At 42.3% G+C, this 144,179-nt stretch overlaps 2 protein-coding genes across 9 annotated transcripts in view; one reads left to right on the top strand and one right to left on the bottom strand.

The window, feature by feature from the left end:
• LOC307242903 (derlin-2) overlaps window positions 1-3,693 on the top strand; it is an 8,309-nt gene extending 4,616 nt beyond the window's left edge. Inside the window, exons 4-7 of the mRNA XM_080017524.1 lie at window positions 138-231; window positions 460-655; window positions 779-869; window positions 3,189-3,693. Of these exons, the coding sequence (XP_079873650.1) occupies window positions 138-231; window positions 460-655; window positions 779-869; window positions 3,189-3,294 (487 nt within the window). The 3' untranslated portion in view covers window positions 3,295-3,693. The remainder of the gene's footprint in view (window positions 1-137; window positions 232-459; window positions 656-778; window positions 870-3,188) is intronic.
• A 35,731-nt stretch (window positions 3,694-39,424) lies between these two features.
• pam (peptidylglycine alpha-amidating monooxygenase) lies at window positions 39,425-108,473 on the bottom strand. Of its 8 annotated transcripts, none has more exons than XM_080018518.1 (27): window positions 108,414-108,473; window positions 106,542-107,095; window positions 105,117-105,243; window positions 104,873-104,930; window positions 103,780-103,867; window positions 99,637-99,728; window positions 96,517-96,600; window positions 89,703-89,751; window positions 87,857-87,924; window positions 86,841-86,921; window positions 83,530-83,606; window positions 82,457-82,560; window positions 81,528-81,721; window positions 81,121-81,183; window positions 71,541-71,627; window positions 71,349-71,468; window positions 70,700-70,829; window positions 66,757-66,873; window positions 60,495-60,567; window positions 60,192-60,402; window positions 54,205-54,408; window positions 43,076-43,194; window positions 42,523-42,619; window positions 41,932-41,985; window positions 41,018-41,332; window positions 40,772-40,831; window positions 39,425-40,207 (listed from the first exon to the last, which is right to left on the bottom strand). In XM_080018518.1, the coding sequence occupies exons 2-27, from the start codon at window positions 106,643-106,645 to the stop codon at window positions 40,026-40,028; spliced, it is 2,958 nt and encodes a 985-aa protein (XP_079874644.1). In that variant the 5' UTR covers window positions 106,646-107,095; window positions 108,414-108,473; the 3' UTR covers window positions 39,425-40,025. The 8 variants fall into 8 exon arrangements, with proteins under 8 accessions (XP_079874644.1, XP_079874645.1, XP_079874643.1 ...); XM_080018519.1 differs by having other exon boundaries at window positions 71,577-71,627; XM_080018517.1 differs by having other exon boundaries at window positions 71,349-71,627; window positions 106,542-106,680; window positions 107,025-107,095; window positions 108,414-108,472.
• Window positions 108,474-144,179: the final 35,706 nt, after the last annotated feature.

The raw sequence follows: 144,179 nt of genomic DNA, 5'->3' as shown, positions 1-144,179 counted from the left end.
ATACAATATTACAATTTAAATGTAAACTTCTTTCCTGTTTTTGTTAACTAAAATGCTATTGGTTTCCTGCATTAATAGTATTGTAATCTAAATAAACAGCAAAATGTGTACAGATCACCTTAACCGTTCTCCCCCAGGTACCGATACTGTCGTATGCTGGAGGAGGGCTCTTTTAGAGGGCGCACTGCTGACTTTGTTTTCATGTTCCTCTTTGGTGGGCTACTGATGACCGTATCCTTTTTTTTCATGGATTTCGTATTGAAAGTACTTTTTATTATTTCATATATTTAGATTTTTTTGTAAACAGGTAATCCTTTCAGTCCCCTTTCCCCACCTGATTGCTTCAGTGTAAATACCATACCTATGTTAACCAGTAGGTTCTTTTGCATTTTTGTCTGAATCCTGTTTGTCCACAGCTTTAGAATATTATTTTGTTGTTCAAAATTAATAAACTCTCAGATATTTGGCATTTTTGTAAGTCTGGTGTTCCTGGGCCAAGCTTTCACCATTATGCTAGTGTATGTATGGAGTCGGCGAAACCCCAACGTACGGATGAACTTCTTTGGTCTTCTCAACTTCCAGGCACCCTTTCTGCCCTGGGTGCTTATGGGATTTTCCCTGTTGCTGGGCAACTCGATTATTGTGGATCTATTAGGTAGCTTTATTTTCATCTAAGTGCAATAAAATACCTCCTTTCTAATTGGTGTTTTGTGGGCAAGCGGGCGGGGGCTGTATAATTTGTAAGTTTGTACATTTTTGCTTTTATTTTTTTCCTGAGGTATCGCTGTTGGCCATGTATACTTCTTCCTTGAGGATGTGTTCCCAAACCAGCCTGGTGGTGGCAGGTGGCTCAAAACCCCATTTATCATGTGAGTTTTGACGTGTGTGTGTGTGTGTGTGTGTGTGTGTGTGTGTGTGTGTGTGTGTGTGTGTGTGTGTGTGTGTGTGTGTGTGTGTGTGTGTGTGTGTGTGTGTGTGTGTGTGTGTGTGTGTGTGTGTGTGTGTGCCCCCTTCCTGTTTTTTTGCATGTTTGTCACACTTAAATGTTTCAGATCATCAAACAAATTTAAATATTAGACAAAGATAACACAAGTAAACACAAAATGCAGTTTTTAAATGAAGGTGTTTATTATTGAGGGGAAAAGAAATCCAAACGTGTGTGTGTGTGTGTTTGCGTTTGCCCCCTTCCTGTTTTTTTGCATGTTTGTCACACTTAAATGTTTCAGATCATCAAACAAATTTTAATATTAGACAAAGATAACACAAGTAAACACAAAATGCAGTTTTTAAATGAAGGTGTTTAATATTGAGGGGAAAAGAAATCCAAACATGTGTGTGTGTGTGTCAATCATCAATTCAATTCACATGTGATGAGCGATAAAATTCAATACAAGTTCATCCAGTTTGTTGTACAGTGAACACACATTAGAAAGGAATATTCCTGGTAACGGGAATTTCACTGGAGACGCACGAGCGCACCGGCGCGTTTCCTTCTCCTCCGGTGTTTTGCTGTGTGTACAAGGGAGTGCGCCTTTGATCAGAATGTCAAGCACTTCCACACGTGGTGAATAAAGTGGGAAATAAACACAACCATCAGTGATGGAATGTGCTCTAGTGCAGAGATTCACAACCACAATCTAAATAAATAAATAAATAAAAATCATCTGTCGTCTGCTCCATCTGATGGAGCAGATGACCATATAAAGAAATCCGTGACAAGCTGACTTCAGTTTGTGCAGAGAGTAGGAAAAACAACTTTGAAACCTAATGTTCAGAGCGGCCGGAAGCCTGAGCAGTTTGTTCCCAGCAATTACTTTGTCATTCGTTTACCTCATTATTTGGCACTTTGTATGTACACAAATACACTACTCACAAAAAGTTAGGGATATTTGGATTTTGGGTGAAATTTATGGAAAATGTAAGTTCACGCTACAGTGATATTATATCATGAAAGTAGGGCATTTAAGTAGGAGCATGCAATGGTGATTTCCTCATCTCAAACAATTTATTGAAACAAAAGCCAACAACAGTGGTGGGTATACCACAACAAAAGATGTCAATGTCTCAATAACTTGTCATGTGCCCTTTGAGCATAAATTACAGCTTGACATCGACATCTCATGCTGTACACAGCGACTCAGCTGATCCCATAGGTTTTCTATGGGATTCAGGTCTGGAGAAATACCTGAATCACAAAGGCACAGGCATCATCGTCTTGCATTGGCCAGGGAGCATTGACGCTGGACGAGGGACCAGTGGGCCTCAGTGCTGTTCTCTGATGAAAGTCGATTCACGTTGAGCAGAAATGATGGCCGCCAACAATGTTGGAGATGTCAAGGAGAGCGCTATGCATCAGCCACTGCTGTCACCAGACGAGCCTTTGGTGGTGGTGGTGTTACAGTGTGGGCAGGTGTGTCTAGTCAATACAGAAGTGCCCTACACTTTGTGAATGGTACAGTGACAAGCCCATAATACCTGAATAACATCATTAATCCAGTCATTGTGCCCCCGCATGAACAACACAGGCCTAATTTCATCTTCATGGACGACAATGTTCATCAGCTCATTGAGGTCGCATCATTAGGGAACGGCTGCTGGAGACTGGGGTACCTCAGATGCAGTTGCCTGCACTTTCTCCAGACCTGAATCCCACAGAAAACCTATGGGATCAGCTGAGTCGCTGTGCAGAGGCTCGTCACTCTGTACCCCAGAACCTCAATGACCCGAGGGCCGCCCTTCAAGAAGAGTGGGGTGCCATGCCTCAGCAGACAATAAATCGACTTGTGAGCAGCATGAGATGTTGTCAAGCTGTAATTGATGCCCAAGGGCAAATGACAATTTATTGAGACATTGACATTTTTTGTTGTGGTATACCCACCACTGTTGTTGGCTTTTGTTTCAATAAATTGTTTGAGATGAGGAAATCACCATTGCATGCTTCTACTTAAATGCCATACTTTCATGATATAATATCACTGTAGCGTCAACTTTTTACATTTTCCATCAATTTCACCCGAAAGCCAAATATCCCTAACTTTTTGTGAGTAGTGTATATGGAATGAAGCATTGTTTCAATGAGCTGTAAGGGTACCAACACATTTGTCCACGCCTGTATGTATGTGTATATATGTGTGTATATATACTGTATATGAAAGATATTTCATATACAGTGTACATTTTTGTTACAGAAAGATGCTGTTTGACACTCCAGAAGAGGATGCAAACTACAATCCCCTCCCAGAAGAGCGCCCTGGAGGATTTGCCTGGGGAGAGGGACAGCGCCTAGGGGGTTAAATAAGCTCCTAAACATCTATCCACAGGTCAATTACAAGGATATTCCCTCAGTGACAGATAAAAGAAAGAAACATTAGCTGTTTCTTTTGTTCTGGACAAGTAATGCCAAACTTAAAGGACTGGGAAATATCCATGTCTTTTTAAAAGACTCAAGTCACCCCGAGAAACTCTGGTCTTCTTGATGCAAGATTGTTGCTATATGACTCCTTAGAAGAGAATGAAGCCCATGAACTTTTGATAAGCCTTTATGCATTATTGCTTGTCTCTGAACAGTTTTTTGAACAATTGTCAAATGGAAGAGACAAATTAACTATTTGAATTATTCCATTGAGGTACAGTGTTTTTTTTTTTTTTGTTTGATTTTTTCATTTTACTTTTTTAAAGAATAAATGCGTGAGACAAATAATTCTGTTTATTTGATTTGATAATGTACAGTAGATCAAAGACAGTACAAGCGTTGAGATATCATCTATATGTAGATGTATGTGTGTGTAACCAGTGAAATGTTGAGTGCACCTTTTTGGATAATTGTCTTACAAAAGCATCTGTAATACTTGAAAATGAAAACACATGCTACAAAACACCACTTTTCAAATAATTTAAAATTGTCTCAAGAGCTTGGATTCCTCAAAATTGCCCCTTTTTGCCTTAACAGTGCCATAAACACAAAGCATTCAGTTAACAGCTTTCAGACAGAAATTGTCAACATGTCTTCCAGCTCTTCTGCAGCAGTTCCCAGAAATGTAGACTGTGTGGGTGGCTATTCTTTGACTCTTCTCTACAGTTCATCCCACGGAAGTTCTATTGGATTGAGGTCCGCAGACTGGGCAGGCTAGGTAATAAGCTTGCTGAATTAGTGGTAATCCTAATGGAATGGCATACCTCTGAATTATGCTCTGGTAGTCATGCTGGTTGAGATTGACATGGATTTAGGGATCTCACCGGTAAAGTAACTCCAGATTGTGACACTGCATCCTCCATGCTTGACGGTAAGAACCCCACATGCAGAAGTAATGCGCTCACCGATATCTGTTCCTGAGATGTCCAATCTTCCTTCCTTGATCGCGGTCTGATCCGCAGGCTGTCAGCGTCCTGCACCACACAATCACCAAAGTGACGGTGGACAACTGTTTCAAAAGCCTTAGGCAAATCAATAAAATAGCTGCACAATATTTTTTGCAGTTCTGTGACTCAATAATGCCGTTCACTTCAATACCAGCGGTTATTGTGCTGTTGTTTTCTATGGCCTCTATGATGTCATGGAGAACCATTTGTCTCAAAATTATTTCAGTTCACCAACAAACCTTTCAAGAACTTAAACTAAATCACATAAGTTAGTGATCGGCCTGTAGTTATTAACAACTGAGGGCTCCCCTCCTTTCAGCAAAGGGAGAACATAGGCAGAGTTCCATATGTTTGTTGTTGAAAAAGATAAGGTTAAAAATGTGAGTCAGAAGTTCCGCTGAGTCTACAGCTAACTTGAGAAAATAAGGACCAAGCAGGACCTGCAAATTTGTTAAGATCCAGTTGCTTTAAGGGTCTATGGACCTCTTATCACCAAGAGGAGCAAAATGTAATGCTTGAAACATAGAATTAATTGGGGGTGGTGAACCCCCAAGTAATTCCCTGGTTCTTACTTTGTTCATTAGTGTTCATTGGGCTGTTTTGGATCTGGATGGAAAGACTCAAAGAAAAAAAATTCATTGCAGCAGTTAAGAATGGCTGATTTATCAGTTAGGGTACATGAGTCTTTCACACTGCAGGGAGGCAATGTATTTGTGGTGACACTACCAAATGAAGACTATTACCTACCAGGATTACTTTTAGGATCATGTTTCGATCATGATGTCAGATTTACCTGAGAGAGGTAAATCGAGTTCAGGGCCACCCAGTCAGCCTCGGTTTTGGATTTTCTGGCCTTAGCCCAGGCAACATCCCTTTCTTTTAGTAGAGAAAGGTTGAACAGCTGAGGGGGAAAGCAGGGATTGTTTTGGCCTTTCGCTCTAAATTAACTTTACTCTTAAGAAAATGTAGATCTGCCTCGGACCATGCATACGCAGTGAACAGAACTATGTGCACTCTCCCAAAGCTGCATATAAACATCCATAAATATATCCAGAAAGCAAAATAATCCATTGTCAAACCTACTTGGAGATTTATAGGAATCATTTGTAGTCGGGTTCTGTTAAGTTAACCAACTGCACACACAAGAGTTATTTTAAGGATCCTAGACTTAAACAAAGAAAAACACAAATCAAGATACGCAAAGAAGATACATAATAGGTGTCTATTATGTATCTTCTATTATCTTATTCTATTATCAGTATTATTGGTAGTAAATGTTTTTTTCTTTTTATATTGTATGGTATGATATATATATATATATATATATATATATATATATATATATATATATATATATATATATATACACACACACACACTCACTACTCACTACTCACAAAAAGATCGGGATTTTCGGGTGAAATTTCAGGATGAACCTAAAATGCACGATAACCTTTACAGGTGAACTTAATTTGACCTTCTCTAAACTTTTGAATGCACATCCAACTGTTCAATGTTTCAGTACTTTTTGCACAACTTGCTGTTCTCTAACAAGGAGCTGAACGGCAAAATTCACAACAGGTGTTTGATCCGTGAATCGACCAATACATTTCCTGGTTCAATTAGAATTGGTATTTAAACAGTCCTCTTCATCATGCTGTTCACATTTTGACATCATGAGACCAAGACGACACCTAACAACTGATCAACAGTACCTCGCCATTGCGAGGCTTCAATCAGGATGTTCTCAGAGGGGCCCTGAGCTTATAGAGTGTCACAGAGTGTCATCAGCAGGTTGCAACAGAGATACAGAGAGACTGAAAGAGTCACAGAAAGGCATAGAAGTGGACGTCCTTTGGCCGCATCCCACACTGATGAGCACTTCATTGTGAACAGTGCCCTGCGGAACCAGATGATGAGTGCCACTCAACTCCAGGCACATTTAAGGGAGGTGAGAGGCACCCAAGTGTCACGTCAGACCATTCAAAACCGTTAACATCAGCTTGGTCTGCGTTCTAGATGACCGGCAAGTGTACCTGACCACACCACAAAGCACAGGCATTATCGTCTTGCATGGGTCAGGGAGCATTGACGCTGGACGAGGGACCAGTGGCCTCAGTGCTGTTCTCTGAGGAAAGTCGATTCACGTTTAGCAGAAATCATGGCCGTCAACGATGTTGGAGGCGTCAAGGAGGGCGCTATGAATCAGCCACCTAGTCACCAGACGAGCCTTTGGTGGTGGTGGTGTTACAGTTGGGCAGGTGTGACTAGTTAATACAGAACTGCCCTACACTTTGTGAATGGTACAGTGACAAGCCCATAATACCTGAATAACATCATTAATCCAGTCATTGTGCCCCTGCATGAACAACACAGGCCTAATTTCATCTTCATGGACGACAATGTTCATCAGCTCATTGAGGTCGCATCATTAGGGAACGGCTGCTGGAGACTGGGGTACCTCAAATGGAGTGGCCTGCACTTTCTCCAGACCTGAATCCCACAGAAAACCTACGGGATCAGCTGAGTCGCTGTGCAGAGGCTCGTAACTTTGTACCCCAGAACCTCAATGACCTGAGGGCCGCCCTTCAAGAAGAGTGGGGTGCCATGCCTCAGCAGACAATAAGTCGACTTGTGAACAGCATGAGATGTTGTTGTCAACCTGTAATTGATGCTCAAGGGCGCATGACAATTTATTGAGACATTGACATTTTTTGTTGTGGTAAACCCACCACTGTTGTTGGCTTTTGTTTCAATAAATTGTTTGAGATGAGGAAATCACCATTGCATGCTCCTACTAAAATGCCCTACTTTCGTGATCTAATATAACATTTTCCATAAATTTCACCCGAAAGCCAAATATCCCTAACTTTTTGTGAGTAGTATGTGTGTGTGTGTGTGTGTGTGTGTGTGTGTGTGTGTGTGTGTGTATGTATATATATATATATATATATGTATATATACACACACACACACAGCGGGGCAAAAAAGTTTTTAGTCAGCCACCAATTGTGCAAGTTCTCCCACTTAAAAAGAAGAGAGAGGCCTGTAATTTTCATCATAGGTTCACTTCGACTATGAGAGACAGAATGGGGGGAAAGAATCCAGGAAATCACATTGTAGGATTTTAATGAATTAATTGGTAAATTCCTCGGTAAAATAAGTATTTGGTCACCTACAAACAAGCAAGATTTCTGGCTTTCACAGACTGTAACTTTTTCTTTAAGAGGCTCCTCTGTCCTCCACTCGTTACCTGTATAAATGGCACCTGTTTGAACTCGTTATCAGTATAAAAGACACCTGTCCACAACTTCAAACAGTCACACTCCAAACTTCACTATGGCCAAGACCAAAGAGCTGTCAAAGGACACCAGAAACAAAATTGTAGACCTGCACCAGGCTGGGAAGACTGAATCTGCAATAGGTAAGCAGCTTGTTGTGAAGAAATCAACTGTGGGAGCAATTATTAGAAAATGGAAGACATACAAGACCACTGATAATCTCCCTCGATCTGGGGTTCCACGCAAGATCTCACCCCGTGGGGTCAAAATGATCACAAGAACGGTGAGCAAACATCCCAGACCCACACGGGGGGACCTAGTGAATGACCTGCAGAGAGATGGGACCAAAGTAACAAAGGCTACCATCAGTAACACACTACGCCGCCGAGGACTCAAATCCTGCAGTGCCAGACGTGTCCCCCTGCTTAAGCCAGTACATGTCCAGGCCCGTCTGAAGTTTGCTGGAGAGCATTTGGATGATCCAGAAGAGGATTGGGAGAATGTCATATGGTCAGATGAAACCAAAATAGAACTTTTTGGTAAAAACTCAACTTGTCGTGTTTGGAGGAGAAAGAAAGCTGAGTTGCATCCAAAGAACACCATACCTACTGTGAAGCATGGTGGTTGAAACATCATGCTTTGGGGCTGTTTTTCTGCAAAGGGACCAGGACGACTGATCCGTGTAAAGGAAAGAATGAATGGAGCCATGTATCGTGAGATTTTGAGTGAAAACCTCCTTCCATCAGCAAGGGCATTGAAGATGAAACGTGGCTGGGTCTTTCAGCATGACAATGATCCCAAACACACCGCCCGGGCAACGAAGGAGTGGCTTCGTAAGAAGCATTTCAAGGTCCTGGAGTGGCCTAGCCAGTCTCCAGATCTCAACCCCATAGAAAATCTTTGGAGGGAGTTGAAAGTCCGTGTTGCCCAGCGACAGCCCCAAAACATCACTGCTCTAGAGGAGATCTGCATGGAGGAATGGGGCAAAATACCAGCAACAGTATGTGAAAACCTTGTGAAGACTTACAGAAAACGTTTGACCTCTGTCATTGCAAACAAAGGGTATATAACAAAGTATTGAGATTAACTTTTGTCATTGACCAAATACTTATTTTCCACCATAATTTGCAAATAAATTCTTTAAAAATCAGACAATGTGATTTTCTGGATTGTTTTTTTCTCATTTTGTCCCTCATAGTTGAGGTATACCTATGATGAAAATAACAGGCCTCTCTCATCTTTTTAAGTGGGAGAACTGACTAAATAGTTTTTTGCCCCACTGTATATATATATATATAGATAGATATTACTAATTGTGGTTCTAATATGCCACAACGTAGTTAAAGTTAATATAATTATAATAATTTTCCAGGACTCTTGGTCTTCGTGATTTTTGCATATCCATGGTCCGAGGCAGTTTCTTCTAAAGTAAGAACAAATTCAAGTACAAGATTATATTGTTGGATCCTAATTTTTTGCATAAATCTTGCGTGTACACGATTTAAGCAAAAATCTGTGTGGTGTGAAGAGAATTCTTCCGCAATGATCGGTGAGGTTAATCTGCCCGCTACAAGAAGACAAAACTGAGAATATCCAAGAATATTTATTCTGCAGAATAAAGAGAAAGATTCAGTACTGCTCCAAAGCAGCACTGGGATCAATCTAATATCACAGAGAAAGACAGGAGGCTTTATACAGAAGAAACAGGGTGTGGTTTGGGTTAGAGGTCTCCAACGAGTCTGCCTCCCCCTAACTGTCTTCCTGGGTGCCCCCCCTTCCTAGAATGTAAATAACAGGTACTTGCAACCTTGACCTGGCAGAATAGGGGTTGCATGACAATGCAGTTCCCCAGGAGTGTCCCTCATCTCCAAAGAAGGTAAACAGGCCAACTGTGATCGGTTTCTTTCATATTAGAATTGACATTGTAGGAGCAAAAACATTTCTCTTTACATAACTCTGGGGGGTTCCTGGGGGGACAGACACAAATGTTTTCAAACCCCCTTTTGGAGGTAGAGGCCTTTGTCCTCATTCAAAATAGTTGATCCTAATCATTTTTCCCTCACAGTGGTGCACTGTTCATGAATGAGGGCCAATGTGAGCAAATGTATTTTTGCTCACAATGCCATGCCATGACTGTCTTCCTCAGTCCTCTAATGTGTAGCAGGTGCTGTTTTTATGCTCTTCCCAATCCACCAGATCACCCCCCTCTCTGTGCTCCGGGACCTTCTTATTAAGAAATTAAGCACTTCCTGCCGGAAGACAATATTTACATCCAGGGATTTGTGTATTCCAGTTGGGGTTGTATTTATTTTGGGTTAAGTGCCGCAGTCTTATGTTTTTTCATTTGGGTGACCTATGAGGATCACACCTTCCTAATTCAGAACATCATGTAACAAGGGGGTTGATATACTGTGTGTGTGTGTGTGTGTGTGTGTGTGTGTGTGTGTGTGTGTGTGTGTGTGTGTGTGTGTGTGTGTGTGTGTGTGTGTGTGTGTGTGTGTGTGTGTAGTGGAGTTTGGAGTGTGACTGTTTGAGGTTGTGGACAGGTGTCTTTTATACTGATAACGAGTTCAAACAGGTGCCATTAATACAGGTAAGGAGTGGAGGACAGAGGAGCCTCTTAAAGAAAAAGTTACAGGTCTGTGAAAGCCAGAAATCTTGCTTGTTTGTAGGTGACCAAATACTTATTTTACCAAGGAATTTACCAATTAATTCATTAAAAATCCTACAATGTGATTTCCTGGATTCTTTCCCCCCATTCTGTCTCTCATAGTCGAAGTGTACCTATGATGAAAATTACAGGCCTCTCTCATCTTTTTAAGTGGGAGAACTTGCACAATTGGTGGCTGACTAAATACTTTTTTGCCCCACTGTAGGTCTCTGAGGTCCCCAAAACATGTATTTAAGGTTTTTTTCTGGAAATACCATTTTAATACCAGATTATGCATTCTTGCCATTCTAAAACCCCTCCTGTTCTGACGGTCTGTGTCAGTGTGTGTGTCAATTTAAATAAAAATTGCTTCTGCGTCTAACACGGCCACTCTGGAACTGTTTTCTCTAGTGTCAAGTGGGCCGCCAAATCATGGGCAAAACACAGATTTTATTGAAAAATATAAATACAATATTATTAATTACAAAAAACGTTTTGAAACATGAATAAAAAAAAAATCATTCATGGTATTTTTTCTTTAAAACCTTCAAAAATGCATCATCACTGATAGGTAGGAACTTATGGTAGGGCATACTATGTCCAAGCCGGACCACGATCGACGTGTACTTGTACATTTTTCAACTTGAGATGATAATCAAAATGGATAGTTGGCTAGCATCAGGCACACTGAATATGAAAGAAGCCGTTGGTACATCATCCACAGGCAAAGTTCCGGTGGGATGTCAGACAGGCGGGACAGTCCTGCCTGTCAAACAAAAAAGCGCTGAATATTTATCATTGGGATTTTTTTGGACAGGCACGGAAGACAAACTGTTACCGCAGTGCGTGGTGTGATCTGAGATTTTATCAAACGAAGTTCTGAAGCCATGTAAACTGCGCCGTCACCTTGAGACAAAACACCAACAGTTTATGTCCAAGCCGCTTGAATTTTTCGATAATAAACTCAAGAGTATCTGGGAAAGTAGAAAGTCACTGAAACATCATGTATGGGCACTGAGAACGCAAAGGCAGCGGAAGCGTCCTATTGGGTGGCCTGACTCAAAGCCAAGCCTGGTAAACCGCATACAATCGGGGAAAATTTAATTCTTCCTGCCACAAAAGTGATCGTGGGGGTGATGTTGGGAGAGAAGGCGTGCAAGCCAATCAACCTCATCTCATTATCTGATAACTGAGTCAAACGCAGGATCAAACACAGACATCACAAATCTGTCAAACCTGCTTGCCTATGTAAGGTATGAAAACAATGGGGATATAAAAGAAGAAGTCCTGTTTTGCTTATCTTTGACATTCTGAACGCGTTCATAGTTGAAAACAGGATTGATTGGTCGAAATGTGTGGGAGTGAGCACTGATGGAGCCTGTGCAATGCAGGGCCAGCACAGTGGAGTCATCACCCGGATGAAGGTTGCGGCTCCACTCGTAGCATCTGTCCACTGTAGTATACACAGAGCAGCGCTGGCTGTAAAGAAAATGCTGCAGATCTAAAGACTGTTCTAGATGAGTCGGTCAGAGTCAACTTCATTTAAAGATGCCCACTGCACCTTTATTCCCCGTTTTATGTGACGAGATGGGCAGTGACCATAAGCAGCTTCTGTTACACACCGAAGACCAGTGGCTCTCAAGGGGGAAGGTACTGATGCAACTTTTCGAATTGCGTGATGAGGTGAGGGTGTTTTTTCTCGACACAAAGTTTGAACTCAAATCGTTTCGGTGATTTTGAGTGGCTGGCTAAATTGGGAAACCTGGTCGACCGGTCAAACTTTGACTCGTTTGGGAATTTGACAAAGGAAGAAATGCGGCTTCCCGTCACCGTGATCAATCATGTCAAAAAGCACCTGCATGGTTTGAGTACCAAGCTGCATGAATACTTCCCCATCCCAGATGTGCAGTGCAGCTGGATCGAAGACCCCTTCGCCAGCCACAGTGACGAGACCCTCACAGGCCTGAGTGCAATCGAGAAGGACGATCTTGTGGATCTATCCTGCGACAGTGCATTGAAACTGTCTTTCTCACAGAAGTACCTGACACCTTTATGTTGCTTCTGAGTATCCCGATCTGTCGGACAGAACTGTACAATTTCTGATGCCTTTGTCGACGACATAACTCTGTGAAACTGGCTCTTGTGGCATTGGAGATGAAATACAGGAATAAACTGAATGTTGAGCTAGAGCTTCGCCGGAGACTGTTGTCCCTTAAGCCAGACATCAAGCATTTGGTGTCTGCCATGCAACATCAGCCTTCTCATTAGGTGAGTTAATATTAATGTGCTCCTGTTATTATTAGTTTTATCAGCGCTGGCGTGAATCGTTAGGCTACATTCGAAACACTGCGCCCTTTAGACAGCGCTTACTAGATACCGTTACTACCGTTATGCAAAAGTTCCATATATATAAGTTTCTTTTTAACCCACCTCTTTTTTTGTTTTACTAATACTGCACTGTATGTAAGAAAATGCATATGATTGCTAAAATATATCCTGTCTCCGCCCATCCATTTAATCATCCTCCACTCATACATGAGTGGTGTTCCCGATTGATTGACTTTCTCCAGTATATCCGTTTTGCCTGTCTTATTGTTATCCTTACTACTGCCTGAGCTTGTTGGTACTGAATAATTTGCTGGAAATTATGTGTTCTTTTCAGTGGTTTAAATGTTTTATTTCTATTTCTCACCGCTACTTTACATTTGTCATCCCACCATGATACTGCTTTCCTCTTTACTTTGCCTTTACTTTTAGGAATGGATTCTAATTAAATTAATATTATACTGTGGTGTGGGAATGGAGTGGTTTGGAGAATTGGTGTGCATGGACTTTTGGTCTGCCGAATTGAGTGACAAAAGGACAGTTGATGTCTTAGTAGTAATGGATAATCTTTCCAAAATGGCACATGCCTTCCCCTGTCGGAGTCAATCTGCAAAACACGTGGCCCGCAGGTTGTGGGATGACTTTTTCTGGATCTATTGTTTTCCCAAGAGAATCCATTCAGACCAGGGTGCTAACTTTGAGAGCATGCCCATGAAAGATCTTCTGGAGATAGCGAGGGTGCATAAGTCACACACCACCCGTACTACCCAATGGGTAATGGTGTTGTGGAACGCTTCACCAGGACTTTTGAGATTACGGTGGGAACCCTTCCCCTGACAGCAAAAGCCAGGTGGCCACAGACGCTGCAGACGTTAACTTTCTGCTATACCTGCACAGTACACGAGACCACTGGCTTTGCCCCGTTTTTCCTGATGTTTGGGTGTGTTTCGTGTCTTCCTGTTGACATCATGTTCCAGCATGTCCCCCCGTATGACGGGGTAATCAGCTGTAATGAGTTTGTCACAAGCTTGAGGCAGGACTTCGGAATAACCGCCTTGAAGAGCAAGCCCGTCATGTCAGGCTTTACAACCACAGTCAAGGGCTCTCCATTGGCTGTGGGTGATTGAGTTTTGCTGGCAAATTGCAGTGAAAAAGGCAAGAGGAAGGTCTCTGACAGATGGGACTCAACCCCTTATGACGTTGTGTCAGCGAGGTCTGATATCAGTGTGTACAGGATAACAAAACGCTCAAAGTGGTAGGGAGAAAGTTGTGCATAGGAACCTTCATCTCTCAGTTGACTTCCTTAACATGGATATGGATGAAACTCCAGGCTCCCCTGTGCACATTTGTCGCAGCTCTCACACCTCATTTAGTCCCAGTCAGTGCTCTTCACACACCACATCCAGAACCTTTCAGTGTAGCTCACTCACCTGATTAAGCTCCGGTCAGTGTAGTTCACACACCACATCCAGAACCTGTCAGTGCAGCTCAATCACCTGATCCACACTCAGTCAGTGTGTCTTATTTAATTCTTACAGATGAAGTTGACCAGGATACTGTTTTGTTTGTTTGCATACAGCCTCAGAGTGTTCACGCAGATCATACTGGTACAATAACTACAAGATGTGGAAGACATGTCAAACGTCCCCAGAAATGTATTCATGAGATGCAGATATCTTGTCTGTTTTGGGTTCTGTTTTCAAGATTCAAGATTCAAGATTTTTTATTTGTCACATACATATACATACTTTCATACATATATGCAGTGAAATGTAATGCAACGCACCCGGTGATTGCACACAATATGTCCTAGGAAAAAATAAAAAATAAAATAAAAAGTAGAAAATTCCTTTCTAATAGACCGACTAACTGACTCCTAAAACGTAATACAGTAAGTGGAATACTTATAGAATAAGATAAAAATATATAGAATAAAAGTAAATTGAAATAAAATGGAATAGATAGAAGGAATATGCCTATGTATATACATATATGTGCATTTAAAGTGGCATGTGAATTAAAGTGGCATGTGAATGTGAATAGAGTGAGGTAGTGTTTGGGATAATACAGCACAGTATACAACAGTACGGCACAGCAATACGGCATCACGAACAACCCTGAACAGTGATACAGTATGCGGTACAGTATGCTACATACAGTACAGTAGGTAGTGGAGCCTAGTGCATGGCTCAGTTAGGACCCCTGGTGAGGTCAGCGTTGACAGTTCTAATGGCGTGCGGGAAAAAACTCTGTCTCAGTCTCTCTGTTCTCGCTGTGTGACTGCGGAGGCGCTTGCCTGACCGCAGCAGCTGAAACAGTCCGTTGTTGGGATGATGAGGATCCTTCATGATCCTACGGGCTCTGCTACTACACCTCCTGGTGTATAGCTCCTGCAAGGGGGGGAGGGTAGTTCCAGTGGTACGTTCAGCTGAACTCACCACCCTCTGCAGGGCCCGCCTGTCCTGGGCAGTACAGTTCCCAAACCAGGCAGTGATGTTGCCTGTCAGGATGCTCTCCACTGCTCCAGAGTAGAAGGACTTGAGGATCCTCACCGAGACCCGGAATTTCCTCAGCTGCCTGAGGTGGTAGAGACGCTGCCTCGCCTTTCTCAGTGTCTGTGTGAACAGTCCATGTTAAGTCCTCTGTGATGTGGACTCCCAGATATCTGAAGCTGCTCACCCTATCGACAGAAGTCCCATTAATCCACAAGGGTGCGTGCGTCCTCGATTGTGATCCACGCCTAAAGTCCACAATCAGCTCCTTGGTTTTGCTGACGTTCAGGTGGAGGCTGTTGTCCTGGCACCAGAGTGACAGGTCAGCCACCTCCTCGTGGTAGGCCTTCTCATCGCAGTCGGTGATCAGGCCCACGACAACGGTGTCGTCAGCAAACTTGATGATGGTGTTGGAGCTGGACCTGGCCACACAGTCATGTGTGAGTACAGTAGGGGGCTGAGGACGCAGCCCTGGGGGGATCCTGTATTCAGGGTGAGGGAGCTGGACATGTACTTCCCCACCTTGACCACCTGGGGCGGCCTGTGAGGAAGTCCAGGATCCAGGTGCACAGCGGACCATTCACTCCGAGCTCCATCAGCTTGACGGCCAGTCTGGTGGGGACTATGGTGTTGAAAGCTGAACTATAATCGATGAACAGCATTCTCACATAGGCCCCCTTCTGGCCATCCAGGTGCGTGAGCGTGGTGTGCAGTACCTGGGAGACCGCGTCATCCGTGGATCTGTTTTGCCGGTACGCGAACTGCAACGGGTCCAAGGTGCGGGGAAGAGAGGCGCAGATGTAGTCCTTAATCAGCCTCTCGAAACACTTCATGACCACCGAGGTGAGGGCCACCGGACGGTAGTCGTTCAGGCAGGTTGGAGAGGCGATCTTCAGGACAGGAACGACGGTGGACCTCTTGAAACAGGACGGGACCACTGATTCAGCCAGGGAGATGTTGAATATTGTGGTGAACACCGGAGCTAGCTGGTTGGCACAGGTCTTCAGTACTCGCCCAGATATGTCATCTGGGCCCGCAGCTTTCCTGGTGTTCACCCGCATCAAAGCCCTCCTGACCTCGTGCACGGACACTGAGAGTGCGCGCTCAGAGAGTTGACTCTCCTCAAAGGATTATATGTGGCCTAGTTGACCGAGAAGTTTTTTTAAATTTCCTCCTTTCTTTGTTTATTGTGTTTCTTGTGAGCCAAGTGAGTGTTTCATGATTGTGTCCTTTTGTAAGATTTGGGGTATGTGATGAGAACTTTGTTAGATAAGATGTTCAGGAAGTGTAAATGGCATCTTCTTTTGGTCTGTAATAAAGTATGGGGTCTGGTACCACCCTGTCCTTTTGAACTCCTTATGGGAGCATTTTGAGTAGCCCATTTTTTTTCCTCCTTGTTGTGATGATGTTTAAGACTTGCCCTAAAGATGTACAAAATGTAAGGGGGGGGTGGACCAAGGGGGCATGGTCAAGCCGCTGCTGCAGACAGGCGGGGCAGGCTCCTATCCCGGGGCCGCTCAGCTGCTGTGGATCGGGCAAATTAACGAAGGGACTCGGACTGATTCGTCCGATCCCAAAACAAGAAGTAATAAATGTTTGGTTGTTGACAGCGGGCGATCACGAAAGCGGTGAACCGCATGGACTATTTGTATATTGGCCTGCGACACCCTGAGTTTTCCTTTTGGCCAATGAGACACCGTTTTGATTTAAAAAGACTGAGCAATAAACATGCCAACTGGCGCTGTTTCACCTCCGCCTGCCTGCTCTTCCTCATTCCCTGGCCATGCGCCAGTACGCACCTCCACAGGGGGTGTATATAACAGTGTTAATAAATAACTTAAATTTATAGTAAAATTCCTATCAAACTTGGGACTGCAGCCATGGTTTTTTCAACAGAGTTGTATTTTATTTTATTCAGTTATCAGCACAAGGTGGCAGTAAGGCCATTTTTTGAGTTTGCGTCATACTAAGTGCCGCGCATTATGGGTAATCCACAGTGGTTGAAAATCCCATGCAATGGTAAACTGGTCTCCCGTTCACTCAAGCACAAATTGAGCATTTGCGTATCCAAGTACAATCTGTGTTTCATATAATGGGTAAAACTATCAGAATTTACCCTGAATATGACTCTTAAAAGAAATGTGAGGAGGATTTATATTGCTCTAGAAGCAATGCTAACAAGTAGCATTTTGGCTAGCTTCTGATAAGCACTGAGGCACACTAGTATTGAACTTTGCTTTCCAGTGCGAGCCAGGGTAAACATTTGACCATCTTTCCATGACATTAGACTAATTGTCATTGCACAGAGTACAAGTATGCATTTCTTTGCATTTTACCCATCCTAGTAACTGACATATCTAGGAGCAGTGGGCTGCCATATAGTAGTGCCTGGGGAGCAGTTAGGGGGTTAAGTGTCCTGCTCAAGGAAACATCAGCACGCTACCAGGAGGAGCTATTGATTGAACTAGCAATCTTCCGAGTACTAGAAGGCCCGCTCTACCTCCTGAGCCACTGCCCCCAACTGTTAGAATAAATTAATGCTGAACAACTGTGGTTGTGTGTGTGTGTCCCATTATTCCAGGTATGTTTATATATTGAACAGTTTGTGTTCAGTGTGTGTATTTTGTAAGCTAAACTTGCAGATGTCATTCTGTGTATACTGTAGTTATATTCTATATTTAGAAAACAGAGCTTTGAAATGAGAATATAATTTTTGTTTTAATATGAGAAGTCTATAGTAATGTAATGGGAGTTATCATTGAATATTGTCATTGTAAATAATGGCATTTATTGTTTATGGTACCTCACTATTACATATAATCTGTTTTTATTTCTTATTTATATTTTTGTTATCCTTTTTATGTAAAAAGTATACCACTATACGATCACAATTCAAGAATAATCCACAGTAGTTGGAAATCTCATGCTGTGTGCGAGCCAGAGTGAACGTCTGATCATCTTTCCATTAATGCTGAACAACTATGGTTGTGTGTGTCCCATTATTTCGGAATAAACCATTTTGAGTGCTCCATCCATTCCGACTCCTATAAAGTGTTTGGAATAGCAGAGAGAACGAAGTAGGAAAGGTCATATATATATATATATATATATATATATATATATATATATATATATATATATATATATATATATATATATATATAAATAAAACATTGAAATAAAGTTTTAGATAGGATTTTTTTTTTTTTTTAATATTTTAAAATAGTTTGGGCAGTTGATGTTCTTTACCCCTCTGGCTGAGCACCCTAGTGGCAAGGAGGCCCTAGGCAAGCGCCTAGAATGCCTGCGCTTAAATCCGGGCCCACATGTATTTGATTTTACAGCATTTATTACTGCAAAAAGCTTAGCGGAGCATATTTTATACAACTGAGTAAAGCAATAAATGCTTTTGTTGATAGCGGAAACTTTCAAACAATTTCAGTGACTTCAAAGCTTTAAGCCACATACACAAAAACATAACACCATATAAACACATTTGAGCCACATGAACAAAATAATCGAAACAACGGCTGGATCCTGACATGTGCCTGGAAATGATGAGGCTTCCACCACCCTGGTGCACCATGCACCCCATGGACCCCACACGATAAGTGGCCGTTTAGAGTACAAGAAATGATGCTGCCAAATAGGCTCGAGTTCAAGAAAGACAAAAGAAAGAAGAGAGAACGCAATCTGAAACCACCAAAGTTGAGGAGACTGCTTACATTAATTCTTCTACAATTTTCCATGTTTTAAAATGGGGTTGGGTTATGCTGGGCACTCTGACTGGTCTCATCATCAAAAAACCTTTTTCTTCAATTTGTCCTACAGTAGTTCTTCTGTGGGATCGGACCCGACGGGCTAGACTTCACTCCGCACGCGCATCAATGAGGCCATGGGCACCCATGTTGTCGGTTCACCGGTTTTCCTTCCTAACCACTGTAGACCGGGAACACCCCACAAGACATGCCATTTTGGAGATGCTCTGACCCAATCGTCTAGCCATCACAAGTTGGTCCCTGTCAAAGTCGGTCAGATCATTACGCTTGCCTATTTTTCCTGCTTCCAACACATCAATCAGAATCAGAATCAGAATAGTCTTTATTGCCAAGTAAGTTTACACGAACAAGGAATTTATCTTGGGGTTCGGTGCATAATAATCAACTTTAAACTGACTGTTCACTTGCTGCCTAATATATCCTACCCCTTGACACGTGCCATTTAAACGAGATGATCATTTTTATTTACTTCACAGGTCAGTGGTTTTATTGTTGTGGCTGACATCGAGTAGTACCCATCATGATTAAATTGGCAAGAACTGGTGGTGGAATAGCGAGGCCTGAGCTGCATTAAGAAAAGCACATGTAATGATGAATGTAAAGAATCAACACCCTTTTGACAAGAATTTATATTTTGTATTTTAACCACATACAAAATTAAGTAGAAAAAATAATGTTGAAAACATTGACATATTAATGCAGAACAAGTATGTTGTAATAATAGACTGTGTTAGTTTGTGATAACTGCTAACAGTTAACAGTATTAATAATAGCTTTAATCTATGTGTGAATTGCCTCGAAATAATGTTACAAATAGCTCTCTTATTTAAAGGCACAGTGTTTAGATCTAACGGAACAGACTCGGCAAAAATTGGAATATAATATTCATAAGTATGATGTAATAAGTGTATAATCGAATGAAAAAAATAATCGTTGTCTTGGTGTTTCCTTAGAATGAGCCATTTTTATTTACATAGGAAACGGGTCCCCGCAGGTTGTAATGTTGCACCACCATGTTTCTATTGTAGTCCAGAACGGACAAACCAAACACTGGCTATAGAGAGGGCCTTTCACGTTTTTAGCACCTACCGTTTCTTCCCCGGAGGCCACCATGTTTCACCATTCAGTTGCTTGCGATCTGCAATCTCACCACTAAATTCTACACACTGCACCTTTAATTCTGTTTTATATTTTGAAGACATTAACTACATTTGTGTGGATTAATTAAGCATTGTGATTAGAAAAAAATAATCAACATATTATCACCATACAGCGAGTCACATTCCATTTTCTTGTGGGCCGGATGTGGCCTCTGGGCCTGTAGTTTGAGACCCCAAGAGGAAAAATATACTTCACTCCACTTTGTTGTGTTGCTACCACCAGCAAAATGTTTGAGCATATTTCATGATAATTTGGGTAAAATTCAGCTATCCAAACACATGACTACGTATATTTTACAGTATAAAGTTCCCTCCCTGCGCAGTCGTACTAGAATACAAAATTTTAGGAAAAAAAGTAGCTTCATTCCACTGGATCGGTGAGGAAACTGTGGAGAGAAAGCATTGTGTCCTCCGGTTCTGTCTATATTCTGATACACAGCAGTATGACCTTCTGGCTAACACAAAAACACCAGGAAATATTCCGTTCAGCTGAGAACAAAGTCAACAACCATAGAACAACAAAGCAATCAGTCGGCTTTCGTCAAAATAAGCTGTGTTGTTATAGTTCCTCTGGTATAATGCAGAGGAAAGCTTTTGTGTGTAATTGAGAGACACTTTGTCATAGCATATTTGTACTCTCACCTCAGGCCAGGTCCTCCGTCTGACCAGCAGATCAATTGGTCAATGCCAGGTGAGTAGGGCGGTGTCCCAGCCCTTCCCCCCACCCAATTTGCCTAGATGATCCTGGGAAGTCAAAATCAACGTCATTGATTCCAATAGGGGGCTAATGTGAAAACAAACTATGTTTCTGTTGTACCTAATAGATAGCGTATTGTAGCGTGTTGGGGAATAGAGGGGAGTGGAGATTTCCCAGCATACTTTGTTTGTGTGTTTTGGGGTTGTCTGGGAAGGGGATGTAATGTATGTAATGTAAATTGTTAAGTAATGTTAATTGTTATGCCGTTGTAAGTGTTAGTTAGCCATGTTACATGTGTCATGATAGATAAATACTTTTATGTGTTAAGATTGTTGCACCAGGAGTGAGCGTCTGTGTGCCGTTAGTGACGAGCCTGCTGTGATAGCAGTGTGGTGATAAATGCTGAGCACCCTGAATAATAAAGATCACCCTTGTTTGAGAAGCTGAATCTCTTGCCTCTTGTTTGCTCGAAGAAGCCCAAGCTCGCTGCAGTATATTATGGAAGATTTTTAAACACATAACCACAACTTTCACACGTCCAGATGGCTTCCGCCAGATATAACAATTGGCTCAATTTACAAATAATACAGTCGGGCAACATCAGAAGAATCAGGCCAAGCTCACTTCCCCACACCCCAGCCACAAGCTATTTTTTACTTCTGCTTTTTCTGCAAGAAATCAAACTATATTTACACTAATCACAAAAAGTTAGGGATATTTGGCTTTTGGGTGAAATTTATGGAAAGCGTAAAAAGTTCACGCTACAGTGATATTATATCATGAAAGTAGGGCATTTAAGTAGAAGCATGCAATGGTGATTTCCTCATCTCAAACAATTTATTGAAACAAAAGCCAACCACAGTGGCTGACACATTTTTTGTTGTGGTAAACCCATACCACAACAAAAAATGTCAATGTCTCAATAACTTGTCTTGCCTTGAGCATCAATTACAGCTTGACAACGAGGTCTCATGCTGTTCACAAGTCGACTTGTTGTCTGATGAGGCAAGGCACCCCACTCTTCTTGAAGGGCGGCCCTCAGGTCATTGAGGTTCTGGGGTACAGAGTGACGAGCCTCTACACGCCGACTCAGCTGATCCCATAGGTTTTCTGTGGGATTCAGGTCTGGAGAAAGTGCAAGCCACTCCATTTGAGGTACCCCAGTCTCCAGCAGCCGTTCCCTAATGATGCAACCTCGATGAGCTGGAACATTGTCATTGTTGTTATTCAGGTAGTATGGGCTTGTCACTGTACCATTCACGAAGTGTAGGGCGGTTCTGTATTGACTAGACACACCTGCACACACTGTAACACCACCACCACCATAGGCTCATCTGGTGACAACAGTCACTGATGCATAGCACTCTCCTTGACGTCTCAAACATCGTTGGTGGCCATCATTTCTGCTCAACGTGAATCGACTTTCATCAGAGAACAGCACTGAGGCCCACTAGTGCCTCATCCAAACTAAATGCTCCCTGGCCCATGCAAGACGCCAGGGAGCACATAAAGAGAAACATTTCTTGCCCCTTTAGTGATAAATATATAAGAGCCTGTTTACGGACTTTGTAAAGTTGATAAAGATTATGAGCCTTTCTTTAAGGACGTTTGATAAATATGAGCCTTTTTCTTACAAGTATGTTTTGTACATTTGATAAAGGATACGAATTTTCACAGGTCTTTATATATTTGATAACAAAATGAGCCTTCTTGAGAGAAGGACTCGAATCACCAGAAACAGTCTGCCTACACATGCATGTACACATTCAGAAAATAAAAGAAAAGAAAATCTCTTGCTCTGAATTATGGGTAGGATTTGTGGATTGTTTGGTTAGTGTGTGGGTTTTCTTTTTGTGCTTGGAGTGTGTGACAGTGCTGTGAGTCCTGTTTGTTAAAAGAGCAGATAGTCTTGGTGAAATAGAAGGAAAAGCTGGGTTTTTGACGAAAGAGAAGAGGTTTGGTGTTTCGCTGCTGAGTGAAAGGAACCAGCTTTGATTTATGACTGTGCGTGGCTGCATTAGGCTGGGTTGTTCTGACTGGTAGCTAAAACAGAATGTTCGCTCGCTGACGACCAGTGCAAACTTGAAGTTGTGCCTAAATGTAAGAGGTGGAGCAAGTGGTGTTCGGTGGTGGTTCATACAGAGTGGAACATAGTCGACTCCCCCTGACAAGAGGGAAGGAGAAAAAGCCCCCTCCTCTCTCTCTCCTTTCTTAGTAAGATAGAAGAAAATAAATTAATAAATGAATATTAAAATAAATATAAATTAAATTGGAAAATAGAATAAAAATAATTAATTAAGAGGTGATATTAGATTGACTAATATACTCTTTAGATTTAAATGTGTCGTATGAATAAAAGTAAACATTGCTTTATTTCAGATGCGCGAAAAATAAAAAAGCTGACAATGAATGTCTCATCGAATTGTATAATAGTATGTTTAAGAATTTAGAGTGGTCTTAAGATACTGAACTCTTGTGGTGTTCTTTTTGTTTTTTCTTTCTTCCTCTCTTTTACTTTGCTGAGTGAAAGCTGGGGGAAAGACAGAAGATGGAATGTGTCTGAATTGGATCATCCAAGGGGCAGATGACAAGACATCTGGCAGCTTGCGGATGACAACGCATAGAAATTCTGAATCCCGTGAATCAGGCCAGTGAGGTTTATCCACAAACTCTTTTCAATAGACACCTGCATTTACCTTTATGTGTGTACATCTAGTATAACCTAAATGATTGCTTGTTTTCACATATAAGATTACAGTAGGTCTTTTTCTTATATTGCGTTTGCAATTAGTTAGTAAGAGACTTGGCAACGGACTGACGAATCAAGGCATTCGCCTAATTAATGGAGTATTATTGAGTTGATTGATCACATGCGGAAAAACTGATTTGATTTAAATACATTTGAGTGCTGTGAATATTGGTTTCATTATCTGAGTATGGTTTACCTTGATTGAAGCTGTTTTGAGAGTGAACATTGATGGACATTTTGATAATTGAAGATAAATGAGTATGATCAGATGTATCAGATCTTGAACAAGTGAAGTTGCTTTCATAAGTGGAAAGCTAGTGGTCTCCTTTTGGGTTGGTAAATTCAGTTGTTTTTGGTTGAGTGTGATTACACGGTGCTTTATAAATAATTTTTAAATAAATCAATTTGATTTACAATAAAAGAAATGGATACAAAAATTACAAAAGTAATCATTCCTATTGATGTAGTGCGAAAAAATTATCCCCTTATTAAAGATATTGCAAAAATATCAGGAAAATGGAGTAAGCGGTGGCCTGACATTGAACAACTGTGGCCAGCTGAAGGAACTCTTAACCCAGATGTGATTAATTCAAAGCAGGTGCTTGTGTCGTTCGTAAAGGAGTGACAGACATGGTTCGAAGCTGCAAAAGAAAAAAGAGAACAAAGTACACAAGAAATAAAGAAAAATGAAAAGGAAGCAGAAAAATTGATGGAGAAGATTACTGCACCCTTCTCACATACAGCATCTGTAAAGAAGCCCCCGCCTTATGAGAAGGAGGTGAAGTTCACTGATGTTTATCCCCAGCTCCCAGTGATGAAAATGGAGGGCAACTATCTCTTCAAAGATGAGGATGAGCAAATAATAGAGATGGGCAAAGCTACAACAACCATAAAGATGTATCAGAGCTCCACCAATACCAAGGGAAAGAACAGGACCAGAAGACTCTCAGAAAACTCAACCAAATACAGTTGGTGGATAAGAAGAATGAGGAGAAGAAGGCCAAAGAGAAGGTTTATAGATGTGCAGAACAGAAGGTATTGTAGGTAGATAATGCACTGCGGCGTCCCCTACCGGGAGCAGCCGAAAGATGAGGATTCTTGGTGGTGGAATGAGGAATTAAAGGAGCAGCTATGAAGATAAACACTAATGATTATCTTGATAAGAGTGTGACATTGAGAAAAGTGTGCCACATATGACTTTAATGGTGGCTGAAGGATTTGAGCAGAAGCATAGGGGAGAAATGATGGAAGAAGCTGCAGTATTGTCAAGAAAAAGTAGCTTATTGCGGTCAAACAATAACCCATGGACACAGAAGCATCATGCTTGGATAAGGAAATTGTTGCCTGCAATGATGAAGCCAAAGGAAATAGTTGTAGCTAAGTGTGCAGCACACAAAATGGACACGTCAAGGGCGTGAGTTGGTTGTGGATTTTGTTGACATGATAAGACCAGTAGGAGGTAAAAGATACATGCGTTGTTGTGGATAGATTTTCACGGGGGACTGAGGCATGTCCAACCAAGCGTAAAGATGCTCAGTCAGTTGCCAAGCCAAGTTCTTGTGTCGTGAGGTCATAAGCAGGTGGGGACTTCCAGATTGCATATCTTCAGATAATGGGAAAGAGTTTGTGGATTAACAGTAAAATTAATTCAGCAAAAATTGGGAATTAAACGTCTAGGAGCTGTTCATCATCCGCAAAGCCAAGGTGTTTGTGAAAAAAATGAATGGTGTGCTGAAAAATCGCATTGTTAAAATCTGTCAGCATACAGGACTGAATTGGGTAGAGGCGCTTCCGTTGGCATTAATAGTGTGTAGTTAGGAGCTAACACTAGTAGAGAAATATCCATTCTGAATATTTGATTCTGTCATATACTCAAGTCTATTTTTAATTGGGAAAATGCATGGACAAAGGGGGGGAAAAGAAAATGTTAATCATATAATGGAATAATCTTAAAGTATAATGCAAAAGTGAAATTATTATACTGTATTTGATGTGAGTGCAAGATACTGGCTGGTGAATTTTTCTTTCAGGACCAGTCTAAGGTTGGCTGTATCCACAGATCCTAACAGCCCAATGGACTTGAACACTCAAACATGGACATTCAAAAATGGAGGATGAAAATGGACGACGGACCCTGAATGAGGACATCATGATCAGGAGTGTTGAGTGAAATAGCATTAAAAGATGATGGTGTTAAAAAGCAATAGTTCAATACATACATATGTGTTAGACATGTTTTTATAATATTGGAGTTTGTTTATTATAATGTAACCTGTATTATTGATGAAAAGTCTGTACTCTACAGTAGATGTTTTTGGCAAGACATATTACTTTGATTTAGTGTTGTTATCTTTGAAGTTTTCTGTAACAGGGTGAAATGGATATATTGGGACCTCAGGTGGTTGTTTTTTTTTGCGGGGTTTTGAGGGACATTGATGATAGGCAGGGAAAGATTCACTGGAAGGTCCGATGGGTCGACCAGCCTGACTTTGGACAAAATCTTTGATTTATTTCTGAGGTTCTGAATGTATACATTTATATGTAACATCCTGTACAGTTGTCTAAACCCTTCTTCTTTGCGGTTAATTGATTTGGAGTGCAATAGGTGGTTGCCTGGGGCAGAGGGACCGTGAGAGAATTTTCCTGTCTTGATTGTTTGTTGAAAGAACTAAGAAAGGAAGCTGCGAGATGGGTTTTTCGCTCTCACACTCCACAAATTTATTGTATTGCTATGACTAAGCATGTTCAGAAGGGTATATTATCATCATTTTGTTTGTTAGTATGTGATTTCTATTAAGCCAATTAACGTCGTAAGTTCAATGACTCTTATCTCTGTCGAGACTTTGTGTAGTCTCGAAGGGGTGTATGAGACTATATGAGGTGTCTTGGAATGTGTGGCGTCTCAAGACAGCTCCATTGTATAAGATAATTACTAAGAGACGGTGCCAGGTTTCCCTAGAGAGAGAGCACATTAAAAGGGGTCCCGGTGATAAGGGAGGTGAAATGTGACCTGTGACTTACGTAGGGGAACCAAATGGTCAACATTGTCTTTGTAGGGGAACCAAATGGTCAACGTTGTCTTTGGGCACACATAAAAGACTCGCCCGAGTTTCATTCGACAGAGAATCCATCCGGCTCGGTTCTCTCCTAGACATCCATGGCAAGTCTGGTCTGATGCTGTTCTTTTGTAATAAACCTATTATTTTACTCAAGTCAGCGTCAGCGGTCACTCCTTTTTCATCAACACATCAAATTCATCAAGAAACTACAGTACAAATTAGGTTAGCTATTATGTTCGGTTTACTAACTATGTGCGTTGTAAAGGCATTGCACTGCACATACAGTATGTATGAACGTATGTATATGTATGTGAAGAATAAACCTCTTGAATTTGTATGGCTCAAGCGATCATAACCAATGGATAGAACAGTGGATGGGATTTCTAAGGAAGCAACATGCACAGTTCTGGATCAACATCTTTCAGGATTTAAAATATTCTGACTACTTCTCTGGTGACTTCCTAGACAAAAACGTCTAATAAAATTCAAGTCTTGAAATAATGGTAGGAGGTAAGAAATGTGTAACCTTATTGATTATGAAATATATAACAATTACCAGCCCTGCAGTGTTGGTATTGTTTTCAGTCTGTGCGTGTGCGCTTGCGCTCGTATGTCATAATGACAAAATGTGGTTCTTGTGACACCTATTTTAGCAGGAACTACCACAGATGTGACAACTTTGACAGGTGTTTATGTATCTGTCTGTAGACAGATTTTTGTCACCACGATTGCCTTGTTTAGTAATCTGAAATCAGAAGGGCTCGGTCCTCTTCGGCTGCCGACAGCCACTCAAGCACTGCCCCAAGCCGGCCTTCAAAGCGCAGGAGCATTTCAGCTCCCTGCCACCAAGGACCAGGCTTGATGTGCTGAGAGCCGGTCTGCTCAGCAGCATCGAGATGCCTCGCGCTGGGCACACGCTGCTACGTGTATGGGCACTTGGCACTCACACCAGATGGGGCGTCTAGTCGGCTGCGGTGGGGCCTCCCCCTTGCTCGGGGCGTGGGCATGGGGGTCCTGCCGGCTCGCCCGTGGGGCGGGCAGCTAGTGCGGGGTGTCGTTCTATCGCCATTGGGCCGGGATTCGGGCCCGCGGTCCGTGCCGTGCGCCCGTGGCCCGGGTTCTGTGCAGGCGGCTGCGTCTTTTGCCTGCACCCGGGGGTTGGTTGTATGTATGCTCCCTGGGACTGGTTCATGCTCCTCTGGGCTCGCCGTGGGGGTTGCTCCACGGCCCTCTGGCTTTTCTGGGTGCCCGGGGGTCTTCTGTGGCCACAGGGCAGGGTACTCGGGGCTTTCCTGCAGCCGTACCGTAGGGTGTCCAGGGGCTGCGGAGTTCAGGGAGGCTGCTTGGAGGCGCCGCAACATACAATGGGGATAAGTCATGTACACACACCGGTGGACATCTTACACACACACACACACACACACACACACAGAGGCGGTCCCATCACAAACGCGCACACCATCACATCTGCTTCAAGTGCACTCCAGCACCCTCCTGGTTGCATTCCTCTCCTTTCCTCCCTCATTTGCTGCCATAATTATGACAGGAAGAGGCCATGTGACCAGTTGTAGTTCCAATTTTCCTGGACCTAATTCATTGTTTTTCAATACATGTTGTCATCCAATGTTAATGTTTTTGTGAAAATGTTGTTTGTTTCTATGTTTATTTGTCTCACCCGTGGTGATTCTCTCCCTCTTGGAGTAGTGATCAGTTGTTTATAGACCCAAACATGATAAATAGTTCTCCAAAGAGGGGGGTTGGTGGTGGTTCTCCATAACCAAAAACTGTGCTCTTGTCATTCTACAGGTCGTCCACAGGACAGAATTATTACAGCAGTTCTTGATGATTTAAGAATTAATAAAGAGTTGCATTGCAGGTTGAGAACTTGAACTCCACTTGCAGACTAACTCTGCCCTGAATGCAATGGCATACACATTTTCTGTGTTGTATGTCCAGCATGCTGACAGCACAGGTTAAAAAAAAAAAAGGATAATAAGCATTGATTTTGCCTGCAGTTGGTATTGCAACCTTGTGAACTGTATTGTCTCTCCCACTCTTTTTCTTAATGTTTAGAGAGAGCTGCAGTACATTGTTTATCTGTGGAACAGTCACAAAATTTGCTCATGCAGAGATGCTGTGTCTCCATGTGGATATCCAGTGCTGATGTACACCCTACCCCAGTTGTTTGGTGCTAGAGAGTACCTTAAAGAGGTATCCCAACAAAATATACAGGCTTTCAAGGAGGGATGCCTTCAGAGAAGACCATATCCCTGTGATAATACCATGTTTGACATACGTTGCTTTGCCATGGCAGAAAACATTCTTCATCCAACCACCACTCCAGAGGGAGCCATTGAGCTTGCGTGCTAACATACGTGCCCAGATTTAATAATCACAAGAAACAGAAAGAGAATCAGGTCACCCCCATAAAAAACATCCCCCAATTGACAAATGTGAGGTTATAACATTATGAAATTAATATTGAAAAGGTAAACAAATTTCTTGCCTCCAAAAATGGACTGTCTTGCATAATCATCAATAAATAAAACAGGTTAGCTTAGGTTAGGTTATGCATATTATGTTAGGTTAACATACTGTAGTATGTTCTTATCATGGCTGTCTATAGGCTGAAACTTTCAAACATAGAGCACTAGTGGCCACAGTCCAGTGATGTTTACACAGGTATTTTGCATCAGGCAAAATACTTGCTAATACAGAGCAGTGCAACATTTTTTCTCCCGTGTCACTGAGTGTTTATTAACCATTTAGGCATTTAGGAAATATGCCTTCCTTCCCCTTTGTGTCTTTCCCGTCAAGTTATTTAAATTGCAGCCAAACAATTATGTGTATCAACATTTGGTGATGAAGAGATGATGTAAGGTCTTGAAATATGCTGTCTAAAATGTGTTGGAGAGAAAAAAATAAATTCAAAAAAATAAATTCAAATAAAATCATGCGAACCTTGCTTATGTAGCATGATAAATTGTAGTCTGTCATCCTGAATATTCTTTTATGTTTAAGTGTGGTTGCCATTACAACATCAATAAATAAAACCTAATTTGCGCTCCAATTAAGGCATGCCTACATTACTTTAACTTTTCACAATACAAGTACCTCATAACTAACAGGGAAATATCTATTTAAAAGATTCTGTTTGGAAGCACAACCTGTTTCACGAAGCAAGAGTACTGAGTTAGATCGATAAAGTTTTTCAAGGTTTTACCCAGTGCAGCTATCCAAACTCAGTAACTCTTCTCTGTGAGACAGGATCCATGTTTTACCCTCACTAATGTTAGAACACATCAATTATTACTGTAAATTTTCAACTACCATTTGTGGAAGTGAGTTGTTAAAAGTTAATTGCAATTAGGACACTGTTGAAGTACCTTCTAATTTATGTTACAACAGAGTCACAAACACTGCCAGTATTAACAGCTGACATAAGCAACATGAGTCCAATGCACTTATCTCTCAGTGAAAATGCAACTTTGTGAGAACATTTATTTTAATGTCAAAACATTCTACTCCTAAAATGATAACAGAGATGGTGGCTTACATAAAAGTAAATTTGAAATACAAGTTTTTTTAATCATTTACAAATAAAAATGTATGCACATGTATGTACAAAATAAATTTTGTTAATATATATTTTCAGTTTTCTTTATAGAATCACAATCACAGTATTCAACAGATACTCTAAAGTGTCGGCAATACAATTATAAAATCCATTAAAAGCTTTTAAACATCAATGCAAGAAATTTGAAGGTAATAGAATGGAAAAAGCCAGGGTTTTCATACATTTCAAACAGTAACATTCACATAAACAAATAAAACACTTTAAAAACAACTTGAATCTACTTCAATGTAAAATCTTGGCCACCTTAACAAAACAAAGTACAAAAAAAGACTTCCAGCCATCAAAATTATTTAAAAGTGTTTAGAGGATAGCAATGCCTTTTTTTACGAAAAAAAATTACATATCTAGGTCCAAAGACAAGGAGTAAACTATTTTGCATATTTGCATATTAGTTTTTTGGTTAAGTGGTCCTTCAAGTCCATTAACAGCAAACATGTTATCACAGACAGTTTAAGTCTGGTGATGATTTTCTTGATAAAACAGAAAATGAAGATCATGAAAATAAATAAAAAATATCCTAAGCTTATTATAACACTTCCTGAGCTAATTATTATTACATATTCTCCTTATGTGCTCTGTCCCACATTCACACTGTCTAAAGCTATTTACAGCCGGCACTGATCAGGCTACAGCCAGGCAAAAAGTAAACAAGGAAGGGAAAAGTGTGTACATGTGAGAGAGTGAGGCACTCCTATACAATGTCCAATGCATAGTATAGTCTCCATTTCAGCTCAGAGCTCAGGATAGCTGTTGTAAGTTGGCAGCAGCTCGAAAATTGGTCCACAAGTAAGTGCATTTAGCTACTGTGCAAGCCCTTCCAAGGGGGTGAATATGACTTCAATGTCTTTAACACAGATGACATCAGACCCTGTCACAAATCTCAACAACTTTCGGAGACCAATTTCATTTAATCCCCTTATGTATTGATGTAAAAATTGCAAACTGCTGGAGTAGCTGGAGAGGCTATGATCAGCTATAACACCTTTTGTGTTTGGTTTGAGATAATCATACATCTTCTGCATATCCACTACACTGGGGAAGAACTTCCTAAGAGTTGGTCCTGCAACTGCTGTAATGTTATGCAGTGCATATTTTGGTTGCTGGATTATTTGCTTGTGGGCCGCTTGGAGAAGCACAGCTTTCAAGTTCTCTTGTGTTGGTGCTGTTCTTACTCAATCCATAAGATCAAGAAGCTCATCTTCATCATCACTGACAAGAGCCTCTTGCAAAGCACTGGACAACAGATCACGCTCAGACTGACTCAAGATACAACATCAGGGAGTCAAACAGTAAATCAGGAGAGACGGAAAATGTGATTGCTGCTGTAAAGGCATGAGCCAGCCAAAAAGGAAATATCCATGGTCCTTCAATCCCTTGAGCAATATCCTACCAACAGATTTCCATTCTTCCTCTTGCCATTTAGGGATAGAGATGGCACCTTCACATCTGCACCCTCTGTTGCACAGTCTAAAAATTCTGTCCAGAAGGCGACATACAGTATACATCCCTGGACACACCATCAACATCTGCCCCCTTTCATCAATGAAGCTTTTTCACAGAGTAGCTCATCATTGCTTCATCCTTGAATTGGGTAATCAGTTCATCTAAGAGATTCACTCTGAGAGGTTTCACAATCACATGCAAAAGGTCAAAGGTAGGGCTTGGTGGGCCAGCCAGCCACTATCTCAGAATGAATATGAGTTGAGGTGTAGGCATTAGTGTTTATTTCTGCCTCTTCTATTGGGAGGATAGGATCATGCAAAATTGTATCATCAAGATCACCTAAAAATGGTCCACCTTACAAAGGACCAAACATTACCTTCGATGTATTACACAAAGATGTAAGATCAACAAGATTAACAGAAGTAGAGACAAAAAGCTGACACCTCGACAGTACTTTGCTCACCATCTTCCACGGTGTGTGTTTCTGATGTCCATGGTTTGTTGTGTTTTTCTGTTGCTCATCTGACCTTGCTGTGTCCGTCTGTTTATCAGCTCCTTCTGCCATTTCTGTGAACACTTCATCTCCATTGGTCAGCCGCTCTGTGAACAAATAAAATATTAATCGCCCAAATGTATGTTCATAGAGCTCACCCTCATCAAGGTATGCTTCCTGAGTGTCAACAATGTCATGACGGAACTCTTCCCACTTTCCCTTTCTTGATATCTCATTGGGGAAAGTAACTTTTTAGCATGTGACAGAATCTCGGATTTTGAACTCTGGTTGGGGCCACTGCGTTTTCTCACTTGTTTATTGTCATGTCCACCCTACTTAGATGCATCTTTGTTGGTTGCATAGAATGCTCCTCCTCAAAAGCTTGATTTTTGTTGCTTGTTGTGCCCATCCCTTCTTCTAAGTTTTTCCCAATAACGACAGTCTTAGTATTATCTCCACCTCTTCTTTTTCCATACAGAAATGCCTTGTAGCAATCCGCTCACTATACCCCGGAATGTAAGCTACCATAGTGCCGTTATCCATTTCTCCGACTACCAAGCTGTCAATCTGTAATGAAAACAAAACAATACATTATTAAATATTGATTATCTTAAGTCTAAGAGAGGGCTCGGATTAAAATATACTGTACCTAAATTTTACCCAAAAGTATTTATTTCTGTGCTTAAATTGTGCTACAATACAGGACAACCAATTATAAATGCCCAATCCAGATGATACAATAATGGACTAGATGAGTGAAAGGAGCATTTGTAGCAGGTAATGCACAGCTATATATAAACATCAGCAATTTATTTCTACTGCTCAGCTTATAATAGAACAACAGTACCTTAAAAATGTATAATATAATAATTGTTTTTTTTACTGTCTTGCAATTGTCACACCAACAAGTACAAACAAATTTAAGATGGATGTCTGTACCTTCAAATATAAAGTGCAATTGCTTTAAGTATCTCAAAACTGTATTCAGACATTTTTATAATGTAAACAACGATAAAGGCAAAGAGGGTGATGACATTGCCAATTTATATAAAACAATAAAATAAATAATTATGTTTAAAAATTGATTTTTCATGTATTGACTGTATACGCACAGTATCTATAATAATTTGGAAGTCAAACTGTCTTAAGCATTTGAATGTGGTCATTTAACACACGTTACTAATACCGTGACTCAAATAGTAGAGAAGACCTTAAACTCAATAATGAAATACTACTTCAGGATGACATCGGACAGGACAGTGTCATGACCAAAAAGAATGAGGCAGAGGTCTGTGGATTATCGTGGTCAAAAAGATTCAGAAAAAAAGAAAGCCTGGATCTTGGCTCGGCGCTCAGTTTGACCTTCAAAAAATCTTTTATTGTGTATCGGAAAAACAAACACAACAACAAACTCTGAGTGGGCTTTGCGGTTGTACTCATCACTTTATAGTCATGGCAAGTCGTTTGCTCATTTACATATCTTGCCTCTTTTTGTGTCAGGAAATAATCAACACCCTGTTTTAAGCCAATCGCTGTTGATTTCCTCTGTTTACTTGTCCTCTAATGTCGCTTCTCAGACAGCCAATTGCAGCCTTCCTAGCTAAACACCCTCCTCTCTTCTTGGAGAGGACATTGCTTGTAATTTCCCTGAACAGCTTCTGGTGAAAAAAACAAAAAAGCAAACTGTGATATCTTGGTATTTTGCCGTCAGGTAACAGAGACCAACTCCTGGTTTGTTCACCTTTTATTAACCGTCTTCAGCAACATGTGGCGCGGCCTTAACATGCCAGGCTGGCTATCAGTACAACAACTGACAGAGAGGGCGAAGGAGCATTTACTTAAAAGATAGAGTCCCTCTACTGGCGAAGTCATATAACTGCACTCTATCACATCCCTCCCTTCTTAGCGCTTGCTTTTCTGTCCTTTAGTTAACCAACGAAAATAATAATACACCACAGCATTTTCTTTCCCCTCTAGCCAGTAACATATAAACTTATATATATATTTTAGCTTGCTGTACCCTGCTTCCTTTATATAACTTTATGTAACCATCACCATGTCAGAACACCTTTTATTTCTTCCGAACACTTTATCTACTTTTCTTTCTTTTTATTTATTTATTCAAACACTCATCTCCCCCTGAAGGAGACTAGGCACATTCTTGCCCCTAAAGGCATCCACTTTATGTGGAGTAGTCTTTCAAATGGTTTGGAGGACGTTTGTCCCTCCTTGATCTGCGCAATCCGTCGGCTGATGTACCCCCTGGTGCAGTATCCTCCTGGGTCACCACCGGCACAGCACTGTCCTCTCTTTGGTGAGAACTTTTTTCTGACTTGTTTGTTTTGACTCGACTTTTTGTTTTAAATCTGGGTGCATAAAGTCAAGTGTACACCGCTTCCTTCCCATCATCATCTCAGCTGGTGACAATCCAGCAGTCGACTGTGGAGTGATGCGATAGCTAAACAAAGCCCTATCCACCATTGTCTCTATTGTCCCAGCTGTGCTCTTCTTCATCAGCTCCTTGAATGTTTGCACCGCCCTCTCTGCTAGACCATTAGATGAGGGGTGGTATGGTGCTGATGTGACATGTGTGATTCCATTCCTGGACATAAACTCTTTCATGTGTTCGCTGAGAAAACACTGAGCATTGTCTGACACGATCATTTCTGGAATGCCATGTGTTCTAAAACTGTTCCTCAAACAATTCGAAGGTGCTTTCCTATGTTCTTGACATGTAGCGCATGATTTTACTTTAGTCTCTATATGAGCATCCATGTGAGGCCACCACATGTAACTTCTTGCCAAACCCTTCATACAGCTCATTCCTGGGTGTGACTGGTGTAATTCTTCCAGCATATGAGCTCGTCCTCTTTCTGGTATGACTACCCGGGCTCCCCACAACACACAGCCATCTTGTACACTCAACTCACATTGTCTCTGCCAATAAGGATTAAAGTCAGTGTCATGGTTGCCTGGCCAACCTCTCAGGATATACTCTCGTACCCTGGAGAGTATTGGATCTGTTGTTGTCCATTGTCGTAGCTTGGTTGATGTCATCGGCGGACCATGGTCCTGATCCATCATCAGCACTTGCTCCTCGGATACTGACACAGGACACTCCGGTAGTGGGAGGCGGCTAAGAGCATCTGCGTTGCCATTGTCTTTACCTGCTCTGTAAGCAATGCTGTACTCGTATACTCTCAACAGCACAGCCCATCTCATGATTCTCTGTGACGCCATCTGTGGTACCGCTTTCATCTCGTGAAGTAGACTTATCAAAGGCTTGTGATCAGTGCAAATCACAAACTTTCTCTCATAAAGATACTTATGGAAGCGCGTTACACCGAAGACAATGGCTAGACCCTCTTTATCTAACTGGGAATAGTTATTTTCTGCAGCGTTGAGCGTTATGGACATAAACCCGATGGGTTTCTCCTCTCCATCTGGCATGCGGTGTGCTAGGACAGCTCCAACTCCATACGGTGAAGCATCGCAAGCCAGTATTAGTTCTTTGTTTTCATCATAGTGAACTAATACACTGCTTGACTGTAGCAACTCCTTGGACTTAGCGAAAGCTTTCTCCTGCTCTGGCCCCCAAGTCCATGGCTCCTCTTTCTCAAAGGTTTGTGTAGCGGTGCCAGGAAGGTTGATAAGTTTGGAAGGAATTTGTTGTAGAAGTTTAACAGTCCCAAGTAAGCTTTAAGCTCAGTCACTGACGTAGGAGCTGGCGCTTCCTGCACTGCTTTCACCTTTGCTGGCACTGTATGAAGTCCCTTGGCGTCCACTCGATGTCCTAGAAATGTCACTTCCTTCTCCATGAATTTGCATTTGCTTCGTTTTAGGCGCAAGCCTGCATCTTCTAGTCGCTCTAACACTAAATCTAGTGTGTGGATGTGGTCCTCATCATCCTTTCCTGTCAGAAGTATATCATCTAGATACAGCCACATTCTTTAGTGCCTGTAGCACACCCTCCATTGTGCGCTGGAAAATAGCTGGACTAGAACTCACCCCGAAAGGTAACCTTGTGTATGTGAATCGCCCCTTGTGTGTATTCACTGTTGTGTATTTTCTAGCTTCCTCCTCAAGCACAATTTGTTGATATGCATGACTCATATCGAGCTTACTGTACTTCTCTCCCCCATCTAAGGATGCAATCAGGTCCTCCATTCTTGGAATGGGGTATTGTTCTAAGGGAGACACTTTGTTTACTGTGAGCTTATAGTCTCCACAGATTCTCACTTCATCATCTGGTTTTAAGACGGGCACGATGGGTGCCGCCCACTCTGAGAATTTCACCGGCTCTATGATTTTTGTTTTCTCAAGCCTCTCAAGTTCATGTTACACTTTTTTCTTCATCGCAAAAGGTACTGATCCTGGCTTATAAAAGCATGGGGTGGTGTCCCGAGCCACATGTATTTTAGCAGTGAATCCTTTCAGCTTCCCTAACTCATGCTTGAACACTGTTTCATGCCTTGAGAGTACTTCCTGTACAGTAGCCTCACTATCCACTATCTTGTGTACATCTTGCCAGTCTATGGGTATTTTTAAAGCTTTTATCCAACTCCGCCCCACTAGACTCGGTCCCGAGCCTTTGACTTCAACTACTGGTAACATCTTGGAACTGCCTTTGTATTCTACCGTTAGTTTTGATGCCCCACGTACTTTTACCCTGTGACCACCGTATGTCCTCAGGTTTATCTTACACTTCTGTAGTCTAGGCTTCTGTACCCTCCATAAGTTGTGGAAGGTTGCCTCTGCCATTATGGTCACTCTGCAACCTGTGTCTACCTCATAGGTTGCTCTTGTGCCATTTACACTTAGTTCTATCTTGATGGGCTCTTCTTTGGGAATGTTATACATGTTATGCATGTTATACAGTCATTTCTCTACTCTTTATGCTGTAGATAGTCAAAACCTCATCACTGCTACTGTCCCCTCCATCTTCTTGCATGAAATTTGCTCTCTTATCCTGCTTTTCACTCCCCCCTTTCAGCTTTTTCTCGCCTTTCCTCTTCCCTCTATCAACAGGTTTTGACCTGCAGGCTCTCTTAATGTGCCCCACCTTCCCACAGTTATGACACTTTTCATCCGCAAACCTGCATTCATTGGCCATGTGGCTTATTCCCCCACACCTGTAGCATTTCCCACGTCCAACCTGCTCTTCTGTGTACGTATCGGACACGTTGCATATGGTACCTGTCGCTCGGCTCCATTTAGAATTGTCTCTCGTACTGTTCAAATCTTTAATGACTTTGTTCGCAGCCTCCATTGCCTGCGCGTGCCTCAGTGCAGTCTCAAACGATAAGCCGTCCTCCGACAGCAGCCGCTTCTGTATGCGGTCATCGTTCATTCCACAGACTAATCTGTCCCGCAACATCACCGTCGGGGTGTCTCCAAAGTTGCAGTCCTGTGCGAGCCTCCTTTAGCTTAGCTAGCTACACTTCACTCGGTAACAACTTTCTGCTCAAACTCACGCCACTGTTTGCCGAACATTCTTCTGGTTTATCCTCGTCGCCATATGTGGTATCTTGGTATTTTGCCGTCAGGTAACAGAGACCAACTCCCGGTTTGTTCACCTTTTATTAACCGTCTTCAACAACGTGTGGCGCGGCCGTAACATACCAGGGTGGCTATCAGTACAACACATGACAGAGAGGGCAAAGGAGCATTTACTTAAGATAGAGTCCCTCTACTGGCCAAGTCATATAACTGCACTCTATCACACAAACTTTGCTGACTCTCCAATCCTGGCTGTCCTTTGTCTGACCTTGTGAGATAAGTTTCTTTCTGTATTGTGGAAGGTTTTGGCATCCTCTAGGGTGGTCATAGGGTTAATTGGACTTTGGCGCCGCCTCCTTGCTGTAAGGTGTACTATATTTCAAAGATCATTTTTAAAGGTTTTATTTTTTATACATTCAATTTGGTTTTTATCGCATCAGATTTAGTAGAACATATAGTAGGTTTTTCATGTGGGGTAACTAATTCAACCATAACAGGTTACTAATTAACCACAACATTCCCCCCTTTGTGACTTCTAAAGTCACATTCTAACAAAGTAACGAGGATTAATAAAAACATTACAAGTAGTAACGCTGGTTATGCTGGATAACATGTGGATTATACGTGGTAACAATGAGCATGCAGGATATAATGTAGGCAACCAAGTGGCACATAAATGTACATGTAAGTGGGTGTATAATCAAACTACTGTGGTGAATATACAAAACTATAAAACATCAACTTAGTGAGTATAAGAAACAAAAACACAACACAACCGTGATGAGTATAATAAATAAAACCATAACACAACAACTGTGACGAGTATGAGAAATAAAGCTATAACATAACAACTGTGGTGAGCAGTGAATTATGTGAGAAATACAGATGTGGGGTTTGCTGTGCATAAACAGTGGAGCGGTCATATTTGGTTATCAGAAAAAAACTGTATTTACGCGATAATATTTGTGATGGATAAAAACATGCAAAACCGTCTTTTACGTGGCATAAACAGAAAAAATTTACCAAATGACAACCTTCATACAACTTTTTGGTGGTAAAGCTTACCAAGTCCCCTTCGCAGCCGCTAAATGTGCTGCAGTCGTTGATTGAGGGTGGAGATCTGCAGGCGCAGTTTGTTATCTGTGAGAGTGAGTCTGGCCACTTGATTTTTCTAAAATGCCAGGTGGTCGTAGCAAGCCCGAGATTTGAGGCGGGCCCCTTTGCGGCTGGGTGCGGCGTTGCTCCCTGACATGTATTTCATGTAGATGGATAGACAGTTACAAGCAAGCCAGTTATCTTCAAAGAAAGGTCGTCTCTCTAAAATTTCTGCCCTCCATAAAGGTCTATTTGAGTATCATTCTACTCTTTTTGTTCTGTTGGTCCCCCATATTTGGGTTTTTCCGCCAGGTGTGATACATCACATTTCACTTCTGATATTCAGAGCCAAGTTTCACCGTCAGCATTATGCCAACCGCTGGTTTTATCAGAGGTACCTCCACCCTTGTCAGCTAAATCCCTCTCCCCTGCTCCAGGGGTATACCCCCTGTGCCGTCCTCTGTTGTGCTTAACACTTTGACCTGCCACTAAATTTAGAAACATATCCTTGTTTCTTTTTATCAATGACAGAGCCAGAGACATCATCAAACAACAGATCAGCCAGAGGCCCTGTGACTTCCTCTGCTATTCTTCACTCTGACCTACCCCTAAGAAGCCTGGCCTGGTACAACTGAGCTACCATATGATGCCATTTGGTATTACGGTATAAAATTTGGTCCAAAAAACAGACAGTTTAATGCTTTGCAGACACTTTATTACACAAAAATTACTGAAAATAGTATTTTTGCAGCAAAAGCTCAACATGTCACAATAGATAAACACAACCCACCTCTGAAGGAAAACTCTTAAATGATATATACTGTATATATACACACAGACATATATTACGATAGATATAATAGATAATAATAGCAAATTGTGGCACATTTTATAATAACAGATGTTGAAAGACAAAGCTGACAAGCCACAAATGTAACGATTCAAAATGAAAATGAATTAAGAGAAAATAAACTGAAATAATGTCATCATGCAGTTCATCTCAGTTCATGGAAGATATTTGTGAAGAAATTAATAATTAGAAAAATAAATGTTTAAGCACTCATTGCTCTTCCTTATTAAAATAAGATATAACAAATTAATTCTTAAATATATACCAATATTTAACCTAAACTCATAATTCAAGCAGTCAGTAGGACTTAAGTAAGACACTAGTTTTTATGGGAATAAATACATTTGGCAGCCAAAACGAGACACTTCCACATAAATTAAACACATTCTGGCCAAATGACCGGAGAGTTAGTTGACAGGAAGTCAGCTGAAGGCTTGTCGGGATTGTATGGTGGGGTCTAGGGTGATGAGACAGTGGCAGGTGGTGGCGCAGAAAACTCCTCGTTCTCAGAATCTGTGGTGTTATCATCTTCCTTCTCCTGATCACTCCCTTCAGTGCTCAGACGATCAAACCCTTGTCTGGTGTAACCCTTGTTGGTAGCTAGAAAATTCCCAAGGTTAAGACTGCCTGTTGCTTTTCCTGCAGAGAAAAGGCAGACAGAGAGAGTGAATTCAAATTCAAACTTTCTCGCTGCTAAGGTACAGGTTTGTTTTTTGTGACCAATTCCCCATTAAAACATTTGGCCTCATTCACAAAATGCACACTCAATCAGATTATGCAATGCGCTCACATATATTTTCGCAACCATGGTCGCAAGATAAATATTGGTGGATAGATAAATGTTTTCTCATCTTTAAAGCTGCGAGAAAGCTCTGAGCCCAAAGCCCTGAAGCCGCAGAAAAGCTCAGAGGTTGAAAAATAATGCAACAGACGCTTGCTATTGTGTTTATTGTTTTACTTTGATGTTTTTTGGAATGTTTCTCCTTTCTGTTCCTCATAAAATATTCTACTAAAAATGTGGTCATAAAAAATAAATAACATCCCAGTTTATTCCTTTATAGCTGATTGACCATATGTAACTAAAGCGTGGAGTTACAAACCCAACTCTTCTGCTTGAAGAAAACTTTAGGGAAAAGCAGTGAAAGTGAAATAAGCTGTAGGTGGCCTTTAATAATATAAACATCTAAAAATATAATTGTTTACCTTTGAGTTTTCCCAAGATTCCTCCGGCAGAATTTGTGTTTGGTTTCACTTCAAATCCGTCTGTAAGGAGAAATATTTAGACTGTATGGTGCTTAAGTAACAAAACTACTATCTAAAACATGACTCATAGTTCACAGGTGACCAACCTGTGGCTCACAGGCTGAGAGGTGCTTTGAACATATGCGGCCCTTCTATATCATATTGTCTATGCTCTAGTTTTTCACACCAGGAAGAGCTTACACTTACCCTCATACACTCTGGTTTTCCTGCAGCGGATGAAGGCCGCGATAGAAATAACCAATACGAGGGGGACAAGCAGAAGGCTGGTAATCAGGGCTGATGAGGTAACACCCTGATGAGCGCTCTGGTTGGCCATTTTCCCCATCGTCTTCCTCTTCTCCACCTCCTCCTCAAGCTGCTGTTGTTGATGATGAGCTTGGGCTTGGGGAGAGTTAGGCAGCTTCTCGGGGTCTGGAGCTGCCTTTTGCTGGGTAGCCGCAGCCGCTTCTAGCAAAACCTTGTGGAGGGGTTTCAATTTGGTTTGGACCATAGACTCGATTTCTAAACCAAAAAGGTAGAAAATGTGGTCTTTTATCGTCAATGGAAAACTTGGCTTGGATTTAAGGTTGTTTCCTTTTGTTGTTTCACTACAGTGTTTCTAAACCATGACAAATGCCTTGAAAACCTTACTTGTTGCTTTCTGTTGCTGTTTAAAAGCATAGGTTGGGATACTCCAGATCTATTTTTGATAACTTTTGATTTCATTCATTTTATCAAAAGTGGTATAATTATTGAGGAAAATAAAAAAATAATTGTTAAGTATGATATGGAGTTATATATTTAGACATTTTCAAAGCAATTCTATTGGGAATAGCCAATAATAAATAATAAACACTTGGGTCGACTAGGTATTGGCCAGAATCAATTTCTTTAAATCTTATGTTATATATATATATATATTATTTAGAGATGAAAGGATTATCAATTGTCATGTTAGCATTTTAAATGCTTAATCTTTGTGATAAATCTCAACTGTGTAGATACATACAAGCAAAACAAGCTAAAGTGACTCAAATACAGTAAAAAAAAAGTAAATAATACATAAAAATAACCATTAAGAAAATGTACTTAATTTGGGGTTAAGTAAGTGTAAGACTTACCTTCAAGTTCTCTGACCTCAATTCCAGCCTTCTTGACGGAGCGATGGAGCGACTCTAAAATAAACACATGCAATTAAATAACTGGACCATTCGAAGGTATTCAATATATTTCTAAATTTTGAAGAGGTGAAAACAAAATTCTTCACAAATTCATCCTGGGCTTGTTATATTCTTTGACCATTTAGACATTTTGAGAAAAGACAGCATGCTACGGTGAAATTATACGTAAATTCTAGTAAATGAATAATTGTGTTATGTGCTAATATCGCAATACCTGATTTACTTTTATTTCTTAAGTTAATTCAAAGAACTTATACATGCACTCTTTAGCAATAAAGGGCATGAAACAAAACACTTATCACGTCCAAGAAAGTTGAAAGTTTGACTTGGAGTAAAAGCAAATGTTACCTCAGAGTAGGACATAAAAGTTGATTACAAAGCTACCTACACTGACTTTCATTAGAACAAATAGATTTAGATCCATGATCCGAAAAAACTCATGCCTCGAAAATAAATTTGGGAACACAATTATGGACTTAAGTTGTTTGTGGCCCTGTGAATACGACATTGTCAAACTGAAAGTTCACTTACTCTCAGAGGTGAACTTGAAGACTGAGGAAGAACCTGCATCTGCAACGAAGACACTACCGTCCTTGCTTACCACGAGATCATGGGGCATTTCAAACTCCTGGAAAGGAAGACAAATATATTTAATACTAAACTAAATGATGAGAGTTTTGATGAAGAAATTGCAATAAGTGTCTGTAGCAGACAGGACCAGGCTCTTATTTCTTTGAATTGGAGGGATTGTTAATATCAGAATAGAATTATATGGAATTCAGATTTTCCATCTCTATGTGGCACACTCTCTGGGCTGTGCCAAAGATTTCATAGGTGGTAGGTCACAGCCCAGCCGCTCAAATAGACTGACTTCCCATGTTCTTAGATACAGAGAAGTGAAGAAATTTGTTCTATGGACCAAATAACATCTTAGCACCACTGTAGACATGTGACATGTGATCCTGTGATCACCCATACCTACCAAATCCTATAACCTGGGATGGACAAATAAAAAAGTCTTGAAATGTGTAATGGTGTCTTTCCATGTATCCCTACCATAAATAGATGGTGAGGCTATATCTACCTGCTGAACGGGATTGAAGACGTCCACAATGTCCTTAGATGAGTAGTCGATCACAAAGCCTTTGGGAGGAGCAGAGTATCCAATCGGAGAGTTCCCATTCACAGCGTAGATCAAACCGCCTGCATGTAGACCAAAGGGAGAAATATTTGCAAAAATATGTGAAGATAAGTAAATATCTCATCTGTATCTTAAATGTTGGATGCCATCATTTATAACTGATTTGAGCACGTTGCTGAATGCCTTACTATAAAGAAAGTCAGTCCAATGGGGGGAAAGGTTTAGACCTTAAAAAAAAAAAGTTAAAGCTATCCAAAAAACAGAAAACTTACATTATAAACATTCAGTGCACAACTGCACTAAGGACTCGATGCAGTACATTACCGAAATATCGAAGCAGTCACAGAGGGTACAAAGCAGGGGCGAAACAATGGATGCCGAAAATGAGATTTAAACATTATCTTCCCTCCACTGTTGATCTGCGCCAGACTAGGGGATGTCAAATCATCATTTGCAATACTGTGCGTATATATATATATATATATATATATATATATATATATATATATACACACACACACACACACACACATACACAGAACGCAGAATCACGATTGTGGCGCCTCCCTTTGCGGCTGCCTGCTCGAGCACCTTGTGTTGATTATGCACATTTTATTTTTATTTTTTTTGTATTTTTAGAGCTTATAGAGCTTATTGTGCGTAATCACCGGGTGTCATGACATTTCACTGCATATATGTATGACCGTATGTTTATGTATGTGATAAATAATCTCTTGAACACACAGACACATACTGAATACACACACACACACACACACACATATCTACACACACACATACAGGTTATATTACTTTTTTACTTACTTTATATGATACATTTATATAAAATTAGTATAATATTTACCCTTTTTATTAAATGCTGCTCCTGCCCCGCAGGAAGTTCTAAGAACCGTTGGAGGACCGTTTGTGTCCGCACTGAGTCATCCAGGAACGATCTTAATTCTTAAAACACCGTCTTTCAGGGATATTTAAACTCAACGCCAGAAAAGCAACATGCAGTGACAAAGGGCACGGTGATTGGTCCAGACATAAGTCCATAGTGTTTGTAACTTTTGTAACTTGTGCTGCGTTTCACAGAAGCCGGAAAATTGTAATATGTATGGAAAACGACTAAACTGGACCCTCATATTGCTTCCTGAGGGGATATTTATTATCATCATCAGTAGTAAATGTTTTATTACGATTGTTTTTGTTCATATTTAACCTACGCATTTTTCCGGCTAAAAGTGCCTGACGCACAGCAACTGCCGAACCCACGGACACGACTAAAGTGTCGTTGGATTCAGGGCAGTTCAGACATTTTGTAGTCCAAGTTTGATACATATCCATCTACATTTGGAGCAGTAATTAATGAAACCGTTGCCAATCTACTGGTAGTAGCTGAATGTTGGAGGAGCGGGGGACTCGAGTGGAGAAGTAGTGGAGCAGGGTGCTTTGTGACATCATCCAATTTGTATACAGTGGTGTGAAAAAGTGTTTGCCCCCTTCCTGATTTCTTTGCATGTTTGTCACACTTAAATGTTTCAGATCAAACAAATTTAAATATTAGACAAAGATAACACAAAATGCAGTTTTTAAATGAAGGTGTTGATTATTGAGGGGAAAAAAATCAAACCTACATACCCTGTGTCAAAAAGTGATTGCCCCCTAAACCTAATAACTGGTTGGGCCACCCTTGTTGTAAGCCACATTGGAGGGTTTTCGAGCATGAACCGCTTTTTTAAGGTCATGCCACAGCATCTCAATCGGATTCAGATCAGGACTTTGACTAGGCCACTCCAAAGTCTTCATTTTGTTTTTCTTAAGCCATTTTGTGTGTTTCGGATCATTGTCCCGCTGCAGAACCCAAGTGCGCTTCAGCTTGAGGTCACGAACAGATGGCCGGACATTCTCCTTCAGGATTTTTTGGTAGACAGCAGAATTCATGGTTCCATTTACCACAGCAAGTCCTCCAGGTCCTGAAGCAGCTAAACAGCCCCAGACCATCACACTACCACCATATTTTACTGTTGGCATGATGTTCCTTTTCTGAAATGCTGTGTTACTTTTACGCCAGATGTAATGGGATACACATCTTCCAAAAAGTTAAACTCGTCAGTCCACAGAATATTTTCCCAAAAGTCTTGGGGATCATCAAGTTGTTTTCTGGCAAAACTGAGATGAGCCTTTATGTTCTTTTTGCTCAGTAGTGGTTTTCGTCTTGGAACTCTGCCATGCAGGCCATTTTTGCCCAGTCTCTTTCTTATGGTGGAGTCATGAACACTGAACTTAACTGAGGCAAGTGAGGCCTGGAGTTCTTTGGATGTTGTTGTGGGGTCTTTTGTGACCTCTTGGATGAGTCGTCGCTGTGCTCTTGGGGTCATTTTGGTCGGCCAGCCACTCCTGGGAAGGTTCACCACTGTTCCATGTTTTCGCCATTTGTGGATTATGGTCCTCACTGTGGTTCGCTGGAGTCCAAAAGCTTTAGAAATGGCTTTATAACCTTTTACAGACTGATAGATCTCAATTACTTTGTTTCTCATTTGTTCCTGAATTTCTTTGGATCGCAGCATGATGTCTAGCTTTTGAGGATCTTTTGGTCTATCTCACTTTCTCAGGCAGGCCCTATTTAAGTGATTTCTTGATTGAGAACAGGTGTGGCAGTAATCAGGCCTGGCTGTGGCTAGAGAAATTGAACTCAGCTTTCCAAAGATGTGATAAACCACAGTTAAATTATGTTTTAACAGGGGGGCGGGGCAACACTTTTTCACACAGGGCCATGTAGGTTTGGATTTTTTTCAGCTCAATAATAAACACCTTCATTAAAAAACTGCATTTGTGTTTACTTGTGTTATCTTTGTCTAATATTTTAATTTGAAACATTTAAGTGTGACAAACATGCAAAAAAATAAGAAATCAGGAAGGGGGCAAACACCTTTTCACACCACTGTATACAGTGGGGCAAAAAAGTATTTAGTCAGCCACCAATTGTGCAAGTTCTCCCACTTAAAAAGATGAGAGAGGCCTGTTATTTTCATCATAGGTACACTTCGACTATGAGAGACAAAATGAGAAAAAAAAAATCCAGAAAATCACATTGTCTGATTTTTTAAAGCCCTTACCCTTTGTTTGCAATGACAGAGGTCAAACGTTTTCTGTAAGTCTTCACAAGATTTTCACACACTGTTGCTGGTATTTTGGCCCATTTCTCCATTCAGATCTCCTCTAGAGCAGTGTTGCTTTGGGGCTGTCGCTGGGCAACACGGACTTTCAACTCCCTCCAAAGATTTTCTATGGGGTTGAGATCTGGAGACTGGCTAGGCCACTCCAGGACCTTGAAATGCTTCTTACCAAGCCACTCCTTCGTTGCCCGGGCGGTGTGTTTGGGATCATTGTCATGCTGAAAGACCCAGCCACGTTTCATCTTCGATGCCCTTGCTGATGGAAGGAGGTTTTCACTCAAAATCTCACGATACATGGCCCCATTCATTCTTTCCTTTACACGGATCAGTCGTCCTGGTCCCTTTGCAGAAAAACAGCCCCAAAGCATGATGTTTCCACCCCCATGCTTCACAGTAGGTATGGTGTTCTTTGGATGCAAATCAGCTTTCTTTCTCCTCCAAACACGACAAGTTGAGTTTTTACCAAAAAGTTCTATTTTGGTTTCATCTGACCATATGACATTCTCCCAATCCTCTTCTGGATCATCCAAATGCTCTCTAGCAAACTTCAGACGGGCCTGGACATGTACTGGCTTAAGCAGGGGGACATGTCCGGCACTGCAGGATTTGATTCCCTGGCGGCGTAGTGTGTTACTGATGGTAGCCTTTGTTACTTTGGTCCCAGCTCTCTGCAGGTCATTCACTAGGTCCCCCCGTGTGGTTCTGGGATGTTTGCTCACCGTTCTTGTGATCATTTTGACCCCACGGGGTGAGATCTTGCGTGGAGCCCCAGATCAAGGGAGATTATCAGTGGTCTTGTATGTCTTCCATTTTCTAATAATTGCTCCCACAGTTGATTTCTTCACAACAAGCTGCTTACCTATTGCAGATTCAGTCTTCCCAGCCTGGTGCAGGTCTAGAATTTTGTTTCTGGTGTCCTTTGACAGCTCTTTGGTCTTGGCCATAGTGGAGTTTGGAGTGTGACTGTTTGAGGTTGTGGACAGGTGTCTTTTATACTGATAACGAGTTCAAACAGGTGCCATTAATACAGGTAACGAGTGGAGGACAGAGGAGCCTCTTAAAGAAAAAGTTACAGGTCTGTGAAAGCCAGAAATCTTGCTTGTTTGTAGGTGACCAAATACTTATTTTACCGAGGAATTTACCAATTAATTCATTAAAAATCCTACAATGTGATTTCCTGGATTCTTTCCCCCATTCTGTCTCTCATAGTCGAAGTGTACCTATGATGAAAATGACAGGCCTCTCTCATCTTTTTAAGTGGGAGAACTTGCACAATTGGTGGCTGACTAAATACTTTTTTGCCCCACTGTATGTGCAGGGTCTCTGCGGGGCATCTGCATGGGGCGAAGTACGTGGTGCGCTGTGGTCTAGAGTCCATTGGTTTACATTGGTTGCTTTGTGCAGGATCTGCGCCGGGTGAAGACGAGAGGGAGCCGATGCTGCGTTCCATGGGAACTTGGAAAATTGTAATTCAGCTCCATAGGAAGTGATGCTGCTTTTCACAGGAACTCAGAAGTAATTTCTGACTAATGCGATTAACCTGGACCCCGTGCATTGCTGCCTGCAGCTATATTTATGATTAGGGGTCCAGCCCACAGGGCTTTTTGTATTTTCCTGCCTAGTCTGGAAGAACTATACAATTCAACCTCATATATAACAGAATTAATTGTCTATAATGAAATACAAACTTGTTCTAATGCCAAGAAATATGGCTTTGACTATGAAATATGTTTATTATAGAGTACCATTACTTTGGAATTTGAAAATTCTGGAGTTCGGGTACAGTCCTAGTTAGTATCTACCAAAAGTGGTCTAATGAAGGACAAGGCTGACCCTGTCGCCGGTTCACCGGTTGTGAAGGACAACCATGAGCTCATTGATGCACTTTGGGAGTGAAGGCTAGCCCGTCGGGTCTGATCCCACAGAAGAGCTACTATAGGACAAAATCTGTGGGATTTGCTGGAACAACAAGCCTGATCCATGGGGGCCCCACCTCACAACTTACAGGACTTAAAGGATCTGCTGCTAACATCTTGGTGCCAGATACCACAGGACACCTTTAGAGGTCTTGTGGAGTCCATGCCTCGATGGGTCAGAGCTTTTTGGGCGGCACGAGAGGGAGCTACACAATATTAGTGGTTGTTAGTGGTGCTTTTAATGTTATGGCTGATCGCGGTTTATCAGGTGGAATTGTATAATTATTCCAGACTAGGCAGGAAAATACAAAAAAAATCGGACATGCTACTGTAGACCTTTCGTCGGGATAGTCACCGATTATGTCACACTTCATGTGGTAGAGACACCCATTCGTCGTTCCCAAGGTTCATATTCGGGCCCAACACTGGAAATGTCGGCCATGACAAAATCGGGTCTACCTAACACGACCAAACTGGGGGGGGTTGGAACCCTATTGTTTTTGCTCAGATGTTTAGTATTACAAATCCTCTTTTTTATCTGCATTTTTCAGGCTAAAAGTATCTGAAACACAACAACCGCAGTATGCACAGACATGGTTGAGGCCTCGTTGGAACCAGGAGGTTTCAAACATCTTGTTTTGACTTTGATCAATATAGATGCACATTTGGAGCAGAATATAGTGGAAATCTGTTGCAAATTTACCAGAAGTTGAAGAACGTTGGCGTGATTAATTTGCGGAGAGGGGCGCTTTGTGACATCATCATTCAAAGTTATATAAGTCCAAGCGTCGTCTCTCGGAAATCATTCGCATCCAGGGACTTGCACCTTGTGGACTGCGTACCTTTTGCTATGTGTAGACAGACAACCTGAGCTGATGCTGCATTTAATGGAAACTCTTAAAACTGTAACTCGTGCTCCGTTTCACAAAACACCGAAAACTATACTCAGCCACAGAAGGAGTTCTAAGAACCTTTGGAGGAACTGCTTAATAACTTCAAAACAGAGTTTGATTTATAAATAGTAGATAAATGTTAAACCGTCGAGTTAAATATTCCTGTTAGATTACATGGGGAAACACAGTTCACTCACCGAGATGCTGAACAGCGTGAATGCCGATCGATCGTTTCCCTTAAAGGGACCATCTAGGTGAAGATCATCCCCCCATATTCCATGTGATGTGAAGTCACAATGTGAAATGGTTTTGATAGAGTTCAACCTTTAAATCGTACTTCTTTTACACACACCCGGAGACATTGTGTAGATGGTGTAACCCGCGGAGAAGGAAAGCTGACGTCACTTCTGTAAACAGAAGACTATAAGCCTTCGGTTTCACTTGTCTGTTACAATGTTCATACCCATGTTGTTATGGATTACGAGAAGCAGGTGGTGGAAGCTCCAAATCAAATCGCTGACCTTAATCTGACCAGTGCGATAGGTCCAAGTCAGTGTAAGCAGCTCGTACTGGACTACATTTTCAGCGATGATAGTCAGTTCTCCAACAGTGACGCCGAGAACGATAGTGATGCTGAATCTGATAGGCATTATCCCAGACTTGGAGAACATTTCAAACAGCACATTTCTACCTGAATGCGACAATTAAACAAATATTTTCAAAAAGCACCGGAGGAGACCGACAATACGTTGTTGTTACAACGCGAGTTAGTTAATGACGTAATGAAGTCCTTTGAGGTTGGTGATGAAGATTATGAATAAGTAGCAATGGACAAGACGCTGGAGTTTACCTGAAAATGCGGCCAGGAGCGAAAAGGAAAATGGCAGACTTGACCAGTAATCATGTACAAAGAAACTGGATCCTGATTTTATCTATAGATCGCGCTACATGATAGCAAAGCAGGAAACAGAAATGTTTATCATGGCACAGCTATTCTGCAATGGGAGACGCAGTGAAATTACTCCAGACAACAAGAAAACACCAAGCAAAATAAAGAGGCAGTGGACCCAGTATTCAGTGGATGGTGTACAAATCTGCAGAGCTTTGTTTCTCTTCATTCACAGGTAATTATCATTTTATCACAATGGTGCCATCCTGTTATAGGCCGAAAGCCTACATCTATAAGCTAACATATTAATGTACGTATTTCCTGCAAAATGTGATGTCAATTTTATTAACAGAATTGGCAACGACCGCCTCATTGCAATCCACCAACACACAATGGTGCCATCCTGTTATAGGCTGTAAGCCTACATCTATAAGCTAACATATTGATGTGCGTATTTCCTGCAAAATGTGATGTCAATTTTATTAACATTATTGGCAATGACCGCCTCACTGCAATCCACCAACACATGAAGGAGAAGAGGCTGATAGGTTGATATACAGAGACTAATATTATCGACAGATTGTATATACTTGCATTCATTGATAACCTGTACAATACGTTCATTATGTTCAACATTCTCTATAAACACAAGAACGATGCCGAGATTGCCCCATTCAGCAGGGTGTCAAGTGGTCTACCGTCATTCCCGAAGATCGCCTCTCCAGCCTGCCTAAATGACTCCCATTTGGTGGCCCTCACCTCAGTGGTCATTAAGTGCTTCGAGAGGCTGATTAAGGATTACATCTGCGCCTTCCTCCCCCGCACCTTGGACCAGCTGCAGTTTCCATACCAACCGAACAGATCCACGGAGGACGCAATCTCCCAGGTACTGCACACCACGCTCATGCACCCTGATGGCCAGAAGGGGGCATATGTGAAATTGCTGTTTATCGACTATAGTTAAGCTTTCAATACCATAGTCTCCACCAGTCTGTCAAGCTGGTGGTTAGGGTGGGGAGGCACATGTCCAGCTCCCTCACCCTGAACACAGGATCCGCCGAAAGGCTGCGTCCTCAGCCCCCTACTGTACTCCCTGTACATACATGACTGTGTAGCCAGGTCCAGCTCCAACACCATCATCAAGTTTGCTGACGACAACGTCGTGGTGGGCCTGATCAATGAAGACGATGAGAAAGCCTATTGCAAGGAGGTGGCTGACCTGTCACTCTGGTGCCAGGACAACAGCCTCCTCCTGAACGTCAGCAAAACTAAGGCGCTGATTGTGGACTTTAGGAGGGATTTACAGCCAAGGACACACGCGCCGTTGGTGATTAATGGGGCTTCTGTCGACAGGGTGAGCAGCTTCAAGTACCTGGAAGTCCACATCACGGAGGATTTAACATGGACTACACACACACACACACACACACAGACACTCTGGTGAGAAAGGCGAGGCAGCGTCTTTACCACCTCAGGCAGCTGATCCTCAAGTCCTTTTACTCTGGAGCAGTGGAGAGCATCCTGACAGGCAACATCACTGCCTGGTTTGGGAAATGCACTGCTCAGGACAGGCGGGCCCTGCAGAGGGTGGTGCGTTCAGCCAAATGCAAGACTGGAACTACCCTCCCCTTCCTGCAGGACTTATACACCAGTGGGTGTAGTAGCAGAGTCGCAGGATCATGAAGGATCCTCATCACCCCAACAACTGACTGTTCCAGCTGCTGCGGTCGGGCAAGTGCCTCTGCAGTCACATGGCAAGGACAGAGGGACTGGGATGGAGTTTCCTGCAAGCCAAAAGGACTGTCAATGCTGAACTCACCAGGGGTCCTCACTGAGTCACTCACATAGGCCCCTCTGCCTTACTGTACTCTATGTAGCATACTGTACTGCAAGTTTCTGTATCACTGCTCTGGGTTACTGCAAACTGCGCTGTATTGCTGTTCTGTTCGGTGTTACTGTTTTGCTTTGTCGCATTGTTGTATACTATACTGTATATCTCCATACACACTTTATTCACATGCACTTTACTGCACATATTACATACACCAAGACACCAGACTTGCATACACCAAGATGGCACCTTGTACGGTTGCCTCAGTGTGACGGTGCACGTTATGTCTCATTTTGTTTTATATTCCTTTTTTGTGACAATTCCGGGAGCTTGTACACCAGAGAAAAGCTCATGAACATCAGGGCTACAACCCCTGTGGATTTATTTCCGACTTTCATCGCCACATCTGTGGAATTTCTGAACATTCTGGTCAAAGGGGCGCTCACCTTTGTGCACGCAGTGAAACACCGGAGGAGAGGGAGACCCTCCGCCGACGTCGCACACTGTTACCAGGAATATTTCTCTCTAACGTGCATTCACTGGGAAACAAACTGGACGAACTTCAACTACTGTTGGGGAAGAACAGAGACTTTTCTTCATCTTCTGTTTTGTGCTTCCCCGAGACGTGGCTGAGTTGAGCGATACCGGACTCTGCGCTGCAGCTGGCAGGCTTCCAATTCTTCAGAGCGGATCGGGACAAAGAACTCTTGGACGGCAAAACAAAAGGTGGAGGTTTGTGTTTTTACACTAACAGTAGCTGGTGTAATGAAACTTGGTAAACCTGGCCCTCCACTTCATCCTCCAGCACCTGTACTCCTCAAGAACCTACGCCAGGATCATGTTTGTGGATTTCAGCTCCGCCTTGAACACAATCATCCCGGCTCTTCTGCAGGACAAGCTCGGAGCTCAACGCTGTCAAGACTATTGAGATGGTTGTGGACTTCAGGAAGAACACAGCCCAACTCACCCCCATCACCCTGTGTGACTCCCCAGTCGACTGTGGAGTCCTGCCGCTTCCTGGGAACCATCATCTCCCGGGACCTCGAGTGGGAGTTCCTCATACTTCCTGCGGCAGCTGAGGAAGTTCAACCTGCCAGAGACGATGGTGCACTTCTACACCTCCATCTATGAGTCCATTCTCACCTCCTCCATCACCATCTGGTATGCTGCTGCAACCACCAAAGACAAGGGCAGACTGCAGTGTGTCAGTCACTCTGCTGAGAAGTTGATTGGCTGCAATCTGCCATCTCTCCAGGACCTGTACGCCTCCAGGACCCTGAGGCTTGCAGGTAAGATTGTGGCTGACCCCTTCCACCCCGGACACAAACTGTTTGGAAGACTTCCCTCTGGCAGGAGGCTGCGGTCCAACAAGGCCAAAACCTCTCGCCACAAGAACAGTTTTTTCCCCTCTGCAACTGGCCTCATCAACAACGCCCCCCCCCCCCCCCCCCCCACTACGACTTAAACTGAATTGTTACATGTTACAATAACGCACAATAACGCACATTCCTCATTCTCTTGACTTTATCCGTGAACATTGCACATACTGTTACACTTTACACTGAACATTTGCACAGTCCTGCACAACTGTACTGCTTTATTAAAAAAAACCCAGCCTTATTTCACATATGCTTATACATTTCACTTACATTTTACTTATTGTTTTACATTTATGTTTCATGTATGCACCGAACGCCAAGACAAATTCCTTGTTCGTGTAAACTTACTTGGCAATAAAGACTATTCTGATTCTTATATCTGTAAATACAAATAGCCTATCCCATATACATAACTCTATTCCCTTTACTTCTATTTTTTAACCCGACTCTGTATGACCTTTTTGGGTCTTATTTTTCTTTTATTTTTCTTTATATTATTCTATTCACTAACTGCATTATGTTTTAGGAATCAGTTTCAGTTAGTTAGCTAGATAGGTAGGAATTCGGTGAGCTATTATGTTTGATTTAGAAACAATTGTGCATATTGGTCTATTAGTCTAACATTTAGAGATTAAAGAATTGGGAAATTTGGGATTGGTGTTGATATAAAACCTGTAATACTGAACTAAACTGGACCCTGTGCGTTGCTAGCTGTAGTTATATATATTATTATAGCTTTTTTGTTTCCACCCTGGTACACAGTGTATGTACAGTTGCACAATTGCAGACTGTCAGAATGTGAATTGTTGATACAGAGGTATATTTACTGTTAGCTGTTTAAATGCTAAATTCTATATTTGCAAGAAGTGAAAGGCACCCTTAACTTACACACAAACAAACTGGCATAAAAACTTAAGACTGAACTTTAAAATGCAAAATTGAAACGATTGTATATGTCATTCGTGGAACAGCCAATACTCACCGTTGGCAAAGCTGGAGGAAATGGCGTAAACTTCTCCTCCGAATTCCTCCCGACTGATCTCCTTGACGAATTCTCCAGAGTTGGCAACAAAGCACTGGATGCGTCCATTCTCCCGGTCCGCCACACACAGCTCCCGTCTGTCGGGGAGGTAAGTTAGGCTGTGAGGGATTCCAAATGGGATCCATCTCCTCCTGTCCAGAGAGCCTTGGAGGAAGAATGAGAAGGAAGGCACAGACAGCAGAGTCAAACACAAAAAAATAAAAGATGTGGTTGTGGTGTGGTTTACGTAGCAACAACTGCCTTGGGTCTAGGTAATTGGGCCCGGGATCAGGGTCACTGAATGCCTGTTGTTCATGAGAGTGATCAATGAGCCACAGGTAAATCACCCATCCCCACACACACAGGAGGAGAGCCTCTGTCATGACATGTGTCCATCTGCTCCTGGGTTGAAAATATCCATGGAATTTTTTGGGAGATGGAGTAGTCATGCAGAACATTTGACAGTATTTTGGAGAATATTTCATAGTACTTCTGACTAAAATATGAAACCGATTGAAACATCCCATGCAGGTACATCAAAAAGACTGTAGCACAATGTAGGCCATCAATTATTGATAACTTCAAAAACATCACATGACCAGAGCAGTGACGTAGAAAGTATCTTAAAGTATGCATTTGGTTTCATTCAATTACAATAAATACATCTACAATAAAAACCCTTTATATTTCTTTTTTTTGGAGAAACGGTGAACCTTTAATGCCGGATCATGTAGAACGGATAGCAAGTTGCATGCGGGCGTTTATGTAACGTGCATGTAAAAAGGATCGACCGTTCACCATGGGAACAGCGACAGGCAACAGTGTGGCGTGTCAACTGGTTGATATGCGTGAGTAGGGCTGACCCCCGAAATCATCTGTCGGGGTCACCCATTAGTGGACAGTCACCCATCAGTCGACTGAGATTCTTCAAGTCAACCTGTTTTTTTTTTGTCAGTCAGTGTGGAATACAATAAAAGGATAAAACAGATAGAAGCTTACAAAATGCACAGGGTTTTCAATATATCATAATAACATTTGAAATAAGGGGAATCATAAATATATTTTTATATGTGCAATTCACCTGTGCCCCCGTTTCCAAATAAAACAACTAAAAACAGTGTGGGGAACCGGGCACAACTCGTAGACTCGTTCCAATTATTTCCTGAGCACAACCCATGGAAAGGGGGTGATTGGAGAGAGAGAGTCATGGAGAAAGTGTCCCCATTACGCACGGCTTCATTCCATACCGTTCCATACGCAAATATTTCATTCCATAAGCAGACGTAAAATAAAATAACCTACATCTAAAATAAAAACACTGTTTTGGCCCGCCCTTCGCGGGCAACCCATCACTAGCGCAAGCATTGTCAGTACCGTTGGAGCTGCAACTTAATCACCATCCACACCATGCACGCCACCATGTCCAAATCCTCCATCTGCTTCTTCGCTGTTGTGCCGCTGCGTGCTTATGTCCACATACTGTACATCTAATCTGTGCACGTAAGTGAATGCACTCTGTCACTCCCCGTGGTCCCACAGACGGACGGACGAATGGCGGGATGGGACGATATTTCGATACTGTGAATAAAATCACATATGGTGGCAAATATCGCACTATTCGATATTATAGAGTATCAGCCAAAGCCTATTGGAAATGACTATTGGTGCTTTGATAAGACACACAAGATATAATTGAGAAACAAAAAATAAATAAATTGCAGATATTAAGACTAAGTAGGTAGAGGCATTCATCAGAACAGCAAGAACAGGATTCTAAAGGGTTCTACAAGTCAGAAGATAAAATTACTTCACTGTAATTTAGCCTCTTAGAGCAGGAAAAGACAACATTTGACTCAAATAAACATAATATGATGCAGACGATATCTAGACTGATATCAAAATATCTATATTAAATTGAAATATTGCCCATCCCTAAGTTGCATGGAGTTCGATATTACTGCTCGCTAACATAATGTGCCATAATGTGTTACATTAGTATGTGCTTGCATCTCAAGATTCAAAGGGGTTTATTTGTCACATACATTCATACATATGCAGTGAAATGTCGTTGCAACGCACCCAGAGATTATGCTAAACCGTTTCTAAACCGAACATAATAGCTAACCTAATTCCTACCTAGCTAACTAACTGAAACTAACTGATTCCAAAAACGTAATGCAGTTAGTGAATAGAATAATATAAATAAAATAAAAATAAAATAAGACTCAAAAAGATAATACAGGGTGGGGGCACAAAATAGAAGTGAGGGGAATAGAGTTATGTATATGGGATAGGCCATTTGTATATACAGATATGTGCCGTAAAGTACATGTGAATAAAGTGTGTATGGAGATATACAGTACAGTATACAACAGTACGACACAGCAGCACCGAACAGAACAGCAATACAGCGCGGTATGCAGTAACCCAGAAAAGTGATACAGTAACTTGCAGTACTGTATGCTACATACAGTATAGTAAGGCAGCAGGGCAAGTGTCTCAGTGGTTTTTGTTAGGAGTCTTGGTGAGTTTAGCATTGACAGTCGTTATGGCTTGCGGGAAGAAACTCTGTCTCAGTCTCTCTGTCCTCACTGTGTGACTGCGGAGGTGCTTGCCCGACTGCAGCAGCTGGAACAGTCCGTTGTTGGGGTGGTGAGGATCCTTCATGATCCTGCTGGCCCTGCTACTACAACTCCTGGTGTATAAGTCCTGCAGGGAGGGGAGGGTAGTTACAGTCTTATGTTTGGCTGAATGCACCATCCTGAGCAGTACAGTTCCAAAACCAGGCAGTGATGTTGCCTGTCAGGATGCTCTCCACTGCTCCAGAGTAGAAGGACTTGAGGATTCTCACCAAGACCCTGAATGTTTCAACTGCCTGAGGTGGTAAAGACACTGCCTCGCCATTCTCAGCGGAGTGTCTATGTGTGTAGTCCACGTAAAATCTTCTGTGATGTGGACTCCCAGGTAGTTGAAGCTGCTCACCTTGTCGACAGAATCCCCATTAATCACCAATGGCGCGTGCGTCCTTGGTTGTAATCCCCTCCTTAAATCCACAATCAGCTCCTGAGTTTTGCTGACGTTCAGGAGGAGGCTGTTGTTTTGGCACCAGAGTGACAGGTCAGCCACCTCCTTACGGTAAGCCTTCTCATCGTTGTCGGGGATCAGGCTCACCATGACGGTGTTGTCAGCAAACTTGATGTGGTGTTGGAGCTGGACTTGGCCACACAGTCATGAGTGTACAGGGAGTACAGTAGGGGGCTGAGGATGCTGCCCTGGGGGATCCTGTGTTCAGGGTGAAGGAACTGGACATGTGCCTCCCCACCCTAACCACCTGGGGCCGGGCTGAGAGGAAGCCCAGGATCCAGACAAACAGCCGAGTGCTCATTCCTAGCTCCCGCAGCTTGATAGCCGGTCTGGTAGGGACTATGGTATTGAAAGTTGAACTATAGTCAATGAACAGCAATCTCACATAGGTCCCCTTCCGTCCATCCAGGTGTGTGAGTGTGGGGTGCAGTACCTGGGAGACCGCATCGTCTGTTCGGCTGGTACACAAACTGCGGCGGGTCCAAGGTGCGGGGGAGGGAGGCGCAGATGTAATCCTTAATCAGCCTGTCAAAGCAATTAATGACCACCGCAAGGGCCACTGCAAGGTAGTCATTCAGGCAGGCTGGAGAGGCAATCTTCGGGACAGGAATGACAGTAGACCTCTTGAAGCAGGACAGGACCAACGACTCAGCCAGGGAGGCGTTGAATGTCCTAGTGAACACCGGGGCTAGCTGGTTAGCACAGGTCTTCAGTACGCGCAGATATGCCATCGCGGGCCGCAGCTTTCCTGGTGTTCACACGCATCAGAGCCCTCCTGACGTCACGCTCGGAAACAGAGTAAGCGCTTATCCCCAGCGGTGTAATTCCAATTAGCCTGCGAGCTAACGGTGTGGTTGCCAGACTCAAGCCGAGCAAAAAAAGGAGCTCAGTTTGTTGGCTAGGGAGGCGTCCACACTCGGTTCCACACAGTTCGTAATAGTCCGCAGCCCCTTCCACAAGCGTCTGGCATCTGTAGCTCCACTCTGTCCCTATACATCCATTAAGCGTTCATCTGCTTCATATTTTAGTCAGATTTATACTTTTGAGACTCGGGTCATGAAAGGATTGTAAGTCGAAGGAGGAAAGGAAGAAAAATATTTGTACAGAAATGTTAAGCAGACCTGCCAACCTTGGGAAAATATTTTGAGTACCATAATAGTGTTTTGTTTCCACCCTGGTACACAGTGTATGTACAGTTCTTGTGTTTGAAGTACATGGGCCAGACGTGACCGTCAAACAGACCGAGCGGGTCTCGTTTCATTTCCTATAGCCACAATCATCAAAATTTCAAGAAATAAAAGCTTGAATTATTTCACTCTACGTGTAATGAATCTCTATAATATATGGGTTTCACTTTCCGAAATGAGTGACAAAAAGTATTGAACTTTTTCATGATATTCTAATTTTATGAGATGTACCTGTATATACAGTATACAAATTCATATCAGTAGGATATACCCCTTGAAATGCATCATCTCGTAAAGCTACCGAACATGTTAGTATGTTAGTAACCAACTAGAGATGCACTAACTGCAATTTGCTTGGCCGATTCCTATTTCAGAGTTTGAAGTCAGAAGAAGTCTGAGCTGCAGATTCCGATTTCTGATCTGCTGTATTTCGATGACAAACACATCCCGTGATCTGATCATGCTCACGTGATTGGACAGCTGCACATACAGACTACCGCTGCAATTTTCAGTTTCAATTCCACAATAGTGAGATTGATGATTTTGACATTGTTTATTATTGTTCATTCACTATGGAACAATAATTGAATATGAAACTGTCACTGAGTTCCAATGCAATTGAATATGGGACTGTCACCAAGTTTCAGTATAATTCATACAACTCTCTGGGTTGTATGAATGTATGACTGTATGACTGAGTTTTAGTAGGACCCAACACAAGAATAGAAATGTCCAGTTCAAACTTCAAATAAGAGTCTCTTTCACTTTAAGTGCAAATATACATGTATATTACATTTATATGGTGCTTTGAAAATAAATTACAATCATTCCAAAAAAATAAAAATAAAAATAATAATGAAATTAAATAAATTGCCAACTAATCTCCCTTTCGTTCACTTTGCGTTAAAGCAAGTGAATCAAATCGAACGACTCGTTTTAATGAGTGACAGCGGTAGAAATGCTGTCTGCAGAATGTTAGAATATTGTCAGGTGTTTGAAGTACCTCCAAACAGCCAACATTTTCTTTCTTTCGCTCTCTTTTTTGAGCGTCAACTACGCAACATTACGTTGGTATCGGGTTTCAGTATTGGAGCATTTTTACGAGTACAGTACATGAGTGCTGTATAGGACGTGAAAATTTGACCGACACAGAATCTGAGAAAATATATGACACCGATCGGCTAGTGTAAACAGACCAATTCTAATTCCGGTCGACGACCAATTGAGTCTTTGTGCTTTATTATAACTCTCCCATTTCACATTTTCCTAAATGCAGCATTACACCTCGGTGGATAATAAAGTACCACTCAGTGCGCTGCATATCAGTGGATGTTGAGTGAGGGCTTATAGAACCACAGGTCGTAGCATCTGGTCCACTCAGAGGGATGTAATTTAAATTCCTAATAAATAATAATAACACGTTTCAGCTGGCATTTCGTACCGGTGTATTTTGACTGAAAATTGCATAGTTGGTACACAAAATATGTGCAAGTTGGTAGGTCTGGTTAAGTATGTGGACTTATATCCAGATGAGCGACGTTTGAAATACAACATTGTAAAAAGATTCAGCAACACCTTTAAGGGTGCTGGAAGACTTTGCTGAAAAAAAAAAAAAAAATTATATAGTGATCTATTGCTGCAGAAAATTGAATATGTGAACATATATGTGTAATATACCTGCGCCCCACTCAGACAGGTATTTGCCGTCAGGCGAGAACTCCAGTATCCGTGCATTGCAGTAACCATCGGATATATAGATATTTCCAGTCGTAGTGTCCACGGCGACATCGGTAGGTTGGCAGAAGTGATTGCTGTCGCTTCCTGGTGTAAAAGCTTCCCCCAGAACCACAAGGGGCTTGCCTCTGGCTGAGCTACTGAGTTTCAAAACCTAAGGGTTTCAAACCGAAGGGAGAGAATTTCATTAGTAATGCTGAAACATGTCAGTCAGTGTGTTTACATGTACACTAACGTTTCTCTCACCTGATGAAGAGCTACATCGGTGACCCAATAATTATTGTCACTGTCGGTAGTTATTCCGTGAGGCATGTAGAACCTGCCGGATGGTTGGGAATACAGGAATTGTTAAAGGATAGCTGCAGTTTCTCACTGTGCTTAAATGCAGTCTAGGGGGGCAAACTTTTAAGCCGTAAAATCTTTGTTTCCAAAGCCAGCCACATATACTTTTCAAAAACAGGAAACTCACAATATTGTCACTGTCATGCGAAAAAAGGTCACACAATCACACATTTTTTCAGGCCTTTCATTAAAAAAAAGTAACTTCAAAAAAATTCTGTTTTGGCTACATCCGTGTTAATGTAGGAGACTAGATACAGGAAGTTGTAGTACTTCCTACTGGCAACCTACTGTCTCCAATGCTTGTGCTATGCAATTGTTTCAAATAATGTGATATTGACGTTATCCAGAACATGTTCAAAAATACACATAAGACACATGATTATAATCTTTGTTTACCGTTTTTGAAGAACAGATCAGAAGAATTACCTTGTAGAACCAATTATTAAGAGTGTTTTCAGCTGTTAATGGAACATTTAATCTCTGATCTCAGTTGAGGCAGTTAACTAGGTCAACTATGTGACATCCTGGTACATACTATAAACCCTAGCTATTAGCTATATTCTATAGTCATATTTTTAGATTTGTTTTTCAGTTTATGTATGACACATACAGTATATTCATATTCAATGTGATTCACTAACTTCAATAGATGTGCATTTTCTAAAGAACTGAGTTGTGGTACTGTGGGGAAAAATAACACTGGCCATTCACAGTGCAACAATTTCCTTTAAAAATGTTTTATATTCAAGTCAGCTGGAGGTACAAAGTGGGTAGTACCCAGCTGAAATATTTGATTTCGAAATTATGTACCCTAATACCCCTAATGACGTCCTACCCCTGTAGGACGTTGTTGAAGCTCGTTCCTGGAAAAGAATGAATCATTTTGAGCAAATAATTCTTGAGCTCGAAGTCTGCAGTGATGAATTCTGCTTCGACCAAACCTCTCAATACTCCACTCCCACTTGTAGACGTCCCCATGTGATCACAAGCCACACGCAAACTGTAGAAACTGCCGATGTAAGCATTAAAAGACCCACTCTTTCAAGCTTAAACAAGATTTTGACAAACCTTTAACTAATAACTTTCCTCTTGGGTTCAAAGCAGATTCCTGATATCAACTTTAATTGCTGATAGCAGGTCTCATTGCATGCATTATTCTTTTAAAATTGTACAAAAATGTTCCAAAAGACAATTTGAAGATGTACAGAAGAGCATGTTGTTACTTATTCTGCACATTTTAAATCCACAACTTTGGAAAAATTAGTCCAATTTACAATTTATTTGTTAGTGATGAAGGAAAAAAAGACCACTGCAACATACAGACGTGGACAAATTTGTTGGTACCCTTACAGTTTATTAAAACTATGCTTCATTCCTCCTGAAAAGTGATGAAATTAAAAGCAATTTTCTCATGTACAGTGGGGCAAAAAAGTATTTAGTCAGCCACCAATTGTGCAAGTTCTCCCGCTTAAAATGATGAGAGAGGCCTGTAATTTTCATCATAGGTACACTTCGACTATGAGAGACAGAATGGGGGGAAAGAATCCAGGAAATCACATTGTAGGATTTTTAATGAATTAATTGGTAAATTCCTCGTTAAAATAAGTATTTGGTCACCTACAAACAAGCAAGATTTCTGGCTTTCACAGACCTGTAACTTTTTCTTTAAGAGGCTCCTCTGTCCTCCACTCGTTACCTGTATTAATGGCTCCTGTTTGAACTCGTTATCAGTATAAAAGACACCTCTCAACAACGTCAAACAGTCACACTCCAAACTCCACTATGGCCAAGACCAAAGAGCTGTCAAAGGACACCAGAAACAAAATTTTAGACCTGCACCAGGCTGGGAAGACTGGATCTGCAATATGTAAGCAGCTTGTTGCGAAGAAATCAACTGTGGGAGCAATTATTAGAAAATGGAAGACATACAACACCACTGATAATCTCCCTCGATCTGGGCTCCACGCAAGATCTCACCCCGTGGGGTCAAAATGATCACAAGAACAGTGAGCAAACATCCCAGAACCACAGGGGGGGACCTAGTGAATGACCTGCAGAGAGCTGGGACCAAAGAAAACAAAGGCTACCATCAGTAACACACTACGCCGCCAGGGACTCAAATCCTGCAGTGCCAGACGTGTCCCCCTGCTTAAGCCAGTACATGTCCAGGCCCGTCTGAAGTTTCATAGAGAGCATTTGGATGATCCAGAAGAGGATTGGGAGAATGTAATATGGTCAGATGAAACCAAAACAGAACTTTTTGGTAAAAACTCAACTTGTAGTGTTTGGAGGAGAAATAAAGCTGAGTTGCATCCAAAGAACACCATACCTACTGTGAAGCATGGGGGTGGAAACATCATGCTTTGGGGCTGTTTTTCTGCAAAGGGACCAGGACGACTGATCCGTGTAAAGGAAAGAATGAATGGGGCCATGTATCGTGAGATTTTGAGTGAAAACCTCCTTCCATCAGCAAGGTCATTGAAGATGAAACGTGGCTGGATCTTTCAGCATGACAATGATCCCAAACAACGAAGGAGTGGCTTCGTAAGAAGCATTTCAAGGTCCTGGAGTGGCCTAGCCAGTCTCCAGATCTAAACCCCATAGAAAATCTTTGGAGGGAGTTGAAAGTCTGTGTTGCCCAGCGACAGCCCCAAAACATCACTGCTCTAGAGGAGATCTGCATGGAGGAGTGGGCCAAAATACCAGCAACAGTGTGTGAAAACCTTGTGAAGACTTACAGAAAACGTTTGACCTCTGTCATTGCAAACAAAGGAGATATAACAAAGTATTGAGATGAACTTTTGTTATTGACCAAATACTTATTTTCCACCATAATTTGCAAATACATTCTTTAAAAAAATCAGACAATGTGATTTTCTGGATTTTTTATCTCATTTTGTCTCTCATAGTCGAAGTGTACCTATGATGAAAATTACAGGCCTCTCTCATCTTTTTAAGTGGGAGAACTTGCACAATTGGTGGCTGACTAAATACTTTTTTGCCCCACTGTATACCTGCATGCCTTTAGTATGTCAGAGTGGATAGAAGGGATAAATTATTGCTAAAGAGATCAATTATATTCTAAAATGGCCTGTACAGATATGTTGGTACCCCTTAGAAAATATTATAAATAATTGGATTATAGTGATATTTCAACTAACTGTTTTCTTTAATTGGTATCTCACATGTCTTCAATCTTATAATCAGTCATTCAGCCTATTTAAATAGACAAAAGTAGTCACTCTGCTGTTTAGTATCATCATGTGCACCACACTGAACATGGACCAGAGAAAGCAAAGGAGAGAGTTATCTGAGGAGATCAGAAAGAAAATTATAGACAAGCATGTTAAAGGTAAAGGCTATAAGACCATCTCCAAGCAGCTTGAGGTTCCTGTGACTAAAGTTGCAAATATTATTAAGAAGTTTAAGGTCCATGGGACTGGAGCCAACCTCCCTGGACGTGGCCGCAAGAGGAAAATCAATTAGAAGGATAGTGTGAATGGTAGAAAAAGAGCCAAGGACAACTTCCAAAGAGGTACAAGCTGAACTCCAAGGTCAGGGTACATCAGTGTCTGATCCGACCATCCATCGCTTTTTGAGGGACAGTGGGCTCCATGGAAGAATGGAATACTTTTGTTTTTCTTTCAAAAGTAGACTGGAATTAGCTAAAATGCATATTGACACAACACAATGCTTCTGGGAGAATTTCCTTTGGACAGATGAGTCAAAACTGGAGCTTTTTGGCAAGTCACATCAGCTCTATGTTTCCAGACGAAAAAATGAAGCTTTCAAACAAAAGAACACCATGCCTACTGTGAAACATGGAGGAGGCTCGGTTACGTTTTGGGGGTGCTTTGCTGCGTCTGGCATGGGGTGCCTTGAATCTGTGCAGGGCACAATGAAATCTCAAGACTATCAAGGCATTCTGGAGTGAAACGTACTGCCCAGTGTCAGAAAGCTCTGTCTCAGTTGCAGGTCATGGGTCCTCCAACAGGATAATAACCCAAAACACACAGCTAAAAGCACCCAAGAATGGATAAGAACAAAACATTGGACTATTCTGAAGTGGTCTTCTATGAGCCCTAATCTGAATCCTATTGAACATTTATGGAAAGAGCTGAAAGATGCAGTCTGGAGAAGACACCCTTCAAACCTGAGGCAGCTGGAGCAGTTTGTTTAGGACGAGTGGGCCAAACTACTGCAGAAGTCTCATTGAGAGCTACAGAAATCGCTTGATTGCAGTGATTGCCTCTAAAGGTTGTGGAACAAAATATTAGGTTAAGGGTCCCATAATTTTTGTCAATGCCATTTTCATTTGTTTTATTATGTAAAATATTCTGTTGAATTAAAAATCAAAAGCAAAGTCTGATTTCCATTTAATATGGAATAAACAATGATGGATGCCAATTACTTTTGTGAGTTTCAAGTAATTTCAGAGGAAATTGTGGTTTCTATTTTCGTCAAAGGGTACCAAAAAATTTGCCCAGGCCATTTTAGAATATAATTGATCTCTTTAGCAATAATTTATCTATTTTCACAGTTTGTTTGCTTTACTCTATGACATACCAAAAGCATGCAGGTATACATGAGAAAATTGCTTTTAATTTCATCACTTTTCAGGAGGAATGAAGCATTGTTTCAATGAGCTGTAAGGGTACCAACAAATTTGTCCACGTCTGTATCATGAGAAACGCTTCCAGAAAGGAATGATTTCTTCTAAAACTTTCACAGCAAAATGCAAAAAAAAAAAAATCCACCTATTAATAATTGTCTATACACATAGTAGATTTCACCTTCAGAACTTTATCGATGCGTTTATCAGATGGAATTTCAAAGAGAGATTTATTTCTTGCAGCAAGAACATTTGTGACCCACCGCATACTTTAGAGTTATTTGGTGGCTTTTCGACTTTTTTTATTTTTTGATCATTTGAAAGTGGAGAATCAGAGCTTCCAAACAAGGTGTCACTTGTGCAAATCAAGCAAATTTTTTAAAGTTATGACTTGTTAATGACAAGGGTGTGGCAAACTGTGATTCTGAGATAACCACCCTCAAAGTTTTACCTACACTTAGTCCATTCAGCCAGCCAGCCCCCAGAATGAAAACGGGGTTGGCGGACAAACAAAGCCTCATGGCTTATTAACATACTCCTGAATGGGCCAATCACGAACAACGTTGAACAGTGTTGAACAGCGTCAACAACACCAACCTCAACGGACTTCATCACGTCATCAACTTCTTCCGTTGTACAACAACGGGCGTAACGTCGGTCTCCTCCGGTGGTTTTTGAAAATATTCCGTTTCATAGTCACATTCAGGTTGAAATCCGCTGTTTGAAATGTTCTCAAAGTCCGGGATCATATCAGATTCAGCGTTGCCATCGTAGAACGGACTATCATTGCGTAAAATGAAGTCCAGTACGCCCTGCTAACACTGACTAGGATCTATCGCACTGGTAAGATTGAGGTCCGCGATATGATTTCCATCTTCCTCCACCCGCTTCTCCTCATCCATTACAACACAGGGAAATGAAAGTTTTTACAGAAAAGTGAAACCGGATCCTCGTCTTGTTAACGGAAGTGACGTCAGCAATTCTTACTCGATGATACACGTTGGAACACCTCCACAACAATGTCTCCGTGTGTGTGTTTAAAAGTAGTACGATTTAAAGGTTGAAGTAGCAAAAGTATAATCAAAACGGTTTCACATCACATGGAATATGGATGAATGATCTTCACCTGGACAGTCGCTTTAAAGGAAACGATCGATCTGCGTTGTTCAGCGCTATTCAGCATCTCGGGAAGTGAACTGCGTTTCCCCATGTAATCTTACGGAAATATTCAACTCCACGGTTTAACATTTTTCTACTATTCATGAATCAAACTCGTTTTTGAAAATACGTTGAGAGATTAAAAAACACAAAGGAACACGAATCTGGAAAAATCTCAATTTCCTTCAAGAAAGGTTCTTTCAACTTATTTGGCTGCTCTAGACGATTTTCGAAATGTGCTGGATGGCGGATTTTGCACCGGGCACAATTTATTTGTGCCATTTCTTCCCACAACCATAATATGTTTTGAGCACATATTTTCTGTGTACACAATATGGAGCATATATTTTCATGCTTGGTAGTTAACAGCTATAAGAAAGGAAAATAGAGGCTTACATGTTTCTGCCCAATGCCTTCAGAATGTGACCTTTGACTGGGTCCACCACCAAAATGGTGGACTGCTGAATGGGCCCCAGGGACCTTTGTTGGTATCTTGCCTTAAGGTCAAACGAGCTGGAAAAGAAATTGAATAAGGTCAGTTTATTGTAGCACAGCTAGTATTTCCTGAGTAAGCTGTTAAAAAGAACTGCAACACCAATGTTGAGCAGGTGACAAAAATAAAGAATACAATTATTAATAAATGATTACTATTATTATCATTTTATTATTATTATTCGGGCTGGACCCTAAACATTTATTTATTTATTTTTTAAAACCCCCATCTTTGGTTAACTATCTTACCATGTTTTGGTCTATAAACAACTAATCACTTTTCCAATAGGGGGAGAATCACCACGGGTGAGACAAATAAACCTAGAACCAAACATGTACATGGAAAAACATAAACATAGAAATGTCAGACAACAAAATGTATCGACAAAACAAAGTTAATTAAGTCCAGGAAAACTGGAACAGCAATTCAGCACCTCTTTCTGTCATAGTTATGGCAGTAAACGAGGGAGGAAAAGAGAGGAATGTAACCAGGAGGGTGCTGGTGGTGTGTGTGTGCCTGTGATGAGACCGCCTGTATGTGTGTGTGTGTGTGTGTGTGTGTGTGGGTGTGTGTGACGTTTCCACCGGTCAGTGAACAGGACTTGTCCTAATTGGTTCTGGTGTAAAAGGTCTGTATTATATTGTGGCGCCTGTTGTGGTTAATTAGTAACCCCACATGCAACCTCCACACAGAAAGGCTCCTATTTGGGAGATAACCCGTGGAAACACAGCGGGTTATGTCCCAAATAGGAGCCTTTCTGTGTGGAGTTTGCATGTTCTCCCTGTGCTCATATGGGGTTTCCTCCACCTAACGTCAGTAAGGACCCCCCCTCAAAAACATGCACACATCATCGTCTGACCAGCGATGGACACTCATCACCTGGTCCCCGGGCACGTCCACGTACGCTGCCCACTGCTCCTGGCTGCCCCCCCGGAGGAAGGACAAGCCAGGATGGGTTAAAGCAGAGGCCTCATTTCACCGGCCACCATCCAAAGCGTGTGCATGTGTGTGTGTGTGTGCGTGCGTGCATGTGTTGTAGTGTGGTGTGCTGTGTGACAAATAAAGATTGTTCTTCTTCTTCACATGAAAAGGACATATTACATGTCATACTAATTAGTAACCTGACATGAAAATAACCTATTACATATTATAACACATGAAAAGAACCTATTACATGTTATACTAAACCACCGATACTCAAGATATATGTATATAAAAATAAAAAATGAAAATAAAATGTTTAAAAATGTACTTTATAAAACTAGCAGAGGGAGCCAAAGTTTCCCACAAAACAGGGGACCAAATGCAGCTGAACGGGTCCAAGGCCATGTGCCCATGTAAGGTACAGGAGTTCGAGGAATCATAGAGGAGGGCCTCTTCAAAGAAAGGGGAGGATACTCAGTAACAACAAAGGCTGTGACCGGCTGTCTGGAACATCATACCAGAACGCGTGATGACAGGACTACGAGCTGCGATTGGCTTAAACCCAAAGAGAATGCGGCTCCTTGGACATAAAAGGGGAACAAAGGACTTGATTAAACACTTGGCTCCGCAGAGCCTACTCAAAGTTTATTCATGTATTTGTCCCTCTGATATATAACAAACATTTTCACATCAGACTCTGGTCGAGGTCCAGTGATTTTCTTCGAAGTTTTTGAAGCCAGAATAAGATCGAAAGTCTTATAGAGTTTCAGACCTTTTCACTGGTCCAGGGTCTGGACCTTTTTTTTTTTTTTTTTTTTTTTTTTTAACGACGACATGCCTCCAAGCAGCGGTAAGGGCCCCGAGGAGCATAACCCAGTCCCGGAGCACGCAAGGAGACCCTGCACCCCTGAGGCGCACACATACAAACCACCCCCACGTGCAGGTACAAGGAGCAGGCACAGAACCAGGGCTGCGGACGCCAGGCACGGACTGCAGGTCGCGGGCCGACACTCGGCCCAAACCACCCACCCCCAAGCGAGCCCCACCACAACCTGGCGCCCCATGAAGCCGTAAGCCAGAGTGCCCATTCTCGTAGCTGAGTGTGTTTAGCATAGGGCACCTGGGATTTTTATTATTATTATTCTCCTTGGAATGTTCGGGCTAAAAGAACACAACAATCGTTGAACCCACAGACATGGTTGCGGTCTCGTTAAAAGCCAGATGTCTCAGTCATCCCGTGGTTCAAGGTTGATCCATATCCCTTTGGAGCAGGAATTAGTGAAAAACCAACAGAAATTAACCGGAAGTTGAAGTGTAGACCTGTTCCGCGCATATTGTTTGCACCGCGGGACGAACAATCAGGAGACGACGGACCGGGGGAGCTGAGTTTTAGAGAACCTCGAAACTAATACATAAGTAACTGGACTCTGTGTATTGCTGCCTGCAGCTATATTTATTATTATTTATAATTTGATATATTTATTGATAATAATAATAAACAACACAGCTGCAGGCAGCCATGCACGGCATCCAAGTCATGTGTGTTAGTTACAAATTAGTTTTCAGAGTTCCCGCGAAACGCAGTATCACTTCCTATAGACACAATTACAAATTTCAGAGTTCCCCTGGAACACAGCATGAGTTATCAAGTTATCTGCACCAATGGAGTGTAGAGCATAGTGTAACGTGCCCCATGCGAAAGCCCTCCGCCCAGAGGCACAAGCTGCACATAGCAATTTCGATGATTATGTCAGGGTCCTGTTCCACCACCCCTGCCCTGCTAACCCCGGTCCCTTCGCTCAGCTATGGCTTCCGTTTTTCTCTACAGTAGGACATACTAGGAAGGTCCTACTGTAGAGAAAAACCTTTTAACCGTTAACTCCTGCTCGAAATATAGACCATTGTGAATACTTTGACTAGAATATCTTAGGATTAATCAGACTTAGAATAGTCGAGTAAGTTTACACAAACAAGGAATTTGTCTTGGTGTTCAGTGCATACATGAAACAAATATAAAACGTAAGAAGAATAAAAAGTAAAATATAAGTAAACTATATAAGAATATGTAAAATAAGGCTGTTTTTTATTTTTATTTTATTTTTTTAATAAAGTTGTACAGTTTGTGCAGGAATGAGCAAATGTTCAGCCTAAAGTGTAACAGTATTGTTAGTATGTAACAGCATTAATGTTAAAACGAATTGCGGCTGCCTGCGCGAGCACCGCGTGTCGACTACGCACATTTGAGTATTTTTCGAGCTTATAGAGCTTGTGCGTAATCACCGGGTGTCATGACATTTCACTGCATATATGTACGACCGTATGTGTATGTATGTGACAAATAATCTCTTGAACTTGAATTCAAGATGACATAACTAAATTATACAATTTAACATGATTGTGGCGGACCAAGGGGCGTGGTCAAGTTGCAACTGCAGATGGCAGCATGGCTCCCTTTCCCACGGCTACCCAGCTACCTCGAGTCGTCCGAATCAGCGCCCACGCGACGCTGATTGGTCCGACTCTGGGCAGGGAACTTTCTTAATGTTTGTCCGTCTTGCAGAGAGGGATCGGCGTAGAGGGCTCGAGAGCCGGAGATTCCTCCTGCACACCGTTTAAAAAAAGATTATCCTTAATATTTATCATTTTGGCCAGCAAGCCTGTCTAGAATTGTTAAAGATTCTTGCCATGTTGGCAATCCACCGCCAGAAAGAGTGGGCAGACTCCCACAATGACTTATAACCAAATAAATTGTCTGCAATGGAATAGAATCTTATGATAAAAGGCAAGAAATCTGGCTTTGACTATGAAATATAATATTTATTGCAGACTACCATTACTTTGGAATTTGATTTAATACGGATTTTCAGCAATGCAGTTCAAATTCCAAAATTATAAGTCTAAGAGTTGGTGTCATTAACTTACTTGACACCCCAGCGGTGATCCCCTCGGTGAAAAATGAGCAAGTTACCATCCGAGTCGAGGGCCAGGCCGGCCACCTGACCCAGCTGAAGCTCTCTCCCTGGCCAGGCTGTGGATTCCTCCAGATGATATGCTAAATGACACACACCAAAAAAATCGGATTAGTTAGTTAGTCCAGGAACAACGTTAGTTGTCCTAAGGTATATGATCGCCATTTTTCAAGCCAGGCATTGCATGCATGGACAATCTCACTCAATTTCACAAACACTTTACCACTGCGAAATGTACCTCTCTACTGCAGTGTCTCACTATGTTAAAATGTAGTCCAATGGTGGTCAAGCAAACTATTAAGCTACATAGCTACCCGGAGTTCAATGTCAGTTTCAAATGTTCGCAAACAATATCAGTAAGAAAACTATCCATTCCGAAACGCCAGAACATCTCAGATTTTGTGGAACAATTTGTCTGAATGGGTTTTTTGTAAAGTAATTTTATTTATAAGTCAGTTCAAATTCAATTGGATCATGCTTAAGTACCTGTATGACAAATGAATTAGTTGCAGTAGAAAACTAACGAAACACAAGTGCTCCAAATCCTGAACAATGGTGGGACTTTCAACACCGAACCAGAAAGAATATAGTCCGACACCCACCTTTACTTTCAGTGCCAAGCACGGCGACAGGTGGCAGCTTTCTCCCTGGGGGTGTGGCTGGGGCCTCAATCTGGTGAAACTTGTGTACTCTATCCCTGACCAGTATGGCCTCCTCCCTTGCTGGGAATGATAACCTCGAACCAGACCCTTTCTTTCTTTGCATGACGTTATCAATGTGCGCAAGCAACTCACTTTGGGCTGCCTGTGTCCTGCTGGGATCGTACTTACGTAGATCTTGGCTTTCGCCTACCAGCTTGGACAGAAGAGAATAGAGGTCACCTACACAAACAGGACAGGGGTAGGTAGAAGAAATGAGGTGAGGAAAGAAAAAAAAGAAAAAGGAGAGTTGCATCTGTGCACTAATTTCCATGGCAGAGAGAAAAACTAAGTGCTATAAGATAGCTGGAGGAGAGATAGGAAAACAAATCTGCAAGAGAAAAAGGAATAGAGGAAGTAGACTGTAACGCTGAGTTATTATATCTTGGGAAAATGGGAATGGAATGTTTCAGCCAGTGGTGGCAGCAGATAATTATGGGTGGGGGGGGCTATGGGGGAGCTTAACAATTAAAGGATATATTTTTTAAACTAAACCTTATTTTTCATTCATCGGTCAATCCGAGTGACTAGCACCAGAAACTTTTCAAATTGATCCAGTAGAGAGAATAGTTTCAGACAACATTTCAGTGCACCAATTTGCAATACAGAGTTCAACAGGGCAATTAAATTATTTATTTATTATACTTTATTAATCACTCTGGGGGCAATTTTTCTCTGCATTTATCCCATCTTATAACTAGGACCTACATAGACCAACTCCAGCTCTTTTCCCATGACTTTGTCAGGTGCACCAATAGGAGTATTACCCCCTAAATTATTATTAAGGTTAAGTATTAAGGTTGACCCCTTTGATGACAGGAGGAAACATTACATTTAGCAGACACTTTTATCCAAAGCGACTTACAATTATTCAAACACCGACGGACGCAGCCATCAGGAGCAATTAGGGGTTAAGTGTCTTGCTCAAGGACACTACAGCATGCTAGCAGGAGGAGCCTGGGATCGAACCAGCAACCTTTAGATTAGTAGACGACCAGCTCTACCTCCTGAGCTACCATCCCCAACAGGCGCAGGATTTGAACCCAGGACCTTCTTGCTGTGAGGCAACAGTGCCAACCACTGAGCCCTGGTACAACCGCACTTGGGTGTTATAAATACAACGGGGCGCCATTAGCGCCCCTATAGAACATTATATGTAACCAATATTTTTTAAAACTCTTTTTTTCATTTTCAGAGTACCCCCTGCAGTACCCCAAAGTACTCCTCTGGGTACATGTGCCACCAACAAAGCAGTGGTGTTAGCCTTCTATCATTAGAATCTACAGTTTAGCATTACTTGATGATGCAAGAACAAAAACCAAGATTTATGTTATGGACTTGTAAAAGCAGTAAAGCTAGTCTCGGAATGGAAATGTTATATTATATATTAATGTAGCAGTGTGACATGATTCTCTAATAATGCGTTGTATGTTGCAGCTACAGTATATGTTATGCTATAAATTGCTTAGATCTCAATATATTAATTATGAGAATGATAAACGCAATACAATTTTGAAATATAATCTCTTATTTTATGAGAATGGAAATTAAATGAGACTTTGCCCTGCAGTATGCAGGTTGGTTTTTTAGGTAACTTTGATTCTGAGAGAGAGAAACGCATGCATGTGAGCACAAGCCCAGACAGCGACCACAAGACTGCATTAAGAGGTGACCGGACATCCAGTCTTCTGTCATCTATCCAGCCTACTGTCATGCGGATTGATTCTTCCATCGGTTCTCCTTACCATTGATTTCAGATGAGAAAAACAAAAGAGGCCTCTAACATTGATACAAAAATAAAACTACCCAGGTAGCGGTGGACAGTAAGATATATATGTATACAGTGGGGCAAAAAGTATTTAGTCAGCCACCAATTGTGCAAGTTCTCCCGCTTAAAAAGATGAGAGAGGCCTGTCATTTTCATCATAGGTACACTTCGACTATGAGAGACAGAATGGGGGGAAAGAATCCAGGAAATCACATTGTACGATTTCTAATGAATTAATTGGTAAATTCCTCAGTAAAATAAGTATTTGGTCACCTACAAACAAGCAAGATTTCTGGCTTTCACAGACCTGTAACTTTTTCTTTAAGAGGCTCCTCTGTCCTCCACTCGTTACCTGTATTAATGGCACTTGTTTGAACTCGTTATCAGTATGAAAGACACCTGTCCACAACCTCAAACAGTCACACTCCAAACTCCACTATGGCCAAGACCAAAGAGCTGTCAAAGGACACCAGAAACAAAATTGTAGACCTGCACCAGGCTGAGAAGACTGAATCTGCAATAGGTAAGCAGCTTGTTGTGAAGAAATCAACTCTGGGAGCAATTATTAGAAAATGGAAGACATACAACACCACTGATAATCTCCCTCGATCTGGGGCTCCACGCAAGATCTCACCCCGTGAGGTCAAAATGATCACAAGAACGGTGAGCAAACATCCCAGAACCACACGGGGGGACCTAGTGAATGACCTGCAGAGAGCTGGGACCAAAGTAACAAAGGCTACCATCAGTAACACACTACGCCGCCAGGGACTCAAATCCTGCAGTGCCAGACGTGTCCCCCTGCTTAAGCCAGTACATGTCCAGGCCCGTCTGAAGTTTGCTAGAGAGCATTTCGATGATCCAGAAGAGGATTGGGAGAATGTCATATGGTCAGATTAAACCAAAATAGAACTTTTTGGTAAAAACTCAACTTGTCGTGTTTGGAGGAGAAAGAAAGCTGAGTTGCATCCAAAGAACACCATACCTTCTGTGAAGCATGGGGATGGAAACATCATGCTTTGGGGCTGTTTTTCTGCAAAGGGACCAGGACGACTGATCCGTGTAAAGGAAAGAATGAATGGGGCCATGTATCGTGAGATTTTGAGTGAAAACCTCCTTCCATCAGCAAGGGCATCGAAGATGAAATGTTGCTGGGTCTTTCAGCATGATAATGATCCCAAACACACCGCCCGGGCAACGAAGGAGTGGCTTCGTAAGAAGCATTTCAAGGTCCTGGAGTGGCCTAGCCAGTCTCCAGATCTCAACCCCATAGAAAATCTTTGGAGGGAGTTGAAAGTCCGTGTTGCCCAGCGACAGCCCCAAAACATCACTGCTCTAGAGGAGATCTGCATGGAGGAATGGGCCAAAATACCAGCAACAGTGTGTGAAAACCTTGTGAAGACTTACAGAAAACGTTTGACCTCTGTCATTGCAAACAAAGGGTATATAACAAAGTATTGAGGTGAAATTTTGTTATTGACCAAATACTTATTTTCCACCATAATTTGCAAATAAATTCCTTAAAAATCAGACAATGTGATTTTCTGGATTTTTTTTTCTCATTTTGTCTCATAGTTGAGGTATACCTATGATGAAAATAACAGGCCTCTCTCATCTTTTTAAGTGGGAGAACTTGCACAATTGGTGGCTGACTAAATACTTTTTTGCCCCACTGTATATATATTTTTGGAACTGAACTAAACAGCTCTTTTAGTTTCTTTATTTTTGGGGAAATTCATGAACCGACTGATTTGTGTTTGCACTACAATTAAATGGATAGAAAAGGTGTCTTCTTTTATTTTTTAAATAAATGCTGGCCATTGTTCTTACTTAGAGAAGTTGTTGAGTGTTTTATTTCCAATTCCTCCTGTGGTGAAATTCTGTGGAAATTTTGTTGAGCTGGGAGTCAGGGTTATGCCAGATTGTGGTGTATTTGTGGGGTGTCAGAGTGGACTTTGTAAGTTAACTTGATTCGGTGGAAAATGTACAGTGTATATAATAGTTATGGTGTTTTAGGGTTGTGCTGTGAAATGGCACATATAACAGAGAGAGACAGAACAGTACGGTACAGGGATGAGGATCAAGTCAAGGCACATAGGCTTGGTTGATTTAGAGTTAGTAAACGGCCAATTTTTGCGGGTAAGCAAGTTATGACATATCTGTGACAGTCTAACATTCTGTCGACGTACAGTGGATCTACTGCGATGACTGCATTGTGGCTTCTGCTTAGAATGTCTTATTCTTTATGAAATCTAAATTACAGTACTAAAAAAACCCATATTAAACCGCAGATTTTATATTTTTCAACTAACGCTTGTCTGTGTATTTTTGAACAAGTTCTGAATAAGAGTAATATTTTTTATTTAGAGCTACTTTTTGCAATTCCCACAGTACATCCAAAATGTAATGCTCTCAATGTATTTTCAAAAACGAGTTTGATTTATAAGTAATAGAAAAACGCTAAACTGTGGAGTTAAATATTCCCGTGAGATTACATGGGGAAAGGCAGTTCACTTACGAGACGCAGAACAGCACTGAACAATGCCGATCGATCGTTTTCTTAGAGCGAGCGTCCAGGTGAAGATCATTCATCCATATTCCATGTGATGGGAAGTCACAATGTGAAACCGTTTTGATATATTTCAACCTTTAAATCGTACTACTCTTACACACATGTAGCCATTGTTGTGAAACGGCAAAGAAAAACCCGTCGCGTCACGCACCTATGTCACTTTCGTAAACAGATGGTTAAAGAGCAGCACGGGGGTGTTTCGGTCTCAATTGTCTGTGAAAACATTCTTCTCCGTATCGTTATGGATTACACGAAGCGGGTGGTGGAAGCTCTGAATCATTTGTCGGACCTTAATCTGACCAGTGCGATAGATCCAAGTCAGTGTTAGCGGCGCGTACTGGACTTCATTTTCCACGATGATAGTGAGTTCTCTGACAGCGACGCGGAGAACGTCAGCGATGCTAAATCTGATATTACTCCGGACTCAAACAGCGGATCTCAAACTTAATGTGACGATAAAACTGAATATTTTCAAGATCCACTGGAGGACACCGACGATACGTCCGTATCTGTAAGAAGTCGATTACATAATGAGGTCCGTTGATGTTGGTGACAGATTTTCAGATTTCAGATTTTCTGAGACTCATAATATTGATAGACTCTACATTTTGTTGTGTTGTCCGTACTTTTAAACTCCAAAATAATTCCACTTTTATAAAACATGTATATTCTTACTGTTAAATAAAAGCTTTTTTAAAAACAAAATAGTTGTGTGTTGTTGAGCTGTTCATGATTGGCCCATTCAGCAGTATGTTAAATAGCCATGAGGCTTTGTTTGTCCGCAAACCCCATTTCCATTCTGGGAGCTGGCTGAATGAACCTGGTGTGGGTAAAACTTTGGAGGGAATTATCTCAGAATCACAGTTTGCCACACCCTTAACAAGTCATAGCTTTAAAGATATTTGCTTGATTTGCACAAGTGACACCTTGTTTGGAAGCTCTGATTCTCCACTTTCAATTATGCAAAAAAAAAAAAAAAAACTCGAAAGCCGCCAAATGACCCTAAAGTACACGGTGGATCACATTTTTCTATCATTTATGAATCAAATATACGTTGAGATAAAAAAAATAAAAAAACACAAAGGAACACAAATCTGGAAAAACAAGTTACGAAAACAAGTACCACAGGAAGTAGGGTCAAAACACAAGACAGATTTAGGATGTGTAAAATCAGCAGAGCCGGTACGCATAAAAATAAACAAAAGCGCCAGGCTCCCTCACCTAAAACAACACGCCATAGAGAGTCCCACATTTGTAGGACTGAAGGCAGCAAGGGTTCTGAGGAAAACCTTTAGCCCCTGCAACATTCCGATTTTCCCGATTAAAAAAAAAAACACTGCAGCGGGCGCCCAGGGTGCTGGGGGCCTGTGTTTCTGGCGGCCTGCTGGCATCGGCGGGGGGGTAACAACGAGGTACCCCGTGCTGAGCACACGCTGCTACGTGTTTGAGCACTTGGCACTCACGCCGGGTTGGGCGTCTGGTCGGCTGCGGTGGGGCAGGCCTTCCCCTTACACGGGGCGTGGGTGGGCATGGGAGTCCTGCCAGCTGGCCTGCTGCTCGGGCAGGGTGTTGGTCTATCGCTCTGTTGTATGCCCAGCATGCTGACAGCACAGGTAAAAAAAATACATATATATTTTTTTAAAACCTCCATTGTTGATGCCGAACCACCGGTTGTCCCTGACCCTCATACACTACTCTAATATTCCACCCGGAACCAAATGGTGCACTGTGATTGATTTATGCTCAGCTTAATTCAGCGTGTCAATAAGCCTGCAGTGGAGAGGAGACTACCCGGGCACAGACTGCACGTGAAATGGCCTGGTGCTGCTGACAAGAAACTGTGAGAAACGGTCAACACCGACTTCACCTTGACCCTGGAGCAACTTAAAGGCACAGTGGAGAACAAGTTGGAGAGAATGGGGGACATCATCTACCAATATGGGGCAGAACGCTTTGGAGTACAAGAAGGGAAACGCGGGAAAAAGGCTCCAACTGCACCAACAGGAGATCAAGCGCCTCATCCAAGAAAGGAGACAACTTTCAGCAGAGAACCTACGGGAATGCAGAAGGAAGAAAGAACAAACAAAAACATGGTTCTATAAAGACCCCTTCAAGTTCCTAAAAAGTCTCTTCACAAGGGGAAGAAAATGGAGGTCTGAAAACAACAAAGAAAGACCTGGAGGATCGAGACTGACCTTCCAACTTGGAAAGAGGTGGAAAATGCAGTCCGATGGGCAAGAACAGCATCAGCCCCAGGGCCAAATGGAGTTCCATACAAGGTGTATAAGAACGCACCAGATCTCCTAAGGTTTCTCTGGAGGCGCATGAGAACAGCATGGCAGAGGAGGAGTATACCCAAAGTGTGGTGTAGAGCAGAAGGGGTCCTGATCCCAAAGGAGAAGGAGGCAGTGAACATCAGCCAATTTCGACCAATCTCCCTGCTAAACAGAGGGTAAAGTCTTCTTCAGTGTCATAGCTCGGAGGATGTCCAAATACCTGCGAAGGAATAAGTACATCGATACATCTGTACAGAAAGCAGGGATATCAGGGTTCTCTGGGTGCTTAGAACATTCCAGCATGATCTGGCACCAGATCCAATTGGCAAAGGTGGAGAAAAGGGACCTTCAGGTAGTGTTTCTAGACCTCCCCAATCCCTTTGAGTCAGTGCTCCACGAATTCCTGTGGGCTGCCTTCAGCTTCTTCCATTTCCCAGACACCATCACTGCCCTGGTTAAATCCTATTTCCAGGATCTGCAGTTCTGCTTTACCACCTCTGAGTTCACCACCTCCTGGCAATGCCTAGAAGTTGGCATCATGGCGGGATGCACCATCTCACCCCTGGCCCTCACAATGGCAATGGAGGTCATTATCCGAGCCTCAAGATGAGTGGTGGCCTGACAACGGCTTAACTCGGACCGGCGCCTCCCTCCTCTTGCTTTTATGGATGACATTACTACTCTGACCACGACTGCCCCATGCACCAGGAGGCTGCTCGGAAAACTGGAGGAGAACATCAGCTGGGCCCGCATGAAGATAAAACCATCCAAGTCACGCAGCATTTCCTCATCAAGGTAGTGCTCTCTGATCTTAAATTCTTTATCGGAGATGACCCAATCCCAACAGTATCCAAGCAGCCTGTCAAAAGCCTTGGGAGATGGTATGATGCAAGCCTGAAGGACAAAGACCAGGTACAGCAACTGCAGAAGGAGATCAGTAATGGATTACGGGCCATCAACAACACCCAGCTTCCTGGAAGATTAAAGACCTGATGCTTGCAGTTTGGCCTCATAACCCAGGTGCTGTGGCCCTTCAGTTTATGAGGTCCTAATTGCAACCGTGGAGAAGCTTGAAAGAGAAGTCACAGGCTATATCAAGAAGTGGCTCGGAGTCCCCGATGCCTTTCCACCATAGGCCTCTACGGAGATTGTGCCTTCAAACTGCCTCTCACTAGTCTCACGGAGGAGTTCTAGTGCGCTAAAGTAAGACTTCAGATGACACTGAATGAATCCCAAGACGCAGTGGTGAGCAACAATGCACCCACCTTGGCAGCAGGACGCAAATGGAGACCAACCAGAGCAGTGGAGGAGGCAGTAACAGCTCTCAGACACGCGGACATCGTGGGACATGTTCAGCAAGGAAGAGGTGGCCTTGGGTTATCAACTAACCGCCCAGCTTGGAACAGAGCCACAGCTCCAGCACGGAGGAGGATGGCAGTGGCAGAAGTACGACATCAGGAGGAAGCTGCAAGATGGGCCAAAGCGGTCTCCCTTGCTAAACAGGGACAGTGGACACGGTGGGACAGTGTGGAGAGGAGGAGGATCAGCTGGAAGGACTTGTGGAGCATGGAAGTTAGGCGGCTTAGCTTTATCATCAGAGCTACGTATGACCTCCTTCCAACACCAGTTAATCTTCATCAGTGGTTGGGTGAAGAACCAGGATGTGCCCTCTGCTCCGGGCCAGCCTCCCTCAAGCACATACTCACAGGGTGTAAAGTCAGTCTCACACTGAGACGTTACACCTGGCGTCACAACCAAGTCCTAAAGAGCCTTGCCTCCACCCTGGAAAACAAACGAGCTGCCACCAACTCCATACCACCATCAGCATCCAACCACCTGCAAACAACAACCATCTTTGTCCGTGAGGGGGCTAAGGTAAGCAGGAGCAGCCCCACACCGCTGGAGCAAGGCCAGCTTTGCTTAGCCTGCGATTGGAAGATGCTGGTTGATGTTGGCCAGCAACTTGTATTTCCTCCAGAGATTGCAACCACCACCCAAAGGCCTGACGTGGTACTCTGGTCCCCTTCTCTCAGGAAGGTCTTCATCATCAAGCTTACCGTACCCTAGGAGGAGTCAGTAGACGAGGCTTATGAGCGAAAACATCTACGCTATGCCGAGTTAGCTGCTGAAGCACAACATTGGGACTGGAACACTGAAATCCGCCCTGTGGGAGTGGGATGCAATTGGCAAACAAGGATGTTTGCACTGTTTTAGGAGTTCAACAATTTGGTGATTGATTTTTTTCCCCGGGTAAAATGCTGGTGGATCAAGTAGCCTCGACCTTTTAATATGTATCTAATAATTAGAAATCAAACTCAGTTTTGAAATAAGTTGAGAGATAGAAAACCACTTGAAAGGATTTTTTTTATATTTTTCCACATGTAACTAAAAGTAGGCGCCCCTTAAATGTGCCGGGTTAGCATGCAGTGTGACACATGATCTTTCAAAAAGTCGATTTAAACTACACTTAACTTAAATGTTCCCTTAAGTCCGTTAGCAGACTCCAGATCATCTGGGGACCTGGAGTCTATAAAATAAGAGTAAAAAGGAACAATCAGAAAATCTTTCTTATTTACTTTTCCAGCGTATTTTCACACATTAGAAATTAGTGCCAAAAAACGTAAGCCATTTTGTTAGTCTTTTAACATCACAATTTACTTTTGAGCTTTCAATATGTAAAGAGATGAGACCAATGGTCAGCCCCTTCCACAAACACCCATTGTCATGACAAATGAACCCGCATGATGCCAATCTAACACAATCATCAATCAGCCTATAGATTGGACTTAAACAAATGACCAATAAGTGAGGTTGTGTCATGAACAATTATAAAAGGATTGGAACCAACATTTCAATGAGGCCTGGCTTGAAAAACGATGAACGTAACTTTGTTAGCAGAGAAAGCTAAAGGTAAAGTTTACATGGAAAACGCACATCATTTTGGCTGGCTTTGCTTTTTGATATTTTAATAAAGTCTATACAACTTATTCATATTCAAATTCAGAGTCAAATAATTTTACACAGAATGAGCAATTAAGCAGAGCAACACAGCAAACTCACCCTGATTCAGAGTTTCCTGCTCCACCTTATTTGGTTGTGATGATGCTTTGTTATTCCAAGGATCTGTGCAGAAAAACAATATTGGGTGAATTTTTCCTGGAAAATCCATGCTGGTGTTACAATTTAATTCATGCTGTCTTCACTACCTAAAATATGAAGATGATATAAGGCTTCTTCTTACTGCTTACTTGTGAGTGAAATCAATTAAATGTCACTATCACTTATTTTTAAACGTAAACTTTTTTTTAAACTACCTTTATACTGAGTTGAGTAGGCTACTCAAATCAACTGCAAATGAGGTGTGACAATTTATCTCAAAAGAAAGAATAAAAAAATATATCTTGTGTTTCCAGCGCTTCATTTTCTGTTGTGTCAAAAAAGCAAAAAAAAGTAGTGCCATTGTTTACCTGTAGCATGGCCCACATGCATCATGGAAAACATTGTGTCTGTATTGACAGGAATGGGAACGTTGGCTTCGTATGGAATATTCTGGAACAGCTCAGTTGAGCCGGTTTCCATACAGTTCATAAAGGGGACAGCATGTTTATTCTCCATGTAGTACATAATGTAGAAGTTACACATTTCATCACTGGATGTACCACTGCAGGGGCAAAATAAAAAGGTTGAAAAAAAGTTCATCACAAAATCATTTTAGGTTTGGCAACAGCAAAATTGAAGTCTTTGAGGAAGCAAAACCACTGTTATTTTGTAAATTGAAACACTTTAAAAACGTATTGGTTTAATAAAAAAATATATATATAAAATACATTTAAAAAAAAAAAACAGGGTTGTCAAAGTTAATTGGTGGTGGGTATGAAGGCTAAGATTTGTTATAAGAGTGGTGTGATAAGTGTTGGTTTGCATCATTTATAACTGTTCATAGCAAAACCCCAAAATAAATAAATAAAAAACTAAAACCAATTTTTTTGAAATACACAAACAATGCATTATGACGTTTTTTAGGGTTTAATTGACTCTTGCACTTCTGCAAATTAAGTCATTTGGCTACGTCCACGTTAACTTAAGAGACTACAAACATTTTAGAAACCATTTTTTGGTATAACATATAGACAACCTGATAATTCTACCTGACTATACATTTTAGTTTATTCTACAGTTATCAAAAAAGCATAGCTAGATGTTCCGGAAATGTAAAATTACAGGCCCATAACAAATCTACACAAAATAAGCAAAATTAATGGCCAAAATACATCGCCGATTGGCCATCATTACATGAACCGTTCAGAGCTCACCTCAACTGGTACCCATTTACTAACTGTACCGAGAGTAAAGACAAAACAGAGAAGAGAAGCAGCATTTAGCTTTTAGAACTCACCCAATATATGTCTTGGAAGTCCTCCCCTCACCGGTAAATACACATCTTGCTGCAAGAGTATCTCCATACTTCACATCCACATCCCTGTTAGCAGCATAGAATGCCTGGGATTGGGGCAAAATGTTAAATGTTAACATATTAAATATACTATTTGAAATCTGGAAGCTCACAATCACGTTATACAAGTACTCCTCACTTAACGACCAAGTGCCGTTCCTACAACCAGGTCGTTAAGGGAATTGGTCGATCAGCGAGGACCCGTGTTATTTCACAGTAAGGGGGCGTGGCGATTGCGAATGCTAGTGGAGTGAATACTGACAGACTGCGGGAACGAGACAGACAGAATGGTGATGCGCAATGAGATGCTTGATGCTGAGACGCCGCGCACGCCGTGGTATTGTACGCAGCTCACAATATCAACAGGTCAGAGAGCTGGTCTTAAGTCTGAAGGATCATTAAACAGGAGTACCTGTACTGGAAAAAATGGTCGTCAGGGCTTTATTCACTCTTTTGCACATCCTCGGATCATCTCTTTTCCACACGAATGGGAGAGACTAGAAATAGGAAGTTGCTCTGCTTTTTAGCGATTGCCTGCTGTAGCCAACATTATACTTTGGATGTACTGTGGCAATTGCAAAAAGTGGTTATTTCATAAAATCGCTTATTCAAAACACGCACAAACATACTTTAAGTTTCCTATTCTCTAAAAAGAGTTTTAACATGTTTTTGTTGTTTTGTTAAGGCTAAAAACATTTTCCCCATTGGACTGCATTTAAGCACGGTGAGAAGCTGCCGCAGAGCAATACGTTTTTCAATATATAGTTGACAAAATTGTTCTATAAAAAGTTATGAATAATGTGAATCAACATTTTTAATAAGTCCTGGGTCGAAAAGTAGCCATAATACCCCTTAAAATATTTTTGAAAGGGAAAAGATTTGGAGATATAGAGAAAGCATTTGTTTAAACTTTAAAGGCTTTCTGAGACCTGGTATTCAAAAAGATTTAAAAAAAATTTTTTAAGAGAATAAACACTAACTTAGAACAGATTACATTTCAGTGGCAGGTTAACTACCTGTGGTAACTGAGGAGACTGCCGCCCAATGAGAGTCCACTTGTCATCCCGGATCCTGTAGCCACTTACCACTTTCCCTAGGATGATGGTAAAATGAAATTTCAAACTTCTTATGCATCTTAAAAGACGATGAGAGGTCAGACCAAGGTAATTAGGGTTTTGTGTTTTTATTTATTCAGTAGATTTCAAACTGCGTAATGTCTAAGTGACCATCTTGTAGTTTGGGTTTTCACTGAGTTGTAGTTATGTTTTTTTATATGGAAGGAATTCTGTCACAATTCCCAGAACAATGTTAAAAAAACAAACAAAAAAATTTTTTTTCAGAAAACTGAACAACATTTGTGAATGCAAAAACACAAAAAGATCCACTTCTGTTTGTGCATTATTCTGGATGGCTTGTATTGCATTATGCTTGTCCAAACAGCATATATCGACTTCCCTGGTAGAGGTATAACACTGGGAGCAATGAGGCTCTGGAAGAGTTGACAAATACGGCAATATCCTTTCCTCTTGCTGCTCTGTTTTGCCCTATCTGCTTGCATTAGTGTGATGCAAGCCAGCTAGCTTGACTGAACAGTCAGGTATATTTTTATTTAGCTATGTCTCCGTGAAGCAAAACAAGCTGCACTCCTGGTACTCCCCCTGCTGTTCACCAATGTAATGAGTTTGTCCGTCTTGTTGGTCATCGATCTTACATTCCCCATGACAAGGGTTTGAATCTCCTCTTCCTCTACTTCCTTTCCCTGATCGCCGTAGCACCGTTGGGATGTTTTTTGGCATGAAGCTGGCTCCAGCCTGGCACGCCAGGAGCGCTCATGTGAGTATGTAACCTGGAGCGACTATCTTTGGTTTTTCAAGCAAGTACACACCATGTACATACAGTGGGGCAAAAAAAAGTATTTAGTCAGCCACCAATTGTGCAAGTTCTCCCACTTAAAAAGGTGAGAGAGGCCTGTTATTTTCATCATAGGTATACCTCAACTATGAGACAAAATGAGAAAAAAAAAAATCCAGAAAATCACATTGTCTGATTTTTAAGGAATTTATTTGCAAATTATGGTGGAAAATAGGTATTTAGTCAATAACAAAAGTTCATCTCAATACTTTGTTATATACCCTTTGTTTGCAATGACAGAGGTCAAACGTTTTCTGTAAGTCTTCACAAGGTTTTCACACACTGTTGCTGGTATTTTGGCCCATTCCTCCATGCAGATCTCCTCTAGAGCAGTGATGTTTTGGGGCTGTTGCTGGGCAACACGGACTTTCAACTCCCTCCAAAGATTTTCTATGGGGTGGAGATCTGGAGACTGGCTAGGCCACTCCAAGACCTTGAAATGCTTCTTACGAAGCCACTCCTTCGTTGCCTGGGCGGTGTGTTTGGGATCATTGTCGTGCTTAAAGACCCAGCCACGTTTCATCTTCAATGCCCTTGCTGATGGAAGGAGGTTTTCACTCAAAATCTCACGATACATGGCCCAATTCATTCTTTCCTTTACACGGATCAGTCGTCCTGGTCCCTTTGCAGAAAAACAGCCCCAAAGCATGATGTTTCAACCCCCATGCTTCACAGTAGGTATGGTGTTCTTTGGATGCAACTCAGCTTTCTTTCTCCTCCAAACACGACAAGTTGAGTTTTTACCAAAAAGTTCTATTTTGGTTTCATCTGACCATATGACATTCTCCCAATCCTCTTCTGGATCATCCAAATGCTCTCTAGCAAACTTCAGACGGGCCTGGACATGTACTGGCACTGCAGGATTTGAGTCCCTGGCGGCGTAGTGTGTTACTGATGGTAGCCTTTGTTACTTTGGTCCCAGCTCTCCGCAGGTCATTCACTAGGTCCCCCCGTGTGGTTCTGGGATGTTTGCTCACCGTTCTTGTGATCATTTTGACCCCACGGGGTGAGATCTTGCTTGGAGCCCCAGATCGAGGGAGATTATCAGTGGTCTTGTATGTCTTCCATTTTATAATAATTGCTCCCACAGTTGATTTCTTCACAACAAGCTGCTTAACTATTGCAGATTCAGTCTTCCCAGCCTGGTGCAAGTCTACAATTTTGTTTCTGGTGTCCTTTGACAGCACTTTGGTCTTGGCCATAGTGGAGTTTGGAGTGTGACTGTTTGAGGTTGTGGACAGGTGTCTTTTATACTGATAACGAGTTCAAACAGGTGCCATTAATACAGGTAACGAGTGGAGGACAGAGGAGCCTCTTAAAGAAAAAGTTACAGATCGTGAAAGCCAGAAATCTTGCTTGTTTGTAGGTGACCAAATACCTATTTTACTGGGGAATTTACCAATTAATTCATTAAAAATCCTACAATGTGATTTCCTGGATTCTTTCCCCCCATTCTTTTTTGCCACACTGTACTTTTTGTTGTCATTTGTTAATACAAATTAAAATGGTTGAATTAACATTACATTGCATTTAGCAGACGCTTTTATCCAAAGCGACTTACAATTATTCAAACACCGACGGACGCAGCCATCAGGAGCAATTAGGGGTTAAGTGTCTTGCTCAAGGATACTACAGCATGCTAGCAGGAGGAGCCTGGGATCGAACCAGCAACCTTTAGATTACTCGACGACCAACTCTACCTCCTATCCCTACAGTCTTATTCAAATCTTTCACATATCAGCGCTTCATTTCAAACATCCATACCCTGGCCTGACACCCCCCCGCCTCACTCAGCTCTGGTTTTGGGGAATGGTGATCTAATGGTCATTAGAAAAGGATACAGATGCACTCCGACTTCTCTACAAAACCGACTGTAACTCGTTTAATTCTGAACCAATTTTCACGAAACTTTGTTCGTTTTAAACATGAGGAATTTAAGTAGTAATGATATTGTTCACTTGTTGGAATTCAATTACTGGGGGCGAATCTAATCACATTTTTTCCATTCACTGCCATGTTTGGCATGCCTCATATTGCACTTTAATTTAACAATCGAGTATAGATTGAATATTTTAAGTTTTATTTCAACATTGGACATCTTGAATGTTGTTTTCATTTAAGATGTTTTCAAAAGCTCCTTGATTTTAGTGTTTTACAGAATAAATGGAAAGCAAAGTTATATTTGTCCCCGCCTTTATTTTTCTGATCCGAAAAATGATCCGATATGTGATACGATCTGAAAGGTGAGATTTGTGCTCCGTTGCACCCCTAGACACCGGAACAGCCTTTTAAAGGCCATTCCGGTGGTGACTGAAACAAAGCAATACAATTTTATTCATACCTTACATACTATACCTCACACAGTGTTATGAGGTTCTACATAGAGAATTTAAATATAAGTGTAAAAGGTAGTTACCTAGGTGATGTGTATGGGTCCTAAATGCAAAAGGGAAGATGGGATATGATTCAAAATCACAGGCGACATCTGCATTTGTAACTGTGGGGTAAAGAAAACATTAGTGGTTACACACACACACATTTTCAAACAGTCCATGGGCTCTTTTTTTTTTTTTTTTTTTTTTTTTAATTATCCTTATTTTTGTAAAAAAAATAAAAAAAATTTAAGATCGAGGCTATTTTAGATATTTAGGAACTAAACCCATTTGTCCTTACAGTAATTACTTTTCACAGGTTACGTGTTAACAAATAACTGACAGTTTGTATGATCAGTAGGTTATTGGTAGTGAAAACTTTTACAACCCGCCTCTTTTATCTGATTGGTTAACTGACGATAATTTGACATTGACCAGCGCCACTGCTGTTTGGCTCTCATCCAAAAGTTCAGTAGGCTAGTTGCACGGGAGAGGAAAGTGGTGGCACGAGGAATACAGAGGATTCCAAGCGGCACGCTCCAAACAATTATGTTCAGTGAAGGCGCGTGTAGCGGTTTCGGAGCACCGGAGGGTGGATATTTCCATCGGCAGCTCGGGCATGGCACCAAAATCTGCGTTGCGATTCGGTAGATACTGATCTTATAGGAACCAATGCCATAGTGGCACCAGGTTTCGGTACCCAACCCAAACATCCCATGCATGATCATGTTTTGATCAGACAGTGCATAAAGAGGAGGGGCTATTCACAGACGGGTCCGTTGTCAATGTGTGTGTGTGTGTGTGTGTGTCAGTGAGAATGCAAACCAATCAAATACGTTATTTTTTTGTTTATTGATTGAGTTGCAGAAATATCATGGAATCCTTTGCTTTTCCTTCATGTTTTCATCATTGCAATGGATTTCTTTTTTTTTTTTTTTAATTGTTGGACCATTGCATATCAAAAGATGGATTTGTAACCGTTATCAAGTTGAAGCAGCATTTTGCTTACAGCTAGCTAAAAACATTGGCACAGAAAAAAAACAAAAAAAAAAAAACATACCTCTGTTTCCCGGTGGTATAACAACGTCCACAGCCACTAATAAATAAATGCCTGCAATGAACGGCTGCCTGTACCGAGGGAATACGCAAGACAGAAAAACACAAGTTACAAGAACATTAAGTTGGTCTGTCCATAGAAAACTATTGCACAAGTCCAAGCCAGTTTTAGTTATAAAAAACAGATTTTGACAGCACATCTATATCTTTTCTAGGATGTTCAAAGTGATAATCATAGCAATAATTAGTAAAATTATTGTTCTTTTTTTTTTTTTTTAGATAGGCCATTGATTTTGGTGAAAAGGACACTAAAAAATATATAGGGGATTGAATGTGTTGTAAGCATAGTCATTTTGTATGCGAGTAAAGAGATTCATGGCTTCTCAGACTTCTCATACTTCATCATATAGCTGCAACACTGCTTTCCTGCACGCAATGGCTTGATGACAACACTGAATAGAAACTTTGATCAGTGTCTTGGAGTGACAAAGTTTGTCTATTTTTGGATATTTGGTTCTTTACGAGTGAAAACATTTGTTAAATTTTCAAACTCTTTGTTTCAGTTGGTATATTCTCACAAAAATAATTAATTCTGTAAAAAAAAAAAATATGTATATTTTGGTAGAATGCAAAGTGACTCGTGACTCACTGCTTTTCCCATTCGCAAATTGGTTCACGAGTCATTGCCCCTTCTCGAGGCACATGTGTGACTCGTGGCTCTTCTCATTCGCGAAAACCGAGAGTCACTTCTCAGTGAATGCCTGTGTGGCAGCAGTTAGCGATTAGTAAGTGAACGACTCTTTTGATTTGTTCACTCCGAATGAATCAGTCGCGAGTTGCATCACTAGCGTCTTTCCCTCATAATACATACAGCAGTTGGATACAGTCGATATAAGCATTCTATTTAGTATGATAAATGAGTGTATAGTATGTCTGAAACCATAATAAGCTCAAATGATATGCGAAAAGGCAAAAATAATAATAATAATAATAACAAATATACATCTAAAGTATGCAGAATACACTGCATACTATGCTGGCAACAGTATACCATGATGCACGGTTCGGTAAAGGTTTCTATGCAGTGTCGTCATCAACCGGCAACATGCCGAAAGGAAGAGGTGCAGCTAGATGAAGATGCATTATGTCCCCGAAGCCATCATTCTTTTTACTTACATCCTTAAGCATGCTGGACGAAATTACATCATTAAGTCATCAAGTTGTCTGATGATCCTGACTGATGATAGTTCTTGTTTGAACACAGAGAAATGGCGGTCAATCAGCCTGCCACTCTGAAAGGCCACAGGAACAGGCCAAAATCAAACTATAGAAATTTGGATCATCAATTTGGATGTTCAGATTCAGAGTGTCAGTGTAAAGTCAATAGCATGTAGTTTCACTCAGCAAGAGAGTTACAATAGTAATTCAATGGAAATTGTAAGCTGTAGTTGTTAGAGCTTCAAGTGCAAATGATTAAAATGTGTGCTCAAATCGTATTAATCAGCACGTGCTGACGTTTGGATGGGAACATTGGAAATTTCATATTTTCTAAAATTGGATTTTAAAATGTTTTAGGGCTAAAGCGTTACCCTGTGAGGTTGCGCTATGAAGTTATAGTTGATGGAAACAAACATTTTATTAAAAGGTCTTAACATGGTTTGTAAAACAGCATATCCTATCCTTTACATTTTGCTTATCTACACAGGTCAAGAAATTCTACATCCTCACTATTTATGGTATCTCATTCACGTATTAGCAACTTAGCATTTTTTAAGTAACTAAGTAAATACATTTGTATGGTAATTGTGTAAGGGGTGGGGTTCAATTTATATCCCGATGGAAAGACCTACCTTTTTGAAGTCATTCTCAAGGTAATTCCCGAGCAATCTCTATGATGGTCTGCATAAAAAATAAAAAAAACATTAAAGCCGTTATTGTACTTTCGCCTTCACATGGTGAAGACAAGCTTTGCGCTCTTTTTTTTTTATTCAATTTAGTCAGTCTTTGAGAAAGCAATTGGAGGTCACATGAGTCCATGCAAAGCCCAAAGAGAAACGCATTTTCTGTGGCCCAACATGAGACACTCGGTGCCCATTGTATGTCAACTTGACAGTTACAAAAGGTCAGATGTTTTTGCATCAAGCGATAAGAAATCCAAATTTAATTCAAATTCAAACCTCAAGAAGGCAATTTCAGGGGTTAAAGCAAGACAAATTTCGTCATCATGAAAGAGCATTTGAACTAAATATCTGGGTTAACCTATTTGGAAAAATCAGCATTCTAGTTGCATTGCACATATTGACGTAATCACTTTTTCTGACATAGCTGAACAGTTTTCTGTGTGGGGATGTCCTCAGAGGGATTTCAGTCGATGATACTTAATCAATACCTTCTTATACAGCTCTATCTAATACTCGATTCTGATTTGTCAATAGCAGAAATCAGCAATCAGTCATTTCTGAATTATAACAGTTGCTAAGACTACGTGAGACTAGTTCAGACTACGTGATTTACGGCTGATTTTCCACTCGTCTTAAGAGAGTGTCACGGAGAAAGTGTCCCCATTACGCACGGTTTCATTCCATACACACTTGTTTCCTTCCATTTGGAGATGTAAATAAAATAAATGGATGGCATGAGACACACACACACACACACACACACACACACACACACACACACACACACACACACACACACACACACACACACACACACACACACACACACCTTGTGAAATAATGTATATGCAATTATACTGTAATACAGCACATGCCAGAATATGTTTGTGAGCACATACTAATAATTCACCTAAATGCATAACAATATTTTATCTTGTGCATAGCAGCTCTCCTTCTTTCGGCTACTCCCGTTAGATGATCCGCTGTGGCGACCCCTGCCTCCAATAGCTTCTGTCCTGCGCATCTTCCTCCCTTACACCAACCGCCTGCATGTCCTCCCTCACCACGTCCATTAACCTTCTCTTTGGCCTTCCTCTTTTCCTCTTGCCTGGCAGCTCCATCCTCAGCATCCTTCGCCCAATCGAACTCTCATCTCTCCTACACACGTGTCCAAACCATCTCAATTTCACCTCTCACTTTTCCACCAAACTGTCCAACCTGAGCTGTCCCTCTAATGTACTCATTCTTAATCATGTCCATCCTTGTCACTCCCAATGAAAATCTCAACATCCTCAACTCTGCAACCTCCAGTTCAGCCACCGCCTCTAAACCGTACAACACAGCTGGTCTCAGTACCGTCCTTTAGACCATCCCCTTTACTCTTGCTGGGACCCTTCTGTCACAGATCACTGCGGACACTTCTTCCCCGTTCTCCCGCACTCTCCACTGCTTTGGCTGGTCAACCCAAAGTACTTGAACTCATCTGCCTTCTCCACCTCCACTCCTTGCATTCTCAGCCTTTTGTTGCCCTCCCTCCCATTCAGGCACATGTATTCTGTCTTACTCCTGCTGACTCTCATTCCTCTTCTCTCTAATGCATGCCTCCACTTCTCCAGGCTCTCCTCAACGTGCTCCCTACTCTCGCTACAGATCACAATGTCATCAGCGAACATCATAGTCCATGGAGACCCCTCCCTGATTTCATCTGTTAACCCCGACCTGGGTGGCCCCCGGGCCACATACGGCCCTTTGGTTGACTGACCGGCCCGTGTAAGGTTAATTGGAAATTACAAAATAAACATTTTCTAATTTTCCCTCATGCATGGACTAAAGCTGCATTGCTTTTATTTTGAAGTTGTTTTTTATTCACGTTCATAATGACGCAATATGTACAGTATATCAAGACGTGCGCATGATTGGATCGTTGTCACAAGCAGGTCACAAGACGACTTTAGCTCTCAAAAATGTCCCCTCATGCTAAAAAAGAAAGGTAGATGCCAAATGCAGGCTTTTTAACAAAAATTGGACTGCTAAGTATTTATTTACTGAAGCCGTGTGTTTAGTTTGCGGGGAGCAGATCGCCGTGTTTAAGAACTACATTTTGAGTCTGCATTACGAGACGAAACACGTGGAGAAATACAAAAACTTGACTGATTCTGAAAGGGCGCGGACATCAGAAGCTTTGCTAGCTAAGCAGCAAGGCTTTTTTACCAAGCTTCACAGATCCAGGGATGCAGCAACCAATACCAGCTTTGTGAAATCCCACAAAATTGCTAAAAACAGTAAGCCATTCTCGGAGGGGGAGTTTGTCAAAGAGTGCTTGGTGGACTCTGCAGCACTAATATGCCCTGAAAAGAAAAGGAGCATTTGAGCAAGTCCCGCTGTCCAGGCGAACCGTGATGAGAAGGATCAGAAAATTGCGGGGAATCTGGAGCTTCAGCTGCAACGTGAAGTGGCAAGTTTTGACTTTTTCTCCTTGGCTTTGGACGAGAGCTGTGATGTCCGCGACACAGCCCAGCTACTTATATTTGTCCGTGGGATAACGGACTTCAAGATTACGGAGGACAGGGAGCGATCTTTTTACGGAGGTAAATGTATGGTATGGACACCCTGGGATTGAAATGGGACAGACTAGCAGGTGTCACAATGGACGGTTGTCCAAATCTTACAAGGAAAAATGTCAGACTTTTGAAACGTATGCAAGATAAAGTGACTGAAATCGACGCAGATCAGAAATTGGTATTTTTGTATTGTATTATCCACCAACATGTGTTGTGCAAGTCAGTGCTTAAAATTAACCATGTTATTGATGTTACTTAAACAGTAATCTTCATCAGGGCACGGGCATTGAATCACAGACAGTTTGTCGCACTTTTGGAGGAGCATGAGACTGAGCAAGTGACATTGGCTACCACACAGCTGTCAGATGACTCAGCCTGGGCAAAGTGCTAAAAAGAGTTTGGAACCTGAAAGCAGAGATTCAAGAGTTTTGTGAGAAGAAAGGCAAAGACATCCCAGAGCTCTCAGATGAGGACTGGATGGCAGATTTTGCATTTGCTGTTGATATTTTTGCACTGATGAATGAACTGAACACCAAACTGCAAGGTAAGGGCCTTTTTGTTCATGAAATGCACAGCCTGGTGAAGGCTTTCATGAGAAAGATGCAGTTTCTTTCAAGCCAACTGGAGTGCAACACTCTCACTCACATGCAAACCCTGAAAGAAGTCACACCATCAGCTGATCACCTCCGCAGGTACTCATCCATGTTAGGAGCATTGCATGCGGAGTTTTCAAGGCGATTTGAAGATCTCAGAACAATCGAGGATGAAATGCACATGATTTCCTCTCCCTTTACCTGCAGTGTGGATAATGCACCCAGTGATGTTCAGCTGGAACTCATTGACCTGCAGTCTGATGCAGTACTGGCAGAGCACTTTAAGTCAGGATCTCTGCTGGATTTCTACTCTTCTCTTAAGGAGGAGAACTTTCCAAACATGAGGAGACATGCTCAGAAGACGTTGGTTCTCTTTGGCTCTACTTACATGTGTGAACAAACATTTTGAATGATGACGTTTACAAAATCCAGGTATAGATCAAATACTGATGAACAGCTGACAGATGATCACTGATGATCATCTGTCAGCTGTGCTTCGCATCTCTACCTCAGACATTTAACCCGACTTCGATGCACTCGGTAAAGCCCAGCAGAGACTAGATTTCTCTCACTGAACAAGAAAAAAAAGAACTTAAAAAGACCAAATGAGGTGGTTAGACTACAAATGTAGGCATGTCAAGGCACCAACTAGCACTGAACTGGGACACTTTCTTTGGAAGCCTTTTTCTCAAAATCATAGTTCAGTGATGTTCAGTGACAGTTCAATATGATGTGAACCACTTTACAACAGTACTTGAAACTCAAAATGTGTTTGGGGGAATGTGACTAAAAATGTTTACTAATATCAGTCAAATGGTACAAAAGTGTTCACATTTTGTTTACCATTGCTTTAGGAATTTTGATTGAATAAATGACATTTTTTGTAAGGGAACCTCATTTTTTCATTGCTTAATTATAACATATAGCCTACCCTTACCAGCTTGTCAAAAAGAAATACAATTAAGAAATACAATTAATATTATGCAGAATTGAGTTCAGCCTTTTGGCCCGGCCCTCCACAATTTTTTCTGTTTCTCATGTGGCCCCATGGAAAAAATAATTGCCCCCTGTGTTAACCTGTCCATCACCATTGCAAACAAGAAAGGGCTCAGAGCTGATCCTTGATGCAATCCCACCTCCACTTTGAATGCCTTTGTCATGCCTACTGCACACCTTACTACTGTCTGACTGCCCTCATACATATCCTGTACCACTCTTATGCACTTCTCTGCCACCCCTGACTTCCTCATGCAATACCACACATCCTCTCTCGGCATCCTATCATATGCTTTCTCTAAATCCACAAAAACACAGTGCAACTCCCTCTGGCCTTTCCTGTACTTTTCCCATCAGCATTCTTAAAGCAAACATTGCATCTGTAGTACTTTCCTAGCATGATACCATACTGCTGCTCACTGATCCCCATCTCTCCTCTTAACCTAGCCTCCACTAGCCTTTCCCATAGCTTCATGCTGTGGCAGATCAACTTTATTCCCCTGTAGTTACCACAGCTCTGTACGTCTCCCTTATTCTTGTAGATGGGTACCAGTACACTTCTTCTGCACTGCTCCGGCAACCTCTCCCTTTCCAGGATGGTGTTAAACAGTCTCGTTAGTCTAGACTAATTTGCTACACTTCTTGATCATTATTTCCACATCATCCACTCTTCTCTCCCTCATTTTCTTAATTCATCAACTCCTCAAAGTACTCCTTCCACCTTTTCAACACACTCTCCTCACTAGTCAGCACATTCCCATCATTATCCTTCATTACCCTAAACTGCTGTACATCCTTCCCAGCTTGGTCCCTTTGTCTTGCCAATCGGTACAAGTTCTTTTCTTCTTCCTTACTGTCCAACCTCTAATACAACACGTTGTGTGCCTTTTCCTTTGCCACTTCTCTCTTCACTTGCACCGCATCAGCTTGTACTCCTGTCTACTTTCTTCATCTCTGGCTATCCCATTTCTTCTTCGCCAACCTCTTCTGCTCTCCTGTACTTCCTCATTTCACCACCGAGAGTCCATGTCTTCCTTCCTCTTCCCGCATGATAAACCGAGTATCTTCCTGGCCGTCTCCCTCACCACTTCTGCAGTTGTTTCCCAGTGATCTGGTAACCATTCATTCCCACCTATTGCCTGCCTTACCTCTCCCCAAATTGTATGCAAGACTCATTTATCAGCGTCACCATTATATCTTTGGCTCTTCTTTCACTCTCTTCATCTTCTTGGCCTCCAGAGTCATCCTCCAGACCACCATCCGATGCTGCCTCGCAACACACTCCCCTAACACCACTTTGCAGTCACCAATCTCTTTCAGATTGCACCTCCTGAATAAGATGTAGTCCACCTGTGTGCACCTTCCTCCACTCTTGTGTGTCACCCTGTGTTCCTCTCTCTTCTTGAAATACATATTCACAACAGCCAATTCCATCCTTATGGCGAAATCCACCACCATCTGTCCTTCCATATTCCTCTCCTTCACACCATATCTACCCATCACCTTCTTGTCACCTATGTCTCTGATCCCCTCGCCAACATGCCCATTGAGATCTGCTCCAACGATCAGTGATGACAGTCAGTTCTCCGTTTTATCTGATGTCATCCCGGACTTGGAAAACATTTCAAAACAGCGGATTTCAACCTGAATGTGACGATGAAATGGAATATTTTCAAGAACCGCCAGAGGAGACCGACAATACGCCCGTTGTTACTACATGGAAGAAGTTGATGACGTGATCAAGTCCGTTAAGGTTGGTGATTGGCAGATTTCCGAGACTCATATCATTCATAGACTCTACATTTTCTTGTGTTGTCCGTACTTTCAAACTCCTAAATAATTCCACTTTTATAAAACATGTAAATTCTTACTGTTAAATAAAAGCTTTTTTAAAAACATAGTTTTCAAAAAAATAGTTGTATGTTGATGACACTGTTCACCACTCCCTCAAAACACAAGAACAAAGCAGTGATTGCCCCATACAGCAGGGTGTCAAGTTCCCATTCAACAGGATGTTAAATAGCCATGTGGCTCTGTTAGTCCTCCAACCATTTGCATTCTAGGAGCTGGCTGAATGAACCAAGTGTGGGGGAAAACTTTGAAGGTGATTATCTCAGGAACACGGTTTGCCACACCCTTGTCATGAACAAGTCATAGCTTGAAAAATATTTGCTTGATTTGCACAAGTGACACCTTGTTTGGAAGCTCTGATTCTCCACTAATGCCAAAGAATTGTATTCTCCTTTGATCCCTTTCTTTTGCCAAGACTTTATATTTTAATGTTGATGGTCTGTGTACCAAACCTCAACAGAAGGAATTGCTAGGCCAGGTACTCCTCACTTAGCGACCCTAATTCTGAAAGGGTAATGCGCGATGAGATGCTTGACGCTGAGACGCCCTGCTGCGTACGATACGGTATTGTACGCAGCGTACAATACCAACTGGTCGGAGAGCTCGTCGTAAGTCCAAACGGTCGTTAAACAGGTAGGTCGTTAAGTGAGGAGTACCGGTAAATTTAAATGTACCTGGCGAAATAGAACAATTCTGATAGCTCTTAAAAATCCAGTTGACATAGAACATAATCACCCTGTGGACACTTCCGTTATGACTCACCTCTGAAAGCACCAACATCGCCATAGTGGATCTGCAGCACAAAGTATGAAATCCCAGAATTTCCTCCAACTTTGAAACCAACATCTGTAGAGTGACAAAACAAAATACAATTACAGAGTTAAACGGTGTCTTTTCAGCTTTCTAGTTTTCCCTGTAAAGATAAATAAAATATTTGTCAACTGATGACACACCCCCCCCCGACATCCAACACTTCACAAACAATGGATTGTGACCACTCATAGCACTATGAATTGCGCCTGCTACCTGCACAGTCTTAGCGTCCAATTCAAAAAAGATATTGCGCTATGACAGTGCAAACACGGTCACAAAGTTTTGCTGCTGAGTGCAATTTTCCCTTGTTTTGCATCTGATCGCAATTATTCATGTGGAAAAGTAAATAATCCATGTTACCACCAGCTCTCTGCAAACGGTAATAATTTAACTCTGTGTGTGGGTATTAGCACCGGTGTTTGTGAATACCAATGACCTGTATTATTGTAATACCAATATTATACCAATATATGTATAATACCTCATTTAAATACTTGCAAATAGTACCAGTGATTGTGTTTTGTAACATTTTTAGGGCTGTGTATCAATTTAAAAAAAGAATGAATTAATCACAAAATTATCATCACTGATCCCCTCAAAACCCCTTGAGACTGAGGACGTAATGATCGATGTTGAACCCAAATTATGACTAAGATCACAAATTTAATTTAGAATCAACACAAAGGAAGTATATTTTAAATCGCAGATCTAATGGCCAATTACAGCAATAACGAATACATCAGTCAACTGAGAAACCAGTCATTGGTGTAAACTTTATTCCGCCTTCCAAACACATAGTAAAGTCAGACAAAAAGTAATTAGTAATTCTGAACAAAAGTGTCTGTATAATCTAAATCAATAAAGGTGTGGCAATGTTACACTACTTTTTTTTTTTTTTTATAAGTGCCATGTTCTCTGAACATATCAGGCAGACTGGCCTGGCACTTGCTGAGGGAAAGATACGATCGCTAAGACAATTTTTTGTTCACTCATCTATCAAAGCTTGATTTTCACTCAATATTAATTTGACATTTTCAAATTTTAAGACAAAATGTAACAACTTGTCCAGGTCAAAGATGAACAGCAATTTTGGTGAAATTTGAAGAGCTGCAAGACTCAATTATTTGAACAGTTATTGAAAGAAATTTGAGTGATTGAACTGACACCAGGTCACAACATTAGGCCTATATTTTGGTGAAACGCTGTGTACGCTGTGTACGCTGTGTACTTTAATTCATGGAAAGGCAGTTTTACTAAATTGTGACTGCATGAGACATTTGGGAGAAAGAATATACAAAAAAAGAGATCACATTCAAATACAATTATATAAATATTGCCTCCACTCTTCTCCGTCCATTCCCCCGGAAATATCCTGCCCTTCCTCACAACAGTCATCAACTCTTCCCTGTACTCAGGCTGTTTATACTACCCTTAAGTCTGCAAGAGTCAAGCCTCTCCTCAACAAACCACCCCTTGACCCAGCTGCTGTCCAGAACTACAGACCTGTCGCACTTCTCTCCTAGCCAAACTCTTGTCTGAGCAATCTCCTCTCTCCCTACCTCTCTCACCCACTACGATCTGGCTTCAAGACTTACCACTCCACGAGACCGCTCTCCTTGCGGTCGTGGAGGCTCTCCACACTGCCAAAACTTCATCCCTCTCATCTGTCCTTATTCTCCTAGGCTTGCCTGCTGCCGCCGAACACAGTAAACCACCTAATCCTTCTCTCCACCCTCCCTGAGCTTGGAATTAAGGGATCTGCAATCTCCTAGGTTACATCATACCTGGCTAATCGATCATACCAGGTCTCATGCAGAGGATCCCTGTCCAAACCTTGCACTCCAAATACTGGAGTCCCACAGGGCTCAGCCCTGTGGCCTTTGCTGTTCTCCTTGCACACCAAATCCCTTGGTGGTATGATCTCCTCCCATGACTTCTCCTACTATACTACTATGCAGAAAACACTTAACTATCTCTCCTTTCCCTTCTGGCTTGGCTACCCGCCTGTTCTATCAGACCTTTACAGCGCATCCAGAATGCAGCAGCCTGTCTAGTGTTCAAACAACCAAAGTTGTTACTCCCTTGTTCATGTTACTCCCCTCCTTCGTTCACTTCACTGGCTTCCCATCTCTGCTCACATCAAATTTAAGACACTAGAACCCGCTTACAAGGCTGTCCATCTAACTGCTCCTCCATATCTACAATCACTGGTCAGGTTCCAGACACCGACTTGTTTGCTCCACTCCTCCACTCTTGCAGGCCACCTCGCACCCCGGTCGCTACTTTGACTCAGAAGTTGTTCATTCCAGTTGCAACTCCTCTCATCCCAGGCACCAAAATGGTAGAATGAGCTCCCCCTCTCACTAAATCGCTTTCCTATTTTTAGTTGCAGACTGAAGGCCCAGACTGAAGACTTCAGGCTACACCTGGACCCTTCTTCCTCTACTTCATGAGGATCCCATTCCCTATTACTTTCTAACTTACTATCCTGTTAAAAATGGGTTGATACTGGAGAAAATGAATTTATTGAAAGTCGCTTTGGAAAAAAGTTTCTGCTAAAGTTTGTTTGCTAAGTTTGTGGCACGGTGGCGCAGTACATTGCACTGCTGCCTCACAGCAAGAAGGTCCCGCCTGGGGCGCTGTTGGCACCGTGCTCTGGCGGGTTATCTCCCAAATAGGAGCCTTTCTGTGTGGAGTTTGCATGTTCTCCCCGTGCTCACATGGGGTTTCCTCCACCTCACGTCAGTAAGGACCCCCACCAAAAACATGCACCCATCATTGTCTGACCAGCGATGGACACTCTTAACCAGGTACCCGGGCGCGTCCATACTGCTCCTGGCTGTGCCCCCAGAGGAAGGACAAGCCAGGATGGGTCAAATGCAGAGGATCCGTTTCACCGGCCACCATCAAAGCATGTGCATGTGTGTATGTGTGCCCAAGCATGTGTTGTAGTGTGGTGTGTTGCGTGACGAAAAAAGACTGTTTCTTCTTCTTCTAAATGACGTAATGTAATATAAAAATGAAGACAAATTAGAAACAGCAGAAACCTTCAAGTGTCAAGACACCTACCTTTTGGTAATTTAGTGGGTGGGGCGTTGCGAGCCCAGGCATACATGATGGATGCCTCCTCCTCGCAGGTACCTTGAACACTTCCACAATCCCTGGAAAGGCAGACTGTACAGTTAATTTATCTACTTGAAAAGCCACAGAAAGCTCAGAGAGGTTTAAAGGATAGGTTGGCTACTTTTCAACCCAGGCCATTTAAAATGTTGATTCCCATCACTCACCTGTTGAAAGCACAACTTTTCTTAATGGTTTACTATTGAGACCCTATTGAAAAACACTGTGCTTTAAAACAGACCAATGGGGTAACCTTTAACATTACATTTTAAAATAAATCAATATGTGTTAGTCATTACACTTCTTTAACTTGTTCACAATAACAGTAATATATATTTTATTTAAAACTACGTTTTGCAATCACTTTTTTGCAGTACAATCCAACATTTGCTAGAGTAGGATGCCTTCACTCCTAGGGTGTAAAAATGAAACAGTGCAACCTCCTGGGGGTCCTTGGGTGAGGCTACTTATGTTAGCCAGGATATAATCAAAAGAGCTGATGTGCAAAAGTGCAAAAGTGACATATTCAATAAAACCCTGAAAACCCCGATGAGATGCATGGTTGCAACCATTTTAATCATGTATAACATAAAATACATTGAAGGTTGTGCTATGAACAGTTATGAGGGGAAACATCTTAAGGCCTGGATTAAAAAAAGGTGAACACATGCTTTAAAATAGGCAAAGCGGCTACTCTATGCTCGATTTGTAAATCAAAAGTTGACCTAACACTGAGGTCTGCCCGATCATATGCAACCTCGCTGAACAGTTTTAATTTAATAAAGAATGAATATTTTGGACATGACCATTTCGAACCTTAAAGCTGAATTTTGACAACAATTTAGAAGATAGACAATAGAACAGAAAAAAAGAGCTCAAAGGGGAAAAAAGGACACTGATGAGTCCCACAGGCAGAAAAGCAGTTAAGTAAACTAAAAAAAAATCCTCATCTCCTTTTGCTCTAATTTATTCTCGTAGTGTTGGATTGGATTGTTCCAGCGGCAGCAGCTGGACCTCAGGCAGGGGAAATTTGTGGATTGGTTTCGTGACAGGGCAGAAGACATTCAACTTCATCTGGTTCTTTCTTTGAGAGTACATTTCTGCATTCTAGGTTACAACCTGAATGCTAGGTGCTGTCAAGCATTTTGTCAGACGCACCTGCAGTAAACATTATCTTAGCTGAAATACAGCTTGTTTCATGGACGTGTATCGCAAGACTGTGACAAATATTCAAGGCCTTCTCCAGTATTATCCCCCCCCACCCACCCGCCGACAGTTATGGTCAAAAGTTACACTTTTAAAAAAAAATACGTCATGGCAGTCTTGTGTTTCCAATAATCTCTACAACCTTAGTGAAAAAAAGCACAATCATTCCTGAATCTTGGTTCTTTTATGAATTTATTATGGGATCTGAAAATGTGACCAAATCTGCTCGGTTAAAAATATACATACAGCAATGCCTTAATTTGGTTACACATCCCTTGGCCATTTTCACCTCAATTAGGCGGTTTTGGTAGCCATCCACAAGCTTCTGGCAGGCTACTGGCTGAATCTTTGACCACGCCACCTGACAGAATTGGTGCAGTTTAACAAAATTCTTTGGCTTGCTGACACAGACTTGTTTCTTCAGCACAGTCCACATGTTCTCGATGGGGTTTAAGTCAGGACTTTGGGAAGGCCATTCAAAAAACCTTAATTCTAGCCTGATTTAGCCATTCCTTTAACACTTTTGATGTGTGTTAAGGGTCATTATCCTGTTGGAACACCCAACTGCATCCAAGACCCAAACTTCTGGCTGATAATTTTAATTTTTCCTGAAATATTTTTAAGGTAATCCTCCTTCATTATTACTTTCTGTAAAACAGCAGTTCCACTGGCAGCAAAACAGGCCCAGGGAATAATACTACCACCACAATGCTTGACGGTAGGTATAGTGTTCTTGGGGTAAAAGGCCTTACCTTGTCTCCTCCAAACATATTTCTGGTCATTGTGCCAAAAAGTTTAATTTCTGTTTCATCTCACCACAGAACTTTCCTCCAGATGGCCTTTTCTTTGTCCATGTGATCAGCAGCAAACTTCAGTCGAGCCTTAAGATGCCGCTTCTGGAGCAAGGGCTTCCTTCTTGCAAGGCAACATCTATTTAATCGTAGAGCTGCTTTTTGGTGGTTCTTGGTTTACTCTCGACCATGCTGACTGATTTTCTCTCAGCAGCAGGTGATAGCTTGGTTTTCTTCATGATCGTGGCAGTGACAACTATGCCATGCCCTTTATACTTACAAACAATTGTTTGCACAGTTGATCTTGGGACCCCTAGCTGCTTTGAAATGGCTCCAAGTGACTTTCCTGACTTGTTCAAGTCAATGACCCGGTTTTCCAGATCCGTGCTGAGCTCCTTCGACTTTCCCATTGTGGCGTTTGTGGCTGAGTCGAATGAATGTATCAAACGGGCCCTATTTAAATCGGCTAAGGGAAGTCACCAGCTGTAGTCAATCATAATCACTCACAAGACATTAAGAGGGCATGCAACAAAGCTAATTTGACTGACAACTTTCTACATCACCAAAATTAATAATTCAAGTTGCTGTATGTGTATATTTGACCCAGCATATTTGGTCACATTTTCAGAAGACCCATAATAAATTCATAAAATAACCAAAATTCCTTTAACCCCAAGAACACCATACCTTTGGTCAAGCATGGTGGTGGTGGTAGTATTGTTCCCTGGGCCTGTTTTGCTGTCAGTGGAACTGGTGCTTTACAGAAAGTAAAAGTAATAATGAAGAAGGAGGATTACCTCCAAATTCCCCAGGAAAACCTAAAACCATCAGCTAGAAGGTTGGGTCTTGGATGCAGTTGGGTGTTCCAACAGGAAAATGAACCCAAACACACAACAAAAGTGGTAAAGGAATGGCTAAATCAGGCCTGAATTAAGGTTTTTTGAATGGCCTTCCCAAAGTCCTGACTTAAACCCCATCGAGAACATGTAGACTGTGCTGAAGAAACAAGTCTGTGTCAGACAGCCAAAGAATTTGGTTGAACTGCATTAATTCTGTCAGGAGGAGTGGTCCTAGATTCAACCAGAAGCTTGCCAGAAGCTTGTGGTGGCTACCAAAAGCGCCTAATCGAGGTGAAAATGGCCAAGGGACATGTAAAAAAAATAATATAGCATTGCTGTATTTATATTTTTGACCCAGCATATTTGGTCACATTTTCAGAAGACCCATAATAAATTCATAAAATAACCAAAATTCCTTTAACCCCAAGAACACCATACCTTTGGTCAAGCATGGTGGTGGTGGTAGTATTGTTCCCTGGGCCTGTTTTGCTGTCAGTGGAACTGGTGCTTTACAGAAAGTAAAAGTAATAATGAAGAAGGAGGATTACCTCCAAATTCCCCAGGAAAACCTAAAACCATCAGCTAGAAGGTTGGGTCTTGGATGCAGTTGGGTGTTCCAACAGGAAAATGAACCCAAACACACAACAAAAGTGGTAAAGGAATGGCTAAATCAGGCCTGAATTAAGGTTTTTTGAATGGCCTTCCCAAAGTCCTGACTTAAACCCCATCGAGAACATGTAGACTGTGCTGAAGAAACAGTCTGTGTCAGACAGCCAAAGAATTTGGTTGAACTGCATTAATTCTGTCAGGAGGAGTGGTCCTAGATTCAACCAGAAGCTTGCCAGAAGCTTGTGGATGGCTACCAAAAGCACCTAATCGAGGTGAAAATGGCCAAGGGACATGTAAAAAAATAATTTAGCATTGCTGTATTTATATTTTTGACCCAGCAGATTTGGTCACATTTTCAGAAGACCCATAATAAATTCATAAAATAACCAAAATTCATGAATGTTTTTTGCGACAAAGAAGTATGTGCTCCAATCATTCCATCACAGAAAAATAACAGTTGTAGAAATATTTGGAAACTCAAGACTTCCATGACATACTGTACATGTTCTTTTCAAGTGTATTTAAAAATTGGATTCAAATTGGGCTGTCATATCGTAGGCCCAAATGTGATTTCATGTAGGTATAATCATGATTTTCCTTAACTGATGCACGTAATACGAAAACAAAGTTTTGATCAATAGACTTACCAATATCCACTGGTCGAAACAGGCGACTGGCAGCCATACAGGAGCATGTGGTGTGCTGTGTCCATGCTGGCATGAGGCACAAAGTCCACTAAGAAGAAGCATTAAGTACATTTATAATGTCACAATACTTAGTTGACTACAACTTCTCAAAAAACAGAAAGAAAACACTTGTTTGCATTTTAATAGGTGATATGGATGTTTTGCAAAACATTTGATCATATGTTGATCATACATTTGTTTCCTAAATAAGATAACATGCTATTACTTTTATGTTCTTAGCCAGTGATAGAAAGGGACCAGAGCTCACCGGAACATGAACAATAGAATTTTCAGTGCTGAACACATCCTTTGTCCAGGCAGCCCCTTTTGACTATATTACCACGTCTTTTAATTGGTTGTAAAATGCCAAACAGGAAGTGAGGCCATCTCTTGCAATAAGACATTTTACATCTTTATGTCGAGTAAAATAAAAATATACAAGCAAGATCTTTGTTGTTTTAAATGCAGCTACATTCAGAACCATTTTTGATGCATAGCTATTGATCTATCTGCTTGGTTCAGTGAAAATAACTCATCTTCAAGTGAGGTGGGGATTGCCAGGTATAAACTAAAATGCGTTACTGTCAAGAAACCTGAGCAGACTGAACTGACAACCTCACCATACCAACACGTTGAATTTCACAGGTGTTGCACAGCTGATAATCACTGCGCCCAGCGGATTCATATTCATATCAAAAATAGTTCAGAAGGAAGCTCCATTTATATTAATCTCGTTTTCATGTTTTTATTTTTACTTGTCATCAAGCCGTGACTCAGCTTCTTTGCTGGAAAGAGTATTTCCCTAATTTCACAGGAGCTAGACTAGTTGATTCCCTGTATAACCTTGCATTGAGTTAACATAGTTAGCTTGCAGCCCGTCAATATCTTGGTTCTAGACACACAAGGATGAAATTGGTATTTATCTTCTCCTCTCAATCTGGTAATATAAAAAATAAATATTATAATAAATTTTCCCCAAAAACTGGAGCATGCCTTTAATAAGGCATTGCTGCTATATTTGGTGTGTTGCACCATTAAAAGAGAGGATACTCACCAATATAAAAATCTTGTACTGTTGGCACAGGTACAGCCATGCACAGGTAGGAATCCGACTGAAACAACAGAACCAATTAGGAGTTTAAAATGTACGAAATGTGGTTCACTCGTATTGAATGTTTTATTCAATGAGTGAAATTTTTGGTTCAAAATTCAGATAAATATTTGTACAGCGTAAATCAATGCCAAAATTTTACTAGGTTAGCTATCTGCGTGTATCAGCAAGCTGCCAAATGACTTACCCCTGTCGGGACCACACCGGGCATGAGGATATCGAGAGAAAAGTTATGAGAATTCATTGGGACAACCGTCTGCTTTGTCCGCCTGGCTGTGCAGTCGCTGGGATCAGACCACATGCTTTCCTGAGACCTTTTAAAATTAGAAAAATTCCGAAGTGCAGATTATTTTCTTCCTACACTAACATACAGATGCATCAAATTGTGAAAGCAGCACAGCCAACTGCTTCTGATTTACAGATGCCACATTTTTTTGAGATGCAATGCTTTGTGTCAGAACATTGGCGACAACAAAAACTCTGCTGACTGAACTGGCAAGCCTACAGGTTGCACAAGGCTTATGACAGTAAGTATATATTTCCCAAATTTCAAATGAGCTAGGCTAGTTGATTCCCTCTGCAACCTTGCATTGAACTGAGCCATTCAGCATATGAAATCGGTATTGGCTTTTGCGTCTGAAATTCGGCAAGAGAGAAAAAGCCAAGTATCCCTTAAAGTTCACGCCTTTTTGACAGGTTGAACATGCACCCACACTTGGGCAGAGGTTTTGGCCCATTTCTAAGTGAAACCTGGTACAGTTCTATGTACTGTAGGTATGAACAAAGTTCTACAATAGTCTGCGCTAAACAATAGTCTGTCGCAATGTAGCTTGAATGTTATTCTCCCTTGTAAGTCGCTTTGGATAAAAGCGTCTGCCAAATGACTAAATGTAAATGTAAATGTTAATCCATAGACTGCAGGAAATGGAGGTGAATTCTGTGTTACGTGAATCAGATATAGATAGATAGATAGATAGATAGATAGATAGATAGATAGATAGATAGATAGATAGATAGATAGATAGATAGATAGATAGATAGATAGATAGATAGATAGATAGATAGATGTGACGACTACATACATGAACAGCAAGAGAAAATCAAAAATAAGAAGATGCTGGGGATTTGAACGAAGTGGGGAACGATGACGGGTAAAAATTTTTAGAAGCTAAGTCAACAATAAAATGTGTTGGGGGAAAATTCTGACTAATTAACAGATGCCCAGTGTACCCGTAAATTGTTTTCTTTAAACATGGCTGCCACACATTGTCAAGGAATACGTGACATAGGTCATTTGAAAAACGTCTCAAATCGATGCGGCTCAAATGGTGAATGGCAGTGTAAAACAAACCGGACTGAAATTAAGAAGATAAAATGCAATAAATTAAGTGGTGTGAACCAGCAGATTATATTGGTGTGAAAACTCTCTAAAAATTCAAGATTCAAGAGGTTTATTCGTCACATATATACTAGCTACTAAACTAATACATACCTTTATACATATATGCAGTGAAATGCCTTAAATTATTACTTATTAATTATTATGACAGTGAAATATGACATTATTACCACACATGTGTACAGTACCACTTTAATGCCATACATCCCTTACCTTTTGAATCTGTTGAGTGAGTTGCCATTATCCAGGCTATGGCATGGACAGATGAGTCCTAGTATCAGCCCACAATACACAAGCACTTCCATCCTGCCTGTCATTGAACACAATATGGCTGTGCTGCGACAGGTATCACCTGTTGAGTGACACCAGGTAATCGTGGTTTCAATACAGCTCCAAGTCCCAAGATTACAATGGAAGATTGAAGCAATAATTGAACCAAAGCTGCCCAGAAGATGCAGGAGAGAGGGTTTGAGAATGCAAAGGCTAGGTCAATTGTACTCTTGTCCCCATACAATGAAGACTCTGGGGCTTAACAAGTGACTTGTTCTCCCTTTATTTCATTCTAGAGCAAACAGTGGCGTAACCACTTCCCGCTCTTTCTCAACATATCTCCCGTCTTCTTTGTTGGATCCTTTCCCCAAGATTCTCATCAGAGGAATTAAGAAGTTGATGGATGAGTTATGGAAAATAAATTACACCAAAGGAGTCCTTCAACATTGAAAAGCAGCTCATGTACAGCTGTGAACTGACTGGCCTCTGGTCAGAACCTGTGAAATAAAGTGGATGCATCCATTAACATTATGTTATGCGAGAGGAAAAAAAAAAAACACAGCAAAATAAGATCACTATTCACCCAGGTTACTTTCAAAGCATTGTATTGGAGTACAATGCAATGCACAAAGAAGCATTTCCTGTAAACATAATTTTCATAATGTTTTAAAGCCATTGCAGTACCGCAACACTGAATGGTTATGCACAAATAAATGTGACAAAATCAATCACACCTCTGGCATAGACCTCTGGTCAATATTACACAAACCTTTAAGTCAATTATAATACCATAGCTCAGATATAATAATAGTTCAATCACTATATTAATTCTCAACAGAATTTCATGTGAACATTGGTTTGTTTACTACAGTATCCATTGAATCAAACTGAAATCACACTCCTATTAAAGGACTTTTATAGAAGTAACGTTTATCATGCCACGGTTTAAAGATAATTTGGCATCTCATGATAGGTAAACAAAGGGTAGTGCAGCTATACAGCTCCGGCGGTGACTCACCAGCCGTGACAAGAGTCATGGGGTGGAAAATATAGCAAAGGAGTTGGAAGTGGGTGTGCCTCTGAATTATCTCGCTGACATCATTGAAACTATGGCAACAGAGCTTCACCATCACCATCGACATGAGCGAATATTTGCATTTTTAGAGGAAATATCACTATGCATATCAAATGTATAACTATAATATATATACACACAATCAAATAGATTAAAAAAAATTCACATTTGTGGGTTTTTTTTGTTACAAAGTTAATTGTTTTATTATCAGTGGATGTCGATTTTTCTCGAAACAAGGACATTTTAGGCTTTCAGCAGATCAAGCTTGCAGGGTATTTTTATTTATGTTGTCAATCACGAAATAGGCGGAACCTACTGAATACGCACAAGGCCTTAATGCAGCATTTGAGTTCGATAATAGACGATAATAAAACCGATCATTAACAAGTACGGTCAACGCAGTAAGGGCCAATTATTTGGCTGGAAAAGGAATATGAAAATCCAAAAAATAATAACCCTTACGTTTCAAATTCAGCGACGCCTACGTTGACTTCGTTACGACGCCACTTTTAGCCTACGTGACGTTCTCGGCATCCCTCAAATCACGAATCCCCGAATGATCCACACTTCAACCATTAACGTGAGAAACACAAATAAAACGTTGTACACGAATGACGAAAAGTTCTTATCGGCGACCTTGTTTTTGTTCCACGTCACACATGTATATTTGACGTTATCTCTTATTTTTCTTTTTGCTTGACTGGAGGGTTCTATATAAGTGGGATTCGCTCAGGCCCTACCTGTTCCATCCGTCCCTAAAACGTCGTTGCGGCTCCCCAACGTCAACAACGGAGCGCCGCGCAGGAATAGACGCTTTCGGAAAGGGCAGCGAGGAACCGGAAGCGGTGTAACGCAATATAAGTCAATGTTTCAACTTTACTATACACTCTGATGCAGTCGTGTGTATATGTGTGTGGGTTTTTTTTAATATATATATATGGTGTATAACAATTGTATGTTGATTTTTTTTTTATCACCGTAGTCAATCCATTGCACGTCCATACAGATGTGACTTGAGCCACAGGAACAAAATGCTAATCAGCGGGATATGTTGTCGTCGCATTGGTTTGACGTCACTATTTAAAGAACAAGCTCCTACTAAGATTGTGTTCGTCCACTCCCCACTTGCTTCCCTTTCTTTTAGAAGTCAAATTATTAAAAATTGTAATAATCTTATTTCCCCACTACAGATAATTAATAAAAGAAAAGCCCCCAATTCGTTTTATTTCTTTTGTTACTTTATTTTTGTATCTTATTCATATATTTTTATTTTTGTTTAAATTGTATTACACTGTGAACTCCTTTTTTTGGGGGGGGGGGCTGGGAAACATTTTGCTTCAGTGATTTCATCTCCCGATAATCTGACAGGGTTGTTCCCTTCTGCAGGTGCTGCATACAAAATGTCATCAAAGTGCTGATCCAACAATCCCTCTACAATATCAACTAGCTGTAAACATATGTCCATAAACATACCATATTGTTGTTTGTCAGTTAAAGATTTGTCAATGTTTATGTCTCCTGAACTTAGTTCTGCAGTTTCAGTCCTATCAATGAACAAAGATTCATTGTTATGCTCTGTGTTTTTCTGATCTTCTTTAATTTTGATAAGATGATGTGGGGGTTTCTGCCCACAGGTAGGAGTGACCGGCCATCGGGTTATGGTGAGCCGCCTTAAAGAGCATTTCCCGGTGGCTCTTCAGCACCAACAACTGAGTTATTTCTTCTCCTGTCTGAGTGTCACGGCTCACTCGATATAACCTGTCCCTAATCACCGAAAAATACAGTTGAGTGAGCGTCGAGTCTGGATGCATCAATATGCCATTGATTTTAAGTACAAAGTTACTACAAAGTAACGTACTACAAAGGATCTGCATCGGGTGTCGTCTCGCGACTGCTCCAGTGGAAAATCGTCAATAGGGAACGTCAAGGGGACCAGGGAAAATCCCACTTGGGTTTCCACCGCCAGCCGACAATCCCTCCACGTCACCACGCACCACACAATACTCACATCTCCCTACCAACCGTGAGCGCACTCCCCCAGTCTCTCTCATCAATGCTTTAAACCCTGGCCAATCCACTCCCAAAATCAGGGAGTGCAACAGGTGGGAACAAACCCACAGCCTGTACCCTATGCTTTTTCCCCTTGTAACAAGTTTTGTGCAGTAGCGGAGCAGGAAACCATGCTGCTGTCTGCAACTGGACTTAACCATGCCCCTTATTTCGCCTCAGATGGTTACTCCATTCATTGTTAAACTCTACATCCTTATACCATTTGTTATGTCTTTTCAGATATGTCAACAGCCTTTTTATTTGACCTGTATGAACTTATTGATAGTCATAATGACCTTTGTAAGTTAACTTCCTCTTCAGTTAGACACAAATCATAAGGTCATGATCATCAGATCTTGGAAGTACAACTGTTACATTGGTAATGTTTTAAGGTAAACATGTGACTGGTCTATGAACACCATTTTAACCACTTTTGGTAAGGTTAGTATTTTCATGAATGGAATCTTCTTCACAATTAGGTGCTATTCTGTTTACGGTAGAATTTAAATGTATATTTAATACAACACAGTCAATTAATGCTATTGTATAATTATAGAACGCAGAATCGCGATTGTGGCGCCTCCCCTTGCGGCTGCCTGCGCGAGCACCTTGTGTCGATTACGCACATTTATTTTATTTTTTTTGTATTTTTAGAGCTTATAGAGCTTATTGTGCGTAATCACCGGGTGTCATGACATTTCACTGCATATATGTATGACCGTATGTTTATGTATGTGACAAATAATCTCTTGAACTTGAACTTGAACTATTCCACTGAGTTTAAGTATTTTATTTCTGGTAGAATAGCATCTAAAGTCAAATTTTTTAAAGTGCTTTCTTCAGGAACTACCTGAAATTCTTTTGCAGTGACAAGTGAAACAAATCCATAGTTAATCAGAAGGTCAATTTTTTTTTAATACAATTTGCATTACAATTATGTGTGGTTTTGTGAAGATATGTTTCTGTTATGCATTTACCAGACATTGAAGTGATTATTTTCCCTTTTTTGAGATATTGTTCTTTTCTGCAAATTATGACTAGATGTTTAAAGAGTTGTCGATGGCATACTGCATATGCATATTCTTGACCAGTACTTATCTTTTGTCTAAATTGTTCTATAACAAGCTTAATAAATACAATTAATTTATGCTGTTTTTTTGTTTGTTCGTTTTTTTAAACCTGTGCTGTCAGCATGCTAGGCATTCAGAGTATACAGAGTATTTGTATGCTATTGCATCTAGGATGGAGTTAGTCTGGAAGTGGAGTTCAACTTCTCAACCTGCAATGCAACTCTTTATTAACTCTTAAATCATCAGGAACTCTCTTCTGTGGATTACCTGTAGGATGACAAGAGCACAGTTTTTTGTTATACAGAGCCGCCACTAATCCCCCTCTTTGGAGAACTATTTTACCATGTTTTGGGTTAGGGTTATAAACAACTAATCACTACTCCAGGAGGGAGGAGATTCACCATAGGTGAGACAATTAAACGTGGAACAAAACAACACGTACACGGAAAACTAAAACTTCGTATGACAACATTTTTTGAGTTAATCAGGTCCAGGAAAACTGGAACAGCAATTGGGCACCTTCCTGTCATAGTTATGGCAGCAAATGAGGGAGGAAAGGAGAGGAATGCAACCAGGAGGGTGCTGTGGTGCATTCAAAGCAGGTGTTGGTGGTGTGTGCGTGTGTGTGTGTGTGTGTGTTTGTGTGTAATTTGTCTGTCGGTGAGTGTTGTAGTTCCTTGATGAATTTGATGTGTTGATGAAGAAGGAGTGACCGCTGATGCTGACTTGAGTAAAATAATAGCTTTATTACAAAAGAACAGAATCAGCCCAGACTTGTCTTGGGATGCCACACATTCCAAGACACCTCAGTGTACAGGACTTATCCCAATTGGGTCTAGTGTATAAGGGCGGTATTATGTCATGGCACCTCCAAGCAGCGGAAAGGGCCCCAAAGCCCCCACTCCCCCAAGCTATGCGGCTGCCTAGACACTCCACGGCTGCAGGAAAGCCTTGAGCACCGCGTCCCACAGCCAGAGAAGAGCCCCGGGCCCCCAGCGAAGCTGGAAGCCTGCGGAGCCCAGGGAGCACAAGGAGACCCCTTCACCCCGGAGGAGCACACATACAACCCACCCCTTGTGCAGGCATTAGACGCAGCCGTAGGCGCAGAATCTGGGCCACGGGGGCCCGCCACGGACCGCAAGCCCGGAGCCAGGCCCCGGGATGACAGACAACTAACTTGCCCGAACCGCCCCCACAACCACCATAAGTCGGATTTTTCTGTGATTCTATTCATTTTCACTGATTGCAAATGTTAATACCCGAAAGAAGCAGCTACCATCGGCTACAATAGGTTTTGTTTCATAAGGGTCACTAATTACTACAGCTTTATGTATTCTAAAATTATCATTTGAATGACAGATGTTACATTTTAAGCAAAGCTTATTTTGTTGAGACAGTGGTACCTCGACTTACGACTGTAATTCGTTCTATAAGAACGGCCGTATGTCGAAGCATTTTTTCCCATATAAATTATGAAATCATGAAGGGTGAAAATAAACAAAATACACAGCACAAACACAGTAAATAAGAAAAAAATATTGATAAGCCACGAACTATGTGCACACACGATGTAGGTCGGCCGCTGACTGACTGCTGACTGGTCGCCGACGCACCAGCTGCAAATTTCCACGGTCGTATCTTGGAGCAGTCGGTGGCAAGTTGATACAAATGTTCACGACTATCGCTACCCGTATCTTGGATTAGTCCTAAGTAGATGCAGTCATAAGTCGAGGTACCACTGTACAAACAAGGAAGGAATTGAAAACTTGAATTTTCTTACCCATTGACTATAATATCAGTTGAATTTAAATTTGTTACATGTCTAGTTCTATCAGCAACATCTGAACTTTTACAAATATATTTTTGCATTGTCTCTTTAGCCGTGTTTTTTTTTTTTCAAATAATCATTTCTTGGTTCATCTGTTTAATAACACTCCCTATATGTACCCTGCATTGCTTCACTGTACAAAGTCTTGCCACTACAACCAGTAATGACACCATATGAGTGACTCCTTATATTGTCACACCTCTTTGGTATAGTTGCTGGCACAGAATGTGACTTATTATGTTTACCTTTTAATTCTGTGGGCTGAAATGGTTGTCTTTCGCATATGTCTTTGCAACTACACCGCGTTGCAAATTATTATGCAAATGATATTTTCTCTGATTTTGCTAAAAAGTCAATGCAATTGACAGTCAGTATAATTTTCAAGTCAAAAACCGTTAGGGTATAATTCAAATGTTATTGAACAAACCTCCCAATGAAAACAGTATTTTTTTCAAAAATCAAAAACTCAAAATGCTCTGTTCCAAATTATTATGCACAACAGAGTTTCAAAACATTTTATAGGTTGTTAAGAACTGAAAATGGTCATTTGTTGAATTTGCAGCATTAGGAGGTCATATTTACTGAAATCAAAAGCTATTTAAATCAAAAACATCTTAACAGGCCAAGTTACATGTTATTATAGGACCCTTTCTTTGATATCACATTCACAATTCTTGCATCCATTGAACTTGTGAGTTTTTGGAGAGTTTCTGCTTGAACTTCTTTGCAGGATGTCAGAATAGACTCCCAGAGCTGCTGTTTTGATGCAAACTGCCTCCCACCCTGGTAGATCTTTTGCTTGAGGATGCTCCAAAGGTTCTCAATAGGGTTGAGGTCTGGGGAAGGCACGTTTCTTCTTTTTGTACCATGGAAGAAAGTGGTCAGTCAGAAACTCTATATGCCTTGCCGAGGTCATTTTCACACCTTCAGGGACCCTAAAGGGGCCTAGCAGCTCTCTCCCCATGATTCCGGCCCAAAACATGACTCTGCCACCTCCTTGCTGACGTAGCAGCCTTGTTGGGACATGGTGGCCATCCACCAACCATCCACTACTCCATCCATCTGGACCATCCAGGGTTGTACGGCAGTCATCAGTAAACAAGTCTGTTTGAAAATTAGTCTTCATGTATTTCTGGGCCCACTGCAACCGTTTCTGCTTGTGAGCATTGGCGAGGGGTGGCCGAATAGTAGGTTTATGCACAACTGCAAGCCTCTGGAGGACCCTACAATTTGAGATTCACGGAACTCCAGAGGCACCCGCAGCTTCAAATACCTGTTTGCTGCTTTGTAATGGCATTTTAGCAGCTGCTCTCTTAATCCGATGAATTTGTCTGGCAGAAACCTTCCTCATTACGCCTTTATCTGCATGTGTCTGTGCTCTGAATCAGCCACAAATCTCTTCACAGTAGGATGATCACACTTAAGTTTTTGTGAAATATCTAATGTTTTCATACCTTGTCCAAGGCATTGCATGATTTGACACGAGCTTAATTGAAAAACAAAAAATTTAATTTTTATGATACTTCAACATCCAATTTGCATAATAATTTGGAACGCAGTATAGATGCTTCATAGTTCTTTATATTTATTTTGTGTTGTCATTGTATGTCAATAACATTTGCCTGTAGTCCAGTGATTTAAAATATCTCTTGACTTTGAATGAATGTGCAGTATCACAGAAATTACTATAGACTGACTCGATCCATTTTTTTTTAACCTGTGCTGTATGCTGGGCATACAACAGAGTATTTGTATGCCATTGCAGTTAGGACAGAGTTCGTCTGCAAGTGGAGTTCAAGTTCTCAACCTGCAGTGCAGCTCTTTATTAATTACTAAATCATCAAGAACCGCTGCAATAACTCTGCTCTGTGGATGACCTATAGGATGTCAACAGCACAGTTTTTCTGTTACACACAACTGTCAACAAACCCCTGTAGTTTCTTTTGTAGATGATGCGTTGATGAAGAAGGAGCCTCAGCAGACGCAGACTTGATTATTATGATAAGTTTATTACAAGTAAGAACAGCATCAAACCAGACTTGCCATGGATGTCTGGGAGAGAACAGGAGCCAGATATGTTCTCTGTCGAATGGGGCCAGAAATTGGCTTTTATCTTGTACAGAGATAACAAAACAGATCTGGTTCCATAGGTCTCAGCTCAGCCCCTGTCTGACATAAATCTAACATTTCCACTTCTCTCCTCGCAGGGGCCCCAACATAAACACTCTAATGGTGACGTTCTACATGTAACTTTCGAAGCAACATGTGTTAATAATAATATCACACTATAACTCATTTTTGGGAACTCAGTGACCTCATTCACCCCAAACTTTCCAGACACCTCATATTTCCCCCTTCGAGACTACACAAAGTCTCGAACGAAAGAAGATTATGCACTTATGATGCTAATTGGCTTAATGGAAATCACATAATAACAAACAAAATGATTATAATGTACCCTTCTGACCATGCTTAGTCGGAACAATACAATAAAGTTTGTATGAGTGAAAAACCCATCTGGCAGCTTCCTTTCTTAGTACATTCATCAAGCAATCTAGACAGGAAAATTCTCTCATGGTCCCTCTGCCCTACGCAACCACCTATTGTACTCCCAATCAATTAACAGAAAAAGAAGAAGGGTTTAGAAAACTGTATAGGAGGTTACATATAAATGCATACATTTAGAACCTCAGAAATAAATCAAAAAATTTGTCCAAAGTCAGGCTGGTCGACCCAGGAAAAGGTCCACTGGAGGACCAGTGGACCTTTCCCTGCCTAACACCAATGTCCCTCAAGACCGCAAAAAAAAGAAAACACCTGAGGTCCCAAGGTATTCACTTCACCCTATGACAGAAAACTCCAAAGAAAACAATACTAAATCAAAGTAATATGTCTTGCTAAAAATATCTAGTGTAGAGTACAGAATATTCATCAATAATACAGGTTACATTGTAATAAACAAACTCCAATATTATAAAAACCATGCAGGACACATAAATATGTATTGAACTGTTGCATTTTGAACACCATCAACTTTTAATGATCTTTTACTCGACACCCCTGATCATGATGTCCTCATTCAGGGTCCGCCGTCCATTTTCATCCTTCATTTTCGAATGTCCATGTTTGAGTGTTCAAGTCCATTAGGCTGATAGGATCTCTGGACGCAGCCACCCTCTGACTGGTCCCGAAAGAAAAAAATCACCAGCCAGTATCTTGCACAAACATCAAATACAGTATAATAATTTCAATTTTGCATTATACTTTAACATCAATTAACAATTAATGTGTGGCACAGTGGCGCAGTGCATTGCACTGCTGCCTCACAGCAAGAAGGTCCTGGGTTCGATTCCCGCCTGGGGCGCTGTTGGGACCGTGCTCCGGCGGGTTATCTCCCAAATAGGAGCCTTTCTGTGTGGAGTTTTCATTTCTCCCCGTGCTCACATGGGGTTTCCTCCACCTCACGTCAGTAAGGACCCCACCAAAAACATGCACCCATCATTGTCTGACCAGCAATGGACATTTATCACCTGGTCCCCGGGCGCGTCCACGTATGCTGCCCACTGCTCCTGGCTGTGCCCCTGGAGGAAGGACAACCCAGGATGAGTCAAAAGCAGAGAATCCATTTCACCGGCCACCATCAAAAGCGTGTGTGCAAGCATGTGTTATAGTGTGGTGTGATGAATAAAGACTTCTTCTTCTTTCATTATTCCAATATATGATTAACATTTTCCAAGTCCCCCCTTTGTCCATGCATTTTCCTAGTCAAAAATAGTGTTGAGTATATGACGGAATCAGATATTCAAAATGGATATTTCTCTACTAGTATTAGCTCCTCCTTCATCACTATTTCCTCCTCATCTTCACTGACGTCATTATCATCAGTGACATCATACACAGTGATAGAAGAGCAGCCCCCAGAACCTGAATTACTATAGCTCCTGGTGGTCCTAATTTATCTTGCAACCAAGCATTAGCTGACGACCCAGCTCCTTCCTATGGCCCAAATGCATCCCTTATAGGTTTCAACGCATCTACGACATTAGTCATGTTATCGGCGACATCAGGGATCAACATATAACAGGCATCTCCAGTTAGATTTAAAGCCACGTAGAGGCCAACTTGTTTGGCCAAAATATAATCAAGAGCCATGTTGTTTTTCGGCAACGTCAATCGATGACTCCTCTGGGTGTTTGACAAATATTCAAAACCTCTTATGGTCTCATTTGCAAACCCTTGTAGGGTATATGTGATATTATCAATATCATCAGCTAAGAATGTCACCCCATACCATGGAAACAATCCTATGGCCCATTTTTCTCCTAAAGATATCCTCCAATGATAAAACTCCAAATTATAAAACTGTGCCTAGTCTCTTTTCTTCCTACTTTCGGCAGTCTTTGTAGAGTTACCCTCATCTGGCTCTTGTCCCTTCCGGATAACAAAAAAAATCATAAGAAAGTTTCAACTGTGCCATATAGCAACGTAATAAAGAAATAAGTATGTTTTATCACCACATACCCATCAAATATCTTTAAATGTTCCTATAGTCACATTACCCGGTAAAGCTTGATTCTTTATGGTGTCATGATCTCCGCCTTCTTCTTCTACCTTCCCCTCCCTCTCCTTACCTGTCCCATTAGCCCAACTCTATTCACCTGCGCACACAGCTGTTTCAGATCTGCAATCTAACCACTATATATGCCTCTCTCACCAGTCACCCATTGCCAGATTGTCTTCGATGCTTGCACCAGCGGTCTCCGGACTGATTCCCCGCTACCGACTCTGCCTCGCTCCCACCACGTATCCTGCCTGCCCCCCCGCCTGTCTTCTGTCTGCACTCCTCGTTATCGAACCTGCCTGTCCCCGACGATGTATCCTGCCTGCTCCCTGCCTGTCTTCTGTCTGCTCTACAAATAAAAGACATTACCAAATATCCCTGCCTGTCTTTGTGCTGCAATTGGGTCCTAACCACACCCGTTACATTATAATCTGCCCAACAATGGACCCAGCACACAACCCCGAGTCGCTGGCATGCCTGGGAAGGGTGGAGTCACAGCTCCAACACCAGGAGGCTGTCCTAGCCTCCACCTCAGCAGACGTTCGGCTAGCGGCGGCTAGCCAGGAGCAAGGGCTCGCCATGCTAGCCGCCCAGGTCCAGCAGCTCGCCATTGCTCTCGGTCAGTTCATCCCGCCGCCTGCTTCCCCGGACCCACTTCCACCAGCACCGGCCCAGCCTAGGTACTCCCTGGAGCCCTGGGTGGGGATTCCAGAACGCTATGCCGGAGACGCAGACGGCTGTAGTACGTTCATCACGAACTGTTCCATCCTCTTCGCTCTGCAGCCCCACACCTTCGCCTCCGAGGATGCCAGGGTGGCACTCCTCGTAAATCACCTGACGGGCTGCGCTCGGCTGTGGGGAACGGCCGAGTGGGAACGACGCACACCAGCCTGCTCCTCCTTCCACGCCTTCCCCGCCGAGCTCCGCAAGGTGTTCGGGGTGACATCACGAGGTCCCGATGCTGCTGGTGTTCTCCTGGGTCTCAGTCAAGGGTCCAGCTCCATGGTCGATTACGGGATCGACTTCCGCACCCAGGCTCGACTGAGCCAGTGGAACCCGGCAGCCCAGATTGAGGCGTTCCTGATGGGATTAGCAGAGTACGTGAAGGATGAGCTAGTTTCCCACGACCTGCCCACCTCTCTCGATGGCATCATTGAGCTTGCTTCCCGTATCGACCGACGCATCCAGGCCCGGCAGCAAGAGAGGCGTCGGAGGCAAGTGGAGCGCCGCCCAGCAACCCGTCTTCCAGGTTCCTCTGGGCCGCCAGCTCTTCCGGCCCGTCAACCCACGAGTGAGGCCTCTCCCATGCGGGTTGGCCGGGCCAGCCTCACCCCGGAGGAGAAGGAGAGACGCCAAGTGGGGAACCTTTGCCTCTACTGCGGTCTAGCTGGACACTACATTTCCGGGTGTCCGGTAAAAGGGCCTGGCTCACCAGTGAGGGAGGAGGTCCTGGTGAGCCACACCTCCAAATTCCCCTCCAACCTACGCCGCCTGTGCCAGGCTCGGCTGCTGCTGAGCCCCAAGGCTCACATTCCCTCGCCATACTTATTGACTCTGGTTCCGATGTTAACATCATTGACAATAACCTAGCACAGCAGCTGGGTGTTGGTCGAGTTCTCTTGCCTTCTCCGGCCCCTGCCACTGCCCTGGAAGGCCGCCTCCTGGGGACAGTCACCCATCAGACGGTTCCCATCCGCATGCTCCTGTCCGGCAACCACCACGAGACGATACAGATCTGCATCCTGGACTCACCTCGTCACCCTCTCCTCCTGGGGTTCCCCTGGCTCCGGTGTCACAACCCACACCTCGACTGGACCACAGGGGCTATTTTGGGATGGAGTTCTGCGTGCCAACAGGTCTGCCTGAAGCAAGCCGCCGCACCTCAGCCATCCACCAGCTCCAGCTCCGCATCCGACATGTTGGGGGTCCCCGCCGAGTACCTCGACTTCAGGGAGGTCTTCAGCAAGGCCAAGGCGATATCCCTTCCCCCGCACAGGCCATACAATATTGCCATCGACCTCCAGCCCGGTTCCACCCCCCCAGAGGCCACCTGTACTCCCTCTCCGCCCCGGAGAGAGAGGCCATGGACACCTATATTAACGACGCTCTGACGGCAGGCACCTTCGAAACTCCTGGAGGGGGCCACAGTGTACACCAAGCTCGACCTACGCAATGCCTACCATCTGGTCCGGGTTCGAGAGGGGGACGAATGGAAGATGGCGTTCAACACTCCCTCCAATCACTACAAATATCTGGTGATGCCCTTTGGCCTCACCAACGCCCACGCCGTCTTCCAGGCCCTGGTCAATGACGTGCTCAGGGACATGCTCAACAAGTTCGTCTTCGTGTACCTCGACGACATCCTGATCCTTCTCCCAATCCCAAGCTGAGCACGTCCACCATGTCCAGACGGTCCTGCAGCGCCTCCTGGAGAACTCACTCCTTGTGAAGGCAGAGAAGTGTGAGTTTCACGTCCCATCCGTCTCCTTCCTGGGGTACGTCATAGGGAGGGGGACCATCCAGATGGACTCCACCAAGGTCTCCGCCGTCACCACCTGGCCCGCCCCGGACTCCCGCAAACATCTCCAGCGCTTCCTCGGTTTTGCCAACTTCTATCGGAGGTTCATCTGAGGCTACAGCATGGTGGTGGCCCCTCTCACAGCCCTAACCTCCAAAGTGCCGTTCCTGTGGTCCGCCGCCGCCAACGACGCCTTCCTGGCCCTGAAGGCATGGTTCACTTCAGCCCCCATTCTGGTATTGCCTGACTCCGAATGGCAGTTCGTGGTGGAAGTGGACGCCTCCGACGTGGGAGTCGGAGCTGTCCTGTCCCAGAGAACCGCATCCGATCAGAAACTTCATCCCTGCGCCTTCTTCTCCAGGCGTTTGACCCCGGTCGAGAGGAACTACGACATCGGGAATAGGGAGCTTCTCGCCGTCAAATTGGCCCTGGAAGAGTGGCGACACTGGCTAGAGGGAACCCAGCTGCCGTTCCTGGTGTGGACTGACCACAAGAACCTGGAGTATATCCAGTCTGCCAGGAGGCTGAACTCCCGTCAGGCTCGTTGGGCGCTCTTCCTAACCTGATTCAATTTCTCCCTCTCCTATCGCCTGGGGTCCCGCAATGTCAAACCCGACGCCCTGTCCCAGCAGTTCCAGGAGGAGGAGGAAGACGCTGCCGACCCCGACACCATTCTACCGTCCTCCCGTCTAGTCGCCACACTCACCTGGGAGGTGGAAGAGAAAGTAAGAGCCGCCGCCCAGGACCAACCCGGACCCAGCGCATGTCCGCCCGACCGTCTGTTCGTCCTGCCTGACCTCCGTCCGGAGAACCTCGGACCGGGGATCCAGCGGACGAAGGAGGTCGTCCAGCGTCGCTTCTGGTGGCCCTCCCTGGGTGAGGACGTCCGAGGGTTTGTCAATGCCTGCCCCACCTGTTTCCAGCACAAACCGTCTCGTCCTGCTCCTGCCGGTCTTCTACACCCACTGCCGGTTCCTCATCGCCCCTGGTCTCACATCTCCATGGACTTGGTCACCGGTCTGCCACCGTCTAGCGGCAACACTACCATCCTGACCGTGGTGGATCGGTTCAGCTAGATGGCTCACTTCGTGCCTCTACTGAAGCTCCCGTCGGCCAATGGCACCACCGAGCTATTGTTATATCACGTCTTTCGCCTCCATGGCATCCCGGTAGATGTTGTATCTGACCGGGGTCACCAGTTCGCCTCGGTCTTCTGGAGGGAGTTCTGTTCACTCCTTGGGGCCACCATCAGCCTGTCCTCAGGGTACCAGCCCCGGCCAAACAGAGCAGAAGAACCAGGAGATGGAGACGGCCTTTCGCTACATGATGTCTCAACACCTGTCGTCCTGGTCTGAGCAACTTTTGTGGGTGGAATACGCCCACAACACCCTGACCAGTTTGGCCACAGGCCTCTCCCCCTTCCAGTGTGCCTACGGCCTCCAACCACCTCTGTTCCCGGCCCTTGAGAGGGAGGCTTCCTGCCCGTCCGTCCAGGCCTTCATTCGCCGCTGTCGCAGGACCTGGACCCGGGCCCGGGCCGCCCTCCTCCGAGCCGCTGGCCGCAACGCCTCTGCCGCCAACCGTCGCCGCTCCCAGGCCCCGGAGTACCAGCCGGGCCAGAAGGTCTGGCTCTCCACCCGGGTCCTCCCCCTGAAGGTGGACTCAGGTCCATGCGCGTCCATCCCACCTTCCATGTGTCCAAGGTCAAGCCAGTCCGGGAGAGTGCTCTGGTCCCCTTGGCGCCTCCCCCACCTCCTCTGCGTTTCATTGACAGGGGTCCTGCCTTTTCTGTCCGCCGTCTCCTACGTTCCCGCCGGAGTGGGAAAGGCCTGCAGTCCCTGGTGGATTGGGAGGGTTACGGCCCGGAGGAGAGGTCCTGGGTCCCTGCGAGGCACATTCTGGACCACACCCTCATCAGGAGGTTCCATCAGTGCCATCCTGACCAGCCCTCCAGACCGGGTCAACCCTCCCGACCGCAGACCCCACCACCTCTCTTGTCTGCGTCCTCCAGCAATGTTTCAAGAGTCGGAGGATGTTGACCCTGGGGGTCCCTCCTCCGATGAGGACGTGGCCCATTTAGCGGAGGACGTGGAGATGGACGGGGTCTCCTGGACTCTCCTTGCTATTGTTCAAATTAATTTCCAACTTCACTATACACTTTTATTTACCAACTTCTTAAATGATGGGGGTATAGTGATCGGTGTCAGCATCTTATCTACAGACTTTGTAGACACCGAAAAAGTCGTCATTGTTTTATTGGTAGTGGATCTCATCCTCACAACCTCACTTATATGATTACCAGGAGTTACAGAAGTAGAAGTTGTCATAATCGTTGTCGTAACATCCTTTTCTGCCACTGTTGTAGCTAGATTAGTGACTGACAATGATACATTAATACTACTAGTTATTCCCCGAGCTAAGGTAATAGATGTCATCGGTCCAACAGTCACCCATGGTGTGACTAGTTGGTTTTGGTTCTGTATCCCACTTCCCAATAATTTTGCCTTGGGATATATTTAAACTTTGGATCCAAATATGTGCATGTATATTCTCCTTGATCTTCCCATAGGACAATATTTATGACAAGCGAACAGTCATCTTGAATTTTAACCCATCTCCTGTCATTAAAGAAGGAAACAGTCTTTATTCGTCACGCAACACACCACACTACAACACATGCTTGCACGCACATGCTTTGATGGTGGTCGTGGCCTCTGCTTTTGACCCATCCTGGCCTGTCCTTCCTCCGGGGGCACAGCCAGGAGCAGTGGGCAGCATACGTGGACACGCCCGGGGACCAGGTCATAAGTGTCCATCGCTGGTCAGACGATGATGGGTGCATGTTTTTTTGGTGGGGGTCCTTACTGACGTGAGGTGGAGGAAACCCCATGTGAGCACAGGGAGAACATGCAAACTCCACACAGAAAGGCTCCTATTTGGGAGATAACCCGCCGGAGCACGGTGCCAACAGCGCCCCAGGCGGGAATCGAACCCAGGACCTTCTTGCTGTGAAACAGCAGTGCAATGCACTGCGCCACCGTGCCACCAATAACATATACTTTCATTGATCGCGAGGCACACTGCTAACATCAGGTCCTGTTAGCACTATGTCTTCACCCCACGCATTTTTCCATTTAGGGGAAATATTTCCACCAGTATTCCATTTTCTACATTTACATGGAAGGTGAGCTGCATTTCCTAATTTAGTTCTCATCACAGTATTCACAGAAATCTAGGGGATGGTAGCTCAGGAGGTAGAGCGGGTAGTCTAGTAATCTAAAGGTTGCTGGTTTGATCCCAGGCTCCTCCTGCTAGCATGCTGTAGTGTCCTTGAGCAAGACACTTAGCCCCTAATTGCTCCTGATGGCTGCATCTGTCGGTATTTGAATAATTGTAAGTCGCTTTGGATAAAAGCGTCTGCGAAATGCAAATTGCAGTTGTAGAAATCATCTGAGGCGCAGCAGTAGTTAACCGCAACATTAGTGACTTTCAGAACTAAAGAGGTGGACATCTGCTTTATTTTTTCAGTTGGAGGAAGAGTTGATACTTCAGTGGTCAATTTTCCTACTCCTTCAACAACCGCGGGTTCTACAATTTCACTTTCATTTAGTATCTAAAGAGTCACAGTTTTGTATCCGTAGTCTGGTCTTGTTTCTACTCCATCCTCTCTCACATTCACTTATTTTGGATCATAATAAGAACACTTGTAGTCTCCTTGATCTTCAATCTGGGATCTACGTAGATAAAGACTCCAGTCCTCCTCAATCTTCAGCCGTGGACCATTTAGCAGCACATACTCTCTAGTGATGATGTTCCTGACAAGTCAATTACCTTACCATGGTTATCTTCCCACTGGACTGGGAATTCCCCTTTTCATCATTTTGTTTTGTACACTGACATGGCAGCTGAACTGACTTTCCAAAAGTCCCTTCAACTCTAGTCCTCGTATCACTTTGGTCTAACCCTTTTTCGGGTTGGCCTTGGAATCCTTGGTCCAACTGGGTCTATGTATTTTCCTGGAGAGGTATCACAGCCCTCTGGAGTCTTTGATGACTCATGCTTTCTGGGGTTAGACTCTGTTGTTTCTGGGACATGTTGTAAATCAATGTCACCAAAGTGTCTTTCTTGCTCACGGACTGACAATTCATCCCTGGGATCATCGAAAGTGTGCTGAACATCATCATGCACACCAACATCATCGTCAATCCCTTCGTCAGGGTCTTGACCTTGGAGGTCCTCATGAACCTCTGCTGCGTCTGCAGCCTCTGTTGGCTCTCTTGAGCGTTCAACATCTCTGCTCTGTGATCGTGGCGACCTCTTCTTTTGGCGCTTTAACACAATGTAATAAAGCATGTACCATGTAGGAGAACCTTTAACCTGAACCACAGTTCCCGTACTGCGAACAACCTCAAATGGTCCTTTGCGGCATTTGTTAAACCACATCCTCCTAAACACCTTCACGAATACACTCGCATTCCATTTTCTAAAAGGGCTAAACTTGGACCCTTCCCACTTGTGCGCAAACAAGGTGTTGGCATCTGTCTACCCGCAGCCAGCTCTTGGGGTGTCATGCGCAAATCACGGAGCCCACTTGAACGACACACCATTAATTCCAACGGAAGTGCCTCTACCCAATTCAGACCTGTGTGCTGACAGTGGTGTGATCCATGTAACTTTCGAAGCAACATGTGTTAATAATAATATCGCACTATAACTCGTTTTTGGGAACTCAGTGACCTTATTCACCCAAAACCTTCCAGACGCCTCATCCCCTCTTTGGAGTACCATCTTACCATGTTTTGGTCCATTAACAACTAATCACTACTCCAAGAGGGGGAGAATCAGCACAGGTGAGGTAAATAAACATAGAACCTGTAGTGGAAAAGTTACAGAATGTGCTTAGCGCAATGGCGGACTCTAATAATGACAGCGATGACACATAAACATATATAAATCGCCAATGACACCGGAACTTCACAAGCTAATGTAGAATGACTGACTCTCCATTAGGCTACGTAATAGAGATAGATTACGTAGAGCTTCACCTGAACAACTGCAGTAATTGGCAATAGCCCATGCAGAAAATAGGAAAAACATTTAGAGGATGGAACTATGGAGAAAACTTAGTAGTTATGACCCAAAATGACTAATTCAACGTATGGGCTGACTCCCAACTTGTGGTTAAGGAACTCAACTCGAAGAGATCCAGTGACTTCACCATTCAGATGGATCCCTTTCACCCCACAACAGATATTCCTGATGGAAGGCAACTCCTTAAGATTCAGGAATAGTGTCTCATTATACTAGACTCCTAACAACATGACTGGGACAAGAATTTCATTGTTTTGCCAAGTCACCAGTCAAGTGGAGGACATTCATGATGGAGCAGTAAACCTTACCTGGAGTAATACTCCTAAGGATCCAGAGATTGGATAAGACTGATTTCCCAGTTGTCAACGGATGATTGAGGAAGACTACAGTGGGTGAACGCCGAACGCTGCCTCCACTTTACAGTGAGGAAATCTACATTTCGCCACTGTCAAGCCAACAGCTGCATTGGAACCTTATGAGTATGGAAGCTGTGTCCTATTCCAACAGAAGCGTGCCAAGCTCCAATGAAGTGACATGCAGGAAGACATCCTGTTTCATCAACAAGGGATCTGCGTTGGAACATCGACGGCGAGTAAAATCAGGTATTTGTGGACTAATTACTCTTACAGGAAACCTCATATCAGTATAGATATGGCCTCTGTACATCCTATAGATCACAGTGTCAAAAGAGTTCCAGTTTATATTCAACAAGACATGTATCAAAACAGTTTTTTTCTGATAATCAAATATAACCACGATTAAGAATGTTTTTGCATAAAATGGAATGTATGTAAGCAAAGAAGCCCCTGAAGACTCATTTCAGGAGATATGTATTCAATTGCTTATGCAGGAAATTAATGTTTGGGGCTTGGTAGGCCCAAAAGGGGGGAATTATGCACTGGAAAAGTTACAGAATGTGCTTAGTGCAACACATTTTTTTTGGCTATTGAAACATTGGTTTGAGCGTAGCTTTCTCGCTCAGTGCCACTCCCAAAAGATAAGTCAGTCTGGTAGACAGTACTATTTAATCAGATGAATTGTTGGAATATTCTGCTGAGAACACACTCCATGAATAGATACTATAAAAGGGTATGTATCTGTGTATTTAGCCAGTCTTGTCCTCTGCAGAGACAAACTCAGATCCTTTTATAATAAATGATCTTAAATTAAACCTGGGACCTCATGCCCCAAGGTGATTTTTCCAACATTTATATGGAAAAATGTAAACATAGAAACGTCAGATGACAACATGTATAGATGAAACAGAGTTAATAAAGTCCAGGAAACTGGAACAGCAATTCGGTACGTGGTCTCTTCCTGTTATAGTTATGGTAGTAAATGAGGGAGGAAAGGAGAGGGATGTAACCAGGACGGTGTTCGGGGTGTGTGTGTGTGTGTGTGTGTGTGTGTGTGTGAGTGTGATGCGTCCACCGGTGAGTGTACAGGACTTGTCCCAATTGGTTCTGGTGTATAAGGTCGGAATTATATCGTAGGGCCTCCAAGCAGCGGAAAAGGCCCCCGATGCCACCCTTTGAGTCCTGTAGCCGTATAGACACCCAGAGACTGCAGGAAAGCTCGAGCATCCTGCCCTGCAGCCACAGAAGACCCTCCAGCCCCCAGAAAACCTGAACACAGAGCAAAATCCACGCACGGCCCTGAGGAGCATAAACCAGTCCCAGAGAGAGCGAGGAGACCCTGCACACATACAACCCACCCCCTCGTACCGGCAAAAGACGCAGCCACAAGCGCAGAACCTGGGATGCGGACAAGCCGGTGAGTCCCCACGCCCACCAATGGACCATGCAAAAGTTAGGCCCGCCCTACCTCAACTGGCCAACCGCCCAATCTGGCCGCAAACCCCAAGTGCCCATCTATGGAGCCAAGTGTGATCAGCGCAGGACACTCAGATGTCAGCCCCCCCCAATTTTGCAGTTAAAATTGCGGGCCGTGGGTGTGCGAGTCCTCCAATCGTGTGCCGGGCCGGGCCACTCCACGCCCCCATCAGGCCCCTAACCAGCCCCGACCAGTTATATCTAAAAGCTTCTCATCTACATTAACTTTTTTCACAGATATAGTTTCAATATTTTCTTTTGTTCTTTTAGTTTTTTGGGTTATTTCCGGCGCTTTTTCAATTTGCGTTTCTGTGATAGAGTGCAGTTATATGACTTGGCCAGTAGAGGGACTCTATTTTAAGTAAATGCTCCTTCGCCCTCTCTGTCATGTGTTGTACTGGTAGCCAGCCTGGTATGTTACAGCCGCGCCACATGTTGCTGAAGACGGTTCATAAAAGGTGAACAAACCAGGAGTGGGTCTCTGTTACCTGACAGCAAAATAACAAAATACCACAAATGGCGACGAGGATAAACCGGAAGAATGTTCGGCAAACATTGGCGTGAGTTTTTGCAGAAAGTTGTTACCGAGTGAAGTGTAGCTAGCTAAGCTAAAGCTAAGGCTTTCGCGGTAACGGGATATTGGCGCGCTGCTACAAGCGTGAAGAAGCTGGGCGAACGGAGTAAAGACAACGACATGGCTGCTACAGTGGGGTCGGTGGCACCCTTTGACAACGAGTCGCAGAGCTGGGAAGAGTACTGCGAGATCCTGCATCATTTCTTCGTGGCGAACGGAATCGGCGATGCAGAGAGGAGAGCCGTGCTGCTGAGCTGTGTGGGCGTGAAGACCTACACGCTGATGAGGAATCTGCTGAGTCCGCAGCGACCGGGAGACAAGTCGTTCGAGGAACTGGTGAGATTGTTAAAGAACCATTTCAACCTGAAGCGTAGTAAGATAGCGCAGCAGTGGAAGTTTAATACCAGGAGCAGGAATTCCGGCGAGAGTGTAATAGAGTACGTGGCGGAGCTAAGGAGGCTCGCACAGGACTGCAACTTTGGAGACACCCTGACGGTGATGTTGCGGGACAGATTAGTCTGTGGAATGAACGATGACCGCATACAGCGGCGGCTGCTGTCGGAGGACGGCTTATCATTTGAGACTGCACTGAGGCACACGCAGGCAATGGAGGCTGCGAACAAGGACATTAAAGATTTGAACAGTACGAGAGACAATGCTAAATGGAGCCGAGCGACAGGTACCATATGCAAAGTGTCCGATACGTACACAAAAGAGCAGGTTGGACGTGGGAAATGCTACAGGTGTGGGGGAATAAGCCACATGGCCAATGAATGCAGGTTTGCGGGTGAAAAGTGTCATAAGTGTGGAAAGGTGGGGCACATTAAGAGAGCCTGCAGGTCAAAACCTGTTGATAGAGGGAAGAGGAAAGGCGAGAAAAAGCTGAAAGGGGGGAGTGAAAAGCAGGATAACTGAGCAAATTTCATGCAAGAAGATGAAGGGGACAGAAGCAGTGATGAGCTTTTGACTATCTACAGCATAAAGAGTACAGAAATGACTGTATAACATGCAGGAAGAGATGGTCATTCCCAAAGAAGAGCCCATCAAGATAGAACTAAGTGTAAATGGCACAAGAGCAACAATGCTCTAAAAATATCCATAGGCTGGCAAGATATAAACAAGATAGTGGGTAGTGAGGCTACCGTACAGGAAGTACTCTCAAGGCATGAAACAGTGTTCAAGGATGAGTTAGGGAAGCTGAAAGGATTCACTGCTAAAATACATGTGGCTCGGGACGCCACCCCATGCTTTTATAAGCCAGGATCAGTACCTTTTGCTATGAAGAAAAAAGTGGAACATGAACTTGAGAGGCTTGAGAAAACAAAAATCATAGAGCCAGTGAAATTCTCAGAGTGGGCGGCACCCATCGTGCCCGTCTTAAAACCAGATGGTGAAGTGAGAATCTGTGGAGACTATAAGCTCACAGTAAACAAAGTGTCTCCATTAGAACAATACCCCATTCCAAGAATGGAGGACCTGATTGCATCCTTCGATGGGGGAGAGAAGTACAGTAAGCTCGATATGAGTCATGCATATCAACAAATTGTGCTTGAGGAGGAAGCTAGAAAATACACAACAGTGAATACACACAAGGGGCTATTCACATACACAAGGTTACCTTTCGGGGTGAGCTCTAGTCCAGCTATTTTCCAGCGCACAATGGAGGGTGTGCTACAGGCACTAAAGAATGTGGCTGTGTATCTAGATGATATACTTCTGGCAGGAAAGGATGATGAGGACCACATCCACACACTAGATTTAGTGTTAGAGCGACTAGAAGATGCAGGCTTGCGCCTAAAACGAAGCAAATGCAAATTCATGGAGAAGGAAGTGACATTTCTAGGACATTGAGTGGAGGCCAAGGGACTTCATACAGTGCCAGCAAAGGTGAAAGCAGTGCAGGAAGCGCCAGCACCTAAGTCAGTCACTGAACTTAAAGCTTACTTTGGACTGTTAAACTTCTACAACAAGTTCCTTCCAAACCTATCGACCTTCCTGGCACCGCTGCACAAGCTTTTGAGAAAAGAGGAGCCATGGACTTGGGGGCCAGAGCAGGAGAAAGCTTTCGCTAAGTCCAAGGAGTTGCTACAGTCAAGCAGTGTATTAGTTCACTATGATGAAAACAAAGAACTAATACTGGCTTGCGATGCTTCGCCTTATGGAGTTGAAGCTGTCTTAGCACACCGGATGCCAGATGGAGAGGAGAAACCCATCGGGTTTATGTCCATAACGCTCAACGCTGCAGAAAATAACTATTCCCAGTTAGATAAAGAGGGTCTAGCCAGTGTCTTCGGTGTAACGCGCTTCCATAAGTATCTTTATGGGAGAAAGTTTGTGATTTGCACTGATCACAAGCCTTTGATAAGTCTACTTCACGAGATGAAAGCGGTACAACAGATGGCGTCACAGAGAATCATGAGATGGGCTGTGCTGTTGAGAGCGTACGATACAGCATTGCTTACAGAGCAGGTAAAGACAATGACAACGCAGATGCTCTTAGCCGCCTCCCACTACCGGAGTGACCTGTGTCAGTATCCGAGGAGCAAGTGCTGATGATGGATCAGGACCATGGTCCGCCGATGACATCAACCAAGCTACGACAATGGACAACAACAGATCCAATACTCTCCAGGGTACGAGAGTATATCCTGAGAGGTTGGCCAGATAACCATGACACTGACTTTAATCCTTATCGGCAGAGACAATGTGAGTTGAGTGTACAAGATGGCTGTGTGTTGTGGGGAGCCCGGGTAGTCATACCAGAAAGAGGACGAGCTCATATGCTGGAAGAATTACACCAGTCACACCCAGGAATGAGCTGTATGAAGGGTTTGGCAAGAAGTTACATGTGGTGGCCTCACATGGATGCTGATATAGAGACTAAAGTAAAATCATGCGCTACATGTCAAGAACATAGGAAAGCACCTTCGAGTGCACCACTACATCCATGGGAGTGGCCTGAAAAGCCCTGGAGAAGACTCCACATAGACTATGCAGGTCCCTTCATGGGTAGAATGTTCTTAGTAATTGTGGATGCGCATTCCAAGTGGTTGGATGTTTATCCAGTGACTTCATCCACCTCTGCAGTGACTAAATTGTTTGAGGAACAGTTTCAGAACACATGGCATTCCAGAAATTATCGTGTCAGACAATGCTCAGTGTTTTCTCAGCGAACACATGAAAGAGTTTATGTCCAGGAACGGAATCACACATGTCACATCAGCACCATACCACCCCTCATCTAATGGTCTAGCAGAGAGGGCGGTGCAAACATTCAAGGAGCTGATGAAGAAGAGCACAGCTGGGACAATAGAGACAATGGTGGATAGGGCTTTGTTTAGCTATCGCATCACTCCACAGTCGACTACTGGATTGTCACCAGCTGAGATGATGATGGGAAGGAAGCTGAGGTGTACACTTGATGCACCCAGATTTAAAACAAAAAGTCGAGTCAAAACAAACAAGTCGGAAAAACTACCATGAAAGGCATGCCAAACATTGCAACTTTGAGGAAGTGACTCTGTCTAGACTCAGAACTTTGAATATGGACCTAAATGGATACCTGGACGAGTGCAGGAGTTAACAGGACCAGTTTCCTATACTGTGTTGCTGGGGGATGTTAAAGTGGTCAGGCGACATGTCGATCAGCTGTTCAGCAGGCAGGAAGAGGAGCTTCCTACACCAGTGTCCAGTACTACAGGGGACGACATAACAGCACCCAGTCCACCAGCTGCGGGAGCACTGGAGGGCGCAAGTTCTCACCAAACAGAGGACAGTGCTGTGCCGGTGGTGACCCAGGAGGATACTGCACCAGGGGGTACATCAGCCGACGGATTGCGCAGATCAAGGAGGGACAAACGTCCTCCAAACCATTTGAAAGACTACTCCACATAAAGTGGATGCCTTTAGGGGCATGTGCCCTAGTCTCTAAGGGGGAGATGAGTGTTTGAATAAATAAATAAAAAGAAAGAAAAGTAGATAACAAAGTGTTCGGAAGAAATAAAAGGTGTTCTGACATGGTGATGGTTACATAAAGTTATATAAAGGAAGCAGGGTACAGCAAGCTAAAATATATATATAAGTTTATATGTTACTGGCTAGACGGGAAAGAAAATGCTGTGGTGTATTATTATTTTCGTTGGTTAACTAAAGAACAGAAAAGCAAGAGCTAAGAAGGGAGGGATGTGATAGAGTGCAGTTATATGACTTGGCCAGTAGAGGGACTCTATCTTAAGTATATGCTCCTTCACTCTCTCTGTCAGTTGTTGTACTGATAGCCAGCCTGGCATGTTACGGCCGCGCCACATGTTAAAGACGGTTCATAAAAGGTGAACAAACCAGGAGTTGGTCTCTGTTACCTGACGGCAAAATACCACGATACCACAGTTTCAATAGCTTTTTTCAACATTTATAAAATTCTGCTTAGTATTTTATTTTAGAACAGTGTGACTGACCTCTAAGCCTGAACCCTTTGGCAATTGCTTCTTTATTGCCTTAGACTTTTGACAAATTTTCCGCATCTGGAACACAAATAAATACGGATTTTGTAATTATTTTATATCACTATAAAATATATGTTACATTTGTATTTCAGTCCACATCTTGTGTTAACAACATACAATTCATGAACACAGTTAAATTGAAGAATTTTCTGTAATGTAATACAGACAAAATGTATTGAACATTAGGATCAATTTGGAATTGGACTTATTATGGAAGGACTGGTTACTATTCAACGCCTTCTCCTTTTGCAATTGAAGCCTGCTAGGTTTAGCTGCAGGCAGCTACATCTTACAATCTTTAAAGCAACCGTCTATCTTTGTCTGTCAGCCATAATTTCTAATTGTTATAACTCACAATGTTTTCTGTGGAAATGGAGCTGCATTTTCAGTGATGGACAGGTGATCATTTGGTGCCATGTCGGACAATGTTGACGTATTGAAGGAAACGTCACCGTTTGATGGCATGCGGGGCAAAAATGACAGAGTGACATAATGACGTGGTGATGACTTTTTGTGGATTATTTATAGTTTTCTGTGTGCAATATTACTGATTTATGATTCCATGAAACCAATTATGGGCTCCAACAATTTGGACATTTCCAAACATTCTGGATCTTGTCCTTAAGATCTACTGTTAAACTCATAGTAGTATACTGTTTATTTCTGGCAGAGTAATGGGGAGCAAAGAGATACAATTTTAATCGAACCAGGTAAGGAGATACATGAATACACACGCAAACAGCTAGTTCTTAATCTATAACCACTAATGAGACGTCAACCGTGTTCGTAGCTTCTGCCAATGTTCTGTTTCAAATAGTTTTGGCTTTAAAAATTCTGAGAATTTTTCCCAAGCAAAAACAATAGGGTTGGACCCCTGGACACCTAAAATATGGGTGCAGGCAGCAATACGCAGGGTCTAGGGTAGTCAGCCCTTCGTTAAAGTTCAATGGACGAGTGTGCTTTGGCTCTCTGTTCTACTCTCTCTCCTCTGTGTTTTGTGACTGCGGAACTTCATTTGTTCTGGCCTGGTTACAGTGTAATTCTATGATTGGGCGGTGTTTGAGGCTATGGATGGGTTTCCTACATCACAATTAACAGCGGTAAACATTCTGAAGTAGGGCTGCATGATTACAGGGTAAATGATAATCACGATTATTTTAGTCAATATTCTGAGCACAATTATTTATCATGATTATTAATCCATTTTGAGGACCAGAATTAACACTTTGTAAATCAACAGAAAATTGCCTTCACAACAATAATATATTTTCTAAACCTATAAATAAATAAACTAAGTTAAGCGGTTTAACTGACTTAAATTAAAAAGGATATATAATGAAATTAAAAGTGTGTAGTGGGCTACACATTTTTGTTGTAATTGTTACAAATCTTTGAGGCATCTGGAAGAGAACCCAAAAACCCCAGCATAATAAATTATTCAAATCATACACAATGAATATATGTTCATTGTATGATGTCATTGCTTATGGATATTGTTACCAGTAATTGTAATTCGGGAAAATTGTATACATCGATATCTCTGGAATGTCTATAAATTCAGACAGTGATGTAATTGTGTTTTTATTTTGGAGAACTTACTCTGGTGAGTGCCAGTTGTGCTCAGAAGGGTATATATTTATGTATATATGTTATATTCTTTTAGTTAAAATCCAATCGTGACTATATCTGTGTGTTACTAGACTACAGTGCTATTGCATGATCTGTGTAGTCCATCAACCTGCTTGCTGCATGCGTGCGCCATCTTGGTACAATTGCGATTATTGATCACAAACGTCTCCCACAATACTGAACCGATCTGGATGAAACTCTAATGAAACTCTAATACACAACTATTCAGATTGTCTGTGGGTTGGTCGGATCCATGACATCCATGAAGTTCTGTGTGCCATCAGTTGTTGACCAATGACTAGACTGCAATGTTATCATGCAAGCCGTCATTTCTGCATGCATGCGCGTTGTAGCTATCATAAAAAAAATGTTTTTTTACAAGATTATTCCACAATAATAGACCGATCTGGAACAAACGTGGATGACGGCATGTCAGGACTGCCCTGAATACACATTTTATTCATTGCCTGTGAGTGGTGTGGGATCCATAGACTACTAATCTTATTTTTCAATAACAAAAAGCAGGGGCTTGAACTAATATTAAAATAGTTAAATTGAAGGAGTTATTTTTGTTGTTGTTGTTTTGTGAATACTTTTTACTGAAATATGTTTCATATGGGGAATGCCTTTGTTGTAAATTTGAAAAGATTTAATCAAAAATAAAAATGAATAAATAAGAGATAGCTTCTTTAAGCTATTTCATTTTTATTAATCATTTATTTTTTCAGGAGAGACTAAATCCAGAAAATGAGACATTTATTTTGCGATGAATACGGACTGACAATTATTTGGCAATAGGACTCCATGATGCTGTGGAGCTCGTACATAAATGTATGTGTGCGTATATATTGTGGAAGAAATTATTCTGCAATGATCGGTGAGGTTGATCTGCCCGCTACAAGAAAACAAAACTGAGAATATTCAAGATATTTATTCTGTAGAATAAAGAGAAAGGTTCAGTACTGCTCCAAAGCAGTCTTCTGATCAGTCTAATCTTATTTCTAATGAAGAGGGCTTTATACATACTTTAACAGAAGGTGTGGCTTGGGTCAGAAGTCATTTACAAGTCTGTGTTCCTCAACTGTCTCCCTGGATGCCAACCTCAAACAGTAAATTCACAGGAACTTGTAAATGACCTGGCAGATGCGGATTACAATCCCTTACAATGCACCTCCATGCTCCCCTGGGGTTATTCTTCATCTCCTTACAAGGTAAACAGGGCCAAATGTGATGTGGTTCTTCGATGTTAGAATTTACATTGTAGAGAGAAAGAACATTTCTCTTTACATAAAGTTGGGGGGGTTCCTGGGAAAATAAAGACAATGTTTTAAAAACTCCCCCTCTGGAGGTAGAGGCCTTTGTCCTCATTCAAAATACAGTAAATGATCGTAAGCATTTTTCTCTCACATTTCCTCCTTTTGTTCCTACTGGAACAACACCTTAAGGAAAAATGCAGTGATGCTAAAATTCCATAAAATGTAAATTGGATACAATACAATTATACTTCAAAGATATCGTTCAATTCTATCTTATTGGAATCTACTGGGAAAATCCACATCTAATACTAAATGTAACTATATGAACTCATAACCAAATTCCAGATATAATTCAAGGATATCTCCACCTCAAATTGGCCAAACCTCTCTTCTCACATTTGGCTGGAGAAAAGTAAAAGACCAGTAAGGGTTGGCTACTATATTATGACAATGCACAGGACAAAAACCCCTGGTCATTCAGAGGAAAAATCCTGTGTGGCTATCTTACAATTCTAACTAGAAAACACACAAAATAATAATCATGAATCACATAATGAAATAAACAGAATAAACATAGAGATTTCTCTAATACATAATGCTATGCAGATTAATCAATGGTTATCACTTAATAATGACAACAGCAAAATGCATTGTTCACGTAATGACTAACACATCCTATAAGTAAGGATAAACATAATTAGACAAACTCCATATTTCAGCATCTCAGCATCTCAACAGCTCCGTCATCATCATAAGGTGGTTTCCAATCATCTGGTGGTATGGAGACAAACTGTCTCGTCACCATATTAGTAATCATCTTACAAAAGATAGGTACTATACACGCTAGACAGCAACATAGCATTAAACACATTATCACTACAGGTATCAATATCTTTATGAACGTAGGAATTTATGGCCCCAGTGCATTTCTTAGCCAAGCAAATGGGTCCCAAGTGTTAGCTTGATCTTTCATGAAATCATCCGAAACTCTTTCATAGCTTGTATGGCTTAAAACAAATTCTCTGATTCTACATCATTAGCAGGAATGTATGTACAGCACGACTCACCTATCATACCACATATGCCTCCTTGAGCCGCACTCATTATGTCTAGTACCATACGATTCTGGAGAACCATTAAATGGATCAAAGTTAATTCTTGTTTAACAGCTTCTTCTGCTAGGATAGTTGTATTAATGAACAGCAACAACTTATAATGTATGATATTTAGCCACTTAAAAGCTGTAGATGTACCTACGGGTGCTAATACAGATGTAAAAAAATTTTCTGCTCCGCCTACAATCCTATACTCAGCTGGAACCGATGTCACGGACATATATGTTTCTGATCGTCTTACAGGCACATCTTGATGGGTCTTGGTCATATTATACATGTAAATTGGCATAAATAACATAACTGGTGTGCAAACGTGTACCCACGTTGGTCGTTCTGCCACCTTAAATGCCACTGCGGTGGTGAGGAGGATCTGGAATGGTCCCAGGAATCTGGCGGAGTTCCAGCTTTTCCTCCGGAAGTCGCTACCCAATTACCTGGTCGGAGGTGGTGTAGTGGTCCTTCGAATGGGATGGGTAGGGCTGCTTTGACCTGGGCACATAGACTTAAACACTTGCGTGAGAGACACACATTTTGACAACATTGTTTGGTCTAGTCCATGAATGTAAAATAGGGTACCTGGAATAATTCTGTAATTTCCCAACAGTTACGTTGAATAACCGACTACAGACTCAGCACAAAAATGTATGTATGCACCCGAGTATAACAACAAAAATATTATCACAATGTCTAATATGTAGGAGACAATGTCCATAGAATCTCGATTAGGCTACAAAACAACCGACAATGTGTAAATTATGCAACGCTTTTCAAATTTTCCTAGGACGCATTTCTCGAATGTTGCCTGAGCATACTGTAATCCCATTGACACAATCCATTAATAAAGTAAATCTACTAAACAGTCTGTCTAGACAGTCTGATCACTACTGGTTTATGTGATGTAATTCATATGTGGCTTTTGTCGACAGAAGACAGACTTAACCGCATTGGTCTCCTGGTCAGCAATTTCTGCTGGGACAGTCCTGTCGCACCATGTGATCGTCCTCGCATTCCCATTATCACTAATGATAGGAATGAAAACTCAGTTGAGCTTACCTTTACTGGGATTCCATTCTGAAAAACATGTCAATTATCACCAAACAATATTTTAATCACGTTAGTGAGCCTGTGTCCTCATCTGTGGAGGAGACAACCATCATTAGACAGAGCATAAATTGGGTACGGCGGCTTTGTTGGCTGCATTGGCTCCAACATTTCCTATAGAGATGGGGTCAAGTACATTAATGTGAACAACACAAATAGGAAGATCAAAATGGGGGGGTTATGACATCACAACATTAAACAGATGTTCTGTATGTCTCATCAAACAGCGACACCAAACCGTATCACACTTGTGTGCACATATTCATGCAATCAAAATAAAAACAAAAAACTGTTTACCACAGATAGAAACACAAACACAACCAGTTGTACAAAGATAGACACACAGTTTTATACAAAAACAGATGACGGACAAACAAACCAAACAAAAACCCTCCCTTTGTTGTACTCATGAGTTTAAATCATTGTCATTGAACTTTTCAAGAACTTCAGAAGCAAGATCTGGGCGGGGCGAAGCCACAAGGGCTACCGCTGTCAAGCAATCATGTTAATCTCCATAAGAGTGAAGAAGAGAAGTTGGAGTAAGCAAAGTGAAAGTTGCACATGTTGATGATGGAGAGGTGATGTCTGAGAGAAATGAGTCGGTTTGCTTCGTAGCAAGATAAAGGCTACAGCATGTAATCAACCCAATGACCCTGGCACCTAGTTTCTGAGCATAGTATGCAACAAGACGTAATTCATTTCCATAAGATTGCAACAACACAGCTTACATTAAACCATCTTATTCATCCACGGTTAAAGTAATCCAGCAACCCAACATGGAGCTGGTGCAAAAAACTTGTTCGAAAAGCAACAAAAGGTTCTACTGTGTAATGGCTTGGCAAACATTGCCTCGTTCCATGATCCAAAAACAACAATAACCACAACAGCCAAGAAAGGCCATGCCAGGGTGCGACCCTGAGGAGACAAAATTAAAATAAAATAAATGTCATGACTCAAATAATGAACGTTTTGTTTTGTGCCGGCTGGAGTTATAAGGGAAAAATAGAAACTGTAAACATCTTGTCCTAAGTATTTTAGGAATTCCTGTGTATCTACGACACAAGCAGATCAACAAACTACAATTTTCTAATTTGTGTGCTGCCATTGATAAATTCACAATCAGTCAAAATAAATTTCCGTAATGTGGCAGAAGAAAACATTTCCGGAGGCTGCACATAACTTCAACAATGAGTTAAGCAACTAGAGAGGGTAAGGAAAAATGTGATTCACATACTAAAACATTTTAATATTTAGTGGTCAATACTATTTATCTATTTATTTGTATAATTCTTACTTATACCCTTAAAGGTACAATCAATAACTGCAAACAATAAGCCTGAGATGTCAGCAGTCACCAATCTAATAGAACCCCAACGTCATCAATATAATAGGAGTGAGGTGTCTGGAATGTTTGGGGTGAAGAAGGGGACTAGGCTCCCATGAAAGATTAACATATATTGCTTCTAAAGTGACACGGAGAATGTCAACATTAGACTGTTTACATTGGGGGTCCTGTGAGGAGAGAAGTGGAATATGTTTAGATTCATGTCAGAGTGGGGCTGAGCTGAGACCTATGGATTGGAACCAGATGTGTTATGTTATCTCTGTACAAGTATACAAGACAACCTTTTGATCCATTCGAGAGAGAATGGATTTGGCTTCTTTCTCTTGTAGTTTCTGGATGATTTTGATGTGTTGATGAAGAAGGAGTGACCGCTGATGCTGACTTGATTAAAATAATAGTTTTATTACACAAATCAGCATCAAACCACACTTGCCTAGGACGTCCAGGAGAGAACAAAGCCGGAAGTATTGTATGTGTATGTACACACTCTAAAGTTGACTTTCTCCGTGTAACTTTCGAAGTAACATACGTCAATAGTATTACCGCACTATATCTCAGCTTTGGGAGCTCAGTGATCTATTCACCTCAAACCTTCCAGACACCTCATATTCCCCCCTTTGAGACTATACAAAGTCTCGACAGAGAGAAGAGTAATTGAACTTACGATTTGAATTGGCTTAATAGAAATCACTGAATAACAAACAAAATTGATTATAATATACCCTTCTGACCACGCTTAGTCGTAGCAATACAGCAAATTTGTGGAGTGTGAGAGCGAAAAACCTATCCGGCAGCTTCCTTTCGTAGAACATCCAGCAAACAATCAAGACAGGAAAATTCTCTCACGGTCCCTCTGCCCCAGGCAACCACCTATGGTACTCCAAATCAATTAACAGAAAAAGAAGAAGGGTTTAGAAAACTGTATAGGATGCTACATACAAATGCATACATTCAGAACCTCAGAAATAAATCAAAAGATTTGTCCAAAGTGAGGGTGGTCGACCCATCGGACCTTCCAGTGGACCTTAACCTGCCTAGCACCAATGTCCCTCAAACCCGCAAAAAAAGAAAATAGAAAGAAAGAAGAAACAGTCTTTATTCATCACGCAACACACACACACACACACATGCTTTGATGGTGGCCGGTGAAATGGATTCTCTGCTTTTGACCCATCCTGGCCTGTCCTTCCTCTGGGGGCACAGCCAGGAGCAGTGGGCAGCATACGTGGACGCGCCCGGGGACCAGGTGATAAATGTCCATTGCTGGTCAGACGATGATGGGTGCATGTTTTTGGTGGGGGTCCTTACTGACGTGAGGTGGAGGAAACCCCATGTGAGCACGGGGAGAACATGCAAACTCCACACAGAAAGGCTCCTATTTGGGAGATAACCCGCCGGAGCACGGTGCCAACAGCGCCCCAGGCGGGAATCGAACCCAGGACCTTCTTGCTGTGAGGCAGCAGTGCAATGCACTGCACCACCATGCCACATGGTGGCATACATTGGGACAAATACCTGAGGTCCCAATGTATTCACTTCATCCTATTAGAGACAACTCAAATAAAGCAATAGCAAATCAAAGTAAGATGTCTTACTAAAAATATCGAGTGTAGAGTACAGGATATTCATCAATATTACAGGTTACATTGTAATAAACAAACTCCAATAGTATAAAAATATTCAGGACACATATGTATGTATTGAACTGTTGCGTTTTCAACACCATCAACTTTTAATGATATTTCACTCAACACTCATGATCATGATGTCCTCGTTCAGGGTCCATCGTCCATTTTCATCCTCCATTTTTGAATGTCCATGTTTGAGTGTTCAAGTCCATGTTGGCTGTTAGGATCTCTGGACACAGCCACCCTCTGACTGGTCCTGAAAGAAAGAATCACCAGCCATTATCTTGCACAAACATCAAATACAGTATAATAATTTTACTATTGCATTATACTTTAACATTATTCCAATTATTAACATTAACATTAACATTAACATTTTCAGACCTGTGTGCTGACAGATTTTAATAATGCGATTTTTCAGCACAAACACCTTGGCTTTGCGGATGATAAACAGCTCCTAAACGTTGTTTAATTCCCATTTTTTGCAGAATTAATTTGACTGTTCTATCCACAAACTCTTTACCATTATCTGAGGATATGCGATCTGGAAGTCCCCACCTGACCTCACGACACAAGAACTTGACAACTGACTGAGCATCTTTACGCTTGGTTGGACATGCCTCAGGCCACCGTGAAAAGCTATCCACGACGACTAACATGTATCTTTTACCTCCTATTGGTCTTATCATGTCAACAAAATCCACAACCAAGTCACGCATAGGACCTGTTGGAGTTGGAATGTGACCGGGTGGACTCATCACACCCCTCCGAACTTTATTTTTAAGACAGATTGTGCATCTGCCTCTGACATAATCAATTTGCTCAAGCAAGTACAGTGCCCAAAAACCATACTCTTTCATGATTTTTCTCCTTACCTCCCCCCTTGCAACATGGGCTAACCCATGTGCTTCTTGAATCATCAGACCTAGTAGGTCAGGGGGTGCTACCATTAGTCCTTCATGATTTCTCCACAGACCAGCAGAATCTTGTGTGGCCCCTTGGTACAACCATAATTGTTTATCTATGGCTGACGCCACTTCTTGCATCGCAATCACATCTCTGAGCGTGATTTTATCTTCCAACTCCACTTCATGGGTGACCAGAAGAACCTTGCCTGCTTTGTTCGCTCCTGTAACTGCTTTAGCAGCCTCATCAGCCGCTTTGTTACCTTGTGTGACCCTTGACGTGTCCATTTTGTGAGCTGCACACTTAGCTGCAGCTATTTCCTTTGGTTTCATCATTGCATGCAACAATTTCATTATCTGGTCATGATGCTGTATCGGAGAACCATCGGTTTTCTTAAATCCTCGATTTTTCCACACCGATCCAAGAAATGACACACATTATGTGCATATGGAGAATCTGTATATATTGTCACTCGCTTGCCTTCGGCCAATAGACGAGCTTCAGTCAGGCCCACAAGCTCAGCAAGCTGTGCAGAAGCACGTTGTGGTATTACTTCTGCTTTCTCAATAACAAATTCAGTTCCCTGGGCTTTGACTACTGCGTAACCAGCACTCAATGTGTCTCCTATTTGATAGCAGGACCCATCAGTCCAATATTCCACATCTGACACATGCAGTGGGAAAGCTTGCAAATCTGATCTGAGCTTTGCGTATCGCTCTACTTCCTGAACACAATCATGTGGCTCTCCATCCTCTGGTGTTGGCAAATTCTGAGCTGGATTTACCGTGACGCACCTTACTAAGGTGACATCTACCTGCTCTAAGCGCCTATGATAGTCTCTTAGCCTAGACATAGTCAATGTACATTTACCGAAGTTCAAAATATTTCTGAGACTATGATGGGTAGGAATTGTCACTGTGTAACCCATAGTTACTGATGATGCTTTCTCATACATTTGATGAACTCCCACCATTGCTCTGTAGCACCATGGTAGCCCCAATTCTACTTCTGAATAGGCAGTAGAATAATACGAAACAGGTTGAGGGCTTGTCCCTGTACCTGTGGGCTAACAAAGAACTGCACATGCATATTTGCCTCCAGTGGACGTAGCCACATACAGCAAAAAGTTCTAAGAGTAGTCTGGCAGCGCTAGCGCTGGAGCTTCTTGTAGCCTCTGTTTGATCGTTTCAAATGCCACAAGACCTTCCTGCGTCCAGGTGAGGTTACAATGGAGTTAAGCATTCCCAGTCTCTTTTATCATGGCTCTCAAAGGCCCTGTTAGGCAGGCATAATCTTCTACCCAGGCTGAAGAATATCCCGCAATACCAAGAAATGTCATCATCTCTCTGACTGTTCTAGGCTTTGGTGCCGTTCGAATGGCTTCCAAATGACTCAGAGATGCCTCTGTGTCCATGGGTTATTGTTTGACCCAAATAATCTACTTTTTCTTGACAATACTGTAGCTTCTTCTGAGAGGCCTTGTGTCCTTTGTCTGCCAATAGCTGTAACAGTTTGACTGAGTCCTCATGGCACGTTTCCTTATCTGGTGAACAGATGACGATGTCGTCCACATACTGAATGACAGTACTTTTTAAGATCTGATCAATCCCAGCCAAGTCATCCTGCAACACTTTATTGAAAATGTGAGGGCTATATTTGAATCCTTGAGGGAGCCTCTTGTACTTGAAGGTTTGTCCTTTGTATGTGAATCCAAACAACCCTTGACTTTCTTCGCTCAGTGGAACACTGAAAAATGCTCCACACAAATCCAACACTGTGAAGTATGTAGCCTCTGGAGGAATTTGGGCTAACAAGGTATGTGGATCTGGTACATCTGCTGGAAAATCCTGCACCACTTCATTTATCGATCTTAAATCATGTACCAAGCGATAAGACTCATCTGGTTTCTATAAAGGCAATATAGGCCTATATATGGGGATGGTGGCTCAGGCGGTAGAGCTGGTGGTCTAGTGATCCAAAGGTTGCTGGTTCGAGCCCAGGCTCCTCCTGCTAGCATGCTGTAGTGTCCTTGAGCAAGACACTTAACCCCTAATTGCTCCTGATGGCTGCGTCCGTCAGCGTTTGAACAATTGTAAGTCGCTTTGGATAAAAGCGTCTACTAAATGTAATGTAAATGTAATAGGCGTATTGCTCTGAGGATCCAAACATATTTCCACTACACCCGCTTTTAACAGTCCTTCAATTTGTGGTTCAATCCCTTTGATTGCCTCCTCCTTTAGTGGGTATTGGTTCCGCCAAGGAGGTTTGGTTCCTGGTCTCAGTTCAACTCTCACCAGTTGGGCTGACTTCACAAGTCCTATGTCAGTACTATGTCTTGACCACAAACATTCTGGAATTTGTTGCAGCATCTCCTCTGTCATTCTGTCCAATTTAGCGCTGAACATTGACTTATGTGTCATCTGTATCACTCGTGGTTGTCCTTGTCCTTGAGCTGAAATCATGATTTTCATGAACTGTTCTTCAACTATCCAGATAGCAAGATTCTCCTTTATTGGTGAAAAAATGGCTTCCTCAGCTTCTGCCATAATTTCTCCAATTTGATTCTGCTCAAATCCTTCTGCCACCATTAAAGTCACATGTGGCACACTTTTCTCAATGTCGTACTCTTTCTCCAGATACTCAGTCGTGTTTATCTCCATAGCTGCTCCTTGTGGTCCCACAATTATGCAGCATGAGGTCAGCTGGACATGCTTGGGTTGACTACTCAACCAATCTTCCAGATCCAATTGGCCAGCTTTCTTGAAATATTTCAGCATGCAGTGATGTGGATACTCAGGGGGCTTAGCATCAGGCATATTTACCACAATGAACTTCTCCCACATCTTTGCTGGCTCTAATAGCTCCGGACTAAGATTTCCAATCCAATATACTGAAGAAGTCTCAGTCTCTGGTGCCATAAATAATTGGTGGTAGACATCAGGTGGCACATCTACCAGACAGCTGTCCGGTGTACACTGTATTGTACAATTTAGTTTGCACATAGCATCTCTTCCCAAGAGTGCAATGGACGTATGTTCTGACACCAAAATAGGAAGTGTAAATTTCCAATTTCTACAGCAGAGCTCAATTGGTTTTGTGAGAGGAATCAGCTGTTTCACACCCTCAAACCCGATTGTCCGTACCAATTGGTCAGACATGGGGAGATGTAAAGCATCTTCAGGCCAAACACAGGTGAAAGCTGCTCCGCAATCTGCCATTACTTCCAATGGCTTATCAATTATTTTCACCTCTATTTCTGGATCTTGTTCCAGCCCTGATACTATCAGCTGACACCTCCCTTTCGAGTCTTCCGGGCACCCCTAAAAACCAGGTTCCAGACCCCTGTAAGGGTTCACCGGTCCCCTGGGTGGCTGTGTTTGTCTTCTGAAGCCTCCTCTGAAGCCTCCTCTTAACCTGTAGCAGTCACGTGCAAAATGACCTAGTTGTCCACAATTATGACACGCTCCTTGAGACTGTTGGAACTTTCCTCCTCTTCCTCTT

This window comes from Zeus faber (assembly GCF_960531495.2).
Source record: "Zeus faber genome assembly, chromosome: 17".
NCBI lineage: Eukaryota > Metazoa > Chordata > Actinopteri > Zeiformes > Zeidae > Zeus > Zeus faber.
Note: the sequence above shows the minus strand (reverse complement) of the source record. Positions and strands in the feature narration are given on the sequence as shown.

What these genes read in the sequence shown, in the direction of transcription:
- pam (XM_080018515.1), bottom strand. Translation starts at nt 106,645, where the DNA reads ATGACAGGCAGGATGGAAGTGCTTGTGTATTGTGGGCTGATACTAGGA. An exon ending in AGTCTCCTCAGTTACCACAG is followed by an intron (nt 82,561 to 83,529) that starts GTAGTTAACCTG and finishes CCCCAATCCCAG; the next exon opens with GCATTCTATGCTGCTAACAG. An exon ending in GAAAACCAGAGTGTATGAGG is followed by an intron (nt 40,832 to 41,017) that starts GTAAGTGTAAGC and finishes TTCTCCTTACAG; the next exon opens with ACGGATTTGAAGTGAAACCA.